The sequence below is a fragment of the Malurus melanocephalus genome, unplaced genomic scaffold, assembly GCF_030028575.1.
Source record: "Malurus melanocephalus ecotype Western Australia unplaced genomic scaffold, MMel_1.1 scaffold_302, whole genome shotgun sequence".
In the NCBI taxonomy this organism is placed as follows: Eukaryota; Metazoa; Chordata; class Aves; order Passeriformes; family Maluridae; genus Malurus; species Malurus melanocephalus.
The window spans coordinates 798,514-910,639 of NW_026623534.1; the positions used below are offsets into that span (position 1 = coordinate 798,514).

Sequence of the window (112,126 nt, forward strand, 5' to 3'; positions counted from 1 at the left end):
TGCTTTCCACTACAGAGTCCTGTGTTTTTAGTGTACTACCTCTTTTGATTTCTTTATTTCCTCAAATCTCTTTTTCAGGGCCCATTTTAGTGCTTGCCTGTCCAGGCTTGATTTTTCCTTTCAGATTACTRTAATGTGAAATAGGTTTGATGAGATTGAACTAGCCACAGTTCCAATTTCTTATTAACTAAGCAGATCAATAGAAGTCCCTTTTAAATATTATGCATCTGTTAGCTACCTGAGTTTATTATTCCCTCAATACACAGCTTACCTTAGATGAAGTCCTAATTTAGATGAGAGTATCTTTATCAGAGTGCATGAATTTAATATTTCGATATCAAAAGCACATCAGGACTCATTCTTGAGATCACTTTTTGTATTTTGTTGGGGTCAGGGACACAACCACAGCGCAGGTGAGCATCACAGCCCAAGACTGAGAGTTAAATGTGGGTAAATGCAGCCCAGAGCACAGCAGAGGAGAGAGGGGTTCCTGTGAGATTTCCCAGGGTTTATTCTCCAACAGGCTGCTGCAGGGTGCAGAGCCCAGGGGTGGCATCTGCTGTGACAATCACAATCGGGTCTCCTCCAAAGCTGCCAGACAGTGCTGGCACCAGGATGGGTCCTGGGGTTCTTCCATGGGTGGGCAATGATCTCCACTGATGTTACTCTCCAAACCTCAAAATGCTTGGTGGAAAACTTCCTGCACCAGTCCAGACATATCCTCCACTAAACCTCAGGAAAAACACATTTATTTGAATTATAAAGCCTATAGAAACCAAACCATGACTGTGAGGGAGGGGGAAACAAAGYGATGTATATGTGTGAGTGTGTGTGAGAATGGCATCCGTTACTCATTATCACACAGCTGAAGGTCTGGCTGCAAATTACAAAYCAGGCAGCTTTATTTGCCAAGGAAAAACATCCAGAAATTGCAGTGTGGGTTATAAATATCAGAGCAAGGGTGTTTAAACAAGCTGTTGGCTTGCATTTGCCCCAGCACTGGGACTCTACCTGCTCGCCACCCTGCTCCTGGCTATGCAGATAAAGCACTGTAAGAACACAGCACTGACATTTTATTGAATAGTATGGGCCAACACAGGAAGCTGATTGATTTGCTCACATGTAGCACAGCTCTCATTCCAAATATATCATGTGCTAGGAGAGGCTGTAACCCTTCCTTGTATATGATGCTCTACTAATTGGGCAGACAGGCAAYGTTGTGGAAAATGAGAAATTAGATTACTCTTGGAATCACGTTCAGCCAACTTAAAATTCAAGCTCCAGCAAGTCTGCTTGACACTGACTTACAGGAGTGTTTTGAAAGCATGGTTGAATTTGGCTGGTGTGAAATAAATAGGAAAGTGGGACAAAAAACTTGAAGAAGTGATATTGGGTCCCAGGGGAATAAGCAAAACAAGGAGAATCTTTTTTGCATTGCTGGTATCATTTATGCATGGCTGCTGCTTWGTGAGATGATCTTCAGTCTGTTGCTGGTTTTGAGAGGCAACAGAGCATGCAAGGGCAGCTATTCCACAAAGCTGTCACATCCTGGACTGTGTTGTGTGACTGATGAGCAGCTACTCATGTGGAAGCAGGAATTAAATCCAGATGTTTAATTTGTTTCAAATCAAAGAGAATCATTCAAACKATGACTTCTGTGAAGAAAGGGGAAGTTATGTCAAGAAAYCATCATTTATCAGCAGATAAATAAAGATGGYTTGTCATGGGGAAAATGGCACAACTTATGTGTGTTGTCAAACAGCAAGCAGTACAGGCTAGATCTGTGTCCTTAGCTGCTAAATAATTATTTAGGGTCCTGAACAGCCCTGTGTCCCCTCACAGTGAAGCAGAGCACTGCAGGTAATGCTGGGTGATCAGAGCTGACATGCTGGGAGCACACTGCCAGCATGCAATGCAGACATGGCTCTAAAGGGCAAACACTGAAGCARTAATCTTGATATAAAATATTTGCTTTCTGGGCCCATTTTCACAGATCTGAGTTCCCTGATTGTGTGTAACACATGTGTCAGTTTGCTCATGAAGCCTCTGCAAACTGATGAATCTTTCAGGCTCATTGCCAATAATGGTTGCAGGGTTGTTCAGCTCCCAGACAGAGATGACAGAGAGAACATTTCTTTAGGGCTGTATCGATGAGGGCACCCTCCCCCTCATGAAACCCTAACCCWTCTGAGGTGACCTCAGGGTGCAACCCATCCATCCTGCTGTGAAAATCCTATTCTGGCATGCAACAGCTTGACCCCATCACTGTGTTGGGCACTAAGGAGCAGGTTTCTGCCAAAACACCCACAACAGCAGTTAAGGGATGAACTCATTTGTGAAAAACAWCCCACTGATGTTGAAGCTTTACATGGAAGGAACATTTTCTCAACCTGAATTTTCTCATTGTCTAAAAGCTGCCAGGTTGTAATTTGTTATAATTAAACTAGATGAGGCTGATACTGGAAGGAGGCAAGCCAATTAGTTTGGGATGTCAATTTTTGTTTGCCACTGTCAAAGTCTGTTAAAGGACCTTGATAGATTGCTGGCTTGGCTTTTTCAACCTGATAATCCCCAGTGAAAAAAAGGCAGGCAGCTGGGTGCAGTGAAGCACATTTTGAGTTCAATACTGAGAAAAAGGCTGCCCCAGCCAAGATTCTGCTTGGAGGTGACCATGGAGGAGCAATGCCTGAGCTGTGAGCTGGAGGAAGAAGWGAAACTCAGGATCCAAACATGGAGAAGAGGCTTGCATGGCAGCTGTGAACAAAGAAAGCCTGCACTTGAAGTAATTTGGACTAAAATTTGCCATTTTTCTGGTGCAGAACCACAGGCTTTTTGGTAGCTCAACTGCATATTCTCAGGTTTTAAACAAGAAAAGTTAGCATTGCCACCTACTAACCAGCAACCATACCCCTAGCTTCCAAATCCAGTTAATAACATGTGGCAAATACCATCGCCTTAATCACGGAATTACATAATCAATTCAGGTGGAACAGACCTCTTAGACCATCAAGTCCAACCAAGATCCAGCACCACCCTGTTCACCTGGACCATGGCACTGAGTGCCACGTGCAGTCTTTCCTTACACACCCCAAGGCTGGTGACTCCACCACTTCCCTGGGCAGCCCATTCCAATGTTCAATCACCCTTTCTGTGAAGAAATTGTTCCTAATGTCCAACCTWAACCTCCCCTGGTGCAGTTTAAGGCTATATCCTCTCATCCTGTCACTAGTTCCCAGTGAGAAGATTCCGAACCCCACCTGGCTACTGCCTCCTTTCAGGGAGTTGTAGAGGGTGAAAAGGTCATGTTTGAGACTCCTTTTCTTCAACCTAAGCAACCCCAGCTCCCTCAGCTTCTCCTTATAGGAATAGTGGTCCAGACCCTTCACCAGCTTTGTTACCCTTCTCTGGAAAATGTCACCTTTTGTACTATTGAAAGCAAGCAATGATTGGATAAAACCAGACATCAATTCCCATGGGTTTAACTGATGGAGTTATATTGAAAATGATCTATAATAGTTCATGMCACATCTTAGCTCTAAAAAGACACYCTTCAGCAAATCCAGGGTGTCAACTCTTTCATTTTAGAGAGTTCCTTCACATCAAAATTGAATTTCAAAAAACACACTTCAAATTTTAATTAAAAAATCTCTATGGATATGAAAGAGTCAAACCAATAATTCCAGAAATTGTAATATATAATCACTGCATGACACTGCACCAGACAAGAATCTGTTAATTCCTTGCTACAGTTTTTCTTTTCAGATCCTCAAGACATCACTTGCCTTTTTAGGAAATGTGGCTCAGTCCTCAGTGAACATGTAGTGCCATTATTTCTGCAGTCACATCCCCAGTTTTAGTGTCAGTTAAAGTACTGTGGCAAATCTGATTCTCTGTAAAACCTGAATCAAGCAGAAACTCAGGGAAAGAAAAAAAGTCTAGAAGTTTGAAGGACAGATCTTCAGCTGCCCTAAATTGCAATACTTTGCCACCAGAACAGTTTGTAGCAACTGATAATTTCTGAGGTTTTAAGATTGTCAGCGAATTCTGTTTTGCAGTACAAACCTAGTAATTTCCTGAAACTGCAAGGTTCAKTTAAGCTCAGAAAAGTATCCAAGTTTATTTAGAAAGTCAACATTTATTTCCTRTGTAGCTGGCTGATGTGGGACTCACCTAACACCTTACTGAAAGTAYGTTTTGCAAAAATAAAGGAACTRCTACTCAAGGCTTCCTACGAAAATRTTAGCTAATGTGYCCTATTATATTGCAGGACACAGCAATTAACATTCAAATGCACTTATTATTTTCAAGATTTTTTTTACCCCAACATGTACAGGTTAATTGACACTATTTTGGGTGTCTCAGTTTAGAAAAGAATGACAGTTTCCTTKGGCATTCCAGTCTGCATTTTGGCTCCTTCTAATGAAGACAAATTCCTGTCAACCAGGATTCTTCCGTTCGTTAAGTGAGACAGATGGCACACTCACTGTATTGATAATGATTYTGAGATTTTAAATGTATTTGGGATATAAGTGTATTTGGTTCCCCAGCTAAAAAGTGATCAATATTGCAAATGGAAGAGAGCTCAGGTTTGGTCTTTGCAGAAGTTTTGTGGCATGTACACAGTTCTGAAGGACCTCCAGAAAGACAGGTTTCAGACACATGGAGACAAATTTGTAAAACATGGTCCAGCAGACATGCCTTGGCAGAAAATCAAACACACACATCCAAACCTCTGCCAAAACAGTGTTTTGAACCTCAAGCAGGGTGGAGCACTCACTCCTGTTCTTCACACCTTGTCCTGAGGGCACCACTGGGTCCAGCTGGAAGCCTTTGCCTGAGGTATACCCAGCCCCAGAAATACTAAAGAAGGTGGTTTGTTTTTTTTTTTTTTTTAGTTGCCATTTCTTGTTGATTTTGTCTTAATACTTACTTCATACTCAATTTCAGGGAAGGTTTACTGAAGTTCAGGTTGTATTTTCTCCAAAGTCAGTGAGGTGTTTAAGTTACCCAGCTGGAAAGCAGGTGGATGTACCACAAGACCCTTGCCACCTTGTCACCTTGTCATACTTCCACTGTATTTTTTAGCATCCCCAGGCGGTCCATATTGTTGAATAACACAGCTTTTAGGAGGGAAAGAATCAAGGCAAGCTTTCTTCTAGCTCTCACTTATTCAGACTTGAAAATACATGATACAGGAAAAGACTGCAAATTTAGGAGCTAAATGTTGTTCAGATCAGCTGAAGATTTCTTAGGGTATCTGTGGAGGAGCTCAGAGGACATCTGTTCAGCCTCTGGTGTAGAGGTAGAGAAACATATCAGAAAGAACATCCTTCCTGGCAGTCCCACCAATGAAACCATAAAATGAGAAATGTGCAAAACCACAAACAGCCTCAAAACCCTCATGATGAAACCCAGATGAGTTTCTGCTCAATGTTGAGGAGAACAGGCTCTGCAGAGAGACGTGACTCTCTGCGGTGTGCAAATCCACACAGCACTTTATATTGTAATTCAGATGAAAGAAAGAAAGTGTCCTGTTTAAAAAGACTGCCAGCTCTCCAGAGAAARTAGCTTTGTGTATCACTTTATGCTAGTGGTGACAGAATAGAAAACAAAATACCACAGTTACATACATGTTCTTTGTCTAGAAGTATTTACAAATAACTTTACAAATTTTTACACACATTTTTTCAGTTTCGCTTGTTTACTTTTAAATTAAGAGAAAAATTAGTCCCCAGAGGCTTCTAAGGCTTCAGTTGGTGCCTTGTACTGTACATTCATGCTTGGCTTCTTCCTGGGAGAAGGGAGGAAAGGAGTTTTAAAATGTGCAAATCACAGACAATCTAAACAGCCCTGGATGTAAGGGTTCCTATAGAAAGGCATCCACAGAGCAGTTGTCCTACTTCTCTTCAAATCAGAGACAGCTACTGGTGATGGACTTGGGGCAAAAGAGATTAGGAAAGGAGGAGTCATATATGAATTTAAATTGTTTGGTGAATATGCTAGTGTTTGAACATCATAGATCAATTCTTACTGCATTCAGCAGTTCAAACAATGCAAGCTGCAGACATTGTGAATTCTAAATTCACAATGAAATTATCTCTGGTACACTGTTAGGGGTTGACTCCTGCTGCAGATTTTGGAGTCAAAATKATTGTTTACTGACACAATCTTGACCAGGCACAGTATGATCCTYTCAGTCAAAAAATACTGATTTTTTGAGAAAGACACACCTTCCTCCTAGTTTTCACAGGTTGTCTTGTTTTCATGCCTCAACACTAAACATAGTAAAAATACTGAAATTAAAAAAGAAAAMAATTTACAATTTAAAAGTGTCCATATAAGTAAATTATTTAAAAATTCAAGATCATCTACAAGGATCTACGAGATAACAACGCTGATGATGACACTGAGCCTGTGGGAAGAACAATCCACATGCCATGAGGAACGTGGGTTTCTTCCAGAAMGATGAGTCACAAGTTGGTCTTTTCTTCTAAAATTTGTTTCTTCAGCTACAGCAGCAGAAGTATTGAGTCCGTGTTCATTATTTACTTCGACCTAAAAAGCAGGATATATGAATTACTTACAAATGAAAACCTATTTTCTTTATCTTCTAATTTCTAAGCTGTAAATTCATAATAGCTGACAGGTTAGTAGCTAATAAACAAGTGGATAAATCTCATCTGATGACTRATTTCCTCAGCTGTGAGGCTCACCTATATGGCCAAGAATTAATGGCTGGGTCCAAAGCGGTAGCTTCGTCCTATGCATACCACAAAACCAAAAAACATTTGGGAGAAGCCACACAGCCAATAAAACATATCTGAAGCTCACATGATATTCATTTTAGCATAATATATTTAAACAGTGTAATACATATTTTTGCCCAGTTATAAAATTCTGGCATGATCTGATTACAAACATCAGCATTTGAGCTGAACTCACACTATTTATAGTCCTCACCACAGTGACATACCTGCTGAATCTGTGTATTCTCACATGACTCTCTGTAAACCATTTTCACTTGTGTAATCTTGGAAAATCTATGTCTTTCAGAGTGATTTTAAAATGGGTAAAGTCCCAGGAGGAGATACAAACAGGACAGGATCACAAATCCATCCCAGAGTGGTGACCTCTCCACTGGCACAGTTTCTCATAGAGTGGATCAGTTCCACAAGCACAAGTTAGAAATGTTCTTAAAAAGGATGGGGACATCCCTAACTGGGAATTAAGGATTCAGTATCTGTCCAGATAGAGCTGCTCATAGCTGCAGTAGTTTATTTTATGCTATTATTATTACTCCTATTGCAATTATAATTTCCATTTTCATTGTTACATTAGTACATTGTTCTTATTACACCATAATTATATATTATTAACATATATTATAATATCATTAGTATTAATAATAATGACCTCTGATTCAAGCCAAAATGTAGCTTCTCAGTTTTTCCTCCTAGCCACCCTGCTCCTCTTTTTTTCCACAAAGTCATACATGAAGCAATTCTGAATATTACCGAGTGATCTGGCTGCTGATACTGTGCTTCAAAAAAGCACAACAGTCTTCTTCATAGTCCATGTGCTTTAGTCCCAAAGAGAACACAATTYTTTTTCTGCTCCCCCTGTTTTCTCCTGCCTTTCACACATCTTAATTGAAACTGTATGGCTGAGGGCAAAGATCCTGCTTCTCCTTGTCCCGTAGACTGATGGAGTTACAGGCAGAACAAAGAGCAAACAGGCAAGCCATGATCATTCATATTTGGATTAAAAACTGTTCAACATGGGGACAAGTTCAAATTTAACTTCTGCTCAGAGGTGAGAAGGMAAACTAATCTTAGTCTTGCTAATCATTAATAATTATGGTGGTACTAAGTAGACATTATACTGAATGTGAGCACTTGATAAAACCAGTCTTTCTTCTGCATAGCTGGGATGAGGCCACATCCTCGTATTTTCAATGGGCTATGTTTAGTTAATTTATGGATTAATTAAGGGAAATAAAAAAGAAGAGAAAAAGGGAAATATAGCCAAGATTTCATCTATAAAGTAACATTTATAAGGACTTGTAACATATTTTTACGAGCACTACTCATGTTCAGTTCTAAGAGAATTCTAACTCTCAGAAATGGAGTTTTGTACAGCCTGGACACCAGAAGTCACATTTTTTAGGGATWCTATCAATTTTCAGACTATATATAACTGATACAGAGAGCAATTAACTTATCAAAAGAAGTCAAGRATGTGTTGCAAATGTGTTGCAGAGAGATAAGCATCTGCAGCTCTGGCACAATACACTGACCAAATTATTTCCAGCAATTTGGCTTTTAATTCAGACTTTGATCAYTGATAGTAATTCCCCTCTCAGCTTAGATAAAGGTTCTCTATATCCTTCAGTAGATACAACCAAAACATCAATAAAGAAGAAAACACAATATCATTTCTCTCCCAGTTTTATACTCSTTAAAGCAATAAAGAAGCCAGAGAGGGTCCTTCCAGCCGTGCAAGGATACACACACACAGAAAATGTGAAGATAATATTCTCCACTACTGTAAGATCACCAAGAACCCCAAAATCCCTTGAGCTACTTATCAAAAATCTGCTATCAAAGAGCAAATGATCAGATGCTGTGACTTTTTTACTGCAAAACAAATTAATATATTTCACAGGAATATATCTGTATTTTGTGAATGTGTCTTTTATTCTTTAATTACAGTAAGTTTGCTAAGAAAGTACTAAACATCTTTGAACTTGATGCTTGAAACTAATCTGAATGCAGTTTTAGAGTTTAAAATCTTTCATGGAGAGGTGTAAATGTTGTAGACGTGGCCTTCTTGCTCTTGAATATCAATTTAACTTTATACTCCAGCAAAACCCCCATTTTGCAGCCATCTTTCTGATTAAAAAATGCAGAAAAATATAACTTTAATGAAATATTACTAAAAAAATGTAGATTTCAATGTAGAGCATGCACTTTTAGTCAAAAGTCAGAAGGTTCATAGTTTCATTTAGTTGTCTTAATGTGTTGTTTCTTTCTGTTCTAGTATACACCATAATTTTGGCCCTTCATAATTCTATAATATTTAGGTAAATATGTATTAAAATTTGTCTCTGTTTATTTCTACAAATTGAAATCTTCATCATGAATAAAATACATTTTTTAAACCTGCAGAAATCAATAAAGTCACAAAATTCGGGTATCAACTTCCAACCCCAAACATTTTTTTGGCAATTGTCCACTTTAAATTAAAACTCCTAKCATATGCATAGACCAGGAAAAACCTTCAACCCATTCTAATTCTGTTAACTGCTAAGTAAAATGCAGTAAGTCATTAAATCAGTTTCGGTCAATTAGCTGYACTTGCATTTCATGTCGCATTTAGGAGGCATGAAAGACCCAAAGGTAAATTTAAAGACAAAAAGCAATATCTCAACAAATTCCAACCATAAAGAATTTCCAAACTAACATCTTCTGGTTTACCAATAATACTTTGAAAAATCATCTATTTGAAATTATATGAGTTTCTGTCAAAAAGACATGTACTAGTAATGCCTCCCCATATCCTAATTTGTTCCAAATAATAAGAATAAATATKCATTCAAACTTATTCATTAGGTAGCAAAGCAGGAAGAATCTATAGTRATGTGATTTTCATGGTGCAAGCAAATAAGAGATGACAAAGAGATAATGAACTTCCAGTGAAACTCTACTGATAGTTAGATTTAAAGCTGAAAGGAGTTTTTTAGCAAAAATTTTTTTTTTCAGTAGCTAGACAAATGTGACAACCTCTGCTTTTCTGTAAATGGGTTAATCTCATTAAGGTTTCTGCAGCAGCACAAGCTATAAACCAGCTCTTTTCTTGCTAAAAATTCAGCAAGGMAGCAAATCCACCCTTCAGTGAGAGCCTYTCCTTGCGTTAAGATGAGGCACGAYGTGGCAGACATGKTGATATCTCCTAATCCTTGCTTTAGTGCGTATGCCATCAATGACAAAGTGTCCTTACTTGAATGTTTTATGTGGATTAATTTTTAATTAAGTTCTAATTAAAATATAATTAAATTATCAGTAATCTGATGCCCAAATTATTTTAGGAGAAGGTTAGCTTTCAGTTCAGTTCAGTTAGAAGGATTAATGAGGTCCGTGGGACCAGAACCTTACCTACAGGCTTTACAGGCTTTAACTCAACATGTTCCTGGGGGGGCTGTCGGTAGGAGTATGTGTCAAGTCCGCCTATGAAATCAACTGAAAATACAACAGTTCCAGAAATGAACAAATGGAAATGAAAATATGTCAACTGAAAAAGAAACGTGGACAGATTATGTTAAAAAAAAAAAATTAAAAAGTGCATGCACAGGTTTGCATACAAGAAATAAATCAAATAGATAAAGRTGCTGGAGAAAGTGTTTACGGGAGACTCCGTGCTCTGCCTTTTTTGGGGTTTGTTTAGCCCCAGGCCTGGAAAGACAGGCAGCAGCTGAATGAGCAGACATGCACATTCCTGCCAGTGTGTGTGCAAAAGGAGCATTCACAGATGTGCAGAGCACGTAAAGAGAAACCACTATGGGGTAAAAGAGCTGATTCCCTTTAGGGCAACATATATAAATATATAAAKATATAAAGATATAAATATATAAATATATAGATTCATTCTTGAAAACTGCTTTATAAGTATTTTGAAATTCAGGCAAGGGAAACAGTTTAGTTTGTAAACCTAATTTCCCCATAACTCCTCAGGCTCAATGGACTTGCAGGAATGTAAAACATCAACAAAAACCAATGGAATGAGAGCAGAGTTGAGACTAAACAGGTGATAAGTAACKGTGAAAAAGCAGCAGCAGCTTCTCTGGAGGAACTTGTGGAGTCAGGATGCCTTTTCAGAATCCTTCTGCTAAGAGAAATAATGTGCTCTTGAGAACTTTTTAGTTCCTTCTATAGTGAAAACAGTTTCAAAAAAAGAAATTTTAGTCTGAGTCTTTTATTTTGTTATTTTGGTAAGACTTTAAGAAGGTCCAAGATGCCACAATTTCAAGCTATCCTATAAATCTTAAAGTATGGTTTTTGGAAAAAAACCTGTTGATTTCAAAGGGCTGTTTGCAGACCTGTCCAGAGCTGACAAATTCACAGTACCTAAGGATTTTTCGGTTGCATGGAAAGCAACTTCCTTCATTTGCTTATATAYAGGCATATATACAAAAATTCTGATACTCATTGTACTAACTGCTGTATGAACAACTAATGAAAAAACAGTCCCTTCCCAGTGAATGTGTGCACTAGGCAGATCATCAAAGAGTGCTTAGCYAGGATGAAGAGATGGGAAAATTGAGGCTTAGAGACTGACAAACTGATGACCCACTAAAATCTGTGGAAATGCTCCTGCTGATTTCAGTTTGCCTCTCCTYCTGAGTCCAGAAAAGGTTTAACATGGCTGAAAATTGAATTTGATGTAATTTATTCATACAGTATCACCTTTGCCCCAAGACTGTTCTCTTAAGACTGTCTGAGCAGAACATAATGTGCTGAAGATCTCATCGAGCCCRASTGCCAGCACCAGCCTATCTGCACCTCCTCTTTCCACTGCATTTCTTTCACATTGCAGCTTTCCTTCAGAATTAATAATAATACAAATTTATTTCAGCACTAATGGAATCGAACCCTTACAGAGGAAATACTCGTGGATAAATTTTTGTAAAAGTTGATTCTTAAAACCATAGATTCATAGAATCATAGAATGATTTGGGTTGGAAAGGGCATTAAAGATCGTCTCACTCCAATGTCTCTGCCATGGTAAGGGACACCTTCCACTCAAAGCCTCATCCAACCTGGCCTCGAACACTTCCAGGGATGGGCATCCAGCTTCTCTGGGTAACTTTCTTCAGTGTCTTCTCACCTTCACAGTGAAAAATTGCTTCCTAATATCTAACCTGAATCTACTTTCTTTCAGTTTGAATCTATTCCCCCTTGTCCTGTCACTACACATTCTTGTAAAAAGTCCCTCCCCATCTTTCTTGAGGGCTCCCTTTTATACGGAGCCTACTCACTGGAAGGCCACAATTAGGTCACCCTGAAGCTTTCTCTCCTCCAGACTGAACAATCCCAGTTCTCTCAGCCTTTCCTTACAGGAGAGTGCTCCATCCCTCCAATCTACTTGGTGTCCCAACTCTGGACATGTTTTAACAGATCGATCTCCTTCATCTACTGGGAACCTCAGAGCTGAATGCTAGATGTCTTATACATTACATATTTACTGAATGATTTTTTAGAATAAATCACATCCATAGCTTTTTTGTTTTGTTTGGTTTTTTTTTTGTTATGTACTTTAGTTTTCCCTGATTTCCAAAATTCTGAGTGCTTTTTGCTTTTCCTTTTTTTTTTTTTTTTTTTTTTAAATTGAACACATGTTAACAAGAGAAGCTAAAAGAATGTTTTTGAGGCAATTCACCACTTCAGAACTGCATGTCATTCCTCTCAGCAATCACCAGCACCATCTGCAATTGTAAGCAGGGGGAGAATTCAAAGTAACTAACCTTTCCACTAAATCTTTTTGAGCAAGAAATGAAGTTGAGATGTATTAATGATTGACAACATAGACGTGTCTTTGTTCTGACAAAGAGAATATATTTAATAGCACCATCCAGCMAGTGTTGAGATGAGCTGTTCAAACCTGTTTAACTGAGGCTTTCTCTTTTGCAATCCAAGATGTCTTATGTAGTATTAAAGCTGAAGTTCACCTTAAAATTCATGAAAAGCTCATTCTCCAGGCAAGAAGCTGTTCTATCACTCAAGTCAATGCAATGTGCCATTTTTCATTATGTATTCTATTTTATGGCTGATAGCAYCTTATTATGAAGATCCATCATTAATTATTTGAATTATAAGTTACTTTTAATTCCAAAAATTAATTTTGATTTTGCTTGGTATTTTCATCCCTTATAATTAGCAGTGTTCCAGGACTAAGACCATAAATGGCTGTTAAACACAGAAAATTGAATTTTTATTTTCATTGGAGGCAAAGACATTATTATGTACATTTCAGTGCAAGCAGGCATCAAATACCTTAAAAYTTTACACTGAATGAACTTTTGGATRCATACGTGCCTCTATTTAATTKGCCAAAAGTAAATACCAGCAACATTTATTTAGCTTTCCCAAGGGAAAAACTGTGGTTTAAGGATGATATAAAATAATTGGTTTTGTTTATTTCTGCCTGCTTAATGGATTACGGAAAATTTCTGCCATAGATCCATAGCTACACTAAATAGCTTCAGAAAGTTACATGGAAGCATGGAAGAAAGTTCAGTTAAAGAACAGTGTTCTATGCAGTTCTGTAGTATTATGCATTAAATTAAAAAAAAACCAAAAAACAAAACACAACAACAAACCTGAACCAAACCAAGAACCACAACTTGTTAGCAGTAGGGACATTCAGTCACTAAACAAGGAACACCCCATGCAGTCCAATCATTAACTACAGTCATGCAGAGAGAAACTTAAAGTCCTAAGGAGAGGATTTTTTAGCATCCCACAGGTAATAGCAGGTTAYAGCAGAAGCTGGTTATTTTATCTGCAGCTGGCTGCAAAACATGATCCCTGTTCCCAGGGAATTGCTCTCTCCTTGTGTCACCTCAGTTCTGTGGTCATGCTGGATGCTTAATGGCCAGTGTGAAATGTTCCTTTAGAGTTCACTACCTGCTGTGCTTGGAAGTGCAAATCTGAGCTGGCAGTCCACCCAGGCAGCCCATTAAAGTGATGTTCATTCATTCACGGGCCATATCAGAGAACCAGTTGTCATAATCTGCCTGAGTGAGAAAAGTGCAGTATGCTGCTGGCTGAAGGAAGTGTATTCACTGTCATCAGTAATTTTGAGGGTTATTCTTTTCCAGACAGATGACATTTTGGGTTGCCTTGCTGCTATTTATCTGGTGCATTCATCCACATGCAAGTTAAAATTTGCATTCCTTCAAAGTTAGCGTAAAAGAATCAGAGCTTGGGGAAAAAAAATTCCTGTCTTCTATTCCACCCTCTCATCTGGAATTCAGCTTCTCTGGCATATCCCATTGACCTGCTGGCACTTCCTGTGCAAACAGCTGCCAGAGCTTGTCAGCTCATTGGTATAYTACTAATTTCTTCTTTCAAAGTTGGCAAATTCTAAGAATGTCTGGAGGTGCAGGATATGAACAGAGCAGCAATATGGTGATAGCACAATTCTTAGTAAATCCTGGTGTCTCTTGGCCTGGAATACCTTTGATCCTATTGATGACTGTGTCCCCATTTTATAAATGGGAGTAAGCCCCGAAGCTGATGGTGTGAATGGTTGGCACCTCCAGCTGCCCCCTTTCCAAGAGAGGCAGACTAGCAKCTCCTCAAACTTGTATTTTATTACAGAAGATTTTCTTAACCTATGGGGTTCAAAATACTATTTTGCATTGAATCATTTTCCTTGTATTGAGATTTTTTTTTTGAATGGCAACGTATCAATGCAACTCCATTCATTAAGAAAAGGTATGCAGCTGAGGAGGGTGTAACTAGCAGAAAAGGATCCAAAATCAATTAGAAAGAGGAAGCAAAACTGGGGGATTGATGATAAGTCAGTGCTACATGCATAAAGTCCAAACTTTGCACTTTCCAATGTTTGTACTAGTAACTTACATAAACTTTCCAGAAAAGTATGTTTTATTCCTAGGGTGTCTACTTTTCCAGTTGCCTTCCGCTCTCAAGAGATCTGCTGCCCTCACACCCTTCACTGCACTGATCCAGCTGTCTGTCTGGAGCCAATTTTACCCATTTTCCCCTTTTCACCCTAACCCTGAACATCTAAGTCTCAGGTCATGTAGCAGAAGAATCACACATTCCATTGCAGGATCACAGGAATAGCTTCTCATTTATGCAGAGGACTAAAGGAGGGAAAATGTGTGCAAGACAATTAGGAAAGGGAGAAGAAGAGACATCAGTAATCATTTGTGGCACTTTGATTGCTGCTCTGTCTCTATAAMGTACTGGCAGATGGTAATCAGGTTCAAATAGGATAAAGTGGTAGAAAATTACTAAGAGATAACCTTTTACTTAAATTTTTTATTACTGGAAGCTAGAAGGGGAATATTTCAGTGTTCCACAGTAATTATCAAGATATTTGCACCAGATTTTCTTCTTAGTCTTCACCAGTGGGAAGATCATAATTTTAAAAACTGCCCTACCCCTTTTAATATGTAAGTACCACACTTCCCTACAGGGCTGAACTGAAAAAAAAGAAACATCACAAGTTACCACAGAAAGGGCACTGGCATGGAAATGTTATCTATGATATTTGCTACTGAACTCTCTCTTCATCTTATCAGTGATGTGACATCCAAATATCAATATCATTTATTCTCCAAGATATGACTGCCCAGTAAGATGAAGGCAGTGTGAAGAAGATCTAAGATGTTAGGAAGTGAAAATTGCTAAAACCTTAACTCAGAAGTCCCCAGTCATTCAAAATCTGAAAGAATCTTTCAAAAATCTTTTCTRTGCCATGCCCTTGAAGCTATTTAAACCATACTATCCCTTTACTGAAACTGACAGGCTGCCTGATTATGGTGTTTTGGAGCATTTTCCCCCCTAAAAGTAAGTATTTTCCAGTCATTCCAAGTCATTAAGGACTCCTGGCCGCTACATGGTAAAAGTCCCTAGAAAAGTATGGTTATCACACATAAGGCCTGTAGGAAACTACTTATCACAAGTTTTCTATCACTAATTTAGCATAAAAAAAATACACTTGAAGCTGCAGGTATGTATAAATTGTTTCCTTTTGGCTTTAGAAAATATCAGTTTTTCCTGACATTGTGGTATCTGTCAATCCACATGCAAAGTTTAAGCTGATGAGGAGTGGTTTTCCATTTTGGTTTAAAATGTTATATTGTACTGTCTCTAAATACTTACCAGCTTGGGCATCAACCATCCCATAATCTCAGCACAGCTGGCAGTGATTTAASTTATTCTTCAGCAGTGCAAGTCAAACTAAGTAGATCTGATCCTACACTTTCTTCCTATATAGGTGACTATTTTTCTGCTCCTCATCTTAATGAAAATATTAGTATCTTATCGAGAACACTAATAGATGCAAGTTGTATTTGAAAACATTTAAAATAAATAATTTAAAGGTGCTATTGCTAGTTCTAGTATGAGATTTCAAATGCAGTGAAGGATGGACTTCTTTCTGCGTATGACCAAAGTGAATTCAATTCTAATTAAAACTTCCTAGATAATTTTTAATACAGTGAGAAAATTAGAGATGTGAAACTGGCAAAAATTAGTCCACACTGATTACTGATTTTCCTCTTTCTGGCACCCTTTTTAATCTATTCTCTTTTATGCTCTGTGATTCCCTCTTTCTCTCAAAGTTACTACACTGCCTATGTACAAATTAAACATGCRAAGGAAAATTAAAGCATGCAGAAATGACTTTAGATGTCCAGAAACTACATCTATCAATTACATTCACACAGTACTASGAGAGAAAGATACCATTGAGCTTTCATAACACATATCCAGTCTATCCACTAAGATGGCAACTCCAACAGTCTCAAGTGAAGATTATTGTACAGAAGGTTGTTACAGCTTCAGTCACACCTCCAAACATGTGATCTTCACAATAAATGTGTCCAAGTTGACTTCAAAAGAGACAGAACCCTGAATCTGCTTTTTGAAGTTAAGCTTTGATCTTTTTTTTTGGTATTCTGATTCAGGAATACATGTGATGTATTAGTGTGCTTTTATATTATTGCTGAGTTTGATGCCAAAAGCTACAGCGTTCTTTCAAAAATGTTCAGTGTAGATGATCACCCTGAATGGATTTGATCTATTCCACTTACAGTTCATTTCTAGGTTACAGGTCAGGTGTTTTGTTCTTTCAAGTTGTTAGGATTTTTTTTCTATCAGCTGAGTCCCACAGGGCCCTGTTCCTGTTCCCTGTYGTTCTTTGTATCCATAGCATTTCTTTTGGGTTCAGTTATTTGCCAGTATGATCCAATTATTTATTTTTGAGGCAACAATTAAGTATTTATAACTGCCTGGTTATTATACACTCGAGAATATCACAATTGCTTTTTCTAACCTTAACTACAAATCACTGATATTTTAGTATGTGGAATGAATGTTCCTTATTTTTAAAATTAATGCTGACCCTGTTCAACCCTAATGAATAATTAAAGACAAAATTCCTGGAGAAAAGTATTTGCAAGATCAAATACATGACATATTAGAACACGCRTGGCATTTGGAGGAAAGGATTTCTATGTATTGAAGAAAGTTCACATCATCCATTCACCAGAGAACATTAATTTTATTCAAAAAAAGTAGGTTACAGGAATGGAGGGATTCTTATTATCACTGAGTGCTTCTGGATTTTTTCCCAGCTTCCCACCTTCTTAGGGATGAAAGACTGCTTCTGAAATTTGCTRCTATCATCCTCTATGACATTTGCCTCATGTGTTTTTATCTTTACGTGTCTTATGGAAAGTGAAGTGAGCCAAGGATGCTCAGGAGAGTGTGTGTGTTCATGGCACAGCACAGGAGGCAAGAGAGGGAGGGAGGGAGCTGCCAACCCATTCCTCAAGCAGGGGCTGCAGTGGGAGCAGCAAACCAGGCAGGCCTYAGAGATGATGGAAAAACGCACTTGGGAGGCCAAGCAGAATATTCTGCAAGTCAAGAAACCACAGAATTGGCTGAGACTCAAGTGGTTTTCCAACTGCATAGACACAGAAAACACTGGAGGAAATGCTATAAGCCTCTTGTTTCTSTTCTGTATGATCCAGGAACTTTGAGTTTCCCATTTCAAAAGTGTGATAGTTAATTRTGTAATTAATTCTGCATTTTAAGAGTTTTATGTTGCGGCATTTTTGGGAAGTTTTCTATAAAGGGAACCATGCACATCYACTTCAAAGGTCTGGCTGAATCAAGCTCTGTCACATTCAGCCCATGTTGCAATTTCTCCTTCCTTTATAACTCTTTTTAATTTGCTTTAAAATCTGCTTAGCATGTCTGCCTGTTAATGTCTTTTGCTGCCAGTCAGGGAATTCTCCTCCTTGCCTGGCCCTTCCTTTATTAGTGGCTGACTTTGCTGGGATCCAGGTACAGAACTACCATCTTTACCTCAAAACATTTGATGTTTTGAACTTGCTACAGATGCTAAAACTTGTACTTCCTGCAGCCTGAGAGGTCAGGTATCAGCTTTTCCAAAAGAATACTGATCTATTGAATATCCTAAATTGAATTTCCTAAAGAATACTGATGCTACTTTCCACTTTATGACAACAAACCCATTAACACTCTCAAACATTTTTTTCCATTTCAGACGAGGTCATCTCCATTTTCTCATCCTCTTCCTCATTTATCATCCTGCCTTTGCCTTCATGACCATGAGTGACATTCTGAGTAGAATTCCTGCTTCACCACATGACATTTCCTCCTTCATGTGGGGCATTGTATCCATTCCCTGCCCTGCTCTGCACTCACAGCTACAACTCGCTTAGGGGTGGTCTGCTTCAATCCTTGAGGTGGCAGACCCCAAAGTTTCCTACAAACTCCCAAGGTTTTCGTGTCTTTAGATACAAAGCACCTTTTTTTCCTCTGCTAAGCAGGCCATGCTGCCTCCAGCACTGATGGAGCCCTCCTCTCCTCATCCCAGCAGAAARTTCCTCCCAGCAGAAGCCTGAGGTCATACTGTGCCTCCTCTGAATCAACATCTACAGCCAGGGAACAGAAGTGGATAAATCCCTTCAGTGATCCCCAGATTCTCCATATCATCCTTTCAATTTTTTTATCTCTGTGAATGAGCAAAAGTCAACAAGTCCTAATCTTCTGTTTAGGACTCACCTTTTAGTTTTTCAAGATGAGGAAGCCAGCAACATAATATTTTATTTATCAGTGTCGTGTGAGCCTTTTATTGCCCCAGAAAATGCACTGTCAGGTTCTTCCATGGTATCCACAGTCTACCCCAGAATATATCATCATCCAACATTTTAGAGCCATTGTGGATATAGCTGCAGAGTTTACTACTTAATCACATCCAAGGGCATCCACGAGGAGCCATTTGTCTCCGTGAGTGTTTCTCTGCAAATTAAGAAATCTATTGCTCCTCATATTTTCCTCGCTTTTTTTTCCTGCTCTATCTTCACATTCAACTTTCTCATCTCTTAATATTGCTTTTGATATTACCATCACTGTCAYTAAGTCAAATTAGCTCCTTAACAMTCCAGAAAGTAGAATGACTACTTTCTCAACTTTCAAAATAGAGCTAAGAATGTAGAGCAATATAAAGTGGGAGCTTACAATAACCAGCGGTCTTCTCATACATGATGGAGTGAAAAAAGAATTTTCACATATGTTAGCAAACATGATGGCTAGGAAAATGGTTTTCTCATTGTTAGAAAGTGGGATCATTTCATATTAGGAGAAAGATGAATGTCTGGAGTAGAGCCTGTAACAGGATTAATACTCACTTTGAAGCCACCAGTGAATCAATCTGCTAATGAAAAAGGAAGAAAATGCAATAATGCCCTCATCCATAAAAAAACTCTTCCTGAAGAAAGATGAGGTAAAAATGAACTTTTATGAAAACCTTGGAATTCTCAGAATTCAGTCCTCCAAAATAACACATAGTCATGATTAAGGAGGAAAAGAGAATGAGTAGAAACCAATGCCAAGTAATAAGAACCTTAAATGGTGAGAGTCACATAGTAACACTTGATTTTGCTGTATCTAATCTGTGATATTGAGAAAAAAACAGATGAACTGAGATTAAATTTTCTGCTAACAAAACCAACTGTATATTTACTGATGAAGTTTAAAGTGAGTCCAGCTATGACCCAAATCACAGATCACTGCTAAGAGAAAGTGTTGTTATGGTACACAGCTAATAAAGCACATCAGCAACACAGACTAAATACAATAAATATAATGTAGCCTTTTTGAAAAACCGCTTTTCTAGGAACAGGCAATATATTTTATTTGACCAACTGGCCCAGCTGGAAAACCATAACAGCTCTATCTCCTGATTTATTAAGGCCTCTTGCTATAAATCTTGCTTATATACTGAAACCATTAGGGCTGTTGAAATAGTACAACTAGAAAATCTAAAAAGCACAACATATAGACAACAGGTCAAAGTTTAAAACAGGAGGAATTTTAAAAGGTTACTTTATGAAAGGTTGAACTCATGATGACACCAGAAACTCAGTAAAGAGAACTAAAGAAGAGGTATGAACTTCACAGGATAAAGAAAAAGTGTTTAGCAAACAGTCACCTAAATTAGTTTCAGTATTTTAATCACAGAATATTCTGATTTTGATGGGACCCACAGGAATTATCGGGTCCAACTCTTAAGTAAATGGGCCACACAGGGATCAAACCTACAACCCTGCTGTTGATAAGCACCACTCCCTGACCAAGTGRCTTAATAACTTCTCCTTTCTCTTGTTCTTTGACTTCAGTTCTAAGAAATCCTTGYGATACTTTATTTGCAGGGGTCTCTCTCTGGCTTTGATATTATCATTAATGACAAGTTAACGCTTTATTTTCCATAAAAATCTGACAACTTTTCTTGGTGTAAGATGCTGCTTGCCTTTAGATTTGAGATTCAGAGCTGAGTTTTTAAAAGATGGGTAAAATGGGGGATAGTTAATTCTTATTCAAGTTGTTCAATTGTGCCACATTTTGAGAAAGTAGCTATTACCAATAAAATTATCATCAAAATTTATCTGACTGTGACCTGAAATGTATGATTTGGTTCAATGTATTTCACTGTCTTGTGCTGGTTTTCCATCTCTCTTTGAATTTATGGTACCTGCTTTACAAAATAGTTTGAATATCCTCTAGGGCTATAATGTATGATTGCACACACTAGAACCCATTACATTAAAAAGGGACCCACATTGTATGATTTTTGGCATGGATACTCCCTTAAAACAATAAATAAGAAGCTTTGTCTTTTTACTGCTGTATTTCAAAGCTTAGTGCTATTAGAATTGAGAATAAACCTTATCTTCAGGAAAAATCAGCRTCAATGTCTCAGCTTCTGATCTGCATGGATCTATTTTAATTTTTGAGGTTTTTATCTGCAAGGAAGAAGGGAGGACTTCTCTCTCTTCTGAGATGAAACCTCAGCATCTCTCTCACAGGCCAGGCATGGACATAGAGGAAAAGGCATAGAGAACTCTGACCACCTAAACTGCCAATTCATCTGTGATCTGTTGGGTCTGTCCAACAGGTTGAGTTATGMATCATGTCAGGGAAGTGTTGGGTATGGCTGTCTCAGCTGTAACTGTTCATTGCTCAGGGAGCTCCCAGATTCCTTATCAGCATAGAGAAAAGGCAATTTACAGCCCAGACTGGAGCCTGACTAATCCTGTGCCCTCCTTGGCTCAGCACATCCCTTCATTACAGGRACACACCATTTGCTCCAGGTTTAAGCTTCCCACACCCAAGGCAGCAGTTATTACAAGGCAGAGCTCTTAGGCATGGATTTGCTGACTGGGAAATTATCACTCAGGCAGCAGCAACAATGGGATGGATGTTACTTAAGCTGAGACCCAGAAATTAGGATAACCCATCTGCGTGACACTTAAGATTTGGGAGAGATGGCATTTACTCAGAAGTGTTGGAGTCTGAAAAGTTTCTTTTTAATCTCCACAAACTAAAACTGACACAAGGCTGCTATAATTCAGAAATGAAGAAGAAAGAGGATTGCTACTGGGAGTGGAAAATGGATTTGTAAAGTGGTTTCATTTTAATGGAGAAGCTGGATGAAAGGCACAGACAGGAATGGGCACCACTTAGGCCTGGATGTGATGTTGAGTGGAAAGCCCAAGAGAGCAACRCTGGATGTTGGAGTAAGATTGATTTAACAACAGATGAAATTTAAGAGAAAAGGCTAAGGTGCTGGCAACTGGGGGTTGAGATAGCATCCATTTAAAAACAGATTTAATTTAAACAGAAAGGCCAAGGAGGTGGAAGGTGGAGACTAAAACAAAATCAATATTAAGTTAGGTTAGTAGAAACTAGAATCAAATGAGCCAGTTAAAATAAAAAGGTCACACTGAATATTTGGGAGTAGGGAAGCAATGCATGGATCTAAGAACTGTTGATATACATAATAAAATATATATACAATAATATAGATGATATAACCCCTTAAATAAGAACTATAATTCTATTMTAATAATAGTATTATTTATTATGGTAGTAACCAAAAAATATTAAGGGAGAGTATGAATTTTGAGGGAAACTGCATGATTATAAGTATATTCCTGCTTGAAGATCTTCTGTCACAAAATCCCAGACTTGCTGGGGTTGGAAGTGACTTCTGAAGATTATGTAGTCCAACCTACCTGCTAAAACACATTCACCTACAGCAGGTTGTTACCGGTGAATATCTACAGAGAAAGACACTCCATGGCCTCTCTGGGTATCCTGTGCCCTGCCTCCCTTAAAGACTTTTTTTTCTCATACTCAGATGGAACTGCCTGTGTCTGAGTTTGTACCCATCACCCCTTGTCCTGTCACTTGGCASCACTGGGMAGACACTGGCCTCATCATCTTGATCCCTGCCCTTAAGATATCTGCATCCATTTTTTTGGTGAGATCTCCTCTCAATCMTTTCTTCTCAGACTGAACAGGCCCAGATCCCTCATCCTTTCCTCATGAGAGAGATGCCTCAGAGATCTTTGTAGTCATCTGCTAGACCCTCCTCAGTAGTGTCTTTTCTTTCTTGTCCTGAGGCTCCCAGAACTCACAGAGCACTCCAGATGTGCCTCACCAGGGCTGAGTAGGGGCAGGATCACACCCTCAACCCACTGAGGGACCATGCTCTTCCCAACGCACCCCAGGGTACCATTGACCCTCTTGGCCACCAGGGCACTGCTGGCCCCTGGGCAGTTCATTGTCCACCAGGACCCCCAGGTCCTTCTCTGCAGAGCTGCTTTCCAGCAGGTCAGCCCCCAGCCTGTGCTGGTGCAGGGGGTTATTCTTCCCCACTGCATTTGCCTTTGTTGAATTCGTACAAAGTTGTACAAATGTATGTATGTGTATGTATGTATTTATATATATATTGTATATTTATATATGCATATGTGATATGGCATATAATATTCATAGAATCACTGAATCATAGCATCATCTGGGTTACAAGAATCTTTAAAGGCCATCTAGTCCACCCCCCCTGCACTGAYCAGACTGCTAGCCTTGAGTTTTGTTTCCAGGGATGGGGCACCTGGCACTTCTCTGCACAAGCTCTTCCAGGGTGTCACCATCCTCATTGTAAAAACATCCTTGTATATATCTAGTCTGAATATTCTGAATCAATGGTGGAAATGTTTAAMATTCATTGTATTTGTAAAACAGAAATTGATCGGGCAACAGTGAAGTAGCCTTTAACACCTCTCTAGTTATCAGTGTGGAAGTCAATTCAAAGATGAGGGAAGTCTGTATATACCTATGTTTGAACTAACATATGTATATTTTCATCTACATACCCATCTAAATGGATATATATGTCCACCTACACACATTTATGTACATGCACATATTTATCACAACAGGTAAAATTGTCCCAGGATGATATAATACTGTTCTGACACATTTTTATGTCCAGAAACCTGTGTAAGTACTTTCTGAAAATAGTACATAAAATCTATTTTGCTTTCCATACAGATATTTCTAAATATTTTACCTGCGCTCCTGAAGTCTCATTTAAATCACTGTATATAATATATGTGGATATTTCCAGTCAGAATACAAAACTGTGGATGGAAGCTAGTGATTGCAGYTCTGTACCTTTGGGCAGCTGAATGCTCACACAATTCATTGGTATAACAGAGATCTTAAAAAAATATTGCATTTTGCAGTCCTAAACTGTTCCTCATTTTTTACAAAAAAAGGAGAATGAATGGAGAACTCCAACTTGATCAAAATGGTCAAGTATCATTTCAATGTATGAAGCAGAGGAAAATCTGTCTCACCCACAGAGCTGTCTATAATGCCAGATACAGCTGGATCCGGGCACTTGGGATTTCCTCACCCACACAAGAGCATTTCAAAACTCTGTGTTCATCCCTACTCCTATGACCTACTAATTTTCTGAGGAATATCCTTTTTTTTTTTTTTTTTTTTTTTTTTTTTTTTTTTTTTTTTTTTTTTTTTTTTTTTTTTTTTTTTTTTTTTTTTCCTGAAGAGATTGAGGTGATTTTTGTCTACTGAATTTCAGGAAGAAATTTCTGACGTGCTCAGGGGAGGAATTGTGGGAAAGCACTGGAGGAGCACTTACCATTTGATTGATTTATCCCCTTCCCTAGCGAAGAATCAATGACCTTCTGGCCTGCATGGAAATGGTGTCTTGACTATTATCTCCATAACTATTCGATGTAACCCAACATTAAAAAATTAATTCTTTACTGAAGATAGACTAAAATATTCTGCTAAAGTGGTTTAAAAACTCAAGGGGGTTTTCCTCAAATTATTTGATTCACACTTTAGAGAAAGCTATGTTCTACCAATGAAAAATTGGAGTAAGTTCACAGGTCATTTAGATGATGCCATTTCCTCATGCTTTGTCTGCACCCTGTCTGGACAAACCTTGCATGCTGCATTCCACATGAAACATGTGGTACTTTCAAGCAGGTTACTGCTGCTGCTGCTAGAAATATTCCATAGTTAAGATTTCCCTCTCCATGCCCTGTGCACCATCTATGATTTAAAGACAATCTCTTAGCTGGAACAGCATTCTGCAAAAGTCAGTGGAGAATACAACTCGAAACAAAACTATTTTGTATGTTTTGCAAGGACAATGTAAAAGCAGACAGTTTCATAGGTATATATATTTTTTTAGTGTTGCTTTCCTTTGACAGATTATACATCCATGGTTTTTAAGCAGAAAAAAAGTAAGGGGGGATCATACCTTAGTTGCAATTTGTTTGTCAATAACCTATCTAGAATCAAGATTTTTTCTCAGTATTAATATTTATATTGTTTAATTGCATTTGTTTTACACCACTGCTAAGATTTTAAGGATTTTTAAATGGTTGTATGCATTATATCAATGCACAAGTTTCCATAGGAACTAGAACAAATGCCTTCTCTTGCAATGCATGATAACAAGATGTGAAAAAAGAAAAAAAACAAACCCAAAATAAATTGCAAGCTTATGTAGAAGTAATTTAAATAGAGTAATGTCCCAGCAGTATTTCTTCCTTCATTACGTGATTCAGAATTCACTGTGTTAGTTTAGTGTAGGAATGAGCACGCATTTTCAATTAATTCACACACTAAGGATAATGATGGATAAGAGGACACCAGTAGGACTGTAAGATCATACAATGTTGTTAGACCAGAAAGTGTTGTTGGAATAGAGGTTAATCCATTTTATTTCCRCTACAGGAGAAGGTGCAGTCAGGTATAAGTAGGGTAGTGAACAGGTGAGTCTGCATCTAAACAACAAGCTCTGTCCTCTAGAGGCTACAGAAACTGCAGCTGGACATTTGTCTCCATTAAAGGTTTGGTGGGGTTGTCCTGGACCACAGCTGAACTGAGGAAGCCCCCTGGACATGCCTGGTGACACTTCTGGTCACACTGCAACTCCCTTCAGCTCAAGGTAGGCATCTGCAAGATGATGGCAGTGGCTGCTAGCAGGGAATGAGCCACCCTGAAACGTGGGCAGCACCTCAGTGCAAGGGGCAGCAGGAATCCCCTGTGGCATTGGCTGGGCTCCCTGGCTTTCCAGATGTCACAGACCACGTTTGAGGACAGGTATGTTGGACACTTCAACTCTGCAGGAGGCTGCCTTTGTTTATTTTTAGCAAACTGTTCAGCTGAATTGCAGAATACATTTGGTTATGAATCCACTATTATTCCACACCGAGCAAAATGTATACCTGGCAAAAACATCTGATTCTGTTGCTTTCCCAAAATAGGTGAATCAAAATTCTGGGGTCTTGGGTTTCTTGTCCCGATGAATAGAAAGATGCAAACTGCTTTCAAACTTTCCAAAAATACAGAGAGTCACTCCCATTTTCCAGAAATGCCAAAGCCAGGAGAATGCTGTCAACCTGGCAGCTGTAGTGCTGCCAAGAAGTAAAACTTACTAAAATTTGAAAAGTCTGTGTCAAGCATATTCATCAATTGGTCAGTAACAGCACATTTTGTTTCAGTGTGTCAAGGCATTAGGGTTTAAAGGTGGGAGTGGTGAGAACTAAAGCCCAGCCAGGACCTGTGCTGATGTTTGGCAAATTTCATAAATCCTCATTTTCAGTGAGGTAATTTAGGACAGTTGTTGCCTGGGGATGTTTGATTCTTGTATTGCCCAAGAGAACTGTAGTGCAGAATACTCCTCCTTGGTGATCTTTGATATTAAACATTTYATCACAAAAATTCTCTTCTCAGAAGGTAAATGGACTCAACTACATGTACAATTGCAACTGAKGTAAAGATTTTAGCACTGGGCTCCCAAAAACTCCTTAGTTAAGGAAASATGGATACTTACATATAAAGGTAAYCAAAYACACATAATATTAGCTATTGCTAGATAGATAGTTCTAAATTCACTTTGCAAAAAAATAGCATATTTATATGAAATTTATCACCGCTGGACTTACTATGTAACTATAAATATTAAATTAAATGTGATAAGAATTCTTTCTCTCTTGTTTGATTACTGACAACAGATGCTAAATGGTGTGTATGAATGGAATGCCATATGTCAGATAAGGCAATGCAGTAGTTTTTCAGAGGAAGTAATAATGTGTCTTGCTTTACTTAATATTTTTCTAATGATGGCATATGGAGGGTCATATTTCCCACACAATATGGGGAAACTTGTAATTTGCAAAAACAAATTCATCTTCTTCTCTGTTCTGAAAGTACAGCTGAGCTCTGAATAAAACTAGCAAAGAGGACAGGTAAAAAAATATTATTTCTTTATAGTTTTTTTTTCCTGTGTTTTCATTTAGGAGATAAATCTTCATGGTGAATGGAAGACCCTTTTTTGCTCTTGCAAAAAAAAAAAAAAAGAAGGTTGAAGTTTCCTTGGACTGGCCTTTTATTGTTTCAGCCTCATTTTTACAAAAATGCTGAAATCTCAATTATGTTTTGTGGCAAACCTTCCCCTCTGATTTCACTGTTATTTCCTTACGCAATTTGTTTAGAAATCAGTTTCTACTCCACAAAATCCAGTACAGTCCAGACCTATCACTTCTGACATGTGTCAGTGTCACATTTATGAACTAAGATTTAGCAGCAATAGTGCTATCAACTCTTTCTCAAAAAAGTYCAGAAACTATTAAGAAATTTAATAATGATTTTAGCAATATATTTTGCCTAGTCTCCAGACTCCACTGAATTAAAATAGTAACTCTGACAAGGTGAAAACCAGTTTCTGAGTTCATTTTTAGGAGAAAATGATTCACAAACAGGATAGTGACAGGCTTTTACGATTACAGATTTCACATATTCTATTCCTTCGAAAGGGCTTATAGAGATTGATAGATCTACAAAGAAAGAAATGAAAAAATGAAGGGAAGAGATATAAATAGACTTTTTCATTAGGATGAATGATGGAAGGTATTAACCCCACTRCAGCAGTGTGCCTTTCWCTTGTCTTTTTTTTTTTYCCTTCCTTTTGACCTGCTATCATCTTCCTTCTAAGCAAAAGTTAACTACAGTATGAAACATAGGTAAGGYGAGAAATAGCTGGAAATAAATGTTTCCTCAAGCATTATTACTGTTCAGAAAAGTGTCCATCAGCTGAAATGTCAGGCTCAAAATCCATTTAAGCACTGCACAGAGGCTAAACAGGCAGCTATTATTAATTTTTAAATCTGCCTGATGGGTTTCAGACCAAGAACTGGGGTTAACTTGATGCACTGAATATTGCAGAGTATATTTAATTAGGGAGGCTTTGACTCTCAGATGGCTGAGGATTTATTCTGCCCAAACTACTGCTAAAATATGASTGAAAAGGTGCATCTACCTAAGGAAAAAATCTGCTGCATTTTAATATGTTAAAATGCATAAAATTGGTGTCTAGTTGCAGTTTTTTTGACTTCTATCTTAATGTAAATACTCTTTACTTTCAATCTGTTTTGAAGCACCACTGTTTATGAATCCTTCCCACACGATTTTATCTGAGAATCTCTTTGATATATTTTCTTCCTAATAAAAACTTATATGAAAGTGKTAAAATAGATTTGGTATTCATGTCAGTTGTATTATGATGGAGAACTGAACAWTGTGCCATTTGTAGCAATGGAAAAAAACTTTGTTTATAGTCCTTCACACTGTTTTCAATCAGCCTGCTTTTCCATCATAGACATGAATTACTTGAATTATATTTTCAATAAGATTTTCCAGGTATTATCAAATACTTTCCTACAAACKAAATTAATTTTTCCTATGATATTCACCCACTAGAGCTATTTTGCGAAGAAGCAAAACAACTGTGTAAAGATTGATTAATAAAAGTTTATAAATAAATATTTGGTTGCATGTTATTTATCCTGTAACCATAAAATGCTATTGACATTCACTATTTCTTTCCCCCTAGAGAGAGATATTTTACTGTTTACCTCTTTATAAATGAGAGGAAGTAATTTACATGATCACATGTTGTCCCTTTTTTAGAGTTTTTCTTGTATTTGCTCCTCTGCTCATCCAATATTTTTCCACACTCTCTACTGTTTTTACCAATGGCTATCACAGTCATATGGGCCTGGTGACATCCTTAGCCAATTCTCACAACCTCTTTTCACACAGCATCCYACCAAAATGTTCAGCATATTCAGAGCTCTCCAATACCCTTTCAATGACTTGTTGAGAAACTGATTTTTTAAAGTGTGCACATTTTTGAACTCTTGGAATAATATAAATATGTATAGAAGGGTTTTATTGACAAAGGCAAGTTAAGAATATGGGGTCAGCATTTTAAATACATGGTCTAGGTGACTGTAAGCACAGATCAGGTTTATCTAATTACTGATCAGAGTGATACTGCCCACTGTAAATGCCTTGGTCTACCATTTCCATTAATTTTACTGTTGATAAAGCTGTCAGTTGGAAAAACAGACTAAGAGGCTTTAGGAGCTTTGATTCAAATGTAAATGTACAGATACAAAGACATATATTTATCTATATGCATGTAACATGGATCATATCATTTTCATCACTGTGACTGGCTCACRTAAGATGTTCACAAATTTCTATAAAGTTCAGAAAGCGCAATCCTACCTAGAAAACTTGGTAGGCTAAATAAATACATCTTTAACCATAATTTGTTGTGCACATGAATGSCAGATTCTGCCATTGTTCAAACTTTGCTTTGACAGTTTAATTCAAGAGTAAGTGTCAGCCCAGGTACCTTGACTCCAGATGGAGAGTTCTGTATCAGTACTTACAGCTGTCCTCATCCTCCATGAAAATACTGATCACGTAACAGGCATACACAAATCCAATCAGCTGTGTGGAAGAAGAGAAAAAGCAATCATTAGAAAAYATTGGACACTTATAAAGTTTTTACTACAAGGATATGAAAATCACAGCTAAATTAAAAAATTTATTTACTTCTAACTCCTGCATTTGCAAATTTTGGTGCAAATGGTCACAAACACCTAAATTAAAGGAATTYCTTCTCTTTTGCTCATGTTGCATAACATATATTTTAGATATAGGTCTGCATTTTATATTTTACAATATTTTCCTAGTCTCACTGGGATCAATATTGATGAACATTGCCATAGAGAAAGACTGGTGGAAAACATCTGCACCTTGATGTTTAGCTATTATTTAAATTTCTTTGTTCTTCAATACCTCTGTTCTCCCATGAATTTTCCCACATGAATGTGCACCCCTTATGCACCTCATATACTTACTAAAATRGCAAAATATTTATTGACTGCTACAGAATTGAGTCATAGTAACACTTCTGTGGAATCCACAAGAGATATTTTTTTGTGTTTCATGAAGTGTCCCAGTGAAGAACTGTTTGGCAAAAGTTTAAATTGAAGCAGCTGAACAGTAAAACTGGGTTATGATTCATCAGCATGAGGAAATGCTTTATCAGAAGGCCCTGTCAGTAATTCACATTAACTCTGCAGGAAATGAAGAGAATCATTTCCCCAAAGGAGAGCAACAGTCAAACCATGCCATTATTTTAACAGCATCCACGAAAACATCCTCCTTAACCCAGATCTGTGTTGCTCGTGCCACCAAGAGGAAGGCATTAAGATCTTCAGCATCAAGAGATAGTAGCTCCATTTGCTCCTTATCCATACAGACAAAATGTTTYTTTATGACCATGACCAAAGAAGAAGAAAATCCCACTGGGCAAGAAAACCTATTAAACTGCACTGCCCAGACATGTCCAGATTGAGAAAATATTGTGCAGCTGTACACAATTCATGCCATCTGAAAGCCTTGAAAAGACTCTTCATGAGAGATTCCAAAATAGCCCAGAGATTAGTTTTAAGAAAACTCCTTTTTCTCTGGTCCATTCAAAAAATCTAATTAAARCAGTCCTTCTAAGGATGTCACAGATCAACCATCTGAGAAAGAGGTAATTTAATAGTATCTAGACAGGTATAAGCTCCTTCAGAAGCACAGAAATCATTCCAAGCTGCTTTCTGGTTGGGCTGCACAAGCAAGCAGCTCCAAAAGCCTCTCTGCAGACAAAAAGCTTGTCCACACAAGGGAATTCAGGGAAGTTAAGATGAATTAACTAAAGCTGTGAAATCAATGCACATAAGATAAAGTACATTAAATCCCTGTGTGGCCTTTCCCATTCAGAAATAAAGTGGCCCTAGTTCACTGCAGCTTAATCCTTCTCCAAGGGATTAATCTTCCCACGGAGAATTAAGCTACAGTATGCTGAAGCCGAGCTGTTTGTGAATGAGGGTTTTCACAGCAGTGTGGCACAGTCCTGTCAGAGCTGCCTCTCCAGGGCATTCACCTCGCTGGTATTTTCACAAAAAGTGACTTTAATCCAACTTTCCTCTCGTTCTGAGCAGACCACAGCATCATCCTTGACTGCTTTTCTGTGTCCAGGTTGCCGGGTGGCATCGCCACAGCCTCTCTCAGGTGAACACCACTGATGCTCTGAGCGAGCAAAATGCAAACCAGCTCAGAGGAGATGGCCAGGATGGATCCATGGCTGAGCTGCCCATCCCCACTGAKCCCTGGTGGCTGTAGGATGGGACCCAGACAGGGCAGGGCTGGGTCACCGTGTGCCCACCTTCACCTGCTGACAATGCTGGGGGTGATGAGAGCAGTCCAGCCTCCTGCTGACAATGACAGTGGCATCTTAGAGTTCTGCCACCAGCACATAAAGCATTTGCTTGCTAATTCTTTCACAAATAAAGCACCATTTTCCCCTAAACTTCACAGTTAAGAGCACCTTTAAGGCATGACAACCAAAAGGCTTCCAAGAGATCAAAAGACAAATCATACCTGAGATGTAGTGCTTGTGACACTTGAAGTTTACACATAATTTAAAAAGATGTTGCATTACTACCACAGAAACACCAGAGCACAGGTGATTTTTCATAACAGAAWGTCACCTGTTTATTTACAATACTTCCTGATCACCATTTGTGCTGTGCAATTTGACTATGTAACTCACTTGTGTTTGTTTCTTTTTTCCCAAACATGACTAAAATATTTTGAAGAGTAAAACTGCTGAATAAATAATGAACACGATAAAAACAAATTGTCCTACAACTTGTTGGTTTAAGTGTTTGTGAAAGAAGATCAAATATTTAGAATTATTTACTCTTTCCCTATCATGTATTTATTTTTTCTAATTAGTAGTATTCTGCACTAAATTAACTTTATTTTTATAAATGCAATTCCTTCTTAATATATACATCTGTACTCYATATCCATGCATTTTATATAAAACATATATAAAATGTCAGTGCTTCCAGCAKATTTCTCACATGTCTAAGATGTTGGACAAGTAGATAAAGCACAGCAAGGCTTCCACTCTAACAAGAAATAAACAACCTGACACAGAGAAAACCATAGGGAAAAGTGCCCAAAGAATTCTTCCAAAAATGTGGGTCATGACAAGCCTGAGTTTTAACTGTCTGAACAGCTTTATTTCTTGCTCTTTCAGTAGACCTACTCCTTAAAGTTAATCTTTTCCCAGTCTCCTCAGTKTTTGAAACACACTTTGTCTAATCTATGACCTTCTTGCAAAATCAGCAGCCTTTTTCTACTTTTCAGAAATATATTTCTTTATATTATACTACACTATACTCAGCATTAGTAGATAAATACTCCTCAGTAAGTTAGAAATCACTGCTAGCTGTTCTATTTATGACATCTATTTGTTTAAAACACACCATTTCCCCCATCTGTTTAGTTATTAATACCAGGAGAAATAAAAAAAAAAATATATATTCGCCCTTTTTCAATTTCATGATCTTTTCAAGGGGAAAAAATAGATGTGGTGACTAACCATTCCAGGAGATATCATAACCCACTGTATTCCAAGAATATCTTTCTGCAGTTAAATGTCAGAATGCCTGTTTCTGAAACAATAAAGCAACAGGGACAAAAAAGAGCCCTTTAGCATCAATTGTCAGGTATTGCTGCTCAAAGGGGGACAGCAATGTTTGATGTGTAACTAACAAACAAGTAGTTATAGTTGGGTGACTGATATCTACAGCACAATTAACAAGAAGTGATAAAGTGGGAATACACCCTTTGACTGATGAGACCTGATTCCAGATCCTTAAACAGAGTTACAGCCACCACAGAGTGAATATTTTTGTAACTGAATTAATTAAAAGCTCTTATTTTTCATTATTGATGGACACGCTAATAAAATTTATTCCAACAAATTACTTTTGCTATCTTGATTAACCCAGCTGCCATTTAATTAACAGTGTTATGCTCATGTGAACCCATCYAGCCATCAGGCTAATTGCCAATCTTGGTACTGGAAATGCTGGCTATTGGCCTGGCACCAAGTGATAGACTTAAATGTGTGTTCCCTGATAACCAAAGCAAATGTGGTGCAAATGGGATGGAAGAGACTTAATTTGGTTATTTTGAGTTTCAGTAATTGTTCAAAGGGACCAATGATGTGGTTGGAGTGGGTTGTCCAAAGCATCAAAGGTCAGTAGCACCTGGAATTATAAATTGGAGCTCCTGGTTTGATCCAGAGAGCAATTTAGATGGCAAGGTGGACTTCTGTTGACAATGTTGAGTTTACTGCATGGAAATCTTCTGTGATCCCTGCATTGTACAGCACTGCCTGTCTTGCCTGGACATCCCTGTCTAGTTAAGTGTCTTCAAAGACAATTGCCAGTGCTATTCTGCAGWATATCAGGTGGGAAATTGTGGAAAGAGGCTGTAGTCCCCTGCTTTTATCCAGCTACACAGGTACACACCCTTCTCTAGAGAGAATAAGCAATGCATAAAATACTCAGCTATTTCAGGGAATCACAGAATGATTTTGGTAGGAAAGGACCTTAAACCTCTTCTGGTTCAACCTCCCAGCCATGGGCAGGAACATCTTGAACCAGACCAATTTCCTCAAATGCCATCCAACCCRGCCTCCAACACTTCCAGGTATGGGGCATCCACAATTGCTCCTCACAACCTGTCTGAGTGCCTCACTACCCTCTTTGCAAAAAATGTCTTTGTAAAAAATGTCTTTCTTTGTAAAAAAATGTCCTTGTGCTCAATCTCGATCTATGTTCTTGCAATTTATATATCTTAGCCTTTGCCCTCTCAACACAGACCACAGTAAAAAGCCTCTCTCCATCTTTCTTATAAACCCCCTTTATATACTGAAAGGCCAAAATAAAGTTTAAATAGCCCCCCTTCTCTCAGCCCTCCAATTATTTTCATRGGCCTCCAAGTGGAGTATCACAAAAGCAGAGTAGAGGRGCAGAACCACCTCCCTCCACCCCCTTCAGCATGGAGTCCACAAAGGGAATTCTTATTAGTGGAACATGGGCACATTGATATCATGCTATTATCAAGACTTGATGCAAAGTTTATTTTCTGCTAGTATCCTTAGGCAGAAATAAAATAGTCGTAGTCTGTTATTTTTCTCCTGTGCAGGCACTATAATTTCAAGAGAACCTTCATGTTTTACTCTTCCAAAAATCTCCAGGGTTAAGACATGGACATCTGCATGAAATATAAATGCCTGTTTTAATAGAAGTGAAATTAGATTATATAATTGTCCATCATTAAACTGAGAGAAACTATTAAAACATGCAAGAAATTAAAAACCTAATCATTTGAGCAAATATATGCTGTGAGATATAATTGCTTTAATAAATGAATATTACTAGAATATATCCTATTAAAAATAAGAATCAAACTGAGTGCAAAAATATATGTTTACTTGCAAATTAATCTATTTTAATAGTTACTACTTAATGTGGATTAACCTTTCCTTAGGAAAGCAAGGACAAATGCAAAATAAAACTAGCGTGATGATTTAAATCAAGGCTGTTTCTGCAGACTGAAATACCTTCTATTAAAATTGATGATTTGGATAATTTTGATTTAAATCTTCCTGCTTTGCTCTGTCATCATCAGCTGTGGCCTTTAAATGCACTCTCACAGTACAACACTATTTTCCTTCAGCTTCACATACTTCAGTTGCACTGGTTCAAAGCAGATATGTGAGTCTGGGACTCACATATTTTATTTAAGATTACATGAAGAAGTGCTCTGGGCTATCAGGTTAAACTCCAGGGTCAGGTGTACAACAGGTCACTCACCACTATCAAGCAACTACACAAAATTTTGTACAGAAAATCTCATTACAACAAGACAGAAACACCAAAATAAACAAAGTAAATGTACAGTGCTGCTGGTTCCAAGAGGATGTATGTGACATTTCAGGTAAACTAGACTTGGAAGATTTTTCCAGTCAAAATGGAAACCGTGCCTCACACTCTTCCATGTACAAATCCATCCCATCCYGATTGTCATCTCACTGAATATGGCTTTTTCTTCCCTTCTTTTTTGCTGATGAGAACWGAAAATCATTATTTCCTATTTATCTCTATGGTTCTTCAAAGTGTAACTTGGCAAACACAATTCCTTTTTTCCTGCAAGATATTTTGCTGTTACCTAATTTCCCACAAAGATTGAGGGAATATGAAAGGAGAAGGAGCTTTTACAACTGAATCTTCGTGCATAAAAAAATTGTAGGATACAAAGCTTGACAAGACGTCTTAAATTTATCTTATAAAATGGAAATTGTGTAGCAAGAGTGAATTTACTAAGCAAAAAGGTAAAAGTGCATTAAATTACAAAGCATCCTGACTAGTTCTGTCTTCTGATTAGCATTTTCAGAAGAGTTAACAACTACTGAGGAAAGGCTGAAACATGAGTAGTTAATCTTCTTAGTTACTTACTTGCYACTAACATTTTTATTACTCTGCAGAGAAGACTGTAAAGGCCTTTTCTTCCATTAAAGACTAGAAAAGCGCTAAATCAGGGTGGGAGATACATAAGGGAAACAGGATATTATCCCAATATCTGTGTATACACCATTCAGCAAGAYAGAAATATGACTAAGATTATCAGACATAAAGAAATTATAACTATATRTATTTCAAGGCAATGACAAAAGAAAAAGATCCAGAGTAACAGCAGTATATAGCTGGAGCATAATAACAACAACCATTTCCTACTATAGTATATAGCTACCTAATTACACAATTCTATACAATTATGAACTCTACCTGCTTGATTATAAACAGTTTTTAACAGCATATTGTAAAASTGTATCATTACAGGTCATTTCAAAACWGAATGCAATTTTTTGAATTAAAGARTKGACAGTYTCAAAGRTATGTCYTCWTTTTCYACAATTAAATGATGAAATATACAATATTTTACATTGGTASCAGTAGGAGGCTCAACCTGAAATTRCTTAGAAATCTAAAACCATAAAAACACACAAACAACTGTAAAAATGTCCCGAAAACATAGCAGGAAAAGGCAGCAGCAACAGCCAAAGTACCCTATGTTTTCTGATTTTTTTTCCTCTTCTTCATATTCCTAAAATCTATTTGATTTGAGCTGAATAAAATTCAAGCTGTAGGGGCATTGCCTACAAATTTAATCAGCACAGCACAGGGCTGGGCTGGTCCAACTGTGCCATTTACAGCTGTAGTGCAGAGCTCCTGGAGACTACCAGTCTGATAGCTCCTAAAATGTGCTGAAGACTCTAAAAATGGGTGACAGGAGCTTGCAGGTACTTTTGCTTTATATTCACCATGGAGAAACAATTGCACAGCTACTAAAATACCTATCCTTAAATACATACAGGTATCTGTTGGCTAACACTTCAGGAGACAATTCCTCTTGAATGCCATCTACGTAGCACTGGGAGCCCAGCAGCACGCTGGAAAAGACTACTACACCTGTTAGCTCGTGTGATTCTGGAGTTCTATACTGTATTTTCTGCTCAAAAGTATTTGTTCCCATKGTGTTTCTTTGTTTTTAATTTAAAAATCGCATTTGACAATCTAGTTTTCCCAGGCCAAGATCAGAAATATTRTTGCCTGCACTTGGTCTGGGAATTGATTTCTCCAGCAGCATATAATTACCATATAATTTATAAAAACATATAATTACCCCTGCTGCCCAGTTGCCCAAAAAGACTTCACCAGTTAAGAGGGAGGACTGATGGGTTACATTGCCAAGGTGTATCCCAGCTTTGTTAGGGCCGAGAGAAAGAAGGGAGAACTTACTGGATTCTCTCTCCCCTCTTCCTCTTTAGCTAAGCAGTGGGTTATTGTCCTCCTTTGTTTTTGCTTCAAGTCCTTAGAAATAGTATTTTGTGTTCTGAGATTTGAAAGATGGAGGATTTTAACGAACTGTGCAATCCAATCTCGTGTATAATTCTGCAGGTCACAGGATTTCACCTGGATACTCTGAAAGCACAAGGATAATGTCAGAGCAACCCTCACAGACCAGGGTGGGGTACTGGCGCTCTCAGGTGAGTTATGTCCACAGAAAAGATTTGGGAACCTTTGCTCTTCACTCACAGAAGRGATTAGAAATAAAGCCCAAGCATTTATCCTTATCTATTTGGCTGTCTATCATGTGACAGAGATCTAAGTTTCCTATTTTGAATGAAACAGAAGTCTCAATATGTAAAAACACTGAAAACAGTATGTAAACATGACTAGTGAGAGCACAGTGTTTTATCTTGAAATATATGAATTGCTTGTTAGTGATGCTGGATATAATGAAAGTCAAAAGTGTAAAATAAAGCCAACCTTAAATGTTTAAAGTTTAAGAATGAAACAATGGAAAGTGAAGGGGATGAGGGTGGTGAGAAGGAAGAGGAAGAGAAAGATCTATATCTGAGCAGAMTCTTAACAAATTACCAGAAAAGAACTGGATAAACAAGTGAGATCTAGTTTTTTTTCCAGTGTGTAAAGAAAATAAAAGTTATCCTAAGAATGGGGTCAAAGTTCTCATATTTAATTTAATGACTAATTAGTTTGTCAGCTGAATAACAGGAAGYGAGAAAACCCTTTACATCTAATTTTACAATAAGGAACCTAAAGATGACCTTCCTTCATTTCTGTCAAACTGACTTTGTGTTACTTGTTTTTATATTTTCTAAACATCTACTTTTATTTGCTTTCACCTTTACTTATCAGTATTAAGGATAATTTCAGAGCTACTTGCAGATCACACTACATTTCACATCTTTTGATAAAACAAAGAAATTAAGGTTTGATGGTGTCTTGTAACCTGAAGTATTTCTGAAAGTACTCATCAGGTAATGACTTTATCTCCACCTAAGCTGCAGGCACCACTTTGGAAGCTGGTAATGAAATGAAAAGAAAGAATGAAAGAAATATATGCCAGTGACTAAAGTCAATGTAAATCTCTTTGGCATGTGACAAGGTACTTGGGAAGGTTTTTGAATCCCAGGGAAACCGATTATGCATGCAGGGGTACCAAAGCAAACTCCTTTCAGAACAGCAGAATATTGCAAATCTTGGGCATTCTTTATGCTAATACTCCTTTTATAATTCTTTCACTGCTTATACTGCAATTATGAAAGATGTTCTTTGTTGATAGAATGCCAAAAGATATTTTTTCCCTGCTTATTAGATTTGAAGGCTCATAATGAGAGTATTATTTCCACTTGTTACAACAGACACAGAGAATGTATTTTAATTCCAACAATGCATTGAAATCTGTAAGAATTACTTCTTTTCTACTAAATCATTTCTTTCCCTTCATGCACAATGTAAATAACACATGCATGAAACAATTTTATTACCACGAGGCAGTACCCATTTAAAGGCAGACAAATTGTGACATGGAAACAAAAATACCTAGTTCAAGATTTCAGTGAATTACGGCAGTCTGATCCCTGCTGTTAGCTAACCACCTTTATAGAGATGTCTTAAATACCTGAGTAATAATAGCTAAGACTGAATATGTTATTATAGCTCCTGTTAATCCATAAACATGGCTTAAAAATCTTAAGAAAGAAGTTGCAAAGCTTTCACAACAGCAGTTATGCCACAGCAGTAAGTTGAGAGATCTGATTCTCTTCCTCTGTTCTTGCACGACCCCATCTGGAGTGCTGTGTCCATCTCTGGGGTCCCCAATAGAGAAGGACATGGATCTGTTGGAGGGAGGCCAGAGAGGGCCATGAAGATGATCAGAGCCTCTCCTGTGAAGAAAAGCTGAAACAGCTGGGGATAGTCAGCCTGGAATAGAGGAGGCTCTGGAGAGACATTAGAGCACCATTAGAGCTGCAAGAAAGATGCAGAGGGACTTTTTACAAGTGATAGAACATGGGGCCTGTGTGAATGATGGGGCAAGGGAACAGGATGCCCAGAGAAGCTGTGGATGGAAGTGCTCAAGGCCAGGTTGGATGGGGCTTTCAGCAACCTGGTCCAGCAGAAGGTGTCTGCCCATGGCAGGACGTGATGAATCTGATGATCTTTAGTGTCCTTTCTAATCCAAATCTAAATCTATGACAGCTCAGAGAATAACAGGAAAACAAAATCAAACCCTCAGACAGACCTAAAGCCATCACATCATCTCAKGCAGGAAATGCTATGTGATCTAATGAATGGAAAGTAAGCGTTGAACCTCTACCCTTCTCAGCCTGCTCATATTATCCACCCAAGGGGAACCTTCTGAGAGGACTTGCAGGAGTGGCTGACACAGAAATGCACCTCAGAAGTAACCTCCAAAGCCTRAATGACATGCAGTAGCTTAGACCAGCCACTGATCAAACCACACAGAAATAAAAGCCTTGAATAATAATCAAGAGATGGTTAAAATTCACATGGGTGTAGAAATTTGTATTAGGCAGCATGGATGAGTACAGGTCGTCTGAAAACTTTTCTTACAATCTGGTTTTCAGGGGGAGCCAGAAAAGTAGCATACAAGATTTCTCTGTGGGTATCAATTCCATGTTATTTCTGGACATCACAYAGTTCAGAGTTCTTTTTCTATTATTATTTTGTTTAATATATACAAGGAAAATCACACAAAAAAAAAACCCTTCTATGTCCACCAGACTTTGAAAATTTTTTTCCTTTTTGGATGTGCTTGTTGAAATACTACAGTGATGAACAACAGTAGAAAACAGATAAAAGATGTGGGGATAAGAAAGTCTTCCTTGATCCTTACTATATTTTTCGTAATCAATTGTCATCTAGCAGGACATTTAGTAGATGATCTACCTCATGTGTGCTTTCACTTGTGTATGAATGTGGCATATTTAAACCATAAAACAAAAGATTCAATTCTGAGCCACAACTGAACTGTTTTTGTTTTTTTTTCCTTTGGAAGGAATAATACTATAATTGGAAAACACTGCTGAATTTATGTGCTTGGCAGCTAATACAGAAACCTCTTCACTCAGCACAAACTGTAATTATTCAATATGAGGACATGGGAGCAAACATGACAGAATGGTGTAGGATGAAAGATGGTGGAAGGGAAAAGCCATGTCCTTGTTTGATCCTTCCCACTGTAGTTCTCACTATGGACAGCATGGTTTTATTTGTTCAAGCTGCTGCCTGAATGTGCAGAGGAAGGTACATAAACACACACACCCACACACCCACACTCACACACACGTCCTCCTAATGCTTTGTGGAGTGGTCTGCTGTGATAGGTGAGAAACAAGAATACCRTAAAAGCTGCAATGTTATCAGTTTGCTCAGGTATTCCCAGTTAAACTGTGTGCTAAAAGGCTTTTGTGCTGGATTCCCACTGGGCAGAAAAGCTATCAAGAGCTATAGTGAAGCTTTGCTTTCTATTTGCGCCTAATGAATTTCCAAAGCTGCTTTTCCCATCGTGTCTGACCCAGTGTGATCTSTAATACCACATCTCCCTGGCACGGTTGATTTGATTGCAGTAGATGCTCTCTGGATACACATTGGGGCTTCATGTTCTACTCACTCCTKTGTCTTACCAGCAGCTTTCACTCGACACAGCCCCCCACTGCTCCCTCTACCTTCATCTGGGCCTGATTCTGGGCTTCAGGCTGCATCCAAAAGGAATATTTCTTTTCCAAGGCATCTGAACTCAGGCTGTAACCAGGCAGCATGCAAATATACCAGCCATACTGAAGCCCTTCCACAAAGGATTTTTCTCCCACTGTCAGTACAAACCCAGCACAAGCATCCTTTCATGGCTGGGGCAGCACTCAGTCCCTGACTCTGGCTCATCTAGGCTGAGCTTTTGGTTAKAGCAGGTAGTTTCTTTCTGGAAAGCAAGCTCAGAATTAATCTAGGACATGGGTGATGGTGTTATTCGGGTCATGTTCTGCCATGAAGAGAGACTCTGARCTACACAGCCTGAAGGAGATTAAGTCAGGCAGAGAAAATGTTAATCCACTTCTCCTCCTTCTCCTTGCATCCAGAATTGGGATGRATCTTTGCCAAGAAATCTTCCCCTGTACATCAGAGCCTCAAGASTATGACCTTAGTCCTTGGAAAAAACCTTACTATGCATGGGTGATGCTGGAGGTATCACCAAAACCGGCACCTTTGGACACCTGGAGTACATTTCTAGGGTTCCTGTGTTGTCAGACTGGCTGTTTGAAACTCCCTTTCTTTTCTTCCTTTCAGGTACAAATAAGTTTAAGCCTACTAAACCATGCTGTGCTTCTCAGACTAACTGAATAAATACCTGGGAGGTTAAACTTTATGTCACTCTTTCCCCTGCTGATACAATTCCCTCACATTGTGAGCAGAAGTAGAGCTGGYTCATTTAAAGGAAACTCATGTGGGTCTATTTTAATGGCAACTCTCAGAGTTCTTTGAAATGTTAACTTTTGCAAAAGCCAGTTTAGATCAAAAAGAAAATAAAAGAGAGGCACTCTGGCTTCTCTAACAAGCAAATTGGCACAAACGGTAATTATTCAATATGAGGACATGGGAAAAACCATGACAGAACTGTGCAGAATGAAAAAGAATGGAAAGGGAAAGATACACCCCATATTAAAGCCCTTCAGGGGATAATTCAATTGATATAGAACACTTGCACAGCCAAAAATTTGTTTGACCAGATCCTTAACCACAGCTTCTAAATAATTACATACAGTCATGGAATAAAATCTGTTTGTCTCTTAATCTCACAGATGAGAATAGAAAAGGGCTGATATTTCAAATGGAAGGGASCTACAACAATCATCTAGTCCAGCTCCCTGACCATCTCCCTCCTGACCTAAGGTTAAAGCACTCTGTTAATGTCATAGTCAAGAAACGCTTCCTAATGTCAAGTCTAAACCTTCYCYAGTGCAGCTTTGAACCATTCCCACATTTCCTGTCACAAGATACCAAAACTGAACAAAAGATCAGCACCTGCCTGTACACTTCCCCTCCTCAGAAAGGTGGAGAGAGGCATGTGGTCACCCCTCAGCCTGCTTCTCTCCAAACAAACAGAGTGTCCTCAGCTGCTCCTCACAGGCTGCGTCTTCCAACCCTTCACCAGTTTTGCTGCTCTCTGGGTGCATCCAAGGACTTTCAAAACCTTCTCAAACTGTGGGGTCCAGAACTGCCCACATCACTCTAAGTGAGGCCCCAGTGATGCAAAACACAGCGGTATCATCAACCCTTTTGACTGGCTGGTGGTCTGTGTTTGATGTACCCAAGGATGCTGCCCAAAATCTCAAAAAGCACAAGGATTTATAAACTGTGTGTGATTTACATGATGCAATAAAGTAAARGAGAARTCCACTGCAAAATGTTGTAGATGGWTCTCACGGCTCTGAGTGACTGGGTAATAAAATTGGAGCTGAAATTCTATGTCAATAAATGCAAAGTAATGCACATAAGGAAAATCAGCTGTAACTACACATATACAGTAATAGGCTCTAAATTTGATATTAGSTCTCAGGAAACTTGTGAATAGTTCATTATAAACCTCGGCTCAGTGCTCAGCAGCAGTCAGAAAGGAGAATCAAACAGCAGAAAAGCAATAGAAAAGMAAGTAGAATACATCATTATGCCACCATACAAATCCCTTGTGTCCTGCATTCTCAGTGCTGCACACAGATCTTTCTCCTCACCTCAGAAAGGAATTGTTGAATCAGAACAATTACAGAGAAAGGTGTCAAAGATAATCAAAGATATGGGTGCATTTTGAAAAGGGAGAGATTAGACAAATTCACCTTTGGAAAAGAGAGAATTAATGACAGAATCATAGAAAAAAATCAAATTATGAATGACTTGGAAAAGATAAATACAAAATAATTAATCTCACTTTTCATTATATAAGGACAATGGAAAATCAAACCAAATTATCAAATCACAGATTAATGTGGTGCCTTTAATCACAAACTGAAGGAAGAACGTTCTGCACACAAATCAGAAATAACCGGCTGAGAACATGCTGGAAAGGTCAGTTCCATACATGGATCAAAACCTGGTTTTTTTTCAGGGAAAAAATCTTCACCAAAGGCTACAAAAAACCAGAATTCCGGTATAACAGATTTGTCCTGGGAAGTCACAGTCAGTATGGCCAGGAGATATTAAGCCCTCATCTTTGCAACACTGAACATGTCAATATATTACTATTTACAATTGCTGAATTCAGCTGTAAATTATATAGTTRGAAATTTAGAAGCATGGAAATCTAATGCACACAACGGGAAAGAGATTAAAATRTTAAATCTAGGCTTAATGTACACATTATAATTTCAGCCCAATATTTGTTGAATTGAAATGAATAAGTTGAAGTCTCTTGCAGTCAGGTTTTGAAATTCATATGGATTGGTTCAGTTAGGTGTGCTGCCCATTCCAGATGAAAGGGAAGACAAAGTTGATGCTTCCACATAAAACATTGAGACTAGATATGACTGATGCTCAGCTATTATGTTAGATTTCTAGGATTACTCTCAGCAGTTCATGATCTAAAATTTCCTTGCAACCTCATTCATTGTGAGAAATATGAGCTGTGATTGGAGATGGGCCAGGAATTTTTTTTTGTTTAATTATGACTAAATTGGCTTTTACAAAATGTCAAAATACTTTATAGATTTCATTCTGAAGTCTTTAAAAAGTCAAAAAGTCATATTAATCAGGCAGTCTTGGCTGATTTAAAAAAAATTAATACTTAAGAACCAAARCAACTGCAAGAAAAGAAAGACCCCTCAAATGAAAAGAATGATGTATTACATTAATTTTTACATTTCTAAATTACTACTCAGCTCAGTGTGGGACCCATTTTCACAATCATCTCTGAAACTAATGTCAGTCTTCCAAGTACTAACTTATGATCTCTTGGTATTTTTCATATTTTTTTGAGTTAGTTCATCCATTGTAAACTTAGTAAATATGTTGAAATATTTAAGAAGGCTTTTGACACATCTCCCACAACATCCTCACAGGTAAATGACCCTCAGGAAATGTGGGTCAGATGAATGGACATGGAGGTGGATCAAGAACTGCCTGAATGGCAGAGTTTAGAGGGTTCAGATCAGCAGAGTACAATCCAGTTGGAGGCCTGCAGTCAGTGGYATTYCCCAGGGATCAATACTAGGTCCACTCTTAYTCAATTTGTTAATCRGTGACCTGGATGGAGGGAYAGAATGTACCCTCAGCAAGTTTGCTGAAGATATGAAACTGTGGGGGAATGGCTGATGCACCTGAAGGCTGTGCTGATGTTTAATGGGACCCTGATCAGCAGCAGTTGGGCAGAGACAAACTTAATGAGTTCATCAAAAGTGAGTGTAGGGTCCTCCATCTGGGGAGGAATAACCCCAGGTACCARCACAGGCTGGGGCTGASCTGCTGGAGCAGCTCTGCAGAGAAGGACCKGGGGGTCCTGGTGGATGACAAGTTGGCCATGAGCCAGCACTGTGCCCTTGTGGCCRGGAGGTCAAATAATATCCTRGGGTGCATCAGGAAGAGTGGGGCCAGCAGGGTGAGAGAGGTGAGCCTCTGCCTCTGCTTAACCCTAGTGAGGCCACATCTGGACTACTGCATCCAGTTCTGGGCTACTCAGTACAACAAAGACAAGGAGCCACTGGAGAGGGCCAGGGGAAGGCCACAAAGATGATGAAGGGGTTGGAGCATCTCTCTGATGAAGGGAGACTGTGAGGGCTGGGCCTGTTTAGAGAGGAGAGGACTGAGAAAGGATCTCATTAATGCACATGAATATCCCAAATGTGGGTGTCAAGAGGATGGTGCCAGACTCTTTTCAGTGGTGTCCAGTGGCAGGACAATGAAAAATGGCCATCAACTCAAACACAAGAAGCTTCACCTCCACATGAGGAAGAACTTCCTTACACTGAGGGTGGCAGAGCACTGGCACAGGCTGCCCAGGGAGGCTGTGGAGTCTCCCTCTCCAGAGACATTCAAAATCCACCTGGACACRTTCCTGTGTCACCTGCTCTGGGTGACCCTGCCTCGGCAGGGGACTTGGATGAGATGATCTCTAGAGCTCCCTTCGAACTTTGAGAATTCTCTGTGATTCTGTGAACAGAAAAGCTGTGTGCAGAAGAAACTTTCCTCTTTAACCAAAGGCCTGAAAGTCAATCCAGTGGGAGAGGACTGAACTATATCCATAATCTAGAATATCAATCAGATGGTYCTGAAAATTAACCTCAGAAAACCATCACCAAGTAAAGAGTATTTAGAAGAAAATTGTTCTCTTTTTACATATCTAGTTTTTTATAGACTGGCCTAGAAAATTCAATGCCCCTCTTTCTCCATTTAGGTTTTACAGAAAAAAAATCCAAAGTGATCTGATGATTTAGTTAAAGGAGACCAATAAGTTTGCTAAAACCTAAGGATCTCATGTTCATCAGATACTCCTACTGCGTGTTTAGACACTCATAGTTTTGTGATTCAAACTTCACTAGAAGCCATTCTTCCTTAATTTTTCTCTGTATTTTCTTAGAGATATGGCTCATTCTTTACATGTGTTCACAAAATACCACCTTCAAAAATTGCCAGCATTAAACAACAAAGATTTGTAGTCTTCAAATTATATGTATGTTAAATATTTTAAGATAATTGTCAATCAAATAATTTATTAAGCTGAAATTGACCTTTATTGTAAGTTAGGGGAAAGATTCTATGCTACTACATGAAAAGATGAAAGGAGCAATAAAACAATAATATTTGGTAAGAATTAAATTTAAGACAAAAATGGTAAAACAGCTTCATTGTGACATAGCCAAAGGACATTCTCTCTTCTGGGAAATACACAACACCTAAAGCACAATATTCAATGAACCAATATGTAATTTGTACCTAAACTGTGACTTGTGGCTCCTCATGTCTTTGCATACTTAAATGTAAAAATTGCATTGATCACTGATAAGGTCTTAGGCAGGAAGGAAAATGGATTCTGTTAAGAAAAGCCAAATAATTACCTACATGGCTGCAATCTGATTATGTAGCAGCATACTAGCTGGATGATGTGAGAAAGTGAATTCACTGGTCACCGACTCAATTGCAATTGTACTTATATCCCATCCTTTCCATTACCTGAATTGAAGCAAATTGTCTTAATAACATGCTTGCTTAAGCCCCTGCATGTTTGCTATATGTTTTAACAACACCCAATAGAAATTACAGAAGGTTGACCCTTCAGATCATGAACACAAGAGTAGTTAAAAAGATATTTACAAGGCATCTGACTCTATCCAAAGTGACAAACATATTTCAGAATCGATAAACAGTGAATTAAAAGAAACAGTACAATACAATTCCCCAAATTAATCTCATAAAGAAAATATTTTTGGATAGTTCTTTTAAGGGGAAAAAAAAAAGCTTGTGCATTTTTATTGGTGAAAAAAAATTCATATACAGGGGTCCAACAACTTAAAAATCTATCATGTATCAATTTAAGGTAAGAAACAACTTAGTAAATTAGCTTTTGATAGGTTACAAATTCTTGTGCAAAAAATACTAAAATGTCAGTAATCTCTTTAACAACTAGAAATATTTATCCTTCTCAGGGAGCAGACAATTCATACTCTATATGGAAAATAAACAGAATTTCAGCTTATGGAATTCTTATACAGTTTTTTTACTATTACAGATTTGGCAAATTGTGGAACCCAGTGCAAACTTAACAGCTGTTACTTTTTTAAATTTTAATATTCTTAGACAAACACTGYTATTTGTTTTAGAACACAGTAATTTTGTCTTATGTATGGTTTCTCTAAAATTCTGCATCATTGTGAAGAAAAAAATGAAGTATTTCTTTTATTTCTTTAGAGGTAAGGAGTACTACTATGAAAACTTTAAAATTTGTATGATCTTACTCACTTCCATGCAGAAAGTCMTGAGAGAGGGATGTGATTTCCTTTTGATGTTGTAATCCATAAACCAAATAATACCTATAAGAAATAGCTTTGCATGGGAAGACAGCTTGCACTACAGCAGCCCTGAACTAGTAGGAATGACAATTCTGGGAGAAAARGAGTGGAACAAGGACATTAAACACCCGGGAACCAGACTGCAGTGACTGAGATGGAAYGTAACTTCTGGGGGCAAAGAGGTCTAAGGAAAAGAGAAGTCAAAGAAAGTGGAATACACACTGTACAAGTACAGACTTTCCCAAGCAGAGGCATAGAAAGTGATGGATTTGGCTCAGTAATGGTCTTCTGCATGACCTGCATTCAGATTAGCAGAGAAAAATATAAAATAACACCCAAAGTGTATAGGGATGAGCTCAGAAAGGTCAAGACACAGCTAACAAGAGAATAAAGYATAATAAAAAATACTCAGCAGCATAAACGAATAAAGGGCAAGCTCAAGCAATGAACTGTCACAGTCCTCAGTGAYACAACCCTGCCTGAGGCTGCAGGTTCATGTGGCAGCAGTAATTGTATTCCAGCATGGGTCGATCACCCATCACCTGGGCAGCCCACTGAAGCCACACAAACAGCTTCTCCAGGACTGGAGGCATTGGGCTGAGAGCTGCATAGAAGGTTTGGCTATGTTCAATGGCATCACCTTCCGGGGACTGAATGACTGCAGACCTTAARGCCTTTAAGTGGCTAAAAAACCCCAGTGTTTTTTCTCTTTATTCCCTTCTTCAGCAGAAAGATTACCTGTGGTTGGTGAAGTAGTGACACTGACACTAATAAAGGATTCAGGTGAGAATAAGGAAGAATGTTTTATTGATCATCTGCCTGAAATAGAAAGCTGAAAAAATTCAGATGTACTAGTCCTGGTAAATTCACCTCAAAGCCTGTAGAAGTCTTCCTAAAGCAATCTCAAGCATACTTGAACATATTTGTAACAATTCAATAAAAACAGGAAAGGCTGAAGATCAAAAAGTCAAAGATTGTACCCATCTCTTTACACAGAGACAGGAAAAAAGAAGGRAAAGAAAACACACAGAATTCTATGCCTAACTTAATTTACTATAAGCTTCTTAAAAAAACAAAAAGAACCAAATTATTAGTCAGTAAATAAACAGACTAGTAGGAAGATAGGTGCTAAGTAATAGGCAATACAAATTTATCACAAACTGAATCATGTTAAATCAAGTCTATTCCCTCTCAGAAGAGATTATGGACTTTGTGGTTAGGGAAGGAGAATCAGGTGTGATAAATCCTGATTTCAGGATGCATTTTGACACTGCTTGACATTCTTACAGGYGAACTAAAAAAATATTGCTTGGACCAAAGTACTGTAGTACAGATTGAACAACTGGCTTGAAAGTTGCACTCAGAAATAKCTMCTCATTGTCCTCCATCAAATTAAGMAGCAGCTGTTGAWGGGGSTCKGTGGAATTCCACCTGCACCCAGTGCTACCCAGCAGGTTCAGCAGTCACTGGGTTATCTGCAGAGATACTCTGCCTTTCACCATTCCAAACAGGAGTAAGCTGGCAGCGATTGCAAACCTCATRGAGGACAAGAATAGAATTAAAATAATATTGGCAAACAGTCAAAGAGTTTGGAAAAACATATAGGCCAAGTGCAAATTGCTGTACTTGAGTAGGAATAAGGAATAACCAAGTGCTTGAAGACAGAGGAGGGTGAACAAGAGGCTACATARCAGTTCCACAGAATAATGAACCATACCCAGACTGTGACTGGATAATATCATAGTGTTGGGAAAAAACCCAGACATGCTGGGATGCAAAACTGAATTTCAAGGTGAATCAGAAGTGCCCTGGAACACCACAGCAGTGTGACATTGGATGACAGATYATGTATGTTTTGTAGATTTCCCTTCAGCAAAGAGAAGAACCAAAGAGATTTCAGATGAGAATTATAAGGATGATCAAGAGTCTAGAAAACATGACCTCTCTGGAAATCTTATCATATTAAATTACACACTCCTTTAAAACTCCTGGACCTGGTTGTCTGCGTTTACAGTGTGTTGTTAGTTTTCACAGTTCACAGAAAAATGAAGTGCAAAGGGCTTCTTCAGAATGCTGCCACCTAAACCACTTATCAAACAATTTTACTCTAGAAATAATAAGTTACTGTCAGAGGATAAAAATCGTAACAGAGCTTTTCAAATTCAATTACAACATGCAACAATTACTAATATCAAAAGACTCAAGGGTTCTCTCATTAATATTTTAAAGCAGCATGACAGATTATTTTGAAKGTGTCAATAGTGATTCATACTTCTTGTTGAGTACCCATTGTAAGGGAGAATCTTAAGACAGTTGAGCTGTCTTTTTTCAGGCCAATGTATGAAAAACTTCATTAAAGTTGTTATGAATCTAGACAGGGTATAACCTTGTCTGACAGCTGTAACACGAGCAGATGAGATGCAAAGCAGGATCTGATTGCTTCAGGTTTTGTGCTGCCCACTATGTGAGCAAGACTCAATTGTTATGAAAGAAATACGACACACAGGAAACCCGTCCAAACGAGTTCTGTGTGAGTGTATTGTTCTCTGATGGCAAAGAGATACTATTCAAGAGATACTATTCAATGTGCTAAATAAAACATCACCATGAAATAGCAAACATCTTCAACATTAACAAACAAAAAAAAAAAAAAAAAAAAAAAAAAAAAATTACTGCTGGAAGCTGGGCTGTACATGAGAATAACACTGTAATTCTTTCTAGGAAGAACCTTTGAAACATTGCCAGCCAGATGGACAGATGTCCACACCTACTCAGAAGGTAAATAGATGCCTGAACATATGATCTACTATAAATTTAGGAATCACAGAGCGCTCTGCCAAGCGTCCAGCTGCCACTCCAGGAGGCTGATACCTTGTAGGTCTAACTTCACACCCCCTTACCATAAGCARATATCCTGGGCATTTAAAACAACCAACTGAAATCTTTGTGGGACAATGACACCAAATAGTTTCATTTAGAAGGCACAACGTATTTTCCAAACCAGAGAGAATGAAAAAAATACTGAAATAAACAAAAAAAGCTGAAGAAACAGTAGTATTATACAGAATGAAAATATTTTATAATTGCAACACTTCAACACAGAACTTTCTGAAAGCTGTAGCCATCTCAGATTTCTAYAATGGATCAAGAGGTTACACCACAAAATAACCATTGTATTAACTTTTTGTCAGAAAATGAAATTGTCTTTTTTGTAGTAAAGAATAGTGAATGAATTCYCACAGTATACTTTTTCATTTTCTTATTTTCCCTTTTCTCTATATGCCTCTCCCATCTGTTTTGTACCCATGCTGTGTCCTATCTGCATTACAGAAGGTGAATAATCCAGATGGGAAGATTTTCTCTGCTTATTTGTCTGTACAAAACTCAGGGAAATTAGATATTTTGACTGATATTTCTAGTTTCTTTTACTCTTAGTTGCAGCATTATGTATCTCCCAAATACTTTCTAAATATGTTTACTTCCTCTGAAATTTCCTTAGGTGAGTTGCACAGAAAAACCATCATTATATTACAAGATATAAAAACTAATTCCTACTGTAGCTGAATTCCTACCTCTGGGACACATTTCATTCAAAGAGAGATCTAACAAGTCTGAAATCATTTTAGGTACTAAGCTGCAAACAGAAACAGATATAAAAGATATTGTCATATGGGCAGTTAGGTGAGCAACTCTTCTACCATGCATTTCCTATGTTTTTAATAACATCTTCTTAACATAATGTATCCTTTGTGCTAATCAAGTGCTTTATCAAGTTCCATCTATTCAAAATATCTTTATTCTTTTAAAGGAATGAACTAGCAAGAATAAAGATTTACAATAAATGCAGTGCATATGAAAATATAATTTTCTCTTGGGTAAGTGGCTGCAGTTTTGTCTATTTAGTCTAATTTAGTTAGTTTAATATGATTAGCTTAGCTAGTTTATGCAATAGGCATTAACAGCTTAGCTCACCTTGTTTCCTAAGGTTTCTTTATGTGTGTGATGAAAATTGACAGAAAAGAGAGATATATGAAGAGAAGAAATATCAAAATATTAAATATGATGGGAAAGAAGAGATACTAAAAGTGAACCAGAGGTTGTGTGGGAAAAAGGACCGCCTAAACCAGAGCAAAATCCTTCCTTACATTTTCTCATCGCCTGCTTGCAGGAGGCCAGCTGACTGCACAAAGGGTATGGAAATAGCTGTGGATAATCTGCAGCTTAGCAAGGATTTCAGWCTAACTGTGCTTTCTAATGCTATTGCCTTGCTTATTTTCCCCCTCAAAGGAGGATCTACTGGAAAGTTATTTATTTATATTGCATATAGATGGAATGCTTTGGATGTTAYGGTCAGTGTCTCCAGAGCTCAAGGACACACTCTGTCATGGTGCTTCGTAATTTTGTCCCCAGCTCTCACAAAGGTAACTTGTGGTCWGAGCAGCAAATTAAGACCAGAAAAAGAGAGAACCCAGGGTTTGGGATTTATTTGTCTAGATCATCCAGCATGCAAAACTCAGCTAAATTCAAAGAAAAGCTTATGGAAAAACTTATGAAAAAAACCTAAGGAAAGCAATTTCTTTACTTTGAAAAGAGACTTCACTCTAGATCAGCTTGACAGCWCTTAGGAGAGGCACACCTGGGGCTGCTGGGAGCCTTAGGGGAGGACAAAAATCTCAGCTAAATCCAGCTGCACTGCCCTAGTGGCTGATTTATTAACAGAAGAATGGTGGGTGACCACAGAAATTGTTTTCACACAGTACAGGGAAAACCGTTCTATTCCTAAAAAGGGTTTACAATGCCTGACAATAACCCATTTGAGCTCTTACTTTCATAGYGTATTTTAAGTGAGTGCTTAATAAAAATACAGCACCTTATTGGACAGAGTGAATATCTAAGCATGCTAAGATAAAATTATAAAACCTCTAAAAAGCCTGACTAGATACTGCAGGTGTGGCAGCTGAAARAGAATTAATTTCTCCAGTGAATAAAAGCTGACACTGAGATAGTATTTATTGGATAAACATGGTAGCATTCAAACATGGGTTTATTGAAAAGTTATTTTAATACAGTTTAAGATYAAATGATTCCAGATGGTTAATCTGGAATCCCTGCAGATGGGTCTGTCAGATATAACAAAAGTTTAATCAGACTTCTAACAAACAGTTGGGCTTTGAAAAGACTGGAGTCTTGGGGAGAAAAAATCCTTAGGAACAATCATGAAGAGATTGATGAAGATACCTGAATAACAGGCAGCAGCCATTATGAGCATCAAGAGAATGCTTGAGTGCACTAAATTCAGGCAAAAAGTAACAGCACATAAAAGCAAAGCAACTGTAGGCAAGAAWAATGTGCTTCTAAGGCAGGAAGCTGTGCTTTTGATGTTCCCTACCTGTCTGAGACATCAAGTCTTGAAAACAAAGACACACATATAAAGGATTAGCAAATATTTATTTTAACACTTTGAGCAACATTTCTTTTAAGACACAGATCACACTAATCATTATCTCCAGCATTTGACTACTCACAGAATATGGCCAGTATCTGTTTTGCTAAGGGCAGAAGCTATTCAAGCTAGAATAAGTCCAGAGCAGATACTYTGCCACTCCCTTCCTTTCACAGAAATGCAAAAATCATGCTTACTTCTACAAGCACATTGCATAATTAATTAACATATGAGGTACACAGCTACATATTGAAATATTAGTTTAATAGTTACAGAATCACAGAATGGTTATAGAGTCATGGAAGGGTTGGGTGGATTGGAAGGGACCTTAAAGATCMTCCTCCCATGGGCAGGGACATGTCCCACTAGACCAGATCCAAMCTGGCCCTGAACACTTCCAGGGATGGGGCAWTCACACGTCCTTTGGGCAGCCTCTTTCAGTGCCTCACCACCCTCTGTGYAAAGAAGCACAACTRTTCAATTATTCCCTCCCCCCACCAAGTGTCAAACAGAACAGAAATAAGGAGCAAGACCTATCAGCTCATGYATTTCCATCACTGAGCCCCTTACGCCTTGTCTCAGCTGTTAAAAGCACATGGTGTGGTAAATGGTATCAAGTCAAATAATGATAACTCATGAACATACTTTAGAGCTTTTGTGATAAAGGTCCAAAGAGACATGAGGTCTTAAAATCACATTGGAAAAAGTTAGATACTGGAGTTTAATTAAAGCATGGTAGAATAARAGAAACCTAATCCTGATCTCACATTGCATACTAGGCAACATGCCAAATTGCATGTTAACATAAACAGGGTAAACAAAACTGCAGGTGAAAATCTGGTATCTAACCCATCCTTATCTGTTTTTCTTTCCTTTAAAATACTCTTGATAGTACTTCACACCGAATTTTTTCAAAGTGAAGCAGAAGACAATTCAATGTCATGACCAATAAAGACAGTTCAAATGCTGTTTCTGAGTGATTTTGAGCTACAGAGAGTAAGAAGTTCTTCTGACATGAAAGAAATTTGGYTTCTTTGCCCACATCTGCTAAATCATCCCACTGTTCCCTTCATGTTTCACCTATTACATCARCAAAACCAAATGAAATGGCACACCTCTCTCTTAGGTTTGTGTCATCCCATCACCTGAGGCTTTGAAAACATCTGTCTCTCTCAGTTACTCCCTGGAAGTGCAATTCTTTGTGGGCTCATCCTGTTCTGATAACCTTATCCAGGAACAACTCACACCCAAAGGCTCTTAGCAGCATTTCTGTGGTTTTCCAGAGACSGATCTGAGGTTGCCTCACACCACCCACCTATCCCAGCTCCTCAGAGGAAAATCCTCTCAGTGCAGGAATCTGTAASGCTGTGCTCCTCCACAGGAATGCAGRTGAAGAGGGATGCACCCCACAGAYAGCATTGGCCAAATTAACCTRTCAAARTCCMTAAAGCACACAGATGCTAAAGCCCYACAGAAATTCTTCTGCCCACTGCTAATTATTTCTGCTGTGGTTATTTCTGGCTTCACAGGATGATTATAACATATTCTCTCATCATTAGACTTTACAACTCCCATGTCAGGTCACAGYCTAATTCTCCCATAGGTAAAACTCATGCAGAGAAAAATGAGGGATCCTGTGTCATGTCTCAATTAGTGACATTATTAATATGCTCTAGCAAAAGAACAACTGCACTTTACAGCATTAACATGTGGAAAGGTTCAATTCCTAATTAATAATATGGGACAGAAAATTATTAGACTACATCTATAAAGGTCAATTTAAAGGGTAAGGAAAGAATAGAACTATACTGAAATAACTGTAGCCAGGGAGCCCATTTCAAGTTGTTGGACCCCTTTGCAAGGGATGGAAAAGCAGAAAGCCAAAGATCTCATCACATGGGGGAAAATTTCTGAAGGTATATGCTGTTTTCTGCTAAGAAATCAATACTGCATTTGTAAAACAAATTACTTCACAAATGCCAACGTGCAGATGCCCTGTTGACTGCCTCTGCATTTAGAAACTCAGTCATAATTCACAGTAACAGAAAAAGCCTCCCCAAGCTGCTTTTTCATTGACCATTAAGCAGCCATGCTGCAGGAATTCTTCTGCTTTTCAGATCCTATGTCATTCTGTTATCTCTCTGGTTTCCACCCTGCTTACTCAAGGAAAGATGATCTGAGGATGATTCACAATATAATAGAGAAGAATGCAAAAATAACAGCTTTACACAGCACTTGCCAAGAGTGCTGAAACTTCAAAATGCCATACTGAGCAAATCTAGGGTCTCCAAAATTCCCAGGGTTACAATGAATGTTTTCTTTTTCTCTTTTTTTTTTTTTTTTTTTTTTTTTTTTTTTTTTTTTTTTTAGTCCAGTCACTCTGTTTTTTAACATTCTTTCTGTTTATTATGTTTGTTTTTTTTCCCCTAAGGATTATTTCATATAGTGTTTACAGAATTAGCAAGTGGATTTTCAGAATGTCACTAAATAATGTGTTTATGTGGAGGAATTATTCTCAGGCTTTAAAAACTGGAGCTATTTTCCTTTACTAAAGCCTGTTTTCCTATTTTCAGTCCTCACAGCTTCACTGCAACAGAGCTAAACAATATGGTATTTCACATGCAAACCATGGAAATCCAGAACAAAGTCTTCAAGCTTCATGTTTAGGAATCCAGCAGGTCAAACAGTCTCAGAGAGTCTCAGGGCACTTTACCAAATTATTGCACTTTTTGGTTTCTTTAATTTTTTGTTTGTTTTGTATTTCAAAGCTAATTTAGATTGAAAACTCATCTTTGTTCAGAKATTTTGACAGATACTATTAAATACTTTAGACATGGTGGTCAAATTCAATAAATAATTATATATTTAAGAAGATTTATATGTACTTYACAAAAATCTTATGTCCTTGCAATAGATGTTGCCTCCTCTGCTGAAAAGCTTTTATAGTTGATATGGTGCCAAAGCTGCCTTTCAGATTTTGTGTGGCYTCATTGAGGTTGGCCAGGAAAGGAGGAATAACTGCCAAGGAACAGATACAAAAGGGAAAGAGCACTCTGGGGATGGGAATAACACAAGACAGTCTGAGAGAAGGCTGAATGAACATGAAAGTGAGGAGAATACGGTGCTCAGTACTGATTGCCACATCCTGGCAGTAGAGAGATGCACTGAGTGAAGAGCTCCTCTCCCTTTATCATGATTATGGTTATTATTGCTGCTGAAAGAAAATGGTACCTGCAAATTTACTGGAGACTGATGTGCTATTTCCTTTTCATTAGGTGTTGTTAGTTCTTAATCCAAACTACAGTTATCACTTTAACTCTCAGCATTTGTGATTTCTGAATAGTATTGCTGAATGTATTTTGTATATGTGACAAATCTGTACAAAAAATAAATTTCCTCTTATTTAAATTTCAGTGGGAGTTTTGAGATTCATTGCAGCAGGCCCAGGATTTTATCCATACTCTTAACTTCTTTCAGATTTCTCATTCTCGTTTTGCTAACAAAAGCGATTTCTAAAAATAATTTCCCATCTTCAGAAGTAGCTCCCTCGCCTTTTCTTGTTAACTGCTTCTGTTTCGTTTGTCTGACAAGGGAACAAGAGGAGTGATTTAAAGGCTTTGGTTGTCTTCCTTCATATGGAAAAAAGCAAAACATTTTGCTTTTCAGCACACAGACTATTTAGCAATGGAGGCTGAAGTTACCCAGCAGATTCCATCAGCAGCAAGGTGGATCCTCAGCCTGGATCCTCCTTTTTGTCTCCTGTCTGCCTGGGGTGTGATCTGGTGCTCTTCTCTCCCCTTTGTGCACACAGGCTGCAAGACTGATGGCAGAAACACTCCATCATACAATCATTTAGGGTGATAAAGACCTTTAAGATAAAGGCAAAGACCTTTAAGATCAAGTCCACCCACTCACCCTGCGCTTCCAAGTCCACCACTAAACCACATCCCAAATACCACATCTAAATGCCTTTTAAATACCTCCAGGGATGGTGACTCAAGCACTTCCCTGGGCAGCCTSTTAYAATGCTTGAYATCCCTTTTGGTGAAGACATTTTTCCTRWTATCCAATCTTTTGAGATTTCTGAGCTTTTGAAACAGGTGAAAAAAAGATCTTTAAACTAATAAACAGCAAAGAAAAATATTTGAAGTGTGTCAGCACAAGTATTTCCATGAATAAAGACACAGAGTTGATGCATGATGGGTCAGAACTCTCCAGAATTGTCTTTCCCRCTCTGAAAGCAGATTGGTGTTGCTGTGCCTGGAGGGACTGATCCCACTTGGAAAACCCTCCTGGCATATGAAGGTTGAGGGTCTCCCTCTGCTATGCAATCAGCCATGCAGAGCACTCACCTTGGATTTTCATTCCTTGTCTATCTGTGTTAGCCGTGACCCTATCACACTGTTTCCTCATGGGAATCATTAACTGAATTGAAGCTTTGGATGGATTTTGATGCTTGACTGCTTTTTTTTTTTTTTTTTTTTTTTTTTTTTTTTTTTTTTTTTTTTTTTTTTTTTTTTTTTTTTTTGGTCAAATCTATAGAACATTCACCAATGACAGAGAACCATTTTTTCCCCACTTCTTTTCATATTCATTATTGCTCTGTTGACAGGTTAACCTATAGGATTAAAAAACCTAAATACCTTTACTTTGAATTGATAACTTGCAGAAAGCACACAGAGCCTCTGGAAGTCCTTATGTAAAAGGTACATTATCTCTTTAACTTAATGGAGTTTTCCTTTCAAATAAAAGACCTATGACTTCAAATAGTCTTCAAACTTCAGGCTTTTCTCCCCTGTCTTTTTTTTTCTGCTAAAATATGGAGTAAAATCATATTTTTGTCTGATGCTCTTTCATCATGACTTTGAATGAGTGTGAAACTTGCCCTGGAAATAAATGATTGTGTTAATTTTCCAACAGTTATTCAAAAAAGGAAAATGCCTTCATAAGTCATGTCTTTATAGATTTGATTGAGAGTCTATTTTCAAGTAGAAGGGAACAGTCACATTTATTTCAGATTTTTTTCCCAGATTAGGCTCTATTTTTCCTCTGTCTTCTTTCACTTTCTAAATACATGTTTTATAATGTGCTTATATCATTATATTTCTTGTGACTGTTTTTAATATTTCTTGTGACTGTTTTTAATCCAGTAGATTTATGTTCAGAAACCTAGAATCATAGTATTGTTTAGGATAGAAAAGACCTCTRAGATCACTGAGTCCAACCATTAACCCAGCATGATTCCACCATTAAGCCAAGTCCCYGAGTGCCACATCTACACATCTTGTAGACACCTCCAGGGACRGKGACTCGACTACAAAAATGTAGYATCTCATGTGGTGTTGACTTAGAATGAATATTTTACCTCTCTGCAAGGGAGCACACTTTGCTCCTAGTTTTATCTACAGGATAAAAGCAATTTGGATTTTTTTTTTTCAATAAAGAAAAGCAGGAGACAGCTGCTTAGTTTTACAGCTCTTGTCTCCACTAACATCCTCATTTGTTCTTATGGGAAGATTCATTTTCTTCCTCCCAATCAGAATCAGTGGTCAAATGGAAAATGTGAATGGCATATAACGAAGTAAATAAGGCACTGTGTGAGGGGAAATTTGGTTGGTTAGAGCACAGGTCTAGGCTGTAAGGACAATAATAGAGCTCTAAAAGTGCCATATGGTGACTAAAAAGCTCAATTTGTTTCAGAAGCGCTGCATTACACAAGATAAAAGACCTTTTATAGCAGCTTCTTTATATCTCATCTTTGCAAATCGACCCTGTTTTATTCCGTCACTCATTTACATATTTTTCTGTTGTTAATAGCAAATGAAAGAGAGCTCCAAATTTCTCAAGTTCCATAAAAAGTCTTAAAATAATAAAAAGATTTATTCTTTACAAGGTTGTATATGTAAGAATAGTCTTARAGCTAGTAAATACATCTATTACACTTTTGCTCGAGACAAATATAATAAAATAGGCTGTATGGATGGTGATAAGAGTTATCTATAAAATCAGATTTCAGTAACATATTCCAGATGAGATTGTTAATCAGCTAGGCCATGAAATAAGTCACGAGCATTTTTCATTTTCAATYGACATAATACCAGTTTCATGTATACGTACTAAAATATATGTTATCTATATTTCAGATTTACAGAAAATAAAGCAGACATTGTTTTAGGAAAGAAAATTAATATATGCCTACAAAGAAAACAAATTACATTGCTCTTCTATTTATATACACCCTTAATTTAGCAAAAAAAAAGCTTTATAGCTAAATAATTGACATGGTTTAACTGCAGCCAGCAGCTAAGTACCATGCAGCTGTTTGCTCACTCCCTGCTCTTCCCTTGTGGGGAGGAACAGGGGAAAAAMCCATAAACCTCATTGGTTGAGATAAAAACATGTTAATAACTGAAGCAAAATGTAATACTACTAATAATACTAATGATAGCCATACAACTAATAACAGTGGTGATATACTAATATCWCTAATAATACTGACAGTAATAAAGTAAGAGAGAGGAATAAAACCCAAGAGAAAGAAGTGATGCCCAATACAGGTGGTCACCACCCAGTGACCGATGCCCAACCCAGCCCTGAGCAGTGATTGGTGCCTCCTGACCAGTTCCCCCAGTTGATATGCAGAGTATGATATTCTAAGATATGGAATATCCCTTTGGCCAGTTTGGTTCAGCTCTCCCAGCTGTGGTCCCTCCCAGCTCCTTGTGCACCTGCTCAATGGCACAGGATGGGAACCTGAAAAGCCCTTGACTCAGGGTAGCAATTGCTTAGCAACAGCTAAAACAGCAATGTGTTATCAACAATGTTCTCATACTGCATCCAAAACACAGCACTGTACCAGCTAACAGGAAGAACATGAACTCTAACCCAGCTGAAAACAGGACAGTAATCAAATTCTTTGTGTTTTCATTTCTGTACAAATAAGAAAAATATACATAAAGCCAACATTTGATATAAATATATATGACTTGGTTTTACTCTTGCTTAGCATAAATCAAAGGTTGCTCAGCTAACAGCTCCAGAAATGCAGAAATGTATGTATGAAGTGAGAATTAAGTCAGACTCTCCTTTTGACATAGCTTTTAATTTTTTTTTCTTCTGAGGTGTAGTATTATGTGCAGTCCTCTCAGCAGAAACAACACTATCTTTGTTAAGGGCTTAAAATGTATTTGCAGGCACACAAAAAAAAAGAACTGATATTAATGCAGAATGAAGCTTTGGAGTAGGAATTAATTTGCCATATATTCCTGAAAAGCACAAGAGTGTTTACAATAGTAAAGGATAATTGCAATTTTTCATTAAGTATCTAACTTAYAGAGTTACTTGCAGTGGTTTAGAAAGCCAACAACCTGGACTGATCCCAAAAAATCACAGACAGAGATTTCTTTGATATGCCAGTAGCCAGCAGCAATACTCARTGCCTTCTGATAGACATGCAGTATCTTTAAATTGAATCCTGGCACTTCTTTATAAAGCCAAGCAAAAATCTTAGAAGTATACAGGACAGAAATGAAAACTGGCCAGGAAAATGTTTTGAGACAGAATTGTATCATCARAAAATTTAGAAATAAGTGTCAGAAGCTCAAGCACAAGAAAAGATAGAGTAGAAGATAAAGGTTCAGAGTACTCTATTCTTGAACAACCAGTGTTCTTGGAAAAAAGGTGAGGACTCATGGCATAGACTTTTAGCAGTGAAACTGGCCAAAGAAAAGTGAAAAGAGGAGATTTTAGAGAACATAAACAGAATGTCTCTCTCCTTCCCTTTAGCCTTTTTCCTTCAGGTTCACTGCTTAAAAAAAAAGCAAAACAAAGCAAAACAAAACAAAACAAAACAAAACAAAACAGAAAAAACAAAACCAACATAAGGAAAACCTGACTCTGGTGCTCCAGAAGCATGCCCAGTGGAGAATCAAAGAGGGACCTCTTATGGCCTGGGGAGTACGAGTTTCCCTGCACCATAAATAAATGAGTGCACAAAGAGTCATAGAGCTATGTATTTTTCATGAGAGAAAAGATGGACACCAGCAGCAATGAGAGACTGACATTTTATAACAAGGAAATCACATTCTTCTCATAGTTACTACAAAAGGAGAKAGTGAGAGCACTGTATGAGAAAAATAGAACAAAAAGCATATATAAGGATTTTGTTTTTAAAGTGCCATTTTCAATACTTAAATACACCTAGATTTGGACTGCTCTGTATCCTAAAATGCATCTGATTTCTGAAAATATCAAAATTTGGCCTTTAGCCACAGTACCTGAATATCATAGAAAAAGGTTTATTTCTGCCATATAATTTTAAAAAGGGAAACCCTTGTATTCTTATTTTGGCAAATTCAGCCCAGTATTTTTAATTACTGATTTACAAAAAAAATGTTTACCTAGGATTTCATTAAGACTTYATACTTAATGAGCTACACCCAACTATGGTTGCTGTCATGTACTGTTGCCTTGTGTGAGTGAACTATGATGMACAAAACTGTCATTCCTGATTTTTAATTCTTATTAATAATTAAATTGTTGATTGCTTTGAAATCAAACCATTAGCAGTGGTGCAAGTAGGAACACTCTGCAATTCATCTGAGGGACCTCCAGAGAGCGAAGGTCTGACCAGGAGTATGGGAGCATTAGAAGAGCTGTATTTCCAGTGTGAATTACTGAAGGGTGATGAGCCATCATCACCTTGCCCTGTAATTTCTTGTGTTTACTCTGCAGATGTCTAACACATGTAACAGGGAGACTTTAATACCCTCTCAACACTGGAAATTGAGGCAGAATTTCCTGAAATCAGAAAGATGCATAGCATGTTACATCCTTTATTATGGTAAGCAGAAAGTATGGCCTGCTAGGGACCCCATGGAGTATTTTCAAGTGCTCATTCAAACTCTGAACTTTATTCATGCTCCTTTTATTTCTAATTAAACAATTATCTTCATACACTAAAGGTAGAAGTGCTGAACAGAAGCAATTGGTACTTGCAATACTTGCTTCATCTGCTAGCAGTGGACTTTAACATCCTTCACTCCCTCACAATGTCATTTAGCTCTTGTTTAAACAACTTCAGTGTTTTTATTTCTTCAGCTGTGACTGCTGGGCCATTAACTATAGTCACATCTCTCAATATGATAATGGCTTTGCAATTTTCAAGCACCTGTTCCAGATCTGTTTTCCTTCAAGTTTACTTTATGAATATATTTCTTCTGGAGTTACTATCTAGCATAAACCGAATGATACACTACAGTGGAATAAAACTAACACACACAACTAATTTTAGAGGATTTTTCTGTCAGCTCCTGGCCCTCTTAATATATGCATTTATGTGATTCTCCATGTCTCTGCTTTTTGCGTTTGTTGTGCTAAAATACATTTATATTGATTGACCACATTTGAATTGAATAAGTAACCCTATGTTGAAAAGAAAATCAATGCTGTTTTGATTCTGAACATATCATTCTTTAAGCAGGAAAAAAATATTCCCCAATTAAACATGTGCAGGAAACCATACAGACAAAAGTACAGAGTGATCTTTCAAAATCAGGTCCTTTAAATATGTATGTAATAAAAATGGGCCAGGTTTTTTCATAGCCACTATCAAGTAATGAGAGAAAAGAAAGGGATTTAAAATTACCTGCTGAAAAGACAAAGTGATTTCCATTTCTCTGCATCCTCATTCTCTTTTCATGACAATTTAACTCATTTTGCAGCTGTCCTATGCCTACCTCTGGAATCTACATCTTAGGCTTTTAGTAAGAGTCTAGACTGTCAATTTTTATCTGGGGGCTTCTGAAGTTGCTAATAATTTACATCAATGGATGTAGACTGCCAGTAACACTGAACCTGCTTAAACCAAATATTCCTGAATCCTAACTGACCATTTCTAACGAGACTATTTTAACTCTGCATTCAGTAGTTTTGCATCCATTATGTCCTTGATGTGCCTAAGGAACTTGTTCATTGCGGGCTTTCCACTTAAAAATCCACATGAAAAATGAAAGCATATTCAGGATAAAAAAATAACAACACTGATCATGGATCAGCTTCAGGTCTATTAGCTGGTCTAACCTCCCCATATATACCAACATATCTAGTTGCCCAGAAACAATTTAAAAATTTTTGCTTCTAACACTTATTTTGTTTTTTYCTCCCATGAACATTCCTCTGGCAAATAGAACCACATAACCCAAGTCTATGGACATAATTAAGRATTATTTATATGAGCTAGGATTTCTGGGACTGAGTCTTCAGCTCACACCTTCTATTGTTTCACAATCAAAGTCATTAAACTTATTGCAATAAAGCCTGAGTCTGARCATGCCTGACATATCCCCAGAGATTATAAAAGGTGCATCTTCTTCTTTGTTTCTTTCTCTGCAGTCCTGGATTACTTAACTCTTGAGGGAGCTCTGGGATGCACTTTCTGTCTAAATGTCTAAATGAAAGTTGTCACGGTGATGTATCTCTAAGGAGAAGATAAAACATTATTCTTCAGAGCCAAGAGACCTCCTTACTCTGAAAATAGTCTTTAAACTYAAATGCATTCCTGAACCAACATATTTCAGGGCAAAGAAGTGGAAGATAAAAGCTGWCGTGACTCTTCCCACATACATTGTGGAGAACCAAAAACATTTAGCTTGTTACTCAACTAAAATTGAAGATAATGAAGGAGCGGCTGTCAAGAGAAACAGTATAGACACTGCTGGCTACAATGAAATGAGCACTGCATTTCCTCTCCTTAGTGGGAACTCTAAACATCACAGGCTACTGCTTTGTACCACTTTTCAGCCCTATCCTTGTCAAAGAGACTGCATATCCTACTGCTGCAATCCTACTACTTTCCTCTATAGTTTGCTGATAAAATGGATTATTCCATTGAGGCTGAAGGACAGAGATAGGACACWTTCTTTGTGCCATATCAGTTCCTTTTTCTCTCACAAGGTTAACCATTTTACTTTCTCTAAAAATACATGTTCACTCCATGTTCTCTGCTCCACACTCTTATTTTGTACATCTCAAACCCTGTGACCATGATGTCAGCTGCATCTTTGTGCCAAATTCTCAGTGTTTCATGTCACCCATACTGCCACCTCTTTGCTTCTCCCCTTGGTGTCCCCATGGTCTCTCCTTGTCCCCACACTTTATCCTTCCATTATTGATCCCCGTCAGCTCCTATGGTCTCTCATGTGCTGTCCACACTCACAGCTCTCAAACACATCTCTTCATCCATGCTGTGACTCCCTGATCATGACATTTTATGTCTCTCTCCTTTCTCTCTTCCCCTCCCTGTTTTCAGGAATGTTGACACTTCCAAAGCAAAACTTCTTCAGCATGTCTTCCACAGAAAGAACTTTCATATTTGCTTTTTTTTTTTTTTCCAACTACTATAGTATCTCAGTTACTTTGAGATAAAATATTAAAGTTGGTTTTGATTAGCTTCCATTTCCTTCCTTTTATGTTCATATCAGTATTCTTGCACACAAACTAATCTTCTTACTTCACCCCTTATAACTGTTCTAAATTCCTCTGTTCTCCACTGTTATCTAAAACTGTGATAGGGCTACAGCTTTAATTTTTTTTGGTGTTTTATCAGAACAACAAATCATCCTGTTTTTTTAGTCATCTTGGACTTCTTCTTTCTGAAATGAACTTACAACTATTTATARCAACAAAAGTGGAGGGCAGTATCTGGAAGGACAAAGCTTTGTTCCCAACACTGGAATGAGTAATCTGTTATGGGGCATACACAAGAGTGCAGAGAGGCCACTCTCATTAAAAATRCATGTTAATTCCTTAAGCAATGCTCCTCACAGCCTTTCCAGAAATGCAATGTTCCTCATAACCTCCCTAACATAGCCTAAGCCTTTGACTCTCAGCTGGCACTTCCCAGAAAACAGAYATTAACAAAGCCTTGCAGTAGCAGYGATGAATAGAGAGTATTAGATCCTTCAGCTCTCTGTGAAGAGAAAATGAGTTTTAGTGGCACAAAATTAGACCTTTATTCTCTGGTCCAGAGGGAACTTTCMGTTATGCAGTTAAACAAATGGCATATACTCATTTTCTCTTCATTTGTTGGCAGTATCTGTGMAGGCTTTATCCTTGGGAGACTGTTGGTATTGTGCCATTTAAGATTAATTGAGCAAGGTTAGGAATTAAATTAATATGTTTCTATTAATATTTGAACAACATATTACCACTGCCTATTTTTGTTTTAATCTTTTCTACAAAGATTATTTGTAGCTCTCTGTGCACCACAATATCATTATAAATACTGTCTAAATGAAAAACCTCTATTCAAAATATGTTTGATATTGCGAATTAAAATACATACTACAAGGTGAACGCTTGTAATAAATGTATTAGTAAAATAAATGTATATGTGCATTAGCTAATTATTTAATTCACTCTTCCMAAACAGCAGCAGAATGAATCCATATATGTGACACAATTCCATAAATTAGTCACTCTATGAGTAAACTGACCTTGCTTAACCCCACTAAATAGTCCTAGAAGGTTAAAAAAATAATATTTTTGCATGATCAGAAATTCAATTACTCAACCTCCAAACCCTAGATCTATTTATAAAAAGAAATCTACTATTCTTAAGTGAAGTMATAATTTTAATTTTACTCTGTTGGTCCAAATACAGGCAGTAAATTGGGAGTAAATCTCAGAGGACTCTCCAGATTAAAAACCACCCAGTCCACTCAGCAGTTCATGTTTTCTCAGTGGAAAGACCAGATTTGGTGGTGGTGTAGAAAAACAGATATATAGTTTACCAAATTACGTGCATGATGATAAACTAGGAAATGTTACAAACAGAGAAAAGAGGATAACAAAGAATAAGGTGGCAATATGAGCAGGAGCAGGAGCTTGAGCTTCATGTGGCAAAAAAAGAGCAGATCAGCACCTTCTAAAAATAGCAATCTAAACCATAACTTTTCCTGATGAAAATTCTTGGAAACAATAATCCTAAGAGAGACTAAAAGGATAGASACGTTGTAAATTGGTTGAATTTGTGAATCTGTGGTGGGAAACAAAGGAAGCCAGAATGATTTTGAGGTGGATACCCACAAACTGTGTGGGCTGGGACACCATGAGCCACTTTCTACAGAGCACTGACAAAACCATGTCTATAATCTTACATCTCAGTATTAGAAGCTGCCAAGAGTGAGAATATTTGAGGAAAATAAAGAAATACGTGCATGCTAGAAATGGAGTATTCATACAAGGAAAGATGAAACTTATGACAAAAGCCCAACCAAGACTCCAGAAATGGGATATAACACTTAACTCCYGAACTTCTGTCTCTATGTCTATATTTATGACTTATTTAAAATATCCTAGTTTGGCATAACAACAAGAATTTCTTCTTGACACCTTTAAAATAAAGCTACTTCATAAGAAAAAGCCTAACACATATTTAAAACCTAACACATATTTAAAACCTAACACATATTTAAATTTGGCAGATAAAACCACTTTATTTCCCTTTAATTTCCATTTTGAGATGCTGGTGATTATGCACTGCTTACATGTAGTGCTGAAACATAAAAAAAAATATTTCAGGAGATACAAAATTGAGGAAGGAAAAGTTAAAACTTTGTTCAAATATATTACAATAGAGAGTTGATAGAATTTCTTTAGGCTTTCTGCACTTCAGTGTGTTCTGAGCAAGGGCTCATGTTTTGCACCTCTTACAGCTGTAGTATCTTTTCCTGGCTCCAATGTGTTAATTTGGAGAGGATATCAGAATATTTTATATGCAGGTTTATATGTAAGTGAAAATGCTCTTAAAAGATGAAAGAATCTCCAAATATTTGTGACAGTAAGATGGAATTAGAATCAGATTTTTTCCCCATACATTTAACAATGTGAAATATTTAAACCATAATTAAAAAAATTGATTCGCTTTGAAGCAGACTTTTTTGACCCTGTATGGATGTCAAATGGAGGAACTGTTATTTTTGTATCTGTCATTTAAACTGACTGATAAATTTTTACTTCTCTTGTAAGAGCAGTGACAGAAAAGGGGCAGGAGGTCAGAGCCAACCCACCTCTACTCAAGGCAGGACACAGTGAAAAATTGCTGAGATTCACCATTTTCAATGTGAAAATCAGTGAGGTTGTGCAGAGAAGTGAGGATTGTCTAGTATTTCCTGACAGTCCCAGTTTCCTCTGATGAGTCTTTCTCAAGGACAGCAAGACAGTGGGTTCTCTGGTTTCCTGAAGCATTTTTCTGTCCTAAACCTGAGAGATTTGCTAGAATTTATAGCCATGACAAGAACAAAATGTCAGAGGGTTTTAACCAGATGTTAGACCAAAGAGCAGTGCTTTGTGTTCATTAAAATAACTCAGAAGGCACTTGCAGGTAGTCTCCAAGGTCTTTATTGTTGTTTCTTTTTCTTATCAGAGAAAATGTTAACTAGGCAATGATGGTCCAGTTAAAAAAGCTGCTTCTTCCCCASCYCCTCCCCCCAAAAAATAAAAGTCARATTAAGATTGAGAATATACGGAATTTAATTTTAATGCCAAAAATTGTGAGTTCTCTGAAATGGCAAAAATTGTGAGTTCTCTGAAATGCAGGCAGCACATATAAATATCTGTGTCTTGGATAAATATATGAAAACAAACTGCTCGATATCTTGAAGAAATAAGTGTGGATAACTGATGAAAAGAGCAGGTATTTCACTTCATCCTAGACTCCTTCTGGAGATTTTGTTAGTGATACTGACTTTTGAGGCAAGTTAATTAGCTGATCAGAGACCTAACCCTAAAAAAGCCAGAAGCAAGGGTCACTTCAAAGGTTTTTCTAAATAGAGATCTGGTAGATTTTCAAGGCCATCACATTTTCACTTCGATACTTCTTTTGATTATTGTGTTTCCAAAAGAGATATTAAATTTGGAAAGTCTTGTGTGAATGATCTCACAGAAAAAAATGTTTCATGTAAATATGAGTAGTGGTTTTGAGAGTGCAGAGATGCTCAACAYTTAGGGATATCTTTATCCCTGTGATTCAGGGATCTTTTAGTCAGTCTCTTCACAAAAAATTCCTGCAGACAATTCCTTTGTCAGTTTGTTTTAGGCAGTAACCTCTTAAATTCCTCCACAAGGAGTTGCCTGGACAGACCTATGCACTGAGTTTCTCTTAAGGATTTGTACAATGAGAAACTTTTGRTGCTTTCCTGTTTTCTGTCTTTACAACCTGATGCTCACAGTCCTTTATGTTCTGCAGGGAGCGGAATCGAGCAGGGAATGGCAGCTGCCCCTTGGAAAGGATGGCTAGAATGGAAAGAGGGCACAGTGATACAGGTGACAGAAAGCCAAAGGATGAGGAAAACTGGTGGGAKGAGATGCCAAACAGGCAGGGCAAGTTTTGTGCCAGCCCTGGGATGTTGGGGAGGGTGCACAGCTGAACCAGGATACAATTCAATCCCGTTTGGAATGCACTGTCAAACRTCTCTTGAGATTAAAGTCAGAGGCTGGGCCTCAGATTTATTTTTTTTTTTAGTTGAAATTAATGGATGTTTTTATAAAACTGACCAAAGCAAACAGCATTTTTTTAAACATGTATATCATAAGTTTATGAAATTTGCAACTTTAGCAGCAGATGCTGCTTTCTGGCCCTGCTACACACTGTATCTTGATTCAATATGGAAAAAATAGGTCTCTTCAAATACATGTGGTGTTTATTCAAACACAAGTACGCACAATAAGAAAGTCTGATACTTTCAGCATATATTTTTCCCCCAAAAGCAATTTACCAAACTGACCTTTGAAAAAGTTCTCAYACAAAATTAAGCTAAATAAACCTAATAACCATTAAATTATTAGTCATTTAAATAGCTTATTAATTAATTAAGACACGTAAAGTTTATTTTGAAAATAAGATTGCATTAAAAAAATAAATTTAAGGATCTTTCTCTGTTTTGTTCTACTCRACAAACAAACTGCAAGCCGTAATAATTCTAAAATTTGGTGTTTTAACCAGAAAAAGGAGAACAAGTTGGCCAACAAAGCCACATTAAACCCTGGAGCAAAACAAATACTTAAAGTGTGATTACTTGCTGTTGTAGCAAAGTATTTCAAGAAAATGGTCTTCCCACTTTAAACATCTTTTCACAAGCCTAACATTCTGAAGTAATTGTATAAATGTATACATTTATGAATATATCTATACTATATATAATATTTACGTACTTATATTTTATGATTTAATACTATTTTTTATGCATTGCTCTTCTAAGGGCTCATATCTGTATAATTCAACCACAAAACTAAAACAGACAGAAGGAAATACTAGAAGTTTTAAGAACATATGTTCTCATTTATATAAACCACTTAGGTTAATGTGAATTTTTTCTTTGAATATTTTGGGAGCAGAGTGGCAGAATGCAGTTGGTCCATGAAGCCAACTGGATGAAGCAATGAAACAAACTCTGAGAAAGAGTGGCAGTTTATAACACCTGCAACAATATTCCTGCAGAAGTTTGCTTTTCCCAGGAGGACAATATTTATTAATGCAATGTTGCAATGAAGTTAGTGTCTTATGAAACCCTTCATTTATTTACATTGCTGCTTCTTTCCTGCTGACATAAATCAGCTTGTAATGGATGCAGGTTGTATAGTCCTGTAGTAATTTGAACATAACAAGCTATGGCACAGGTCAGCAAAGTGCGATGTCTCTCAGTTTTTCTGCACGTAAAAGCCTTTTACAAAAAAGGTAATAAGGCAGAAAAGACCATAAATGTAAAAAAAAAAAAAAAGTGCCTACATGCATGTGAATCACAGTTCCAGGTAGCACCAGTATAATGAGACAAGTTCAAACTGGGATCACTTCCCAGCCTCATTTCCACCTGCAGGTCTTCCTCAGACACCGATCCACAGGCTCATTTGAAGCATGRAGGTGCTCAATTAGATGTTTTTATGATGCCTATTAAATTATACAAGGTGCTCTATGCTCAGCCCTGTGAAACACTCATTAGCAYGGTGTTAGAATGGTGAGCAAGCTTGATTGCAAAAGCAGAGGTTGGGAAAGGTTTTCTGAATCAAGCTGATTTTAATTGCCTGCTACCTCACACACTGAGTGCTGCTGCAATGCCTCACCCTAATCTGGAGTATTAAAGGCTCTGCCAGCTGTGCCCATGCTTTCATCTCCCTTTCACTAACATCTTCATCAAGAGGACATAGGACTGAAGGTAACCAAAGGAAAGGCAAATGCTTCTTGGCTTCAAGAGCCCCCTTAGCAAGACTGGTCCTCCAGGCAATAAGATGCTCAGCTTGACTCTCATATCTGAAATAGCCAGCTTGACTTGATTTCCTTARCTTGCTCAACTCTCTGTTGCTGCTTTGCAAGGCTGCTGGAGCCTGCTGCAAGTATTCAGCACCCTGGAAGCTGCTGGGAGTTTTTTATTTCATTCGCTATTTCTCCCAAGCACTTGTCTTCAAAGGGAGCCTCAATTACTTCAAATCAGACTGACAGCTTGCATGAAACRCATCTGTGAATCCTCTGACTCACATCCTGCCTTTGTTCACTGTTAACCCTACTGTTACTTGGCTTTTCTTTGAATTTCCACCTTCCTTGCARCTACCTGTAACTCAGCAGTGAGCCAGGGAGGACACTGATGTGTGACTAACACTGGGAACATGTGACAAAATGTGTGACAAGTGTATGTCAACAGCRGAGAGGCCGTAGGACAAAACCACTTAATAGCACAATAATGGCTGCACAACGCAGCACTGGGAAGGGATGATCCCAGCAGTGCCTTGCCAGGGAAGAAAAGTGCATTAGAGACACCCATGGGAGACACCTCGTTGTCTCTGTCATATCTGGGGATGGATTTGCTGTASAGCTCCTTCAGGGGTGCTCTGGGCTCCCTGCACAGTTGGGTGATGCTCCGACAGAAAAGCACAGAGAGGGTGTGAGGTGTGGTCTGTCTGCCTGAAGAGGGAACATTCCTGCTTCTAATCCACAGTGTAATTTCAGGCTACATTAGACTGGTGCATAACACATTTCACACAAATATTTACTAAGGGATGACTCAGGTGATAGCATTAACATATCACTGGCTCAGAATGTTTCTATTCCCACACTGACTTCCTTAAGAGAGAATCAATACCTTCTACATGACTCATTTACAGCAAAAATAATTGAAAAAATTTATTTTGTCTGTGGCTGCTACGTAGAATATGGGGAAATGGCATTTCCTAGGATTGCTACACAATGCTTCTTTCATATTAAGATGTCTCTGAATGGAGAAAGTGACTTTTAGTAATGACCTCAGTCACAAAATAATATACACAAGATAACGAGATAACAGCTGTTATCAAATCAGCTTCTAGACATGAAGAAGGAATCATGTATCTGGAACCTTSCTTGCTCTTACCAGCTACAACCTTTGATCTGATATCTGTCTCCTGTGTTTTGTACAACCTTTGTAGGTTCCTGGGCAAAAGCCTCACAGGTGCCAGCAGGGAGAGGTGACCAAAGGTTAGACTGGCAGGACAGAAGAGGGCCAGACTCAGGGATGCTCTGCAGTCACRCCACAAGAGCAGAAGCAACCAATGAAGAAAGAAGATCATTTTAACCATGATATAAATGGGGCCCAACTCAACTCAACTCACCATACACTGGGTAAAATTCTAAACGATACATTTTGGGAATTCAGCGCAAGCATGACATCAGTGATTGAAGTCTGTCGTGTTTTCTGCTGAGCACCATTGCTCAGGAAATATTGTGAAGAACCCCGAGCACAATGGCAATGATCACAGGCTCTGCAGTGGTGATTGAAAGTCGCAATCAGTAGAATGATGACAGCTTATTTGGAGGAGACTACAGTATATATGACAGTAGTTTTAAATATCTGGAAAAAAACTGAGAGAAATCTTAAAAATTTTCCCCTTGTCCATTGAATGAAAAAAAGGGGGAGGAAAATGTTGTTTATTTTTAGTAAGGAAAATTTAGGTTGGAAAACTTTCTATCTATAAGAATTTTTAACTAGGAAGACTGGAAATGCTGGCATAGCCAGACTTTGGAGAACAGATTGTATGAACAACTATAAAAGATGGCAAACATTACTTGATCTTGCTTCAGTGAGAAAGCAAGACCAGTGATCTCTTTGAAATACCATAGAACATTTTTCACTTATTCAGTAAGTGAATATTTGTTTATTAAACAAATATTATATGCTAAATAAACAAATATTAACTTACCAAAGGAAGCACTGCTAGCAGCAGTAATTCTTTTTTTCTCAGCAAACATATGCTGTGCTGAACCATACTTATAAACATTGCACGCTAGAAAAGGATAAACTGAGAGCAGATTTTCGTTTCCATGGCCATATGTCAAGGTCAGTTTTTTATTTACCTGTTCTCCCCAGCAGCTATGTCTGCTGTAAATTAACTCGATAGACTTTCTCATAGGAAAAAGATACAAAGAGGATAATAAGTCAATGTACATTCATTGCTTTCTCTTTAATATTTTTTAAATACATATTCCAAAGGCTTTCTAGAGTTCTGGCAGCTTGAGCAATATTTTCACACATATGTCTTTTTGTGAAATGCATAAAGTGTGTTAGGAAGCTAAAAGCAAAATGTGTATATGGTGTATGATAACAGGAGGAAAGAACTAAGGAATTGAATTCCTCCTAGGCTGTAGGTGCTAATAGCTGCCTGTGTGTCTCCATGGCCTACTGATGGGCTGGTTGATGGCAGTAGTGAAAAGGTTCTAGGAAAAGCAAATAATTCCTTGTGCATTTCTCAAAGCTGTCATTTCTTTGGAGGTGTCTTTCAAAAAAGGCACCAAAGAGCTCTTTGCAGAAAGGCAACAAGAAAACAGGGCAGGGGTGGTTGTTGTTATTAACTCCAGAGCTAACAGAGAAGAGGAAGGTACAAAAAAATGGCAGCAGGATAAGGAGAGCAGCACCAGTGCAGGGCACCATGCTGYTCATTTTCATCCCTGCAAACCAACACACAGTTGGACAACTCATCTTTTCATAGACTTCATATCTGGTCCTTACATGCGATCACAAGACAATTCCCTTCTTTGCTAGTTTTTATTTTCTTTCTGTTCCCATAAATGATCTTTTTTTTTTTCCCTTGAATGTTAACTTGGGCAGCCCATGAAAAAGAAATGGAGAAAAAGAAGGACCAGAACAAAAAAACCTTATGTAGTGGTTGAGAAGACAAGCACTGAGCAATGGCTGTGCTGCCTGCTTAGGGTGGTTCTAGGTATTTGTATATTTTTCCGTATCTGCCCCATTAAGAGCAGAAGGTGGTAGCAGGGTGGCAGAAAAGAGTCTGAGAGCTCAGGAGGACTGGAAGATGATTAGAATGATGCTGATGCCATGGTGCTGCTGCCGTGGTGCTCACAAACCATCTCTTTTAGCCCATCTTGCAGCCATGCTAACATCACACGAGCCTCCAACACAAGCAGACTGGCAAGCCAGGTGTTATGGGGCACCAAATCTGCAGTATTTAAAGCAAGTGTGACAATGCTCATGGGGATGGTTGTACCCTGATACAGAAATAACTTATGAAAGAAAAACATGCCAATGAAAATAGATCCTAGCTCATCCACAGGACATCTAAAAGTTCTGAMACATCTCTWTCCCCACAAGAAATTTTCCTCTTGRCTCCCAGAGAGAATCAAGGGTTTTGGCATTTTTTCTTAATTGTCTTCTTCTATTTTACAGTCATGTTTATRTAACTAGAGAATTGGGCTTAATGCACAGGGTTGAATAACTCATTTGCAGCTAATAATTATAATTTGTAAAATCAAGAAGTCATGCAGGCAACTGACTGCCTAAAATTTATTTATGTGAAAGATTTCCTGAATAAATATTGTATATATGCTCTGTTATAAAAGCACAAAAATCACAGTCTATTCACATAAGATTTGTAAATGAATGTGAGAAAATACTATTTGTAATTACTTACTGCTAGTAGTTGGCCCTTCTAAACATTCTCTCCAATTTAACAGACCCAGGCTGTGATTGCACAATCATGGATATTAATGGTGGAAAAGAACCAGAAAATTCTCTTCTSTAGCTGAATACTGCTGTCCTCTCTCTTTGTGATGTACTTCCTAACAAAAAGCCGTGAGGAATTTCTACAGTGTCTGTGCATTCCTTTGATGCTTTGTACTTGCCCAGTTTCAAAATCTTCAGCGTTGCTTTGAGCATGTCTGCTCAGCTGAAACCGTGTTAATGACAGTGGGKTTTTTTTCTGCTTCCTGAGACTGATGCTTTCTTTGAAGGCCCTTGCTCATTTAAATCTTTGCCTGGTAGTTAAAAAGCTTTGCTACATGCCTGTGTGACAGGCATCAGTGTTCTGCCTGCTTCGTACCACGTGTCTCGCTTTGGCTCGTTATAAATCATAACTCACGGACAAGACACTGCTAAAACTTGAGTGAGAGAATGCTCAGAGAAAATCAAAATGCCAATTAGGAAATGACAAATGCAATGTGTTCTTATTTATTCAGGATTATAACTTCTAAAATAARTTCATCTCAGTATCTAAATCACAGCAGGGGGGTTTGTCACTAAACTATCCAGAAGAAGATCTGCTAAGTCTCTGATTACCACTGACCATGTCYTGTGCCTGCCTGACAGTAGCTCATCATCAGGCAAAGAGAGTGCTGAATGCAATRAAYCACTCTCTCTCAAACACACTACTTRTTTTCAGATACGTATCACTGGAGAAAGCCCAAACACAGCGTCCAAGCAGTTGCTCACCACAGAAATGAAAATAGCAGAGTGGGAAAAAATACCTTACAGAACCATGTGGTGCATCCAAGGAGCCTGGCCACTGCTGTATGGAGCACCCTTCTTCAGGGCTGTCTTGTTTTACCCATTGGCAGATGAGGCTGTTTCTGTTTGCTAAGCACCAGCATTGTGCTCACCTGGGCAAATACAAACAGAATCGCTCAGCCAACACATTTATATCACAGAGCTCAATCTGGGAGGTGMTCATTACCTTCTGAAGATTTTAAGTATTTTTTTTTCAGAATCAGAAAGATGAGAGAAAATTTACTAAAGACACTACAAAGGAAAAAAAAAGAAGAATGATAGTCAAATTTGCCCTAGATTTTACAGTACATGTCACCAGAGCAGCAGCAAGCAATTCTTCTTAGTCTTTGCATCCTTTTTTTTCTTGAGAAAGAGGAAACAGCAATTAGTCCTAACACGAACAGGTATGAGATATCCTGGTGTCAATTACTGTCTCCATAAATGCATAGAAGAATAGTGAAGAGAACTGGGGTATTTCAAAATTGGTACTTAATTAGTAATGCTCTTTCACTTGCGTTCAGCCACACTAACTGGAGCTAACACGTAACCTAGAAATGTCAGGCTAGATTAGGTGTGCACGACAGTTCAGGTACTGATATGGAAAGGTGCTTAACACTAACTCTGAAGGATGGATCAAAATGTGTACAAGAAATAGAGCATCTGTACTTTTGTACACTTTGTGAATGTACTGCTTAGAGTCAGCTTGTATGTCTACTCTGAAGAGCACACCTGAGGTTAGAAACATCTTCATACATTTTTCACTTTTCTGCCTTCCCTACTTATCTTTTCTCCTCACTGCCATCTGCAGAAGCATGAAGTAATGCCTTTCAATCACTCCTGGAGGGGCTGCTCTATCTGAACAATTTGCTGGGTCATTGCAATTCACCTCTGGGGTCAATGCGAGACAACCCTGAGGGATGAAGCCTGCTCTGAATTAACGCAGAATYATAAAATCATTAAGGTTGGAAAAGGCCTCTAAGATCAAGTTCAGCCATTGCCTCAGCACTGCTGAGCCCACAACTAAATCACTTCCCAAAACACCACACGTATGTTTCTTTTAAAACATTTTCCTGGACACTCCATTCCAATACTTGACCATTCTTTCAGTTAATATTTTTTTTTCTAATATCTACTCCAACCTTTTAATAATATCAACAATCAAAGAATAATCAGAGAATGAAGGTGACTTGTTTAAGAGAAGCAAATGAAACAGGATTCCACCGTATTTCTGTGTAGTCAGAAAGCAAAAATGGTGAGGATTTCCCCTCATCTCTTCATACCTGCAGACTTCAAAGTCCTGCTCTRCAACAAAGATCTCCTTGTTTTTGTTAATTGGTTGGGTGGAACATTTTATCTCAGTTACATTCTCAGAATAAGTTTTGATAGCTGAGCTAATTAAGGTTCAGGTATTATATACTAGGGCAAATTTTAGGCAGAATGTTTCAAATTTGGTAGAATTATATGACAGTGGAAAATATTTTATAAAGCTAGGCAGTCTTAATGACAATGATGCCCAGGGATGTATCTACATTGCAGATCAATAGGCACAGAACTGTGTAGTCAAACTGTWAGACCTCTCATACCCAAGCTCCATATGTACCAGATTCTTCTGGTTTGGTTTGCCTTTAACTTTTAGACTGGCTCTGGTCTGATCCATCAGCTGAATCCTTGTTTCAGGCTCTGAAGCCTCAGGTGTCCTTCAGGAGTTCCTCTTCCAGTTCAGATTCACACAGAAGGAATCCAGATCATGTACTTAGAGATGTCTCCCTGATGTGAATCCCAGCACAGCATGAGTGGCTGAGATGTGCTGTGAAAGCCAACTCTTCTCAGAGGTGAAACACAAAAGTGAGCACATGCTATCAGTACTAAGGGTAGGAGTGCAGGAACTATGTCGAGGCAATCCACCAAATGCTCTCCTGCTCCCATGGGTTCAGCATAAACCACTGCTAATGATGTTTGCCTATGTCCACTCTTCAGTGACATGACTGATGAGCAGAAGACAGAAATGTCACAAACAGGAGCATCAAGGACTTATTCCTCAGTTCAGAACAATTGACAAATTAAAAAAAAAAAGGTCCTAAAGTTGACAGGTAAGAGAAAAGTGGGAAGGGAGCAAATGCCTTGCTCTACAAAGAGAGTAAATGACAGTCTATTTGATGAATAAAGGCGAATCATGGTAAGGTCAACGAGGGAAGCATTGAAATTACTCTCAGTTGAAAGATACTACTAATAAATTTGACTTGAGCATAGTCCATGTAATAATATCAGAAACCAAAGATTCACTTCAGGAACAGGGCCGCCTTGCAGACCATAAAGCACACTGAGTTGCCAGCTGGCATCCTTAAAGCCATTGTACCTATAAAAATCCAACCAATAAAGCCTGATTTGTTTCTCCTTTTAAAAAAATAATTTATTTGTCTCCTTTACTTTTCACCAGGAGTCTTGCTTAGTCTGAACTATTCATTTAAAAATCCACAGAGCTCAGCTGATATTGCTTTAGGTCGAAGTGCACAGCAGCTCCAACCTTACATCCTCTCCAGTATATGCTGAATGTATGGTCTTTGAGAATTAGGTGGTCATAGAGTAGTTCCTCCTGAATTACACCCCAAAATACTGTCTGTAACTGCCCAGAGAACAGGCATATGTGATGCAGAGCCATGCTGTTAGAAGTATTAARTAGCAAGCAAAACATTAGGGTTTACTTTGAACTAACATGGTGCACATTATAAAAYCTCCACATGCTGGAAGAGAGTAAATCCTCTGTGGTTTACTCATAAATATTTATAGGATTATTCAGTCCATTGTGTAGTGAATAACCAAATACATTGTGATGTAAACCAGCCCAGCTTCTGTGTTTATATTGTCTGTCTGATGGAACACAATTACAAAACACTTTTTTCGTTTTCAAATTTCTACTTGAGCTCCTTGAAGAACCTCAAATTTGAACTTGGCAATGTAGGACTGCAATTGCCCAGAGACCTGGCATCATACAGATTAGAAGTGCATGTATTCTTCAAGGACAAAACTATATACTGTAGAGATTATATTCACATAAATACGTTCTGTAAGGGCAAATGAATATATTATGAATGTACATCCTGTATTTTTGCTCCTGGTAGGGAGTTCTATCACCAAGTAGAGTAAACCCACAAAAACAACTTAACTCTTTCAAAAAAGGAATACTGCATTTGCTTTTTATTACTCTATTTTACGCTCAGAATGAATATGACTCAGGTGTAGGCTTTGTGTTTCCATTTAACATATTCATAACTGGGGCAATTGCCGAGGTCTGCTATTTCTGACAGATGCAAACAGTCAAGTTCAGTCCTCAATGTGTCTTGTCTTTTTTACATTTTTTTCTGCTTGTTCCCCACTATTCAGTTTATTTGCTGTTGAAAGTTCTCTTTTTATCAGAAAATCATAAACTGAGCCAGGGACTGAAATGCTGATTTCAGCCACAAATTAGTGTCTCCGTTTGGAGACAATGTTTTCAGAAGAAAATAAATTTGATAATTTTCCTACTACGAGAAATAGATGCTGGGCAAAAAGTGAAGAGAAAAAAGGTGTTTTATTAGCAACGACAACAAAGTAACACAGTGCCCGCAGGACACAGATAAAGAGTAATAGTTATATAGCAAGGATACAGATAAAAAAGTAACTTTCAGATATTCAAACAAAAAAAAAAAAACCTCACCACGCAGGAAGGCAGTGACTCCGCCCCCGGGGGGAAAAAAAAGAAACAAAAGAAAAAAACCACGTAGCGGTTATGGTAACAGTGGCAAAAGGGAAAAAACAACCGAAAGAAAAGGATGGTACCACAGTCTTAGCTTCTCAGTGGATGAATCAGAGGAGGGCCTNTTAATTCACCATGGAAATGTGCAAAACTTTTCAAGGCAAAGTCTTTGCATATGCTAAAGGCACAGATGATGTTCCATGTAAAGCATTACTTTTATCTTTGTTGTTTTGAATATGTTGGATCATAAGAATGGACATACTCCAACTGCCACTTCAAAGCTCCACCGATAATCCCACATCCCACTTGCTTTGTTTGCATATTTAATTTTGCTCAAGTAAAAGCCAAATCAAAGCTCATACTTCCTTCTCTGAAAAATTTCTGTAAAACCTTCCTCACCAGTTCAACTCATCTAAACCAGGGCAAGTAACAAAGTTTCTAACTAATTTGAGGATATTTCTATTTATTGTGTCTCTTTCCCTTGCTTTACATGATAAAGTGCTTCAATTTCTCACTGGATGGAAGTCATCAATCTCCACCACATTCAAAAATTCCTTCTCTGTAGATCAAGGGGGTCCTAATCTGCGGAGCAGGTGTTGGTGTTGAAGCAGGAGCAGCCAGAGGAACGTAATTGTTTGGGATGCATGTGGCTGTCATTGTCACTCAGTCTGCAGTGCAGGTGTCAACAAAAGCAAGGTCACACTCCCAAGTCAGGGGATATTTTTGCCTGTTCTGATCCCTGAGGCTGAAAAATGGGGCTGAGAGCAAATAATCTGTTCCCAGTTTTCTTATCACCTGTCTGCAGGCTTTGTGGGCCGATGTGTGTGCCTGGGGTGCCTGGAGAAAAGAAACAGCTGCAATGGTAAAACACCCTCATTCAATGGAAAAACTTTTCCAGGTGACAGTGAAAAGTCCAGTCTCTGTTGATCTGCCAGTTTTCTTCATTCCCTCCTTGAAGTCTTTGAATCTCCATTCAGGCTCTAAAAGTGACTCYAAAAGACAGAGATCCCACATTGACATCTACTGCTGAAAGTCATTCAAGCCCAAGAAATGGGTTGAGAATATCAATATGAAAGCAAAAGAGATGGTTTGGAAGAGTTTATAGATCAAGAACTTTTCAAGGTCATTTCTATTCAAAACATTTCAAACAGCAAAATATATTCAAGTYAGGAGAGCTTTAAGTGAATAAAGCCTTTTTTTTGGCATTATATTATTACCTCATATGGYTCAATATGCAGTCATATATGTAATTAGAAATAAATATATCATGATGATAGTCCTTTGGTCTTTCATGAAATCTGGCACCCTACATAGCTAATGTGGGGATTCACTCCTTCTTACCAGAGGGAATACTCCTTTCATTCCCTTTGTAAAACACTACGAAGAATTAAGTAGAAACACACAGTTTATTGCAATGAGTGCCACAGGTTCAATAAAGTTGCTAGGAAATATGTGARAATCCTGGAAACTGCAAAGTCTAGGCAATCTTCGCCATATTCATTGCTTCCTACATAAATTCTCTATCAATGAGCACCTGGGGACTTTTTTTTCCCCTTGCATCAGCTTTACACTGTATATTTCCATTTATGTTATTGTAATTATTTCCGGCGAAAATGGCGGTGTGTTTTACTAGTGCTAGTTTACAATTTTTTAATAAAAATGCATGACTCCCCAATGAAAATGAAAAATCCCGTATCAGCTATTTTCAAGCAGCACCTCTAGACTGAAACTAACAGACCAAAGGAGAAAACACCACTGGCTATAAAATATTCTTAGCCCAGAGSTATGAGAATCTGCCAATTTCACATCATGAAAAAACAAGCACCTGAGAGATTACAACCTTATTTATCCTTTTCGCCTACAGACCTCCTGCGGAGTCCCATATCCACTGTCTGGACAAAACTCACAAATCATTAAAGTAAGAAGAATTTCTGAAAGATTTTAAACCAACAMCTGACTCTTTCAGGCACTCTATTACAAGTGTAAATTGGACATCCTCCCATGTTTAGTAAAGGAATTGAAGAGTTTGTATAAATTGCAGGCATTGCATSAGGCAGTCATGTTCTTGTAAAATTGAGTACATTTCCTCAGGAATTCCTGGAGGTGGAGTATGAATTCCCATTAACGTGGGGATGTGTGTAATCTCATAATTGGCCAATGCAGCCTCTTGGTACTGGACAATGAAAACCAGATGGGCAATGAGGAACAGAAAAGAGCAATGCTGTCCCAAACCCTAAACAGTTTTTTGGGACTGCATCGGGCACAAACACCATGGAAATGTCCCATTTGTGATGGTGAATCACAGAAAACCCAAAGAAACTCCACAGCATTCTTGCTTCCATGGCAGGAGTAACTAAAATGGGCCAAGGCACAATCCCAGCCGCCCCATGGTAAGTGATGTGTCTGGCAAGGCTCACACCTCAGCACCTGTGGGTTCCTCATCCCTCTCCCAGAACAGACAAACAGGATGGGCTCACATGCCCTGGCTCCTGGGCATAATCCCTGACCTGTGCTCTGTCCACCRTTGGYGGTCAACACRACCTTTTCAGATGTCAGTAAAGYTTTWGATATTGTCTATCACAGTATCCTTCTGGAAAAAATGTCCAGCACACAGCTGGATTAGCACATCACGTGATGGGTGAGAACTGGTGAGTCAGGTGAAAAGGGTTATGGCAGATGGGGTGACATCAGACTGGAGACCTGTCACAAGGGGGGCTCCATCACAAGGGGGGCTCCACAGGGCCAGCGCTCTTCGATGCCTTTGGAAACTACTTGGATGCAGGACTTTAAGGAATCAGAGAAGATCCAAAGGAGGCTCATGAATATGGTGACAGCCTAGAAGGGAAGATGTAATGAGGGGTGGATGAGGTCACTTGGTTTGTTCAGCCTAGAGAAGAAGAGAATGAGGGAAGACCTGTGAGATCTACAGCTTCCTTACGGGGGAAGTGGAGGGGCAGAGACTGATCTTTTTGTGAAGAATTCCAGACACATTGGGACAATGCTTTCAGGCACATGGTATGATTCTTGGGGTGATCTTATGAGGCACCAGCAATTTGACTTGATGCTCCCTATGGGTCCTTTCCAACTCAGGATCATTTATGACTCTATGAAAAACATGATACTAATACACACACACAAGAGCTAATAAAGGATGATGCTCAAACTCATTTTCTGGCCCTATTGGGTTTAGACAGGGCTGTTGCAATTCTGTAATGCACACCAAGTGTGTTGCAAGCATGAGGACATCCTGCTGGTAAGTACGACTGATACAGAACGCGGAGCCGTGGAGGGGAATGGCAAACTGTTCTTTTTAGGACTTGCATAATCCATTTTAGCTGCCTGTGGAAAAATGTGCAATTAAAARTATTCTTAAGTCTTTTGTGCTTTTTTCCTTGGCCTCTAATGACTTCAATCATATTGCAGTTAGATAAGATTGCTAGGGAGACAAATATTATTACTATAATTAATTATATATCATATGATAGTATTAAGATAATTACACATTGTACCACATCAATATAATTTTATATTAATATTCTAGCTTTCATTAGAAAAATTCCATGGTTAGAAAAAGCAGACAAACTTTCTGATACAACAGGCCCTCRTTCAAGTAACATCTTCACATCATTATGTAGGATTTGAACAAAGAAACAAAAAAGCTAAGGCAAAAAAAAATCTTGCAATAGGAAAATTTCTAAAGATAGTCACTATTTTTGATAATTATATCTATTAAGCTTTTGAGTTGGAAAGACCTGTGCAGATTGTCTACTGAGAAATTATTGAATTGTATCACTTCCTAGAGCTTGGTAGCATGAGGCTGATACTGTCCACACATTTTTTTTATAGATTGCTTTTGGTCAAAAATCACATCAATGGTTCATTTCCTCCTAGGCAATAAACTCATTGCTTCCATAATACAGAGGAAGCTTCAAATGTGTGAATTTGGCAGGTGTCCCTGTCCATGGCTCCGCTGTGGGTTGGTTTAGGGAGAGCATTTCTGTGTGAGGTTACTGGTGGAATTGTGATCCCAGGAAGAGCAAAGGGAGAAGAGATAAAAATGAGACACTTGGGCCTTTCCAGTTCATGGCTTTTTGCCTAAGTAAAAACTCAGTGTCCAGGGAGGGGGAACTTGGCAATCCCTGGCCATTAGTGATAAGAGCTATCAAGAAGATGAAATTTGTAAGGAAAACCTCCAGGCAATGGAGAGGATATTTCAAACACTCATAAGACTTCACTCTTGAAAACTCTTTCTGGGAATCCAGAGCATATTACTTGAATAAACACTCCAGCTGTCTGGTGTAATTGACCAGGATATAACTTTGGTTTTTCATGTTGGTCTTTATATTTTAATTTCCTATTAAAATATAATAGTTTTCTATTGTGCATGTTTGTGTGTGAAGATATCAGGTGCACTATAAGTTAAAAAACAGGACATAAATAAATAAATCACAAGTAAAAATGGAAATGATTTTGGTCTTTTAAGAGKCTGTTTAATTATCTACCACTTTTTACTGTCACTCACAATTATTACCAATTAATCTACATAGCATTAATTTACACAGAAGRTAATGGGAAGTTAAGGTAGAAAAGTTCCACATCACTAGCAATGATTTCTTGAAAAATCTTTACTTGTATCATAAATTCAGACAGACCCAGCAGATGTCTTTTGCAACACCTGATTTATTCAATTATCATTTTCAGATTAACATTGGAATTATGGAACAATATCATTATTCATCATTATTCTCCTTCCCTGGGGACAATAATTTCAACTGAAGCCTAAGCCTTATACATGGGTGGGAAGAAATGAAATTTGCTTCTCAGGCTTCTACTTTATGATGATTTTGTTCTTTTGGAATAGTTACTGACACCAGATAAAAACTTACAAACTGAAAATAATTAACATCAGTGGCCCTTTCAAGACCACTAGCAATCTTACCTATTTAGATCATAATCAAACCACAGCAAAGAAATGCCTCAAGCATCCATTTCAYTCAGTCTCTACCTATTCCGAACCTTCAGAGCACACAAAAATCCTAAAACTTACTTATTYCGAGACATAATCTCATACAACCTGTCCTTCTCATCTGTGTTTGTTGCTTTGCTTTCAGTGACAAAGCTCACTTTTTTCTACAAAAGTGTATTAAAAATGCTTATACCCTTAGGCAAGCCAGACAACCACTGAAAAATTCAAACTGGAAAAGGAGGCAAATTCATCAGGTAACTCTATGTAAATGACTACTGTGATATTGTAGAACATCACTTCTTAGGTTTTTATCAACATACATCTTGACTGCACTCATGTACAAACGTATTATTAGTGTCTCTTGGTGTATTTCAGCAGCACCCAAACTCTGCTCTCTGGTACCTTGTTTCATGGGCTACAATTCCTCCTGGCTTTCCTTCCTCTCCCAYGGAGCTATTCACACTCCTGATCTGTGAGTGGGGAACATTGTGGAAGCCATCTCCTTTGGCAGGCTCAGCAGCAGCAGAACAACCCTGGCATCAGTACTGCAGCTCAGGGCCYTTCCCYACACAATGTGTGGGGATTTTGTATRAATTGGGCTCTTTCCATGCCCATCACCTTCCATGGGAGGGTTTACAGGAGCTAAGTGAGTATTTAAAGCAAAGGATGGAACAGCCCCTTAACAAATCTACTGTGCCCTGTAGCCAAACCTGTCACCAACATGGGTGCAACACAGGAAAGCACATTCTGGTGGGATTCCCTGCTCTGTTTTGAAGGATATAAAGGAAACAGTTACATTTTCTGACAGTTTCCATGATAATGAATTATTACAAGATAATGAACAAAGAATKGTCACAAGATGAGCAGATTTATTAGAGAATTCGGGCCAGAAGATTTAGCTACAAAAGCCATGAAGGCAACATTTGCAGAATATAGGGCTTTTAAAGCTTGCTCTGTGCTGCAATCATCCTATATCAAAATACATTTTCCTAGAAAACCTGGTCTGTCTTTCTGTGAGTAGTTCTGAGAGGAGCACCTTCACTTCCTTCTCCAGTGAAAATCAAACTCCTCAGATGTTGAGGAGTATGGGTTGCTTCACTGCTTGTTCAGTGAAATCCCTCCCCTAGCTTCTCCTACTTCCCTAGGAAAAAGCAGAGAGCATTGAAAACCACTGGGGACTCCATTTGAGAGAAAATAAGAATTCTTTCTGCAGTCAGGTCACATTCAGGCAACAAATTTTAACGGAAGAGCTAGGCTGTGGATTTAGCACATGATTAAAAGAAAAATGTCCTGTCAGTGGAAGCTCACACAGAGATGGGTTTTAATCAGTGGATGTTTTCCCCCCATTTAAGAAAGTCTGGGCACATGTGTATCAACTACAATATGCAGGAAGAATCATCCTGCTGAGTATGAATGAGCACACATCTATTGCTGTTAAGCTCAGCAAGACTGAAGCAGGAGGCTCTCTTCTGGTTTGCCTGTCTTTTACACAACATGAAGGAATCAGTAAAATAGTAAAACACCTTTTTATTACTTCAAATCATATCTGCATTGTAAAATATCAATTAGAGAACCGTGTTCTTTGGAAATGAAAAAAAAAAAAAACAAAAAACCACAGAGAAGTCAAACCTATCCAAAGCTGTCAATCACCATTTGAGCTCTTAGCCTAGAGAAGTTAATTTCCTTGGCTGGTTTATCAACTTCACAGCTGGAGCAGAGCTGATGCAGCACACTCCTGGCATTGCAGCAGAGCTCTTCACACTGAATTGCAGCTTGGCAGAAAGGTACAAATTTTATTCCACCTTCCRAGTGAACTATCACGCACTGATTACCACAGAGGCTGCTGAAAGCTCGGGAGTGTCCTGAGAGACATGAAGACAAATATCCTAGGGAACAGTATGCTATGGCTTTCTGAATTTCCAGGATCTTTGGTGTCCCAGTAGCTTCTCAAAGAGTTATGGCTTCCAATGACACAGCCAAGAAAAATATCCCTAAAGTTCAAAGAAAAATACTGCTTTCACTTTTCTTAATSAAAAACATTTGATTTCCATGTTCTCTTGAAAAATGTTCAGACTGACCATCTCTATTATGCTTTTCACTTTATTCTCTTGTRATTCTCAAATTCCTAGTGCAACATTCAGCATTCTGCTCAGCTCTAAAGATTGCATGTAGGCTGAAGCTGAGCCTACATTTTAACCTGTCTTTACATCTTTCACCACTTCTCCTGCTTATTTGCAGAGACATTCACCTGTATTTGAATCTGCAATCACCAAGTTTASTGTGCACTGAGCTGCTGCAGTTCCTTGCTCAGGTGAACTTCAAAAATTAAATTAAATGAAAGAAATTAATTAGAATAAAAGTATCTATCTGAGAATTGCAGTAACTAATTTGCAGACATTTAGTATATTACACTGTTTCTGCAATAGGCATGGCARTTATATACAGAGGTTGAAGGGGAAAATCCAAATCTCCCATTTACTTCCAGTTCTTCTGCACAATTTGCACCAAAATATTAATGARCTCCATAAAAATGAAAATAAATAATCAAATTTTATTTTTACTATAAATACTTCTGCATAAATAAAGTATTTAAGAATACCTGCACAGAATTTCACTAATATTTTTGAAAAAATTGTCAGAGTAATTTTAATGTAAAATTGCAAACAGCTCTTTATCAAGCACTATAAAATATCTAGAACAATTAAGTTCTCACGTAGATTAACATCAAGGTGAGGGCACTACTAAGCTGTTAATGCTTGAACTGTTGTCTGCTATCACCGCAGTCTCAGCCAGCTCTGGTGCAGAAGTTGGCCAAGTCTTTTTCACMAATCCATTTCATAACAGTTAATGAATGAATTAAAATGCAAATAGCTATAATATCAGTGTTTTCAGCTCCCTTTAAATGAGCTGCTTGAAAAAGCAGATGTCCCTGGATTGACAACTGAGATGAAAAACCACAGATTTATCTTGCTCCTGTCTCACACAGCAGCTTTATTGACCCAGACTGGTAATTAGACAAATATAYTTGTGTATTTTACTACCTACGCACTACCATGAATAATGAGGTCTAACTAAATTTAACAAAAAAGGGCAAGGCCATCACAAGAATGCTTGAGCAGATACAGTCTCCCACTATTTTTCWTTCTTTTGGTTATATTTTTTTAACACTGAAGGCTTGTTAATGGCAARGGTGAAGTGGGCTGTATGCATCCCTGAACCAAAAATACAAACAGTGGAGGAATTACACAAGGCATGGATTATGATACAAACACAATGACACARCTACAACAAAGCATTGGAAGTGATGTCAGAAGCCACAGGTTTGCACAATCCTCCGTAGCCTCTTTGCAGTCTGTTTCAGAGACTGACAACTCCTCTGTAACATTGCTCAGGCTGAAAAAATTCTTCTGATTTTTAATAATCTTGTGATCTCTCATTACTAATAAATCTGTGAGAAGCCAACTGCTCACCTTAACTGTCTATTCAGATGGCCGAGAGGTAAGTGTTCCTGTCTATTTTTGATTTTAGTGTTGTTGTGATGATGATGATTATGAATTATGTCGTGATGAAGAATAGGCATATCTTTCATACCCATTTTTGGCGTAATGTTAAAGTTCATCTCGGCAGACAATGAGAAAAGTTAATTTTCTGCACCACTTGTGCAATTTTTTATTATGAAAAAAAAGACATGAACTGTTTTCTAAACAAAGTAAGTGAAAAAGTGCAAACTAAAATTAAAGAAAATATGGAATATTTCCAGGACGACTATATTTTACTCATGGGCCATTCCTGTAGCTCTTAGTTCTAAATTACCTCATGTTTTTTTATCACATGCTGATGTTGACTGGCTTTCTTAATCAATCACATGTCACTCGAGGAAATGGAAAGAGAGCAAGGAACCTGCCTGAGCACTWGTGTCAGCCCCTACAGGGATTTTCYTTGGAGAACAACACACATGATATGCTTCCTAGCATCCTTTTCTGTCCAATTATAAAAATAGCAGGGCCATAACTAATGGGAAAAAAAGGGGCTGCTGCAGTGCCCTGGAGGAGCCACATTATATATTGATATCATTAGAGCTTTTGTTACATTTAAATGAATATGAACCGAACTGATGAAGGCTGGGGCAAAAGTGGCTTTGCAGCCTCTTTTGGAGCAATTCCTGGAGCTTTCCCAATGGCGTGGAGAAGGTAAGCTTAACACCAGGGATTGAGGAAGAGCCATTCAAATCAAGCCAAAAAGCATTCAAATTTATGGGTCATTAGTAAGCGCTTGGTCAATGACCTGAAACACATTAATCCACTCCAGCACTGCCCACGATCTCAGTCTCTACAGCTCAGTAGTCAGTGTTCCCTTGATTAATTATTTACACAGGATGCATAACCTCCATTTTATTGTCTGTTGTGCTAAATATATTTTTAAATTAATTTTTTTTCTGATAAAAAAAGCATTTAAGTCTACCAGATGTAATTAATTCTTATGTTAAAAAAATCAACATTTGGCAGATTCTTTGAAGACAGCAGGGCAGAAATAATTCACAAAGCAAGACAATTGCATGGAGTCACTATGAGGCACTGACTGGTGACAGATATTCAGAAATAAAGTCAGATCCTTGCTTATCATTTCCCTATGGATGTGATGCTTGTGTATACTGGAGAGAAGAATAGAGATTAACAACATCAGAGAACTGTGAAGAAAAAGCAAGAGGAATAGAGTCCTCACAAACAAGAGGATGCAATGATCTGTATGGCACAGATGATTGTATTATGAATAGTAATAATAATAATAAAACTCAAAATACTTTAAATTATCGCACCAAGTTAATGAAAACAGGATAAACCTGCAAATGTATGGATAACAAGTCTAAAAATTCTAGTAAGTAGATTTTTAGAAGTGTTTAGCATTAATTTATATCAATAATTATGAGTATTTTGGGCAGGTTGGGATCATTTTTATAGAAAATAAGGGAAGAGCTATAAATTTAATTTCTTTTTTTTTAGTGTAACATACCTCATGAAGTTCAGCAAGGGGAAGCATGAAGTCCTGCACCTTGGGAAGGTGCACACACCCCATGCACTGAACTATGGTAGGGGCCATCCAGTTTGGGGGAATGGCTTCTTTCAGCAGAAAAAACTTGGGAATCATGGTAAACATCAGGCTGAAAATGTGTCAGCAGTGGGTCCTTGCCTCATGGAAGATAACTGATCCCTGGACTGTATTCAGGCAAAGCAGTGCCAGCAGGTGAAGGGAGCTGATCCTGCCCCTCTGCTCAGCCCCTGTGAGGTCTCCCCTGGGTCTGGTCTGGAACAGAGCGGGTATTGAGGGTGGAGTTGGGCTCTTCTCCATGCTGCCCACTGCCAGGACCAGGGACAATGGGCACAAACTGGAATGCAGGAGSTTCCCCCTCTGAACATCAGAAAACACTTTTTCAGTGGGAGGGTCATCAAGTCCAGGCTCCAGAGAGATTGTGGAGTCTTTTCCTTGGAGATATTCAAAAGCTGTTTGGACACAATCCTGGGAAGGCTGCTCTGGGTGCATCCAGGGGGTTGGATCAGATGGCCTCCAGAAGTCCCTTCCCACCTCAACCCTTCTGTGGAATTTTGTGATACAGAGGTTGCATTTTTTCTACCAGTGGTAGACATGTCACAGAGTGTCCAGACACTCTATTGAAAGCTGCTTTAAAAGCCTGCTGCCTCTTMGAGAAAGCGCACAACATTTATAAATTTRTGCATTGAAAAAAGCACYGGGAAGAAATCTTTTTGGGACATACCCTTTAGCAGATAGTGACTCTGCTCACGGTGACCACAGTATGAAGTTTCCAATTTGGCTACCAGGAGTGCTTTAAATTATGCTTCTGATATCATAACTTCATTATATTCTGTAGAAAGTAAGGTATTTTTCTATTTTAATGTACATTTTGTGCTTGGTAGTGCATGTGATAAGCTACTTCCCATTGATAACTTTACCTCAGGCAGGTATGATCACTTTTTTTTTACTTCACTATGAAAACATTTCAAAATTCTTCATCTCCCTATATCACATCTTTGTCTGGCTTTATAGATAACTCTGCAAGAGAGGATTAGGATTTTTTTTTTTGGTGACTGCTCCTCCTCTGTAGGTCCAGCAGGCAGCCTGAAGGTTACAATAATTGACATTTATGAGAGGCAACAGATGGATCTCTGCAAMGTAAAGCAGTAGTTTCTTTCAAAATATCCTGAATTTGGTCAGCATCAATATGCCAAAGAGCTTCAATGTTTTGCATGTTTTTAGGCTTAGAGTTTTTACTTTCTTTGCTTTCCCCCTTGCTTCAGTGGTCTAGATTTTAGGTTCTCCTCCTATACCATGGGAGGAAAGTTAACTTCACCTTTTGCAATGCACCATTGTAAGAATGTAACATCTCCTGGCCCAGAATTCTAGTGGTGTCAGCTTGTTGTTCCACCAAAATCTACTAATTTTGCTTCTTCAGCACTGATGAAGTTATAGGGCTGCTCATTCCAGAGTTAGCACAGTGAGCCCTGGCCTGGGGGTTCTGCTACAGTATTAATGTGTTATAGTCTGGGTCTAACACAAATCTCTCTGCAATAACCTGGAGAACTTTTCAAAGCTCACACCATTCAAGCCACTGTGTACCTGGCATTTCATACTCTCAGTGTGCATTTTCTATTTTCAAATAACAACAAAAATTGCATGAAGAGGCTTTCTCAAAGATGCTAAGATGTCACCATTTTGACTGTATAATTAATTTGTTCTCTGAGAATTGAGGTTTTGGTAGTGATGATCTGTCTTGCATTTTAAAGGTGTTGTGTAGAATATATTATTTGTCAAAAAAATATATATGTTATGCCCTACATCAAATAAATGTAGATTTTAAACACAAAATTTAAATATAATTCTTCTTTACTATTAATTGGATCCTATTCTCTTATACTTCTCTTAATTGTCTCCCAATTCAAAGAAATGTTTAACATTTTCAACTACCAATCACTTAAAAAGCCACCCAGAATCAAGATGAGATACAGAGATACTGTTTCACAAAAAAAATTAATATTTCTAGAAACAACTATAAAGCAAATACTAAAATAGCTTTACTGTATTAAAATTAAATAAWTTACTTTCAAGCCTATTCCCTGAAGCAGAGTTTAATGCAGTCACCACTGCAGCATTCTGTGCATGTAAAAATCATTATACCAGTTAAAAAAAAGAAGAAGTCACCTTTCAAAACTGCTGACAGCGAATTATATATCTCAACAAGTATCCATTACTTACCCCTGGAGGTATTTCTTCTTTCAGAGGCTCTAACTCCCTACCAAATGGAAATGTTTGCATTCCCAGTCATTTGGACAAGGGCTAGCATGATAAAATGATTTGTTATGCCAATAAAGATTTTTGTTACACTGTAAAATGGTTTGTTATGCTACTATTGCTACATAAAAATGCTATGAAAATTAAGTAGGTTGTAAGGTGCAGAAAGGAATAGTCTGCTTTTGGGACTAGCTAGTAAGAAAAGGTAAAAAGAATAATCTTATGACCCTCAGTCCTTCAAAAAGACAATCTCAATGACCATTTAACTAACAACCGAAATGGGTACCCCAATTAGAAAAGCAGTTCTGCATTCAAAATGAAGGGGAACTTCCTCAAGTCAATAACACTCAGAAAAATGAGAGGAAATTGCAAATTATTTGATAATCCAGGTGGTGACTTCTGTCCTGTGTGACAGTACATGAAACAAGCCTAAATTACAATTCAGAATGGAAACTGAAGTACAGACTCATGGTATGTTAATAATAACATGTCACAGACAGGAGAGCAAGAYGGTAAAATTGGGGGAAAACCTTACTTTGTGTATAATATTTTAATTTTAGAATCRTGTATATCAATCAAAGCAGTATCTGAAACTGTCAAAAAATTAATTCATTGTCATGCCTTTGAAGTCCCTGCACATTTTGAATTTCCAATTTAATTAAAATTTTGAATTTTTATTTAATCCAGACTGGCAGTCACTTYTCCAGAAAGGGAAGGCCAGTTAAATCTAACACTTTATAATTATTACAGAATTTTTACTTTTTTTTTTTTATTTTCATATTTGAGTGGCTTATACATATTAATTGTGTTTATCTTATTATTCTAATATTAATATTTGTTTTCCTGTCATTTGACTGAACTGTACTGCCCTGGTAAGTGCAGAATAAAATACTTTCTGTGATCAATAATCAGCTGTATTTCCATAGAATTCTAAATATGTTGATGATCACAAAGAATACCTGAAGTAATTTTAACATATACATTTTTTCTTACAGAAGTGAGGATGTGTTTAAAATATTCATGTTTTTTTCCTTTTAAAATTAACCACACTTCATTTTCCTTTGTACAGCCTTAMTGATGCAGATGAATGACACTGCATTGTGAGGGAAATCTGCTGCAAATGAACTCTTGGGAGAAGCAGCCTGCTTTGAGAATCAGGGCCCCACAAAAATAAGGAAGGTGCATTCAGTTAAGCCTGAGTGTGCAGAATTCTTCTGGAAGACCCACGTTCACAGCAACATTGTAATTTGTGTTGGCATACACAGGGCTGGGCTGCAAGAAAAGTAGCTTTTTCTTCACTGGAAAAGATCCTGACTCAAAGTCTTTACTGCCCGACTGAAGGATGGTCAGCAGAAGTCTTGTGTAGGTGTYTGTGATATCACTGATGCCTGAGCTGATGGACCAGGGTAAGACACATATCTTGTGCAGGTGCAGGTGATGTCACTGGTGTGCAAACCAAGTGCRCTAATTCAGAGCTGGATCATCAAGTGGAAGTTCATTAATCACAGATGCACAAATTTATCCAAGTTTGATTAAAAGTAATAGCAAAGAAAAAGCACTTGCTTCTTCAGCACAGATGAAGTTATAGGGCATGTTACAAAAGGCATTTAGTACTGCAGAGGAATTCTCTTGAACTTTCAGRCATTTGGACAGAACAACAGATGAAACCACACACAGATTACGTTTCTTTTAAAAGAGAAATGTCTTTATGCTGAAAAAATGTAAGAATTAAATTTAAAAAGAATATAAAACTAGTAAGTAAGGTTTCTTTGGAAGATATCTTTTATTTTGCCAGTTGGTTAGTAAAACAACTTGAAATATTTAACAGACCAGGAATATCCATCCCTTCTGGTCAGACCAGGTAGTTCACCTGACTAGAAGGTGTGGACTGCAGACTGCACCTCTTCTCCCGCTGTCCAACAAGCCCTGGTGACCATGGTTAGGACCATGAGCCCTGGGCATTTATGTTCTTAAAATAGGTCTGGACATTGCGGTGATCGATCCTGTGTGCAGCCACTTGGGATCAGCCAGCTGCAATGCTCTGCACACAGCTATGAAGAGAAAGAGGTACCGCATCCAGGACATCACACACAGCTCATGCTAAACCTGTTAACCACAAGCAGAGGCAGCCAAGAGATTGAGGAAAAACTGTGGCCAAGACAGGGCTGYTGCTCCCAAAGCRAMCTACTGAGTCCTAKCACTTCCCTGCACTGTGGGCTTTCATAACAACTTCTTGTAACTGCATTTTTGGAATGGTGTTGCAACAAATGTGGACCATGGAGATAGAGCATTCTGATAATGCAGAGTTCAAGGAGAGAAAAATAGCATGATTAAATATAAACACACGCTTTAATTTCTAATATTTTTCTGACCTTTTTCAAGGATTAATCCATGGCTCAGTCTGGGAGGAAACTTAGCTGTGTATCATGTAAAATATATTTACAAACAGGGCTGAATAAATGGCGCTATTGATTGTGAACTTCAGAAAGCTTTAGGCAAATTAATTTTGGACAAGTCTGCTCTCATTTTCTCTATGTGCCTCAATGAATGAGAGCCAAGGACTCGAAGTAATTTCTACCTGTCCCAGCAATGGTCAGAATGGGAACTATGCAAGTACAGAACTATAAGAGATATAAGGAAAGAAAAGAACAGTGAACATTTTAATTATGTGTATATAATTCTCTAACGCAAAACACAATTAAAAATCTCTGTAGCTTTCTGCCAGCCACCACATCCCCTTTCCAGGACACGCAACAGCAGCAGCAGGTTGTGAGTGAAAGGACCGACAGAATCCCAGTAGGAAAAGAATCATGAACTTACAGAGAGGAGTATCTGRATAGCGCTGTGAATGACCTCCAGGTACTGGAAATCGATGATACAGCCTGTCACAGAGACGTAGGAGTAATCCTCTAGGATGCCAGGGGAAGAAGGACGCACCACCCTTCGTATGCAGCCGGGCCCGTGTTCCCTCCACCAAGAGCGGTGCATTGAGATGTTAAAGGTCATGAGATCCGTTTCCTGGGAGAGGGAGGGAAAAAGGGTGAAAAACTCTGACTTTCTGTTATTTAAGGTAAAGAAAGGGGAAATAAAAGATCTTTTCTATTAGTATAAGGGCAATGAGATAATTATCCTTAATCCTCACTGCAGTAATTTGAGCTTGACAGTAGAATGTTAAAGTGGAGAGAGGAAATTGYAAATTCATTGATTATTTTGTACTTGTGCACAGGAACTTCTGCCTGGCACAAGAACCATCATACCACGTACTGTACAAAACACATGGACCCTTGGACTTACGGCCTGAAAACAATGTTCTTGTTACTTGGTTAGAATGTTACTTAAGAGCTAATTTATTTTTCTTAATAGATGACAGAGCCAGTTTTACCCCATGATACTGGAGACAACCTAAACCAATTTTGCATCATATTTGATGATTTTCATCATCAGATTCAAATGAGAAGATGTCTCCAGCCAAGCACCCTGCTCTCTTTTYTTCCCTCTGCCCCTCATCCAGATTACCAAATTCTCAGTTTAGTGAAGGTAAATACTTTTATGAACTGATCTGGGTTTAACCTAAAAGCAGTAAGTTCTCTTCACTCAAATCTTGATCAGATATTAAACCTACTCTGATGAGAACTGGTTGCATTGTAACCCACACAGGATATATAAAGTCTGTGCATTTTAGTAAAAATCATCTCACTTCCACTTGGAGCAGTGAAAGTGGCAAGCCTACTCATGTACTGAAGAGTTTCTAAGAGCTTACCTATGAAATACAACCAGGAAAATTCATTTGAATTAACAGCAGATTTGGGTCTTTAGGTCATGCATAAGTAAAATACACAGAAGTTGAATGGATGCCATTTAAATGCAAAAAAATCCCAACTCTCCTCCCTGGAGGTAAATGAGAGTTGAGTTATATTCCTGCTTTAAATAATTAATTTGGATTTATGTTTCCATGTTTCCCATTCTCAACTCCAAGTGAAAAATGTGTGCTAAATTGTCAGCTGTATGCCCACAAAATACAGCTGGTTTCCACATGTCAGTATATCAGCAGAGCAATAACACCAATTTTCCCTTTGCATCACACAAATATTTTCTCTCTGTGGCCATTCACTTCCACCCYGGGCAAAATGACTTTTGGGGCAGATTCCAGTTGCAGAAGTAGTCCATTTGTTAYTTTCCTTTGTTAATTGCCTTTATTCTGGCCACACTTGAAAATTAGCACAGGAATTAAATCCTGTCATCCCAAATATATTTTAGTTATCAGTCAGAAATCTGCCTTTGTGATCTGCTGGTATTTTCTCCACAATGTCTTTACCCTTTAAATGCAGAATTGCTGGAGCATTATTTCCAGCTGATGAACCATTTGTCTTTTGACTTTGCATGTCAATCCTTGATAGTGGTTTAGAAAATTTTCAGCTGCAGCATGAAAACAACTTGTGAAATCAGAAGCTGTCAGACAGCTCAGTTTAATGAAAATATAATTATAAATATAGAGTCACAGGAAACAGCCAAGGCTTTCTTTGTACAACAATGCCAGAGATTGCACAATATTATCAAGTGCTTTTAAAAACTTTCAACTCTAAGAAATGCCAGTTGACAAGCAGCACACACATATTCAATCTAACCTATTTCAGAAGCTCTTTTGAGAAGGAATATGGATTAGTGGATGAGTGTGTATCTAACATTGCGAGGTAACACTTTGTTTTCAAAACTGTGGGATAAAGTGGTGATATCCATGGCTTTGGTGTCACAGCTTTCTTTGCACTCGAGGGTTTATTTATCTTTTTTTTTTTTTTTTTATGTTTTTAAATTTTTAAAGTTGCACCATATTATGGTGTTTCTGCTTGGATAGTTCACAGCCAATGACACAGAAAAAAGGCAAAATTCCCTAGGATAAAAGCTTGATAAATTTTGCCAAGACATAAAATGTGTATGATTTTGGCATGTGATCAGTACAAACACCTAATAAATAAAATCTTTCATTTCTGGAATACTATRTTTGGTTTGTGGGTTGATTAAAAAAAATTGCTTACTTGATGATCTTGCTCATGTTTCAAAGCTGCTGGTAAATTAGGTAAGAAAGAAATCCAAAAGAAATGCCATCATAGCACTTGCTACCTTTTAGAAATAAATTCTTATTCAGAAATTTGGGATAAGGCTGTAAGAGATTTTCATGTTTACTTTTCACTTTGTGTATTAAATTCTGAGCTCTCAAAGCAGGTAAAAGCAGATAATGATGGTCCAGCAAGGATCAGTTTTAGAAAAGCAAACAAAACCACGTGGTGCAATAGCTTGACCTCTGAAATATCACTTCACAAAATGGCAGCCATAAGCTGTTCGAGCTGATAAATGTTAAGCTGCCAATCAATAAAAGAAAGCCTGACAACAAGAAAAATCAATTTTTTTTTTTTTTTCACAGCTGAAACACTCCTCTCTAACTACTTGGGAGATACTTAATCCATAAAATGAGTCAAATGCACCATGCATTAAAAAAATTAGCCTGTATCTTTAGAGTAATTTGCAGAGCCACAGAAAACTGAAAGACCCCTTGCTGGGATGCTTGGGTTTTAAACATCAGTGAACTCCTGAGAGTATTTCAGTATTTGTAAATTCACAGCTTGGAAATCCTGAGCATGGTGGAAAAGCTGCTGCCCAAGTGGCTTTGTTTTCAGCTCTATCTTTGATGAAAGTTAGGAATTCTTTCAGAAAATACAACCAGATGCTTGAAGCTTTTCAATAGAACATTTACTATCTTCCAATTTCACCAGAAAAATATTAAAAAATACATGTATAAAATGTTTAATCTTCAGCAGGTGGCAAATAAGAATGCTTATTTCTTAGGAAAAAAAAAAAAAGCTGCTGCTTCAAAGCAATAGACTCAATTTCTGGCTCTGTACAAGAGAAACCAAGTCATCCTGACTAATCCAGCTGGGATTCATTTAACAGTTGAAATTTTAATCATGGATGGAAAATTGCTCTCTTCTGAGCATATATCTTGACTTAAATTCTATACATCAGTGGGTAAACKATACTTCCTCAGCTGGTAACCTCCCAAATAGACACCATGAACAGTGAGGGGGCAGAACACAGGTAATGGGTCTTCCAGGCAAGTTAGAGAAGTGACACAGGGAGGGGAAATCCTAYCTCCTACTCCTCTCTTCTTTAGTCAGCATTAAAGCAATACTCCAATCTATGGTAAAAAGTTTGCTCCTTTTTCATGGAGAATAGGATCAGCCTTGTACCACACTTTACTGATGTAAGAGTCCTGCTTAACTGTCTACGACTTTTTAAGCCTTTAAACTATATACAGGATTTGTGTTGGCTGTCAGCCCAAGGATTAATTTTGATCATTATTGGAAATCATTGCTATGACAGATACWTTCTTTTAAGGTGAGATGTAATCCCTGTGAGTCTGAGTAATACTGTTTCTAAGTGCTTGGAGATAATGTTTAATTTCATTAAACATTTCATTAAACATATCTTCTTAAATTCTACATTTGCTTTCAAGTGGACATTTTGTACTGGGCAGGGCTTTGTGCAACCTGATCTAGTGAAAGATGTCCCTGCCCATAACAGGGAGGTTGCTCTCGATGATCTTTGAAGGTACATTCTGAGCAAAACATTCTGTGATTTTTTTGTTCCATTTTTAGATGGTGAATCTAGCTAAATTTTAACATATCATAGCATAAAATGGCTTATTTTAAAACTACAGAGTAGCAACAGGGATTATGATCCTTTCATTTATTTGTGCATTATTTACACACAGTGTCACAAAAAATCCATGAGAAATTAAGACTAACTAAAATCACCAGTTTTAAAGAAAACAATAAGAAGATACTGAAACTCCAGAGAGAAAACCCAATGCACAAAGATTGCATTTCATAAGAAACAAATRTTATGCTGTGACATGATTACCATCACAGATGTTTGTTCTTTCAGTGTATGCTTCTGTTTTATGACATGATATTTTAAATTTCTTTCATTCTTTGTTAGCATTTAAAAATACACTCCTAGGAAAACTACAACAAAAACAGTGCATTGAACAGGATGGAGGAAAACCACTTTTTTCCTTCACAAAACAGCAGTCAACACTTGAAATTTTATAGGAAAGTATAAGACCACAAAGGCCTGGCAAAGCGTAATGTTAGAGATCTTGACTTTATTGTTGCTTATGTGGTACCTAGACCTTCCTAACACTTGTTTTATTGATACACACTATAACACAAATTAAAACTGAACATTAGGCTGAGGCATTAAATATTCCCATTCCATCTCCTAAACATAACAAGGATGCTCTCTTCTGACTTGCTACACATATTTTGTTTAAGCAGTGAGAAGAAAAGATTTTCAATCAAACACCTGGTCAACAGGTAATAAAATTTTATGTGCATAATGCTAGGAAAGGAATAGTACATCTCCTTGTAATTCCCTACATCTAATTATGTTTTAATTAAGAGGCAGGACTGTGTTGGCAGGGACAAGTGCCACACRCAGTCCTGAGTATCTAATCTCAAGGAGAAATTAATCCTCCCTAGATATAAATGATGCCTCCCAGCATTAATGAAATCTGCTTTAATTGTAGAAGTAGTTGGAAATACAACTATCAGCTATTAGCCAATGACCACCTTGGCAACAAAACCTAAATTTTCCACCCTGCTACTACCTGAAACAATGGGTTCTGATTCCAGCTTGCTCTGTGTGTGACCAGTTACATTCCATCTCCTCCCACTTCTGCAGAACAAACAGGTTTTGAAGGCCTGGGCAGACAATACTGAAGAAGTCTGAGATCATTTCCCATTTCCAAATAGGGAAACCTGTGTCACTAGCTCCCACATTGTCTTTATTGGGATGACAAATTTTGAATATTGATTTTTTTTTTCCTGTTTATTTTTAATTTGCACTCTTGCGTCAGATGGTTTTTTCCTATTCCATGAGCAAGAGGTTGAGCGTAGCCCACTCAACAATTGTGCCCCCCACTCAACTGCTAATGGGATAGGACAATAAACCATGCTGATTCCAGGCTGCTCAAGATAGAACACAGTCAGTATCTTCACCTCATCCTGAGCACTCTGGTGAATAAATGACATGAAGAGTATTCTTAAATTGAAGYTTATGGGTTGACTCTATCAGGACTATTCATCTGTCTGAACTGGATGGCAGACTAGACCTAGCAAATTCATCTCTGTGCTACCAATGCACACTCAACCAGACGAATCATGTGATACACCTAAATTAATTACCATTAAAAGAGAAAATTCACAACATCAAAATCTTCAGACACAAACCAAGAGGAAACTTCAGCATCGTGGGCTGAGAATGGCTTAAGCAGGTACAGAGGTAAAGTAATTTTTGGTTGGTGTGATTAGAGGCTCGTGGTTCCCACTTAGTGAGATTAGAGGTTCACAGACTGTAATCATGGCATCAGACCAGGACTAAAGGGAAAGATTTCCATACCAAGCATAATGACTGTTAGAATGTTGCATTGATTTATTCTATTCTTTTTGGCCAAATCTATCTACACAACACTTTTTGACCATTTGTTGACAGGCTACCCTCCATATCTAGAACCCTCTTAAAAAATTATGTATGAGTTAAGCTTAGCAAGTACCATTTTCTTCTTCTTTTGCTATGTTTATTTTTTGGCTTCAGAGAGTGTYGTCAGATTTTATTTTATTTTTCAGAAGTGAACATAATACTTTTGGAAATTTATTTGGAAAAACAGGCGGATGATCTAGTTATGTTACAAAAATAGTTTTCCTGCATTGTTTAATTTCCTACTTGCTCAGGGATCTGCATACTGTTTTGCAATGCAAGCAATTTTAAAATTAGATTCACCAAACTTGCTAGAAAAGTGGAATGCAGTGGAATGTCTTTAGGAAGCCAGAAGGCAAGAAGTCAACAAGAGAAGCACACTGCTGTCTTCTTAATGCAGGGTTAGTATCAGGTGAAAGAACAAATTAAGAGAAGCAGCAAGGGGTTGTTGTTGAAACTTGTTGCTCCTGAAGATGAGCTCTGATCTTTGGCAATATTCAGATCCATGCTCAAATCCCAGCTCCATGTCTTTTCCTTGTTCAACTTCCCTTTTGCAGCAGTCTCTCTCTCTCTGAGAAACAGCCCAGAGGGGTAACACAACATGGCAGGAAAAAGCTTCAACACACAAGGAAAAACAGCAGGAGACAGGGTGATTGTATCAATATGAGTCTTACTTTCCACTTGTCATAGGAAATTCRACATGAGCACAAAGAAGCCACAACTGCCCAGAAAAGCTGTTGTGCTCCAATGGAGTCCTTGACATGTGATTAAACTGAGCACTGAGTTTGAAAATAGCTCTCACCTATTTCTTCTGATGATCCAGAGGCATAAAAGTACACAGATTTGGAGCAATGTTGAAGTGTGAGCACAGCTCTGAGTTTTGAGGACTGGGAATATGGCAAGGGTTTGTACAAAGCTAAGGGTTTGACCAGAGAGATGGAAAAGGCTAAAAAAGCTTGAAAAGTGGTGGTATACAAAAATAGGAAAACACTACAATTATGGGTCATGAAAAATTCTGTCTGAAAGATTAATAAACTATGAGCATTTGAACAAGGAGTTTATTAAATAAAACAATTTCAAGGCAACATTTTAACTCTGTTGTTGCTTCTGAACAAAAATACTAATATCTATGGAGCCATGCATATGTTTGAAATATCACAAAATTAAAATTTGAYGCCTCAAAGATAAGCTGCCACAAACAGTTATAGCAAACTCTTTCCACACTATTTCATAGTATTTAAAATATTTCTCATTATTCTTATTAATTATTCTTATTTAACATTTCTCATTAAAGCAGAAAAGATCAGACTCATGTGCCTAASTACCTCACCACGTTAACAGTCTCTAAGCATTCGACAGATACACCGCTTAAGGAAATGGAGGAGACTCTTGCAATGTTGATGGGAACTGGATTTCTACAGTTAAAATAGACAGGTCTAACCTGGCTTGATCATACTAAAACTATTAATTCTTTATAGCCCTTTGTCTTTTGTACAATGGACACCTTAATATTACAAACCTTGCWTGGAGTTTTAGGTCTAACATCACTAGGAAATGCATGGAAATAGAGGACACAGTTTGTGCCAAAAATCCACATAATCCCCTATGAGGAACAGATGCAATGTAGCCTCTAGTCAAAACAGGATTTAACTTTGTTATTATCCAAATAACCATATTTTGTTCACAGTGGTTGTGAACAAAGCACAGGGATAAATGCATGAATAAGAATATAATGTCGCAACAATATTACAGTTAATTTTAGTATTTCCCTTCATTTCTGGTAGGTTCTATACTTTGTCTCTCTGYCTCAGCTATAGGAATACCATAATATCTCTTGCTATGCTAGGATAGATATATTATGCTGGAAATAAACACATGAGAGACTGGGTCCTAAATTTGAAGGTCTGTTTCAGACTCTGATGACACCATAAAAAAAAGCACCATAAAAATACTTTCGAAAACTCACTTGAATGTTAAAATTTCTGACAAGAAAAATAASTCTCTCTTTTGAGACTAGCCAGAATGCTCCTACCTGCACCCAGGAACACTTTCAAAGATTAATAGGCCCGTTTAAGCAACTGCTGTTGTGTTCTCTGCTTCGYTTGCTCAAAGCAATGCAATTGTTCATGATATTGCCAACTCTTGTTTTATGGCAAGTCTGGTTGTGTTCAGCATTTTTGCTAAAGCCTCTGTTCCCAGGGACATGAAATTACAATAAGAAGTTTGTCTTGTTATGAGAAAGTGAGCAGAAGAGGAGAATTTCAAAAATCATGAGCCCTGCTGCTAGGCACTTCCACTCTATACAGTAATCGGCACTGTTTGCTGTTTTTCTTAAAGCTGAGTCCTGAAATCTAAAARGGAGGCTTCTGTGTCACCAGTTCAGATCACAGCTATCCAGTGTATGGCATCGTGTGCATTGTGTATGGCATTCATGTTGTAATCATGAATCCATCAGGCCATAGGAAAGGGCCAACTGTTTTTTAATGTTTGCTCAAAGGCAATGACCCAAGGGAACCCTAAAAGCTTAAAAGTTGTAATAAGGGATATTAATATATCAAATTATTATTAATAATAACTACTAATAATATCAATAATTATTAATAAATAATTAATAATAAAAGTATTAATAATTATTATTATTAATAATAACCAAATGGCATGATTGATGGAAATTTTGTAAGAAGATCCGAATTTTTATTTCAGAGTGTGTGCAAAGATGTGCTAATTCACTGTATATTTTGAATGAACTCCGATATTGCTCATTGGATATGACTGTCTGCCCTTAACAGTGCCAAAAGTGACAGCACACACTGCTGAAGCTCTTCTGAAGACTCAGAATACAAAATGAGACAAGAAGCAATAAGCAGTAGAATTCTATTGAGCTGCGAGGGGTCTGTTTTCTCAGTGCTTTCCTTTCAAAGAGGCACAAGATGCTCTCAGAAACACACATTTCTTCATGCCACTTTTGTTTCTGTATTTCTCCTCTGTGCTAGCAGATCATCGTATTTTTGCCACTTCCTCAATTTTTGTGGTGCTCTTTGACAATGACCTTGGCTTTAGCAGAGCAATCCTTTAATCACAGGCTTCATTTGCATTCTGCTGAAGCAATGACAGTYTCCAAAAAGAATTTGATAATATTTTTTTTAAACAGAAAAGACAGTCCCYAAAGAAACTTTAAGGTCAGACAACGAAATTTGAAATCCTCCCTTTCCTAGCATAAATGAAGCACCTAAGACTACGGAAAGGAGAATCTGCTGCAGCAGAACTTAGTTAATACAATTTATTTAATTATTCATTTCACCTTGACTACAGGCCTTAGTCCACATTTTCTGTTCCTTGAAATATGTTACACATTYATGTAAATATATAAATAYATGCATAYAGTGTATTTTATTTATGTATACACTATGYATGTATTTATATATTTACATTTATCTGTACAAATTAATGACTCAACASTGCTTTCCCAAGAACAAAGGCCAACCTTGGTCAAAGAAGGCAGCATTATCACTCTCCTTCAGCAGTGCACTGTACCCTGATCTTGATCAGATTAATTTAATTTGCTGCCTAATCCACCTCCAAACCTCAGTAACTCTCAGATTCACACAAAACAGAGTTTTCATTTGTTCTCTCCAATAATTTTCAGAGGACTATTTCAGGAACAAAGATTCTTCTTTCTCTGGCATAGCCTGTCAATGGGTTAAGTTCATAATCACAATCAAACTTCTCAAATTCTTTTAATGAGATTAACCAAAACAATTTGACTATGTCCAATAGCTTTTGGACAATTTCATGTTTGCCATGCCAAAGAAAATCAGTGAAGTGCTAAGTCTAATTGTATATGTTTTTTTTATTTTGAAGAAATTCCTCATAGAAGTTTCTTTAATCAGTGCACTCAAATATGAGCCCCAGAAATATATTTTTTAATTCAAGAAGCAATTATAAAAGGCCATGTTAATAACAAGTCTAGGTGGATTACTTAATGGTCCTGTTAACAGATATTATATAAATCTGTTCACTTTAAGAGATTAATAAATTCACAGGGAAACCTAATGATCCATTCACTCTTTAACATCACAGATTTGTCTGCAATCCTTCATCATGCAATTTTTAACATATTCTGCTCTAATAAATAAGAACAAAATGAGACCACAACAAAGATATGAGCATATTAATATTTGATAGTTTCATTTCACTCTCAAGATTGAAATAATATTAACAAAGAGAAGAAAGATGAACAATTTTTGGATAGACTGATAGAGTTGTGAATGGCAGCAGGACACAACTGCAAAAGGACAAGTAATATTAACATCAGTTTATGTATTTACTGAAAACAGAATCAAGACTACTATATAAAGAGTTTGCTCAAATATATCTATATCTATCTAATCTATATCTAATCTATATCTATCTATCTATCTATCTATCTATCTATCTATCTATCTATCTATCTATCTATCTATCTAATTTTCAGTTTGCCTGAGGGAAAAAATTAAAATCTTCTCAATATCAGACATTTTTTATGCAATCTGATGAGTGTTTACAAATTCCAATACATTTTGGAAATCATTAAACTTTAAATACATAATAGTAATTACCAGTATCACTAGAATTTTCTCTTTATGTTTTTAATTTTAAAACTGGTTTTAGAAGCAGTGATAATGCATGTCAGTGGGACTCCAGGAAACAACTAAAAGCATACAAATCTGCAGAGTTGATTTGACAAGAATGCATGAACATTATTTAATTTCAACAAGCATCCCATTGACATAAGGGATCTATACATATTTGCTGGATTATGGACAGTAAGGAAAGCAATAAGAAATATATGAGAGGAAAAGGACAAGAAAGGTATGAACATGTGGGCATGTTTTTACCAGCCTAACTGTATATTCCTTGGAGATAATACAGAATTTCTTTTCAGTATAGCATGTCTTATATAGGGCTAAGCAACACTGTGGCATAGAGGAAGGTTTCCTTGAACAAACATGGGGCATATTTTGCTATAAAACTCTTGTTAAGTCTATCAAAACTGTCCTAAGATAACTGTAGTGGATTTTAGAATTTCAGCTGCAATTGTTRCTGGTTTAGGAATATGTCTTTAATGTGGTTTTCCCTTCCAGCTCCTGGGCAAGGCATATGATGAGAGTAAATTTTATTTACATTGAGTTCATTCCTCATCTGTAGCCAGCTAATGTCTGTGTGCTTATGCTAGTGTTGAATTGGATGAAGTTAATTTTCTGGTATGGGTCCTCGTTTTGGATTTGTGCTGAGAGCAATGTTGATGACACAGCAATGTTTTTGTCATTGCTGAGCAGTGCAAGTCAAGTTCCATTCTGCTGCTCACCCCACCCCACCAGTGAGCAGCCTGGGGACTAGAGCTGGTAGGGGACAGTCAGGACTCCTGAAGCATCTATGTGGTGCTTGCTGGAGCATCTAAGCTCCATGACTGTGGGAAATAGCAAAGATAAAGATAAATTCAGTGCTAAACATCTCTGGGGGAGTAGGTAGACAGGATAAAGCAGGGAAAAATTAAGATGTGGAGATATCAAGTAGAATGGGTGAAAGTTTCCTGCCTTTTATTGCTCTCTGGCCCTTTACACATTTTCCCACTGCTGCTCTTCCACTAATTGCCTCTTCTCAGAGCCACAGACTGTGCAACAGTTTTGCTTCTTRAAGCACTGCTGAAGGCTGTCTGGATGAGAGGGGATGGATCAGCTTTAATTGCGTGCTGGCTGGGCACAGGCTGCATGTCTGCAGGCATCAAAGCATAGATCAGGTAAAGGCATCTGTGGGGAAGAACAGAAATCATTCCTGCCCAGGAATGCTGCTTCAGTGTCGTGGATTTGGATATTGTCGAACAATTGTAGGGATCAGGAAATTTGATGGGAAAATCAAATTTCCAAAATGCACTTCCAGGTAACGCTCATGTCCTCACATCTATAGCATTGCAAATTCGAACATCCACACACTTGGTTTTAAATGTATGTTGTATAGTCGTGATATTTTCAATCAGCCACTGGTAATGCAGAACCTCAGAAACTTCAGACAGCTTTGGACTGGATCCCTTTAAACGTAACTGTGGGACAAGGAAGCACAAACCACAAAATCAGAGGGATCTGAGATGACAGGACAGCTCCAGAGGCACATCAGCATGCACACCTGGAAAACAGATACACCTCCACTGCCCTCCACTGAACTTTCTTTTCCTGTTTAGAATCAAAATAGGTTTTGCCAACTTGATATGTCCTTTTTTAAAGATACAAAGACTCATGCAAACACAAACATCAAATAATTTGTATGCTGTAACCAAATAGGTCTTAGCACAGCAGACAGAATGTTGTGGAGAGAGAGTACTTAGCTTTGCAAGCTGGAAAACAAGGTAAACACAGGCAGACATCTGAAACTGGCAATCCTCTTAAAAACCGTCGCTTTTATTTATGATTTCTTCCCTTTCCAACAAGAAAAGTGAACTTTATACAGTAAAAACTTCTGACCTGAATGTGAAAAAGTAAATTATCCAAATGAAAAAAAAAAAACCAACCCCAAAAAAACCGTGAATGTTCACATTGTTCTGTTGAATTTTAAATGCATTCAAAATGAAGCCATTTTTCAGCTGAAAATGCACTTCCAAAGTAAAGTACTAAAACCCAATAATTAAAAGACCATACGTCTCCAAGTTTTTCTCTGAACAGRCCAGGTCTCTACAAAGCACCTAATTTCTCAGAAAGTAAACAATTTGTTTTCCCTGAAATAAAAGTCATAAAACCMAACAAACTTTATATAAGGATCTGTTAAATAAATTCTTTGAAGTCCTCTTAATAAAGTAAAAAYGAGGAAGCAGCTCTAAACAAAGAGATTTACTTATAGTCACTTTAAATGCTGTCACAGATGATTCTTTGAACAATCTTTAATCTCTAAGAACTTTCCTTGTGTAGATTGCACTAACTCATGAATGAAAATTAAAGAATAATCAAAATCCAGACAGAACAAAAAATTTTCTAATAATACAGCATCAGGAAATCATAGAGAAGTAAATCATACGTTGTGACAGCCAGTGCCTGGTCACAGAGTGGTACTTTTTCAGCTAAATCATTATAATTAAATTGGCATGACTTCCACCACCATAGAAACAATTATTAATGCTATAAATGCATTTTAATGGTCCTTCTTATTGTGCTACAGTATGGAGAATAAACCACAAAAAGATGAGGAAGCTTTTTAATGTAAAGCATAATGACCAGTTGTGACTATACCATTTCAATAATTTAATTAAAACTAAATTTAACTCCTAACTCTTGTAGTACTATTGCTGTTTAGCCCAAGCCTTTACTCCMTGTAAACTTAAAAAGTAAATTGCATTTGCAGAATAAATTAGAACTGGCCATTCACTGAAGGCGTGACGGAAGAATTCTTTCTCATTATGATACTTACAGACACTTTCAGGGAAATGAGAAAACCTGTTTCATCTGCACTTTACAGCTTCACCAATAATCTTCTAAATTCTGATAGTGATATGTCAAGTTTATAAAAATACTAAAGAAATGACCACAGCTCATGTGTAGAGCAACTCAGCATTGAATATACAGATGTGCTGTATGTGTGAGGTCAACTGAGTATTTGTAGTTCATTCCTAGTGGGAAATATTGGACCTGTATGTGTTGAATGGCCAAAACTCACAGATGTATAAAAATTCAGGTGTGTTTCTTAGTGTTATTCTGTCTGGTTTTCATTTGGTTTCCAAAAGAGAGAACACTCACAGCATCTCAGTACATCCCTCTGGGGCATTTTAGCACCTATGCAAATGAAGGAAGGTCTCACATAYGTTAAATTAACCTCAAGATTTCATTAAAATAGGAAACCAGGAAGAGAAAAAGGACCCTAGGGAAACTTTGTCTTTTTCTGATAACAGAGAAATTATAAGAGAGATTGATGTCAATACACAAGTATAAAATGAGGCACAGTTACTTCTGCTGCTCCTACAGCCACTTACACTACGTACTTACTGGGGTTTCAGCAGTTACAATTGAATAGTATCAAAGAAATGACTACATTTTTGGGAGAATGGCCATCAGAAAGTGTGAATTGTTATTGAGTTATCAAAATACATTATGTACCTTAAAAGTAGAAAGAAATTTTTTAAAAAAGCTTGTTCAAATGTCATGGGGAGGCAAAGACTGCATTCAGGCAGGATGTCCAGGGGTGCTGGACATAGAACAAGATCCTGTAAGAGCAAGTGAAGTTGAAGCAAAACAGACAGTTTGTATTAAGTGAGAGATTCAAAATCCTAGACATAGCTCCTGGTTGGTCAAAGACCATGAGAAGAAGCACATGTTCCTGGCAGGATTCGGCTGTTGCAGTAAGGATAAGCAGCCAAAGAGCATGTTGCCAAAAAGTATGTTGCCATTGAGTTTTAAGATTAGCAAAGAATGAAGACCTGGCTGAGGAAGACTCCCAAAAATGGTTCGATAAAGTGTCTAGCTTACAAAGGAGCTGCTTAGGTCTCAGCTTCTTTGTACATATTCTCAGCCAAGAGGGATTGGTAGTTCTCGAACGATTTCAATTTTTGATACACATGAAAAAAGCAACAACATTCCAACCTATGGTTTAGAAGGAAACACAGTTGAAAAAAGGAAGAGTAAAGGCTGTGAACTGACAATAGATACAAAMTGGTGATCTAATGAAGAGAGTAGGGGAAACTAGAAAACTCACTCCCAAACTTGTAAACAATACTTGCTATTCTAAAGTGTATATGACTTCAATTTTAAATGAGAAAGTTAAAAAAAAAATCACAGTAAGAGAAAAAACAAGAAGTTGCAGGTTGGGGAAGTACAAAACAAAGTCTTGAAAGGGTTTGAAAAATAATCCACCAGATTTCTGGACTGTTATGATCACGAGGAACTCATGAACAAGAAAAGACAGAATGCACACAAGAAAGTGGAAGTGCTTAGGACTTGCCTTGTTGAGCTCTATTTAACAGCRAACACCCCTTCCTGTATAGTTTGAAGCAGGGAAGTCATCAGAAAAGTTTCCCATTTAATTCTTGTAATACTTGCAGTATAATTTCTTTCAATTCCCCACCATTATTTTTATGTAAAGCCACATGTACTATTCTAAAGAAATCACCTGGATCTTCTGTGCTGTTATATATTTTAGATTTATATCTTGTTTTAGCTGTTAATTCAGCAAATATGAATAATTTATTTTTATTGTTCTATTTTCATAGTAGTTTATTTCGCATATTTTCATCAGTATAGAAGACAGCTGCAAGAATTACATAATCGCATCTGGTGAGATTCTAGTCTACTAAAACCAACACATGTTTCCACTGGGGCTGAAGTTTAATTCCAGATGCATTACTATTGCTTCTATCTCTGCTTMAATTTTCCACATCCTRTATTGAAMCTTTGYCCTTGTCTTCCAGACCCTTCTCATTCCCAAATCACCTGCCATACTGGAATRKTACTCCYACTGCAATCTTTGCTYCCTTAAATTTTGCCAAGTGCCAAASCTAGGCACCTTTTTTTCTGTGCTTTTTTAAAACCCAAAGAARTAAAGAATAAATGAAAATAGYTATTATCTACTAAAAATCACAGTATTTAACAAATAYTTTTCTGTAAATAAATCAGAGAATTTTTTTCCTACCGTAGTCCAATATGCAAACAAATTATATAGCCACAGAAATTACAGCTCCAGAACGTGACATGAGACTTGTAGCAGTATAGAAAAATATCACCTTTTATAATATATGCAAACTCATAAGAGCACTTGGCTCTTTTTTAAAGTTCTTCCATATYACATAGACAACAAAGGCAAGAAAAATATAATTCAAACCTAAACTAGAGGAGGAAAAATAAGGTTGTCTCTCTAAGATACTTCCTTTCCTCTTCCACTAAATCAGACCGTCTTCTAGAGAAAATGGGCAATCAAATGCATCGATGCACCTGCACTGAAGTGAATGCAGGAAAGAACATTTAGCACGCTAGGAATKTTGGTGCTGGGAATGTAGTAGTCAGGGAAGAATGGCATTGGACTTTTATTTGGGAAAGCCAGTAGTAAGAGARTAAGAAACACCAGCAGGTACAGATACTGACAGCATCAGCTGGGTAATTGGTTTCTGCAGCTGCAGTRTTCTAGGCATTAATGCCATTGCCATTTACAGCCACAGAGTAATTATTAAAAGTTTAAAAATCTCCTGTGACTGAGGTTTAATKTTGCACATTAGACTTCCAGTCATATAACTACTGCCATCATATTTTACAATATTGGCTATTGCCGCTAATAATTYCAGGTGACTGAACTGAAAAATAAAGTGATCCCAATATTATCTCGTTAATATTTAACCCCTGTCATGTTCAGAGAAGTCAATTTTCCTAATTTTTTGCTTTCAGATTATTAGAGTGGATTCAGAGTATTTTCACTAATTTTTAGAGAAAAATTAGCTGAAATTAGGAAATTGTAAGTATCACAAATATTTCTCTATTTCAGTATTTGATTTTGCAAACTGTATTAAATACTAGGTCTGAAATCATGCTAATGCTGATCAATTAATCCAAGGTCCTTTCAGCCCTGRTTATTATTTGCTGCTTAGGTTCAGTTTTTATGTGCATTTTGGCTGTCTAAGAAAGGAAGAAAGTAGCTMTAATTCAGCCTTACTCTTTTGCCAGATCTTGATGTCAGGCTAATTTAGTTAAATCTTTTTGTAAATCCCTATTTCAGCAGCCAAAATAACCCTTTGTAATGGAATCTCCAGTTGCAATAATGCATTTCTCAGGTTCTTTTCAAACTCTTTATGTTGCAAATAGGTGAAMTAGGTTTACCTCATAACAGTCTCCTTCAAGGAAATCCTTAACTACTTATGTGAAGCAGGATTATTTGGAATTTCTTTGAAGATGTTTCCAAAGAGGCACAATGAGGAGAGGCATCTGTCCCACCCTCTGTCTGCCTGTSCCTCCAGTTCTTCAGAAATATCTAAAGGTGGCACCTGACAGACACTATCTGTACTGACAGGAACATCAGGAAGAAGTCACAAACAAAATGCTGRAGGCAATGTTATCATTAAAATCTCCCTCCTCAAGTCAGGCATGATTCTTTTCCSCAGAAGCACAATATCTAAAATAGATTAGCAGTACCAGCCAGGCAGAGAAATATCATCAGGACTATCAGCAATCATCTATTTACTTCCACTGCATCACCTTTCAGATGTCACAGGGAAAGCCTAAACTTTCAGTTTTCTAGCATGTGGCTGGTTTGCCCAGAGTAAAAGTGTTCCATAGCAGTGGAAGAGCTCTCTTACTCTTTTAAAAATTGCTGCAGGTTTCCAAGGAAGGGTGAAAGTGTACTSGAAAACAGTGTTTGCCTTAGTGCTCTTTTGCGAGTTGTTTATGCTCTCAGCCCATTATCCAGTGTTTTCAGTGTTGTCAGTAATAGTTCAAGAGAAAAAAAAAATGGTAAACATGGTAGCTAATGCTGAGAACCTCATTTTACAATGATTTCTCTGGAAATTTTCCCAGAYTTCACATCTGCCTTGGCACAACAGCCTACATTTCAGAAACTGTGTCTCACTGGAGATGCAGTGAGAACAGCTACACTAACTCACAGTGGGTAGGCTGCTTTCGTTCTCTCCATTTGAAATATTGTCACTGCTACTTACTCAACAAACAAACAAAAAAACCCAAACAACAAAAAAAACAGCCAGTGAGAACAAGAACAATGTAGTTTATAAAAGCCACAGGCAGGTCACTTTCCAGTTCCCAATATTCCAATTGCAATAKCAAGAGCAGAGCAAAAACATACCCTTATGACAGACAGAGCTTCAAAATATTTAAGATGTTTTCTTTTGTTGTTTCAGTTCTAAAATATTTTCACATGTTTTCTCTTTTTCTGTCCTTAGTTGTAATATGGAAACGWTAGTTAAGGTCAAGACACAAAATGTACATTCTCTGACATTGATGCTTTGAGTAATTTTTCTGTATTACAAATATCAGATTCAATTTTATAGAATCATAGAATGRCTAGGGTTAAAATRWTCATTAAAGATCATCTAGTTTCACCCTCYSTGCCATGGCAAGGACACCTTCCATTAGACCTTGCTGCTTAAACCCCATGTAACCTGATCTTGAACAGTACCAGGGATGGGGRATCCAAAASTTCKCTGGGAAAYCTGTTSCAGTGTCTCACCACACTCGCAGGAAAGAATTTCTTCCTAATATACAATCTAAATCTTCTCTCTGTCAGTTTAAAGCCATTTCCCCTTGTCCTATCACTCTATGCCCTTATAAAAAGTGCTTCCTCAGCTCTCCTGATGTCCGCTTTAGGTCCTGGAGTGCTGGTACAAGGTGTTTCTGGAACCTTCTCTTCTCCAGGAACTCTCTCAGGTGTTTCCATAGGTGAGGTGCTCCAGCCCTCTGAGCATCTTCATGGCCTCCTCTGGACTCACTCAAACAGGTCCAYGTCCTTCTTATGTTGGGRGTCCTTGAGGTAGACACAGTACTCTGTGTGGRGTCTTTTCTCTTCCACAGAATTTAATTTTTAACGTATCTCCATTAGTACTGCTCTGTATTTATTGCCATATAATGTTAAAAATTAATGCTAAAATAAGTAATTGCATGACTTCATGAAAATCTTTGTATCTATTCCAGACAGAGAAATCTCAGCATCTATGAAGGAATTCCCTCATTTCTGACAAAACAAAAAGCAAATAATCTAGGATGGGTTTTTTTTCCTGAAAATGTCAACCAATAAAAGGATGCAAGCTGTACAGACTGACCAGCTATTATTTTGACAGGTTCTTAAATTAAACTACATAAGTTTGAAAAAAGTGAAAAAGAGTTTCCAAGACACTTTCAGTCAATTCTACCCTCTAAAAACAGCTCTTTTTCTTGTGAGAAGAGTGAGATAAAGAAAATCCTATTAAGAAAGAAAAAACTGACAAAAAATATTTCTTTTACAATCACAGAACATTTAAGGAAATCTTTGTTTAGGGCAGAAGGAATTTTTGTGCTATGCACAGGACTATTTCTTTAGGTGTAACATGATGTGAGAGTGGCCTCTTTTTCCTTTCTATGGCTAAAGGGTACCCCATCTCCATGGACAGTSCTTTCAGTCCTTTCTCTTCCCCTGACTCTCCCCAAAGTAATTCTCTGAATGAAAGCCCCACTTCAAAACCTTAAAAGAGTTTAAGCAAAAACCAAACAAAACCGAACACCAAACACAATGAACCCTGTAAGGCCCCATTTTTGTTTCATGGCTATTCATCCTATGTAGAAAATAATTTCTGTATTGTCAATGAGATTTCCTTTGTTCTGCATTCCCATTAAGGCACTGATTTGTGTATTCCCCAAGGACCAGGATACATCTTGAGGCAATCATGGGCTCAGGTGYGCTGAAAAGGTTATTCAAGAGCTCTCAAGGGCAACCACAATCTCTTCATTCATGTATCTTTTGTCCCTAGTAAAGCTTCAGCRTGCTCATACAGTATGGATATTATTTTTTAATATGTTTGAAATCTTCCTCATGTGCTGGTTCTGTGCTCT

General features: G+C 37.8%; 1 protein-coding gene across 1 annotated transcript; it reads right to left on the reverse strand.

Annotated features, from left to right (window-relative positions):
* Window positions 1–5,501: 5,501 nt before the first annotated feature.
* Window positions 5,502–93,446, reverse strand: NKAIN3 (sodium/potassium transporting ATPase interacting 3). The gene is made up of 5 exons (XM_057377144.1): window positions 93,442–93,446; window positions 92,880–93,117; window positions 29,408–29,468; window positions 10,155–10,238; window positions 5,502–6,555 (listed from the first exon to the last, which is right to left on the reverse strand). Exons 1-5 carry the CDS (start codon window positions 93,444–93,446, stop codon window positions 6,542–6,544), a joined length of 402 nt encoding a protein of 133 aa, XP_057233127.1. The 3' UTR covers window positions 5,502–6,541.
* Window positions 93,447–112,126: the final 18,680 nt, after the last annotated feature.